We start from the raw sequence: 113,589 nt of genomic DNA, 5'->3' as shown, positions 1-113,589 counted from the left end.
TCCTTTACTTGCTTTACCAGGTTGGGCGGTCAAACGATTCCCAGCTTCTGGGATCGATATTGAGGTCTTTGAGGGACGCTTTGAGGAGGGAGTCCTGAGCGCTTGCCATGGATCAGCAGTCGACTGTCAGACATCCTGACAACATGGCCAGCCCATCTGGCTTGAGCTTTCTGTAGGAGGGTGTAAACACTGTTCCAGGATCTCCGTGTCCGGGACTTTGTCCTGCTATCGTATGTGGAGAAGTCTGCGGTGCCAGCAAAGTGGAAATGATCGAGCTGTTTAGCGTGTCTGCTGTAGGCAGTCCAGGTCTCGCTGGCATAGAGAAGGGTGGTATCACTGCTCGGTAGACATTCAGCTTGGTAGTAAGGTTGAGTCCTCTCCTCTCCCATACGGCATTCTTACGGAGTTTCCCTAAGGCGACACTGGCTTTGGCAATTCTGTTGCTGATCTCTGCATCGCTGTTCCCCGCTCGTGAAAGTGTGCTGCCCAGATAGCCTGTAGCTTCTGTCCCTTTTCTGTGATGTGTGTGTGTGGTTCCTGGTAGGGCTTTACAGATGCGAGCTTCAACATAACCGGTTTTTTGTTGTTGTTGGTTTTTTTGGTACTAATTGTAAGACCAAAGTTCGTGTGAAGATGTCCATTTCTCGCTGCACCTTCTGCTTCGTGCTGGCGTTTAGGGCGCTATCATCAGCGACTAGGAAGTTTCTGATGCCGGTCTCTTTTACCTTTGTAACGGCCTGCGGGCGCCGAGGATTGAACAGTCCACCGTCAGTCCTCAGTGTATCTGACGTGTATACCCGGCCCATCCTGGCAGTGGCGGAAGGAATCATTCAACAAAGCAGAGAAAAACATGCGGAAGAGTGAAAAAGCAAGACACCCGTGTTCGTCACAGGACAGGCTTCAGACTCGTCACCATCATCCAAAACTTTGACCGTCCTTCCATCGTGCAAACAATCGTGATGAACTTGCTAGGGTAACCAACCTTCTTCATGATCTACTACAAGCCATTTTTGCTGGTCGTTGTGAATGTCTTGTTTCCACAAACCACCGAACGCTGACATGAGTTTCAGGGTCTTTAACGCGCAAATGTGTCTTCTGCATGCATATACACACGAAGGAGGTTCAGGCATTAGCAGATCTGCACATTATGTTGACCTGGGAGATGGAAAAATCTCCACACTTAACCCCACCCGGTGCCCCCTCGCTGAGGATCGAACTCAGGAACTTAGTTACCATTGAGTGTGCAATGTAAGTCATTATACATTAGTAAAATTATATGGTAAAGTGAATTGGTTGAAAAGGGTGTGGCATACGGGCATGACCATAAAAAATCTGTATCCACTTGCATATCATCATGTTTGACAAAATGAATCATGTCAAGCAAGAACCAATTATTACGGATACCGATGGGTATATCTACTTCAGTTTCCGGTAGTCCTACATGTTAATAACGCTACTGTCGTAATCACTACGTCCAACAGCACTACGTGTCAACAGCACAACTGTTTTAAGTAAGTGTTATCGTCTCAGTTACTAGTGCTATGTGTCAGTTACGCTTCGTGTCAGTAGCGATACTCGTCAATCAGTGGTGCTACGTGTCGATACCACTTCATTTTTGACTCACTTGTGTAAGCAAAGTGAGTCTATGTTTTAACCCGGTGTTCGGTTGTGTGTGTGTGTGTATGTGTGTGTGTGTGTGTGTGTGTGTGTGTGTGTGTCCGTGGTAAACTTTAACATTGCCATTTTCTCTGCAAATACTTTGTCAGTTGACACCAAATTAGGCATAAAAATATGAAAAATTCAGTTCTTTCCAGTCATCTTGTTTAAAACAATATTGTACCTCTGGTATGGGCACAAAAAAAATAAAAAATGAAGCCTAATTATATGCAAACTGCATTTACTGTTATATTTATATTTTTTGTATTCTCTAAACTTGGCACTTTGATCTGACATTCTGACCCAACAACAAGAGCAGTCATTATTATCATTTTATGTTCAAACAGAAACTTCTTTTGCTAAGCATGGAATTTTTGTTTATTTTGCAAACGTTTTGGTGCAGATAGTAAAAAAGGGAAATTACTCTGTAATTAATGCTAGGGGACTTAATTTGCTTTAAACTGATCTTTCTCATCTTAAACATTACATTATGAAATTATACTTAATACATAAAAAACTTGGATTTAAAAAAAAAAATGTATCACAAGTGAGTCTTGAAGGCCTTGCCTCTCTTGTCTTTCTTTTTTTTGCGGGCCAACCTAACGTTCTTTAACTGCTACGTGTCAATATCGCAAAGTGTCCGGATAACACTACTTTTCACCAGCCTCCCAGACACTCCTGTATTACTACGTTTCATTGGCGTTGTACTACGGATGCAGCCTACAGCTGTGGAACAACCATGTGCTTGACGCAGTACAACTGGCGCCCACTGTTTCTCTTCCTTTGTTCTTCTTTCAGATGGGGGGAGGAGTGTCGGAGTCAGGCACGCACTACGAAAATCACCGTTAAGCATCACCAGACAGGCCGTGACATAGAACCCCCAAAGAGAAAGAGACTGACCGACGAACACTTGGCGAAGATACCTCCAGGCAGACACCAAGAAGATGGCCTTACCTGGAACCAGACAGAGGCAAAGACACATGACAGGGTATTATTGGGGTCTCTTGTTAACGGCTTATACCCTAGGGGAGGTGAAAGGTCTAAGCGCCTCAGTAAATCGTTTTTGCCGGTTTCTGAAAGGTTTGCTTTGTATGGTGACTCAGATGTCAAGATGGCCGCTGAGTGACTACTTGGTTTGCAGGATACCCGCTGGCCTTTTGAATGTCTGGGAGAAGAGATATGAATTTCATTAATACTGGTCGTCATCTGCTGACTGGACCATGATGAAGCCCTAGATGACACATGTAGTTACGGGAATGGACAGCCACTTGTTGATTGCTGTGAAGCGGGTCAGTGTGTCTGAAGTGGGAGCATCTGCACGTGAACCTTCCCCTCACACACACACACACACACACACACACACGCTCACGCACGCACGCACACACGCACACACACACATGATACATTCATACACTGATGAATACACAAGCACAGAGATACTGCTTTGAATGCATCATGCAAAACACTTGAATAAGTCAGATAAAAGCATAAAAGAGTTATATTCCAAGTCCATGTGACGGGATGAAAGGCCCATTGGTGCAACTGCGTCTTGCCCTAATACCTTTTAGGTGTTTGCCCCAGTTTGAAACTGTTATGATGATACAATTTTCAATGAAAATCAAAGGATACAAATCGCTTTCTTTTTTGCTCTGTCTCGTCTTATGCTTTTTTTCTTTTTTTTCTATTAAGCGTATTCATTTGGCCTGATTTTGCTGCATGCGACTTGTGTTTATTGCATGCTTATCTGTGTACTCAGTTCGACTCGGCCCCCTCGAATCGTTCGTTTTTCTCTACCTCTAACTCGATCCTGTCTTTCCTTTCTCTGTTGGGGATCGGATTTTCGCTGGGTGCCTAAGCGCGGGTACCATGCCTCGTATGCCATCCCACGACGGCAGGAATCATGATGCTGGGATCGAGACTCGGCAAGAGACTCTCCCAGGCCTGGAGCTCATGATTCCTCCCGATAGGGACGGCGGCGATGCGTCTTTAGACGCTGATCGCGGAGGCGACACTCATACCAGTAAAACGGTCATGAAGGGGACCGGGGGGGAAGGGGTACGAACGTCGCCTCCCGAGGGTGTCCCAGCGCGAGGCAGAGTGGGACAGATTGGCCCAAGGGGAGGCCGCGCCCGGCCGTTACCCGGGTCCCCACTCGGAGACGGCCCTCAGGGGCCCCATTGCTGTTCCCCCTCCTCCCTCCTCTGCCGACCCCCGTCCCCCAACTCCTTCTGGGGGGGGGGGGGGAGAAAATTTTGGTTCCGGGGTGGGGGACCTTTACTTTGCCCACCCCGAGCCAAGCCACCCTAGTCTCCCCACAGGAGGGAATACGGGGCGCGTGGTCTTCCCGCTATCCGGCCGGTCTCCCCAGCTGGGGGAGGCCCGCGCGTGTCAGGCGGTTCCGGGCAGTCAACCCGCTCGTCTTCTGGCGGGACTGACACCCAAGTCGGACCTGACCTCCCTCCGACCTGGCCAGGTTTTTCCCTTCACAGAGGTCAAGGCGCCAGTGACCCTTGGGGTTGGGATCACAGGATGGCTGGTGCCCACGGGTGGTTTCTCCCATTCTACCCGTACTGGGGCGCACATATGGTGCACGCTGGGTTGCCAGGCGGACGGGGGGCCAACCCCTTGTCGCTCCCCACCGAACCTGACCCAGCACATCTCACAGGGTGACACACAGCCCTGACAAGTGGGATCGACTTCTTGTCGGTCAGGTCGAGCTCCTCGACCAATATTGCCACTCAGTCCACAAACTGGGCCTCTGTCAACCCACAGGTGACCTCTACGGTCACAACGGCCTCCTTGTCAGGACCGACGGCTGCCGAGGGGACCCGCTCGGCCCGGGGGAGCCTGCAGTTCCCACCTACCCAGCCCTCGGTCCTACAGGGAGATGAGTGGGTGTTTGTCCCCTCACAGCACTCATGGGTCCCTCTTGCATCCAGGGATGCCCTCACTGAGAAGGTGTGGCACCCACCATCCCAAGCATGGTTGGACCTACGGTCCACATGCTCCCCACCCGCTTCAAGCGTCAAGGAAATAACAGCTGCGGCCATGGTCCCTGCTCGGGATCGTCCCAGCTCATCCTGATGGGCTGATCACAGCTCACAGGACACCCCAGCGGGTACATCCACTTGGGATAGCACCCAGCAGGGGATGGACTGGGAGCAAGAGTGGGAGCCCGTGTCTTCGGAGGAGGACGAACAAGCGGATGAGCACTCTTCGCCCCCATCCCAGGGGGAAAGATTGAGCCCATGCCTCCCTAGGGACCAGCCTGAACCAAACTCGGACTTGGCCGAGCTCGAACTGACCCTCCCCAATCGGGTCACACATGCCGAATCAGTCCCTCAGGCTACATTGTTACCCTTGACCTTCCTTAGGCCATGTGACTCTAACTCCAGAACCACCAGACGACTCAGAGTGCCAGAAATGGCGCAGGAATGGCTTTATTAGCCAGCCCGCACTGTCAGGGGTGCTGCTTCCATCCCTCCTCCAGGCAGGGAGTCCCTCTCTGCCCCGGGCGCTTTTCCCCCGGGCAAGTTCCTTAAAGATTCCTCCAAGGGCGGAGTGTGGTCCTGGTACACACAGGACCACCCTGCCTACAGGGAAGCAGAGCCCTCCGCGCAGGACAGGATGTTGGTCTCACAGCGCACTACCTTCCCCACTTCAGCTAATCTATCTTTTAAAACGTTAGCAGAGTGGGACAGATTGGCCCGCCGCTGCCTCCTCGAGGTTTCCACGGCTTATACCTTCTTCAAAGCGTTCCTCCACAGGGCCAATGAGCTGTGGGAACAGCGTCCGGTTAATCAGGACACGGGGTCTCCTTCCTCTGTCCCGCTGGGCCTCTTCAGAGGTTAAACACTTTTGGCAATAGGATAGCATCTGGTCTCATGGCAGCTGCAGACACAGCTACCAGCCTTCACTTCATTACTGTGCTAGCTCGGCGTGATGCCGTTCTCCACCTCTCTAACATTCCAGTAGAGGGCAGAGACAAACAGGGAGGTGGCTTCATATTTAGCCCACACCTCCCAGGGGCGCCAGGGTTCTATGCCATTGAAGAGACCTGCCACCAGGGCCCCTCCATATGCCACGCCACCTAAGTCGAAGCGGCGTGCGCAGAATCAGCGGCAGAGGAATAAACCACCTCATGTCCGTCCAAACCTACTGGCCATGCCCAAGGCCAGAAAGCAGCACCCCCAATGACTGGGCCCCAATTCAGCACCGCCAGTTGTCCAGCCCCTCCAAGTAGGAAACTTGTCCCGGCATGCACATCAGTGGCGTGCTCTGGGACTCAACGACTGGATTGTGTCGGTGCTAGAGTGGGGGTACATGCTGCCTTGGGCGGAGGACCGCCCCCCTCTAAGATCCACTTCTCCTCCTTATGTGCCCAGCTTGGTGGAGCAGGAGAGCATCTTAGAGACAAAGATATCGCACCTACTCCTCATAGGGGCGGTATCTCAACTCTCGGACCCGGGCCCCAGTTTTTACGGCCGGTTGTTCGTGATTCCAAAGGTCTCAGGAGGGTGGAGACCAGTCTTGGACTTGTCCCCCCTTAACAAATTCCTTACCAAAATCAAATTCAAGATGGACACACAGGCACAGATTCGGGAGACCATTCAACAGGGCGATTGGGCTACCTCTATCGATCTGTAAGATGCTTATTTTCATATCCTCATCCATCCGGCGTCCCGTCGGTACCTGAGGTTCGTGTGGAGGGACAAGGGGTTCCAGTTCTCGGCCCTCCCATTTGGTCTGTCCCTTGCCCCTTTCCTGTTTACCAAGATGGTGCGGGAATTGGTGTCCATCGTCCGGTCGGAATCCATTCGTCTCTGTGTGTACCTGGACGACTGGCTTATCCTGGCCCAGTCGCAGGCCCTGTGCCAGAGTCATACGGCCAGACTTGTAGACCTTTGCTCCCAACTGGGCTTCCTCATGAACCAGGAGAAATGCGATCAGTCCCCAAGTCAGTCCTTCGACTTCTTAGGGATGAGATTCGACACGCGGTCCATGATAGTCGCTGGGACTGTCTGGCAGGCCTCCTCAGCCACTTGCGCCGTTCCTCCCAAGCAACAGCGCGACACTTTCTTCTCTCATGGGCATGATGGAGTCCATGGCACCTCTCATTCCCCTGGGCAGGGTTCTCAAGCACCCTCTTCAGAGGGCACTGAGGCTATGGTGGTCCCAGAGCACTCAACCATGGGATACCCAGATATGTCTGGGCGAGTGGTTCCTCGAGGTGACATCAGAGTGGCTAACCACCCCTCTTCGGACACAGGGGGTGCCCATAGGCCCACCTACTCTTCAGGTGGCACTCTTCACAGACGCCTCCTCCCTGGGCTGGGGAGCCCACATGGACTCACTCCATGCAGCAGGGACTTGGTCCCCGGAGGAGCGCCTATGCCACATCAATGTTCTGGAACTAGAGGCAGTTTGCAGGGCTCTCCTGCACTTCATGGGGGAGGCCACTGGCAAGACCATCCGCTTGTTCACGGACAATACGACGGTCGCATGTTACGTGAACAAAGGGGGGGGGGGGGTACGCACTCGACAGACCTCTCTCTGTGGACCGAGGCTCTCCTCCGTTGGTGCCACAGCAAGGGCATTGCACTTTCAGCGAGACACATAGTAGGAAAAGCCAACATCTTGGCAGATGCTCTCAGCAGGTCCAAGAGTGTCATCCACACAGAGTGGACCCTGGACAAGGACACCCTTCAGGGGGTGTGGGAACGGTGGTTTCGGCCGATGGTGGACCTCTTTGCCACAAAGTTCAACAAGAGACTTCCCACTTATGTCTCTCCGGTTGCCGACCCAGAAGCGTGGCCAGTGGATGGAGCAGTCTGATTGCCTACGCGTTTCCTCCCTTTCCAATTCTGTCCAAGGTGATACGGAAAGCCAGACTGGAACGCCCACAGCTGATTCTCATTGCGCCGAAATGGCCAGCCCAGCCCTGGTATCCGGACCTTCAGTCCCTGACACATGTTTCACCCCTGGAACTGGAAACAAAACCTCATCTGATGAGGCAGCCTCGTTCGGGGATTCCTCATTCCAATCCTCAACTGCTCCACCTGCACGCGTGGCTGCTGTGCGGTTGGAACTTTCAGCAGTTTCAGTTTCAGTTTCAGTAGCTCAAGTAGACGTCACTGCGTTCGGACAAATCCCTATACGCTACACCACATCTGCCAAGCAGATGCCTGACCAGCAGCGTAACCCAACACGCTTAGTCAGGCATTGAGAAAAAAAGTAAATAAATAATAGATAAATACATAAAAAGAACTACTACTACTAATAATAATATGTATAAGGCACAAAAACTTGATGAAGTCAACTATAAGCGTACAAATAAATAAATAAATAATAATAACAATTAAAAAAACCCCAAAAAACCCAATGATGTTAAATAAGCAAATAAATGTAAAACATGCAGACATACATTCACACATACACACACATATGCATAACAGACATGCACCAAACATGCAGTTTCACATATATGAAAGCACAGTCAAATACACATAAACGTACATGAGCCCCAACACACACACACACACACACACAATTACCCTGCACCCCCTCTACCCCCTCCTCCACACACTCATTTCTAGGCTACATATCGCAGCTTCCACGGCACACACACACACACACACACACACACACACACACACAGGCACACTTACTTGTACAAGCACACACACATACGCCCATATCCCCCAACCCCACACACATATATACAAATATATATATATGCACACCCGCACGTTCCAATATTCCGTTGCTCCCACAGTGTAGGCATTCATACACACACATACCTCATCCTCTACCCTCCCCCCCCCCTCACCCCCCGCACACACATACTCATGTTCACAGAACTCTCCTGACACTTTTGTACACTTACACCCTCGCGCACACACACACGCACACAAACACACAGACCCACACAAACACACACATACACACACGCACAGAGGCTGCCACTGATTGGCTGCAAGAGGGATGGGAAAAGATCTCTGATGCCAAAAACGTGGCGTCTAGTGTGTTGCTCAGTCTATTGTATTTGGAAAGGCCCACAGAGGACTGTTCCGTTTTGAAGAAATTTGCGCAATGTTGGTTTGGAGATGATGCCGATATTTGTTTGATTTGCAAAGCATCGTGCTCTACCTTTCATGCTAGACTTACGGCCGCTCCCTCTCTCTGCCTTTATTTCTTTGAGGCGATCGATGGTGTGATGGCCTTGAACCTGTTCTTTTTTTATATTCCTTGACTTTTCTGAGGATTTCCGATTTTCCTAGATGTAGGTCGTTCGTTTTTGTTGCGTTACCAGCAAGTCTGTCAGCTCGCTCATTTCCCTTAACACCTGCATGCCCCGGGCAGTGTGACCATGTGAGTTTTTTCATCTGAAAGTTGCGCATTGCCTTATGCCACTCTGGGCTTCCCATTCCATTTTCAGTTTTCTGTATGAGGTTCATTGAGTAGGTTAGAATCATGGCATGTTGGTTTCCGGGCATATGGATAGACGATAGCCACTGGAGGGCATGTGTCACAGCTTCAACTTCCATCGTTAGGCCGGAGGTTGTGACTTTGTAGGCAGCATTCTCTTCCCAAATTGTTTTTCCATTTTGTTTCGCAGTGAATCCCCAACCGGATTGGTCTTTGGTGACTGAGCCATGTGTGTATATGATAATGTCCTCTTCTTTACTGTTTTCTTCTATGAGTAGCTTCACTTCCACATCAGTTTTGCCCTCTGGCCATTCCTGACAATGTCTTCCTAGAGTGGGTGAAATGGCTCTGTTGAATAGATGGTTGAGGTTTTCGAGGTTTTTCTCCCATTCTTTTGTTTCTTTCAGCTCTTGTAGCATACTAGCTGGATTGTGTCTTCTGCTTGCCCCATCCATGATCTTCCTCGTCCTAGACGGCTGCCTTTTGGTTCTTTGACTGCGTCATGCAGTGGGTTTTTAGGGTGTTTTTTTTAAATAGGTCTTAACCTGTTCTAACTTGTTTCTGGCCTGCACTGAAGGAAGGCCAAGCAGGTATCGCATGGTTTCCGTGGGCGTTTCTTTTGTTGTTCCAAGGATCAGCCTCATAGCTTCATTTTGAACTCTAATTTTAGGAGGTTGCTTTGAGATGGTGTTTTTAGCCCAAGTCCGTAGTCGATCACACTGAGGACGATTGGTATAGCAGGAAGAGGTGGCGTTGTTCAATACCTTTGGTTGCCATTGCTTTTAAGACTGAAAGGCCCTTTTTGCATTTGAGAACAGTATTTTCCGTATGTTTTCTGAAGGTCAGCATCCTGTCGAACTGTTTTCCTAGGTAGCGTAGGCATTCAGTTTTCTCGATCTGAATCCCGTCGAATGACACAGGTGATGGTGATTTGCTCGCGGTTCTGTTGCTGAGGGAGCACAGCAACGTTTGGGCTTTCACTGGATTGATGGAAGATCCTGTGTCTTTGCACCATTGAGCAATATTGTTTAGTTGTTTCTAGACGGCTTTACTTCTTTCCTGAGCATCTTTCGAAGTTTTGAAGATCAGGCCATCATCCGCAAGAGTAAGCACCCGAGCTATTCCATTGTTGTTCAAGTGTGCAAGGCCCTTCGTGTAGAGCGGAGACCCTTGTGGCAGTCCCATGGATAGTTTAGAAGGTGCAGACATCCAATCTCCAAGGCGTAGGACGACGGTTCTTTCCTGAAGCGCTGCTGCTATCCCTCTTGTCAGTGTCAAATTTACTCCATACCTTAGTAGCAGCTCCATGAGGTGCGCAAACTGAACTTTATTGTAGGTATCTTCAAGGTCGATGGCTACTGCTAGTGTTTCTTCTTTTCTTTGAAATCCTTCATATACCTCATAAGCAAAAGCAGCTGCATTTTCCCATGTGGACTTGCCTGTTCTGTAACCACACTGATTTGAAGGGAGAATGTGCCTGTGTTCAAGATCCCTTGCAAGTTTCCTGGCCATCATGCGTTCCATGAGCTTTCCAGTAATGTTTTTGCATGGTTAGGATCCGGTAGCCGCTTACCTGACGATGGTCCTTTCCTGGTTTTGGTATGGGTTTTAAGAAGCTGTGTGTCCAGTCCTCCGGCACATGTCCATTGTGGAAACTGTTTTGATACAGATTGAAAAGTTTGCTTCTGTCTTCTTCCGATAGCTCCTTGATGTCCGAGTAGCGAACTTTGTCTGGGCCAGGAGCCGATTCTCTCCTGCATTTAGCTATTGCTTCGTTTAGATCATCTATTGTCAAGTCATCATCGGGTCCAGTCTGCATAAGGGTTTGGTTTAACTCCTCAACATATTTCTTTTTTTCATCTAAGTTTCTTTGATCGCTCTGTTGTATGAAACGTTTGAGCAGGGTGGATCCTTTTTCTTTGTTTGTCTTAAGCTTGGTTCCGTTAGTATCTAACATGTCTGGGGTTGTTGCAGTGCACGTTTTCCCTTCCATGCGACGATAAAATTGCCAGAACTCTGTCAATGTTGTGTCATAACTGAGTGCCTCGCAAAACTGTTTCCACTTGTCATTTTTGACCTCTTGAGCAATGACTTCAAACTGTTTATTTTTTCTTTCATTTTTGTTTCAATATCTTTGTCCGGAGAAGGTTTTGTTCTTTCTTTTTGCCAAAGTTTGACAGCTGCATGTTTTTCTATCCAGGCTCTCTCTGTGTCGGTATTCCACCATGGGGGCTGAATAGTTTGCACCCAGTTCGGTGACGTTCTTTTGTTTCTTCTGCGCCTTAATTTTTCGATGATGGTTGTCTGTTTGGTTTCATACTGAAATGGATCACGCGGTTTCATACAGGGTTTATCTGATAGTTCCTGAAGACTGAAAACTACCGGGAGGTGGTCACTGCCTTGGTGTGGAAGCGTCTCTGCATTCATTCCTGCTCTGAATTTTGGAGATGTTACAGCGATGTCGATCACACTGTCACTGTCCCCTTGTCTTGTTCCAAGGCGAGTTGGGGATGTGGTTGTTAATGGGCTAAGAAGAATTTCCCCTATCATTCCTTCAAGTGCGAGTTCTTGTGGGTTGGTGTTCCGCTGGTCCCATAACTTCGATCTTGCATTAAGGTCTCCAGAGATAATGACTGAGTCTCCAAATCCGTTCTCTATTTCCTCTAAAAAAGGCCCAATCCTCTTTTGTTGTGCAGGTTCCTGGGTGAACATGGGCATTGATGAGCACGATGCTTTTGTGAATTCCGTCAGGTTTTTCAAGACGCACACCCACTAGTTCACATGAGTTGCTACACCATTTCTCTAGATTTATGGTGGAAACTTTGTTTTTTTAAGGTTTTTGTTCAGTATGATTGCTACTCCTTTTCCTTCATTCCTTTGAAAGACTGTGAAATTCTCAAAATGTATTGGTCTGTCTGCACTTGTCCTGGTCTCTTGGTCAGCGGCGCTTATCCACGGGGGGTGCCTTCTCTGACCTCCTCTCCATGGTCAACAAAGCAAGGAGGGAGGGAACTGAGACTTTGTATGACTTTCGCTGGAAGAAATGGTTGCAGTGGTGTACGGCTCAGGACGTTCCCCCTACTATCCCAACGAGCATGCAGCTGGCCAACTTTCTGGCTCACTGCTCCTCGGTTCTCAACCTGTCTGCTAGTCCTGTGCGAGGGTACAGGTCTGCCATCTGTACCACAACCAAACAGCTAGGTGGTCCCGCCTTTGAAGCGGATTTTCTGCTCAGAGAGGTGGCTTGGGCCGCCGTAGAAGCGAGATTCATGGTCTCAGTGGAATGCCACAAGATCTGGCCTTCCACAGAGATGGTTCCATCACTCTTCGTTTCCTTCCACAGTTCCTGGCTAAGAACCAAGACCCCGGGGTCTCTTCCCCCTCTCTGAGGCTCAGACCTTTGTCTGATATTCTTGCCCAAGATGATGAGGATAGACATCTCTGCCCTGTTTGGTGTCTCAAATACTATTGGGATAGGTCTCGCCATAGGCGTTCTTCTCAGAGGCGTCTTCTCATCTCCCTCAATGAGAATTACAAGAAAGACATTGCTGCAGGCACCATTTCCCGCTGGGTTTCCCAAGTCATTCTTAGAGCCTACTCTCATTCTCACAGGGATATTCATCCCAGAGCACACGAAGCGCGGGCCATAACTACTTCAACTGCTTTCCAGCACTCAGTGCCACTGCAGCATGTCTTGGAGGCAGCCTTCTGGAGGTCTGAGAATCCCTTCATCAACTTCTACCTCAGGGATTTCCGTATGACCAGGGCTGACGGTTCCAAGGGGATTTCCTTTGTCGCGGCTAACACTGCCGTCTCGGTTACAAGGGCTCCCCATACGAACCAGTAGGCATTGCCCTCCTCCATTTGCTATAAATTCTGCATCAGTTTGACATGGTACAGTATATGACACCAAAAGGAGGAGTTTGTATTATACTCCATGTTTGGTGATACATATGCTTACCATGTCAAACTCGAATGCCCGCCCGTCCGTCCCCGCGTCTCTGCCGTGGTTCTCATGGGGCATTTTTCTCGATGGCCACGGAATGATTCAGCGCTTATAGCTTTTAGAGGCGTTTGATTGGCTAAGAGCGAACCGGGCAAGGCGGGTCGTCTTTTCACTGTTAGCCGCGCGAAATTTGGCCAAGCAGAGCAAACTGATAGGCCTAGTTTGCATCAGTTTGACATGGTAAGTATATGTATCACCAAACATGGAGTATATTACAAACTCCTCTTTTCAACGCCACGATTCAACAGCTGACATATTCCTTTCACAGAAAAAAAAAATTTGCGATTTTGTTTTGAATGAAGATCAAACAATGACATCGAAATTACATCAGCAAGAGTTTTACTGAAATCAAGATGACAACAATCAAGTGAATTAGAAAATCAAAAAACATAGTTGCATACAGGCTGTAGTGTGTGTGCGTGCGTGTGCGTGTGCGTGTGAGTGGACAGCCACTCGAGATATGCCCGTTGCTTGCGAGTTCAGGCGATAGGGTGCCGTGCGGGGAGGGGAAGGGATTCCTCCACCCAACTCCTCCTCTTGCAGCGTATGTCGGATTTCTGATACTCTCCGAAAGAATACAACTGTTGCTGTGAACAAGTCCGCGTGCAAATGCCCCTTTGAGAACTGCAAGTCAAAGCAGTGGACATTTAAAGTGAACAAGGTAGCCTAGTTGTATGTTGTTCGTCCTACACAATACAAACAAGAATTTTGGAAGAACTTGAAAAGCACGTGTCAGCTCAGTGGTGAATATGTCAGGCCAACCCAACAAGGATGTGGAGTGATGGCCTAGAGGTAATGCGTCCGCTTTGGAAGCGAGAGAACCTCAGTGAACGCGCTGGTTGGAATCACGGCTCCGCCGCCGATATTTTCTCCCCCTCCTTTAGACCTTGAGTGATGGTCTGGACATTCGGATGAGACGATAAACCGAGGTCCTGTGTGCAGCATGCGCAGCGCACGTAAAAGAACCCATGGCAACAAAAGGGTTGTTCCTGGCAAAATTCTGCAGAAAAATGGAGAGCAGCCCGAATTTCACACAGAGAAATCTGTCAGTTGTGATAAAAAGAAATACGAATACAAAATACAAATACAGGTAAATAGCCCAACTCTCTCTCTCTCTCTCTCTCTCTCTCTCTCTCTGTGTGTGTGTGTGTGTGTGTGTGTGTGTGTGTGTGTGTGCGTGTGTGTGTGTAGTGTAGCGACGCGCTCACCCTGGGGAGAGCAACCCGAATTTCACACAGAGAAATCTGTCAGTTGCGATAAAAAGAAATACGAATACAAATTACAAATACAGGTAAATAGCCCAACTCTCTCTCTCTCTCTCTCTCTCTCTCTCTCTCTCTCTCTCTCTCTCTCTCTCTAACCGCAAAAGATACGATGAATTACGAAAAAACTGCACCATCAATACAGCTCCAGCGCAGAGAAAATATTTGTTCGGTATACTAATGACAGAAAATGAAGATATGATACTTTCACTGAGGCAATAAATATACGGAAAACGCCCATCATCGGTCCAAATGCTCATTAGTCAATTAAAAATTAGTATGGGTTCTATGAGAAAAAAGCATAGATAAAAAAGGAAAGACTACATTTGGATGGTCAATCTCGACATTGTAATTATTTGATGTGTTCGTATTGATATGATGTGTATCGATGTTACATGCGTAATTTTTTTTTTATATATATTATCTCTACTTTGTTTTCTGTGCACTGTCCAAACCTTGAGACGAACGACTGAAAAAAAAGGCAAATTACCCCCTGGCACATGTACTTTTATGCTAATGACAATGTGCCAAAGTGTCGCAAATCTGTTATTAGTTTATGTTGTTTCAATTCTGGTTTTGTTTTTTGTTTTTTTCTGTTCCGTTTCATCTATTTGCACCATTTTGTTCTGATTTGTACCTATTATGTCACCAGAGCTTTTCAGCTAATGACATGAAACATTTCAGTGTGCAATGTTCAGTGTTCTCTCTCTCTCTCTCTCTTGACAAAGGGATCTATCCCGAAAGTTGGTTAGAATCTATTGTCCTTCCATTGTATAAGAAAGGTGACGCAAACAACCCAGATAACTACAGAGGCATCTCATTGTGTATGTATGTAGTAAGTTATACAGTGCTGTGATTAACAGGAGACTGCAAGAATGGGTGAGTGATAATAACATTACTACAGGTGAATTCCAAGCAGGGTTCAAGAAAAACTACTATCGACCACATGTTCACATTAATGTCATTTGTACAAAAACAGTTTTGTTTTAATCGGAAACTATATGTAGCATTTATTGATTTCGAGAAAGCGTTTGATTCTGTCAACAGAACGCTGTTGTGGCCTATTTTGCTTAAAAATGGTATCTATGGAAAACTTTATAAGTGTGTCGTGAGTACGTATGAGTGTGTTAAGGCAAGGGTGAGATTTGGCGGTGCTCTGACAGAATATATTAACTGCAAGATGCTGTTTGTAGTCCCGTTTTGTTCTCTTTTTCTTGGACCCTGACTGCAGACATCGAGAGAAGAATCCAAGCTGTCGAGATGAGATGCTTTCGTAGACTACTTGGCATCTCCTACAGAGACCACATCACTAACACGGAAGTGAAGAACAGAATCAAGCAAAGTATTGGACCCTACGAAGACCTTCTGTCCATAGTGAAGAAACGCAAACTTAGGTGGTATGGACACATCTCCCGATCATCTGGTCTTGCCAAAACGTTCCTGCAAGGTACCGTACAAGGAGGCAGAAGGAGAGGACGGCAGAAGAAGAGATGGGAAGACAACATCCGGGGGTGGACAGGCTTGACGCTCGGTGACGCCCTGAGGAAATCAGAAAACCGTGAAGAGTGGAGAGGGGTGGTGGTCAGGTCAGCAGCGGTGCCCCAACGGTCTGAACCCAGACTACGGGAGAGGTGAAGGTTGTTCTCTTTATTTATTAATGAGCTGGCACTTGAAGTTATACGTTGTGGAAGGCATGGTGCAAGGTTTACAGATAATTTTCTTGAAATCTTTATTCTTTTGTTGGCTGATGATATTGTTCTGTCGGAAACGGTAATTGGATTACAGACTCAACTAAATAGTTTACAAAGAGCTGCTTTTTCTCTACAATTAAAGGTTAATATGACAAAAACAATATAATTGTATTTAGAAAGGGAGGCTATTTTGCATCAAGAGAAAGATGGACTTACAATGGAGATTTAATGCCTGTTGTCAATGTATATAAATACTTAGGTTTATATTTCTCGACACGTTTGAGTTTTGCCTTTGCTTGCAAAGATCTCGTTAGCAGAGCTAAAAATGCATTATTGTGTATAATGAAGAAATTATCATTGTTACTCAACGATTCTGCAACTTCGTTTTTAAAGCTGTTTGATTCACAGATTCAACCTACGGTACAATATGGAGCTGAAATATGGGGTCTCGATTCTGCTGCTGTATGGTGTGAAAAAGCCACCTGTATACTTTAAGGAAATTGCTCGGACTGTCATTGCAAACACCTAATTATTTAGTGTATGGTGAAACAGCCAGACATCCTATATTTTTCAATTCCACTGTTAAATGTATTCAATATTGGCTGAAAATAACTCAGATGGAAGATCACAGATTACCCCATAAGGCCTACAGAATGCTATTAGATTTAGATAACAGAGGCAAGAGAAATTAGGTGTCTAACGTGAGAATGAAACTTTGTGAGTATGGTTTTGTTTTTGCATGGTTGAACCAAGGTGTCGGAGATAGCAGTGATTCCAGTTAAATACTGTTAATCCCCTTGCCTGTTTAGACTTATCATGTTAATGTCATCAACAAATGAAAAGACTGTCAAGGATTTAGCTCTATATCTGTGTAACTAGCACTCAAAAGGAGAAGTGTATAGGTTACATCCTGAAGACTTGAATGTATGACTTAGCATTTTACTGTATATCCCCCTTTGTAATCCAGTACAACCTGTTCAGGGTCGGGTTGCCGGCGACTAAACCGGCACTCCCACTGCTCCCTTCCGGGACTGGTGAGGCGGGTGGCTAGACACCCTTATGGAGATCCATAAAAGGGCGTTGGCTCAGGAGAGCCACCGACGGCCATCTAGCTCCACCGTGCTGTGTACATGCCACACGCAGTTGGCCCCCGGGGTGTGTCTACCCATGCATGCGAAGTCTGGATCCGGCAGAATCTGCGGAAGAAACCTATCGGTTCAACGGAGAGGAAGGCGGTTACAGCAACGCACTGTGGAGTGCAGAGAGCAAGATGAGACACCGAAAGGATATCTTGGTCATCCACTGCATCCGTGCTCATCCTCCAGTCGTCTCGACTTAGTCTTGCCACTGGAAATTGGTGGACCCGGACGAGAGAGTGAGGTCGACGTTGCGCAACTCCTCTTCACTTTAAACAAACTCATCGCGCAAGTCATCAGTCATCCAAAATGACCTTTCATCCTTCATCATTTCAATCACCCCCAAGTCCTGTGGCGACAGGCGAGCGACGAAACGACAGGTGTGGGTACACTGGCAGTCGCAGCCGCAGACCTGCACGCAGGCGGCTCAGGCCATAGGGTCGTTCTTCGTCGACAGGAGCAGCGATGGAGCTCGGCAGCCGTCTGAGCATCTGAGCAGCCCTCTTTAGGAATGCATTGCTCACCTCCCTGGCATAAGGAAGGGGCTAGAAAAGGTGCCCTAAAAATTGCCTGCTCCATATCACCCTGGCCACCATACCGCGGCTGGCGGGGACCCTACATCAGCGGTCGAAACAACAAGAAAGAAAAGAAAAAAACAAGGATCGTTCCTCTCACCATTGGTGCTTGGAACATAAGGACTCTCCTGGATAGAGATAACGCGGACAGACCCCAAAGGAGAACGGCACTAGTTGCATCCGAACTCGCCAGATACAACATTGACATCGCAGCCTTGAGTGAGACTCGGCTTGCAGGTGAAGGCGAGCTCTGTGAACGGGGATCTGGTTACAACTTCTGGAGTGGACGAGGAAGCGAAGAGCGACGTGAGGCCAGCGTTGGTTTTGCAGTAAAAACAGCACTTGTCAGCAAGCTAGCTGGAATCCCAAAGGGAGTCAACGATAGGCTTATGACCATGAAACTCCCACTGGCATCTGGCCAGAAGCACCTCACCATTGTTGGTGCCTACGCCCCAACCATGACCAACCCAGATGAAGTGAAGGCGAAGTTCTACGAGGACCTTCACTCTGTCATTGCTGCTATCCCTAAAGCAGACAAGCTCATCATTCTTGGGGTCTTCAATGCTAGAGTTGGCTCTGACTACATCTACTGGGATGGAGTGATTGGAAAGCACAGCATGAGCCACTGCAACCCAAATGGATTGCTTTTGCTTCAGACCTGTGCAGAGCACGAACTGCTGATAACCAACACAGTTTTCTGCCTCCCTACCCGTAACAGGACGTCATGGATGCACCCTCGCTCAAAGCATTGGCATCTCATCGATTATGTCATCGTCAGGAAAAGGGATAGGCAAGATGTACGTGTAACAAAGACCATGTGCGGCGCCGAGTGTTGGACAGACCATCGCCTTGTAGTCTCGAAGCTGAATATTCGAATCCAGCCCAAGAGACGCCCCCAAGGCCAGAAGGCTCCAAAACGGCTCAACATCGCTAAGCTGAAAAACATCTCCATCAAACAGTCCTTTGTGGAGCTGCTGGAAGATCGTCTGGAATCCGCCTCTCTGGACAACCAGAATGTGGAGTCTGACTGGAGGACCCTGCGTGAACTGATCTATAGTACAGCTTCAGAGACCCTGGGACCCATGTCCAGAAAGCACAAAGACTGGTTTGATGAAAACTGTGATGAAATCAAGCAGCTTCTGGATGAGAAACGCCGTCTGCATCAAGCCTACCTGAGCAACCCAAAGTCCACATCAAAAAAGGATGTGTACGATGCCATCCGCAGGACTGTTCAGCAAAAGTTACGCCAGATGCAGGATAAGTGGCTGAGTGACAAAGCTGATGAGATCCAGGGATATGCTGACAGGCACGATATGAAGAGGTTCTATGATGCCTTAAAAGAAGTCTACGGCCCCATATCCTCAGGATCATCCCCCCTCCTCAGTGCAGATGGGAATACCTTGATCACCGAGAAGGAGAAAATTCTCGAACGCTGGGCTGAGCACTTCAACAGTGTCTTAAATCGCCCTTCCTCCATAAATGATGAAGCCATAGACCGTCTCCCACAAGTCCCCATCAACGAAGCACTGGACGATCCGCCAACACCTCTTGAGACCCAGAAAGCAATCCGTCTGCTATCCAGTGGCAAAGCACCTGGCTCAGACTCCATACCACCAGAGGTCTACAAGGATGGAGGCACTGTGCTGACTGAGAAGCTCCATCAGCTGTACTCACTCATGTGGAAAGAAGAGACGATCCCCCAAGATTTCAAAGATGCATCTATCATTCACTTGTACAAGCGAAAGGGGAACCGGCAAGCCTGTGATAACCATCGGGGCATTTCCTTGCTCTCCATCGCAGGCAAGTTACTTGCCAGGATCCTACTAAACCGCCTCACAGCACACCTTGACCAAGGTCATTTGCCTGAGAGCCAATGTGGATTCCGGAAAGAGCGCGGAACCACCGACATGGTGTTTGCTGCAAGGCAGCTGCAAGAGAAATGTCAGGAGCAAAATGCTGATCTGTTCTCCACCTATGTCGACCTCACTAAGGCCTTCGACACCGTGAGTAGAGAGGGACTGTGGAAGATCATGGCCAAGTACGGATGCCCTCGGAAATTTATTTCCTTGGTCAGCCAATTCCATGAAGGCATGCAGGTTCGAGTCCAGGACAAAGGCGAAACATCTGCTCCTTTTGCTGTCACAAATGGTGTCAAGCAAGGATGCGTCCTGGCTCCAACGCTGTTCAGCCTCATGTTCTCTGCAATGCTTACTGATGCCTTCAGAGATGGCGATGTTGGAATCGGCCTAAAGTACCGAACAGATGGCAAGTTGTTTAACCTCAGAAGGCTTCAAGCAAAAACGAAGGTCATGACAGACATCATCAGAGACTTTTTGTTTGCTGATGATTGTGCCCTCAACGCTGGATCTGAAGCTGACATGCAACTCAGCGTCGACAAGTTTGCCACTGCCAGCAGGAACTTCGGCCTTACCATCAGCACGAGGAAAACTGAAGTTCTCCATCAGCCAGCCCCATGGAAACCCTACGTTGAGCCCAACATCACAGTTAACGGTCAGAGACTCAGTGCGGTGGAGCGGTTCACATACCTTGGCAGCACACTGTCACGAAATGTGACCATCGACGATGAAGTGAACGTCAGGATTGCAAGAGCAAGCGCAACTTTTGGTAGACTCAATGCAAATGTCTGGAACAGAAGAGGCATTAGTCTTGAGACCAAGCTAAAGGTCTACAGAGCAGTAGTTCTCCCCACACTACTGTACGCCTGCGAAACTTGGACAGTGTACCAACGACATGCCAAAAAGCTGAACCACTTCCACACAACATGCCTCAGGAAGCTACTGAACATCAAGTGGCAAGACAAGACCCCAGACACAGAGGTGCTCGCAAAAGCCACCCTTCCCAGCATCTTCACCATCCTGATGCAGTCCCAGCTTCGCCCAAAAGGCTCTTCTATGGCCAGCTGCAACAAGGGAAGAGATCACACGGAAGTCAGAAGAAGCGCTTCAGAGATACTCTGAAAGTCTCTCTGAAAGCGTTTGATATCAACCCTGACTCCTGGGAGGAATCTGCAGTGGACCGTGACAAATGGCGCGCTGCTGTGCACTAAGGCGCCAAGTTGTGCGAGGCCAACAGGACTGCTGCAGCTGTTCAGAAGAGGCAGGCCAGAAAGTCACGGGCAAACAAGCTCCCTGACAATGGTATGCCTGTCTTTGTATGCCCCAACTGTCAGCGAACATTTCGTGCGCAGATTGGACTATTCAGCCATCTGCGCATTCACAGATAGATTCATGAGCATCCTCCCCCCCACCCCACCACCACCCTCCCCCGATCCCCCAGCTGGATGACAACGATGGTCATCATCGATCTCGATGGACACACACCATATCCCCCTTCAAAGGGGCTGTGGCCTATATGAATAAACCATCCCATTCTCAGTCTCTCTCTCTCTCTCTCTCTCTCTCTCTCTCTCTCTCAGAATCTTCATAAACGGGGGCTCAAGCTGGTACTCCATAAAAAGACTTCCCTTTTAGACTCAGACTATAAACAAGCGAATATTCTCCCACTAATCCGTAGATTAGAGTACAATAAAGGAATCGTGATGCACCACCAACATTGATAGACAAATTTTCTGTAAATTCATCAAGGATTCCCCCCAAGTCCATATCCCAATTCCAAGAATTGACTTGTTCAATTAAACAACACCGTTGCCCAACCACCTTAAAAAGAACATTGCCTGTCCCACCTTATGCCATAATGTGTAATGTAAATTGTTCATTTTAATGATACTGTTTGTCAAATGTGTATGGTTGACTGAGAACCTTCCTCACTCTCCATCCCCCACTCTGTAGTGCGGTGTGTGTTGTTTCTTTCATTTTGTTCAATTTTTCCCATACATTTTACTAACACCATGTTTGTACCTCTGTGTGTGTGTGTGTGTGTGTGTGTGTGTGTGTGTTGTTGTTGTTGTTGTTGTTGTTGTTGTTGTTGTTGTTGTTGTTGTTGTTGTTTGTTTGTTTGTTTGTTTTTTGGTTTTCTGGGGGTTTTGTTTTTGGGGGGCGGGGGCAGGAGAGGGGGGCGGGGATTGTTTGTTTTTTGTTTTGTTTTGTTTTATTTTTATTTTATTTTATCTCTTTTTTTCATTTTTATTTTTATTCCTTTTTTTTTCTTTGTTTTTTTTTCTTCCCTGTTATGTATCTCTGATAACACCATGCTTTCATGCTTTCATTTTATTTAGTATTGTGTAGTGTAGACCATTCAGGGTGGGGACTGGAATTAAAAAAAGCATACCAGTGCTTATCTATTATCCTCGAAATAAAGAATTTGTCTTGTCCTGTCTTGTCTTGTCTTGTCTCTCTTGTCAATTAAATTTGAATCATTTTTATCATTCCGCCCGGGCCATTCCCGGCGACGGAGCGGCCTTCGGCCAATGATAAAGACGGTTGTGAACAACATTTATAGTTGCTGTTTTTTTCAGGGAATGAGATATAGCCTTATTCTCTACAGACAAGAAATTAACGATTCTTAGTATCAGGATACATACTGTTTTCTGCAGTCACGCGGAGTTACTGACGTGTGTCCTGCTGTTAATTTTCTGATTCATAACCGCCGATTGCACACATTTCTTCTTCTTCTCCTTTGAAAGAGAGGGATAGTGAATGGATTAATGATTGAATAAATCTTTATTTTTCAATAGTAGAGGTATCAGCATTCTGTTAGCCGACTTGCATAACTGCCGTTGTTTTCACACACACACACACACACACACACACACACACACACACACACACACTGACACATAGGCTATCTGTGTAGGTGCATTGTATAGCAAATTAGTTGGTGAGCAGGGGTTTGTACAAACACAAACCAAGACTTCGAGACTTTTTACTGGCTTCAAATAGCAGAATTTGGTTATGTGCAAGAGGCATTAAAATTACATTCAATCATCAGCTGCTCTACATCTAAAAATTCACAGGAAAAAATGGCGGCTCACGCATACTCTTCTACCCCCCTTCTCTTCCCAACCACACACACACACACACACACACACACACACACACACAAATATACACGCACATATAGGCAACTTTCCACGTAAATTTACTACTACACAATTGCAAGATCAACAGAGAGCTAATGTACTCATCAGTGTGTGTTTATCTTACACTTGAGGAGAGAAAGGCAATAACAAAATGTCGATAATAAGAATAACAATACTTAAAACTATAGGCACCACCACAACGTGACACTAACTACAGCAATTACATTATTACAGTAAAACAAATAGATTGATACAATGAAACAAATAAGACTTCTCGTAAATTATTTCACATAAAATAGTTGCTTACAGTTCATCATCAATAAACATGATTATTTTCAGGTGTTAGTCATGAGAGCATTTACTATTAATGGCATGAATCCTCCTTAACACACACACACACACACACACACACACACATTCCTCACAAAACAATATAACCAAAACCACAGTAAGGCCAGTGCTCTCATTTCTGACGCCTCTATCTACCCTAATGATAGTAATAATGATGATGATGATGATGAAAATAATAATAATGATGCTGATGCTGCTGATAATGATGATGATTTTCATCATCATTATCTAACCAATTTTTTAAAAAAAGAAAAAAAGTCAGTGTCACATGACATATAATAATTGAAAAAGCTCGCAGGCACAAGTCTTGCATGTTCGTAAAACTTGATACAGTAATTGGTCCAGAAAGCACTCCCTTTCCCAATATAGTCAAGGTCTAAGTTCAAGGTTACAACGGGGAAAATGTAGAGGTATTTTTCACTCCGATTTTAATCTAGTTTGGTACAAGTGATTAGTGATGGCGAAAGTACCAGTGCTTTCAAATGTTATGTTCAGAGGTAAAAGATTCAAAGATTAAAATAAAATAAAATAAAATAAATAAATAAAGAGATTAAACACAATTTTTAAAAAAAGGAAAAAGGCAATTTATGACCTGCATACAACTGAGGTGGGGGAGAAATAGAACAATGATAAAACTGGGTTTCTTCTTATTCACATAAACAGATCCTTTCCCGTCTGCCTCAAGTGATCCTATCAGCATAGGAGACAGACATTTCATTTTTCCCTTTGGCACGCAATCTTGGATTCGACATCTCTGATGACATAACATTGATAGTCACATTACTCGCATCTGTAGATCTGCCTTTTCAGCTCTCTCAGTGTCAGATAAGATATACCTGCCACTTCCTTACGACTGCAGACGGTAAAAAAAAGATAAAGATCAGTAGTGCATTTTGCTGTTGTTTTTCTTTCTTCTCTCCCGACTGGACAGTGTGTGCGTGCGTGTGGTGTGTTGTGTTGTGGTCGTGTGTTTGTGTGCCCTGTCTGGACTAAGTTGAAAATACAGTGATTCCCACGGATTATTAAAAGAATAAACAAATAAATAAATGAATGAATGAAATTCAGCGTCCAGTTCCTACAGGTTTAAAGGACTTCCCCCTTAAAATTATGTTTAATTTGACATGCTTGCTGTGGCACACTAGTACAAAGTACGACAGTGGTTCTGTACAAAATAGCCCACAAGTCCATATCAACGAAAGTGGCTTCCCATCGTATATTACCTCCTTCTGCTGCAACGAGAATTACTTTCAAGGTCATTTACAAAGAAAGAAAAGATTAACTTGCACATGATACTCTGTCTCTCTCTCTCTCTCTCTCTCTCTCTCTCTCTCTCTTTCTCAGAAGAGAAAGAAGTAGAAAAAGAAGAAGAAGAAGGATCCAAATACAAAGACAGAGACTACGTCATCTAGAAATGAAAATGTGTGTGTGTGTGTGTGTGTGTGTGTGTGTGTGTGTGTGTGTGTGTGTCTGTCTGTCTGTCTGTCAGTGTGTCGTGTGTGCGCGCGCGCTCGTGCCATGTGTGTGTGTGTGTGTGTGAGAGAGAGAGAGAGAGAGAGCCTAGTGAGTGAGTGAGTGTGTGTGTGTGTGTGTGTGTGTGTGTGTGTGTGTGAGGGAGAGAGAGAGAGAGAGAGAGAGAGAGAGAGAGAGAGAGAACTGGGGAGAAATATCAACGATACTCAAAAGTACGACTGCTTGCTGATGACTGCATGTATTATTTACATGGAAATCAACAACAAAGAAAGTGGGAAAACGGAGTTTCATTCATAAAAATGTCATCTGTTGTCCTGCAGCAGATCAAGGAAGCCACCTCTTCGATTTTCAGTTGAAAGGACCGTTCAACCAGAGCGAAGTACCTTACAAGGTCTGCCTCCGTGTGTTGAGCTTCCTCAGTGGGCTGTCAAGCGGGAGCGCGTGTGCCAATGGTCCGCTTTGTTGCACATGATAATCTCCGATGTAGTTAGGCCACGAACCTATAAATAGATCCACCTTTTTACATCTGCGGCTGGACCAACGCCTCGACCACACCACCCCTCACGGAAAAGACCATGGCTACGAACAACTTGACCTGAAGGGCCGCACGAAATGCTAGTACGTTAAACTCACCCACACGTCTGTGGCCAGGACTCCAACCGACAAGAGCCAGGACGGACGCAGCGCATACCATCCTCCGGACCGCAAACACGGACATCTCCAGCACGGCCAGCGGCCAGGACACAGCGAGGACCCCCCCCTCGGACCGCTAGCCAGGACTACACCCCCACAGGACAGCAGGACCAGCGCCTCGACCACTGACACCGCCCGTCACGGAACAGACCACAACCACGAACAACTTGACCTCGAGGGCGAAATGCCACTATGTCGTTAAACTCACCTTTACTGTGTCTGTGGCTTTTAGCCCCGATCTTACATTAAAAGACGATAGGGGTTCACTGAAATTTGTATATATACCTGTCTATACAACCTCTCTCTCTGGGGGTGAGTTCAGGTTCACAGACCTGGTAAGACGCGGATTCGGAGCTCTCCCAAAAAATTGTTATTATTTTTGTTAATTGCGTCTTTTAAAACAAGATCCATCGATAAGAATGGAATCAAGTTCTTCTGATGTCACCAACGAAGAAAATATTCAAAAATTACTTCAATCGCAAAGGCAGGATTTTGAAAATTTACTTCACAAAGTTTTGGACTGTCGTCTTCCAGCAGTGACACAGCAAATTTCAGCCAACCTAGAAAAGGCAGTGTGTGAGCTAAAAAGCAAAATGCACGAGCTGCGTGCCAAAACATCATCACTTGAAGAAACGGTGACGACTGCTGTTCATGAAACATACCTCGCAAAGCAAGCTGTGATCCGGTTGGAAGGCAGTTTGTCACAAGCCACAGCAAAACTGTCGGACAAGATAGAAAAACTTGAAATGTTTTCGAGACGTGAAAACCTGAAGTTTTTCAATGTTCCTCGAACATCCAGCCCCGAGTCGTACCACGAATGCGTGACGGCCGTTCTCAGTGTGTTGGAAGGGACAGTGCCAGGTAAAGTGTGGTGCCGTGATGACATCGTACGTGCACACAGACTCGGACACTACAACGCCAACAATAGCCGCCCTCCGCCGATGATTGTCAAGTTCACACGATGGTCCGACAAAATGGCACTCTTGACACAGGGTAAAGCTGCTCTGCGGAGAAAAGACGTAAGCGTGGCTGCAGATCTGACAGACAGGCAGAGAGAAACCATCAAAGATTACCGTCACCAAGGTATGCACGCATACTACAGGGGGAACAGGCTGGTGGTGGAGGAACAGAAGCGGCCATACATTTCTCAGTGGCAGCGGGGACACGGGGACCACGGGGTGCGCGCCCAGCACGACACCAGGGCCTACTACAACACCGGCAGCAGCACCGGCAGCAGCACCGGCACCAGTGACCGAGGAAACCTCAGAGAGCAGGGTGACTGGCCGACATCTGAGTCACACCACGGATACTGGTACCCTGACCACCTGTACGACGACGGACCATCAGCCGACTTCTACAGGAGGTACGGGGGTGAGAGCTGGAATCATGACGGGAGTGAGATGCAGGACTGGAACTACCATGTCCAGCCATACCCCCACTATGCTTCTATGCATCACTTACCACCATTGCCATCTACACGAAACGCCAGCGTCATCGGTGTTCGGTCTGATAACATTAACGTGACTCAAACAGGTAGTATGAATGATACTATGACACAGGGACACAGTACAACACAAACATCTACCGAGACAGACAAAGAGATTGCCAAAGGAACTGACAAAGAGACTGAAAAAGAGATTGACGAAAACAAAGACAATACCCTCACTAAAAACACAGAGAAAACATCTGCTGCGGACAACGAAGTTTACGTATGCGGACAACAGATATCTGACAGTGACACGCCCTCCGTGACAGTTACTGTTACTGACGTTACCGTCACTGACAATCAGCCACAATATACCGCACAGAACGACACGGAAACAAACAACGAGCAAAACACAAAACCACAACAAACTTGTGAGGCAACGAGACAAACTGACTATAGCAACACAAACACAGCAGAACAGGTAGATGACGTGACAGACCCTGACTCGGTGACGGAACCACACACACAGCCAGCAACAGAACGGAACAGCCACGACAAGGCCACAGCAGTGCACGAGACACGGAGCTCCAGAGACAGAAGTGCACGTGACGCGCCGGCAGCTCGGTTGAGAAGTGCCTCGTGTACAGCAACCACAACTAAACGACAAACTACTATTCAGGAAGCAACAGGTAGAACCACAAAACAAAATAACCAATAGGGATTCGGCCAGGCTCATGTCACGAAGAATATTAACTTTGTCACATATAATATTGAAGGGCTTTCCCATGTGTATAACTATGAATTACGATCTTATATCAATAATTTTGATTTTTGTCTTCTTGTAGAAACGTTTACAACTCGGTTTCCAGAACATTTGTTCTCAGATTATGATGCTTTTGTTGTGCCGGGTGTTTGACTCTCGGATGGTATAACTGCAAGACTGTCCGGAGGTTTGGCACTCCTTGTGAAGAAAGATTTTTCCAAGTATGTTGAAAAAATAGATGTGGAGTATGACAACATCATAGCAGTAAGACTGTCCAAAGATATGTTTGGCACAGACTTGCCAGTAATGCTACTTGGTGTGTATTTACCACCGAATACTTCTGACTATTATTGCAATACAGAGATATCAAATGGTGTTGCTATTGTAGAACAATGTATTATGGATTTGATAGTGTTATGGAAATATGTCTTTTCTGTTACTTGGGGACTTTAATGCACGCACTGGGGGTGAAAATGCAATCTAGAATGATGATATAGAGGTAGATGTGTTACTAGACGATGATAGAGAATACAAGGTATATCGCTCATCAAAAGATAACATTCAGAATGACTTTGGTAAATATCTATTGAATCTTTGCAGTTCTTTTGATCTTTCCATTGTGAATGGTACTGTCAAAGAAGACATTGATTTTGGTAACTACACTTACATTTCTTCTACAGCATGCAGTATTGTTGATTATGTCATAGTATCACGTTGTTTGTTAAATTCTTGTGTTTCCCTGAATGTTAGACCAAGGATTGAATCAAAACACATGCCTGTAGAATTTGTCATGCACTGTCAAGCAGATATAGCTGAATTATGTCATACTCAGAATACTTATCAAGTTGAAAAACTAGTTTGGGACCAAGAAAAAACCGAGGAATTTCAAGAAAAACTGGGGTCTGGTGAATTTAAAATCCATTTGGAACGAGCTTCTTACCTGGTGAATCATAATGTTGATGAAGCCTTACAAATTTTCAATGATGCGTTGCTTTCTGCTAGTGATTGTATGAGAAAAAAAACCTGACCATAGGAAATGTACGAACCGACCCGTGGTTCGACCAGGAATGTAACCAACACAGAAGAGATCTCCGTCACGATTTGAGACAGTACTACAAACTTAAGGATGACAATTTAACTATTAGAACTGCGTATAACCAGAAACGCAGGGAATACAAAGAGCTCTTACGGCTGAAAAAGAAAACCCATCGCAAAAAAGTGTTGAACGCACTGCATGAGAATGTTAATAATCCTACCGGATTTTGGAACAAACTCAAATCATTTTCAGGCAGAAAATCTGGTGAAAATAACGTAAGTAAAGATGAGTGGTATAAATACTTCTCTCAGGTTTTTCAATCTCAGGCGAACAATGACCTGTCAGACAATGTAGACAGCCAGTCTGAAGAACCTATCAGTAACGAGCAAAGCCAACTCAACACTGATTCACTTGACTGTGACATTACTGAAAGTGAAGTCTATGCTGCAGTTCGTTCCTTGAAAAACGGCAAGGCAGCGGGCCCTGACGGGATCATTGGAGAAATCTTTAAAAATTCTATCACTGTGATTGCTCCATTTTTGGTCCTCTTGTTCAATCAACTCTTCTCTTCTGGAAGTTATCCCCTACAGTGGTCGGAGGCTATCATCCATCCCATATTAAAAAAAAAGGTGACAAAAATTTACCAGATAATTATAGAGGGGTATCCCTATTGAATATATGCAGTAAGCTGTACAGCCATGTATTAAACGAACGATTAAATAAATGGATTGAAAGTAACAATGTCATTAACGACTGTCAAGCCGGTTTTAGAAAGAAATATAGCACAGTTGATCATGTTTTTACATTATTCGCCATGGTTCAAAAGCAATTGTTGCTGCACAAAAAATTATATGTTGCTTTTATCGACTTTAGAAAAGCCTTCGATTCTGTTGTCCGTATAAACTTATGGAAAATTCTAAAGAAAAGGAATTAATGGGAAAATGTACCAAGCCATTACAAGCATATATAACATTGTGAAGGCAAGAGTTAGAGCTGACGGTGAACTTAGTGATTCATTTATGTGTCCTTCAGGGTTAAAGCAAGGAGAGGTATGTAGTCCAGTTCTGTTTTCCCTCTTTATAAACGAATTAGCAGAAGTCATTCAGAAAGGTAAACATGGTATTCAGCTTATTCCTGATTTATTAGAAATCCTAATTCTTATGTTTGCTGATGATATTATTTTGATTTCTGACTCGATTGTAGGCCTCCAGAATCAGTTAAATGTTCTGTTCGACACAGCAAAGAAACTTGGGCTGATAGTTAACTTAGAGAAATCAAATGTTATATTTAGAAATGGTGGCTATATCTCCGAAAAGGAAACGTGGTTTTATGGCCAGAACAAGCTTACAGTCGTTAACATGTATAAGTACTTAGGAATTATCATGTCCACCAGACTTTCCTTCACGCATAGTTTGAATGACATGGCAAGTCGAGCGAAGAAAGGAGTCATTACTACGAGTATATTTAGATTGCTGTGGTCATTAGGAGAAAAATCACCTACTATATTCTTCAAACTTTTTGATGCTCAGATCCAGCCAATACTTAGTTATGGGGCTGAGGTTTGGGGAATCATTGCAAATGTTGACACTGTGGAAAAGGTACACCTTTTTGCTTTGAAAAGATTCTTGAATATTAGTTTAAGAACACCTAAAATAATGGTATACGGAGAACTTGGACGGTTCCCACTGTATGTAAATCTATACCTAAAGAGCATTAAGTATTGGTTGAAAATTTTGAAAATGTCGCCCCATCGCTTACCACACAAAGCGTATAAAATGCTATTATACTACCATTACAGTAATAAGAACACTTGGGCATCATCAGTCTGCTTTTTCTTAAATTTGGCTTTGGGGAAGTCTGGGAAAACCAAGGGGTCGGTAACGAAAAAGAATTTTTAAAAGTCTTGAGAAATAAGCAAACTGATGAATACAAAACACAGTGGTCTTATGATATGCTGCACAGTGAACGTTTTCAATTCTATAGAACATTTAAAAGTGATCTTATTTTATCTCCATACTTACAATTAGTAAATCATTTGCGAGCCAGAGTCAGTCTGATCAGAATGCGACTGGGTGTGTCTGAATTGTATGTCCATAAGTTGCGTTTCAGAAGGAACTTGTCAGTAAATCAGCTGCTTTGCCCATTCTGTGAATTTCAAATAGAAACTGAAACTCATTTTGTCCTACAATGTCCAAAGTACCTGGGTTTAAGAGAACAGTATGTCCCTGCCAAATATTATAATTATCCATCACAGTTTAAGCTGACAATGCTATTTGCATCAGAATGTAAAACGTTGGTCATCCGCCTTGCTCTGTTCCTTGAGAAAGCTCTGAAAGTCCGTCGTATGTATGTGTTGGATTGATAGTTTAAGTATGTCATCAATACTTACATGAGTGTGTGTGTGCGTGCGTGTATGTGCGCGAGTGCATAGGTGTGTGTGTATTTAAATGTGCATGTATGTATGTGCATAGCTGTGTATATATGTACATGTACACGAGTTTGGATAACTATGTGCATATGTTCAAATTATGTAATATGGTTTTTGATCATAACTTGCGTGACCTTGCAGGGAATCATTCATCTGATGTGACTATGAATTTGTTACCACCCTCAATGACATGGGCCAGTGGCCTATTCATTAAACCGTTCAGTGTTCAGTGTTCTCTCTCTCTCTCTCTCTCTCTCTCTATATATATATATAATCATGTGTGTATGTGTGTGTGTTTTCACGCGTGGGTCGGTGTCGGTATGCACGAGTGTGCCACGATGGGGTTCAGTTCAGCGAGCATGCCATTTTCGTTCATGTTTTTATTTCAATCCTTTGCATTCTACTTATCTTTCCCTGTTCTATGTTTTACTATACTTATACCTACATTTTCTTTATTTATCTATTTATCTATCTTGTTTTGTTGTTTTTTCCTCAAGCCCTGACATAGTGCGCTGGGTTACGCGCGCTGCTGGTCCGACCAAGCATCTACTTTAGTGATGTATAAAGCGGCGCAAACTGAAGCTAAGGACGGTATACATGGAGGCACAACCAAGTGCTAAAAGAAATTGCACACGTGGTGAGCACTACCCAATGAGCACCCACACAACCAGAAGTCACAAGTTCCAGTAAAGTTCCTCTCTGCAGAAGGCAAAAAAGTCTAAATGCTGGATGGTGCCAAAGATTGGGAACGCATAGTTGACCAACCAGGGGAGAAGAAACACCCAGAAATCATCAGCAAGAGCGGCGTGAGACCGGGCATAGTACTCCACTCCAAAGCAACGAAACACAAGCGATTCTGACTGAGCACACTGTGCCATACGAAACCAGAATGGAGGAAGCCCACATCTACAAGACCGAGAAGAATGCTAATCTATCCTGCAGCCTGAGAGAATCTGGCTTCCATCCCAAAGTCCTCGCCATAGAGATTGGTGCACGAGGGTTTGTAAGCGCATCTGCCTGCTATACAGCCACATGGAACAGCTGGCGATTTCTGGCAGAGAAAGAACAAGGGCCGGATCTCAAGGCAATGGCAGAAGCAGCAGAAAAGAGTTCCAGCTGGATCTGGTCAGTGGAGAGAAATTTCCCTACTCAAACTAGGCGTTGAGCCAGTGGTTAAAACGTAAGCCACTGAGAAAGGTGACTCAGTCCTGAAGTGGCGACCACGCTGAAGGCGCGGCGGGTTCGAACCTGCTGAAGACCAGGTTGGAAAAAAAAAAAAGGGAAAAAATTAGCCGGCGGAGTCATGACATGGGTGCGGCCCGTAAGTGAGTTACTGAAGGGCCGAAACACATGGCTGAGGGGGGCTTCTTCTCTAAGATTTTGTATTGTCCAGCTCTCCCTAGAGTTTCTTTTTCTTTTTCTTTTTTTTTCTGTTTTGCTGCCCCGTCATCTGCACACGGTTTCAGTGGCATTACTCACACGCAGCTCATTCCGAGTCCCCAGGCTAGTAAACACAGCCACACCCAGTTTCGTCTGTCACACTCCCAGCGCCGTCGGCAGTCCGTCCGCAGGGAACTAACGATGTTAGGTCGCCAGGAGGCCACACACCAGAGGAGACCCTGCACTGCTGCTGAGTCGCTTCGGCGGCCACGTGTTCAGTGGTGCCTGTTCTGATTTAACGTACTGCACCTACTAAGCCCCCTACCAACGACAATAATGGCTTAGTCGCAGAGCCAGACTGAGTGGAGACCGCCACCACGTCCCTTCAACAACAGCCCCCCATGAATCTGCCCAGGCGCTACACTGAACTTGAGACATCGTTGACACGACTCACCCCAAGCACGGATGTGGAGGGGTATCAGTCGAAACGGCTGAGGTCACCATGAGAGCAAGGCATGAGAGACTTTGGGACTGTTTTGTTTATATTGATGATGATGAAGGAAGAGGATGAGAAGGATGACGATGATGATGTTGCTATGGAGGTCCATTTTGGTTTTGGACTACACGACAAGGCTGTACTCTACGCTTCCTGTCAAAAGGCATTTGCAGTGTTGGTCAGGTAATTAGAGCAACATACCAAAGATGCATTCGTGATGTGGATGATACTTGACTGTGTGGTCCCAGTCTCCCCATTTAAGCCCATAGCACACTCAACTCTGCGGGTAGGAGCCGGCCGCGGGCCGACTCGGAAAACGGCCCACCTCCGCTGGGGTCCGAACCCGCGTCAGTCCTCCCAGCTGTCAGTTCCGATGCTAACCACTTCGTCACGGCGGCTGGTCCTCTGGAGTTTCTTATCACATATTATATTTTGGATTTGTCCGAACGCAGTGACGCTTCCTTGCGAAACTGAACTGCAAGAACTGAAATGAAACATGCTGTGTAAAATCAGTTGAAGGAAAAGTAAAATCTTGTGAACCAAAAAACAACAACATAGAGCCAAAGAACACAAGTCGCAATGAATCAGTATTATCATTTGGTTACGTGGTTACGAAATCATACGACAAATATACTTTGGCTTCTGTGAATTCAAGATTACAGAGTTGAACAAAAGTACGTAGTCTGGATTGTTTCGTTGAAAACCAAATCCAGCTTTTTGTATTTGTGTGCTGGCAGGGAGATCTTTGAATTGAACACGCCATGTTGTTAATGACTTCGTGACCTGTGGAGAGCTGCTTGGATTGATCATGGGAAGGAAAGTTATTATTGCTGCCTGTTCGCTTAATCAATGGGCGTTAGATTTCACTGAAAACGCAAGAAGAATAATTGACAGTAAGTAGTTGAATCTTTCAATACAATTTGTTCACGTGGCTGGTCAGACAAGGTATCGTCATAATGGTTTGTTTTGTTTGATGTGGGTCCCGTTGTATTCATCCGGCATGATCGTCTGAACTCATAGTTTTAGGTTTCATGGGTAGGAGGTTGGCGTTAAGATATAATTCTGCACAACCCTCGATTGTATTTTAGAACGGAAATGGTGAATTTATAGCACTTTATGATGGATGTTTTATAATGTGGTTTGAACAGTGTTAAATACGGGAATTCCCGTTGGTTCCACAAAACGCAAACTGGAAAGACAAAAGAAACAAGTTCCAGATGTTTGGCCACACGTGAAAAGCTTTTTGCTTCGTATGAGATTATGGTTTATAAATTTATGAAAGAAGGTGTGAATATGAATTTTTTGAATGAAATTAAAGTGTACAAGTATACAAAAATGACATAAAATCATGGGGATTACTGAATGGCGGGGTAAAAACGGTTATACACGAAAAAGCCCACTTGTGTATAATTATATATAATTATATACAAGTGAAAGTGGGAGTTGCAGCCACAAACGAAGAAGAAGAAGAACGGATGCAAATCTGAATTCTTCAATAGTTGAGATATGCAACATGGAGAGATTGTACATCCAGTTTTATTTTCAATTTCATGGTTAAAAATTGACTTCAAACAGTATTTAGTTGATAAACAATCATGTCATGTTCTGAGGTTAAATCCAGTTGTCAGGACATAAAACAACTGAGAGTTTTTTTCACAAATTTCACCATATTATTTTCCAAGAAACATTCCACAGTAAATCGATAGGAGGTCAGTTGGAAACAAAATCAAGATGAAGATCATTTACCTGTTTTGTTTCCATTTTCATCAGTTTTCTTTCTTTTCAAATCAGTCCACTAGGCTTGTCTTGAGTGGTAAATGGAGCATGTGCTGCCCCTTAATTCCTCATACATCACTATAAATCTGGCAATTTCTTTCAGTTCCATGGCCATCTTGGATCTTGCGCATTTGCATCGCGAAATTGCGAACAATATACCAAAGGTGTTCGGCATAGACAAAAGCAGCAAACATGCTGTCCTGTTCTTCAGTTGATAGCCTGCATTGCTACAACCAGACACTGTACAATGAAGTGCCATCATAAACACAATACAAAAACCAAATTATCAAGCAAAAAGTAAAAAAAAAAGATGCCTGTTGGTTCTCACGATCGCCTTAAGTTTGTTGTTTACAATTTGGGAGAGCTAATCAACTTCAAGAGCACTGATCATGTGACATGCCTCTATAAGCCATGTAAGTACAGAGTTCTCCAGCATTCTATTCGCACAACCGTCTGCCAGTAACTTGAGTAAGGTGGACAGTCCTCTTCAGAGAACTTGCATGAGCAGCAGCACTAAAACCAGTTAAAGAAGCAAAAGCAAGAAGCAGAAGCCTTTCACACCTTCTTGGGACCTGTTTTTCATACCTGCTCATTTGACCCAGTATTAAAAAAGGGTTTCCATTTGAAAAGCGTATGGATGGGCGCAACAGCCAAGTGGATCATTGAACTTTCAATCTGAGACTGAGAGTCTTGGGTTCAAATCCCAGTCACAAAGCCTGGTGGGTAAAGGGTGGAGATTTTTCTGATCTCCCAGGTCAACAGATGTGCAGACCTGCTAGTGCCTGAATCCCCTTCGTCAGTTCCTGTGTATACTATGCATGCAGAAAATCAAATACGCACATTAAAGATCCTGCGATCCATGTCAGCGTTTGCTGTTTTATGGAAACAGAACATACTAGCATGCAACCACCCCCCGCGCCCCTCCCCCCACACACACACTTCCACCCCACCCCCCTGAAAACTGAGTATGACTGTCTACATGGTGGGGGTAGAAATGGTCATACACATGAAAAAGTTTTTAAAGGCCCATTCATGTATATATATAAGTTAACATGCGAGTCACAGCCCACAAACAAAAAAGATCTAAAGCTGATATGTTATTATACTGACATGTTATACTCTGAATTGAAATTTGAATGGTATATTGGTTTTTGTTGTTTTTGTTTTTACCTTGCGTAGGCATTACTGCTGCAAAACAGAAAGGTGCAACACTACGCTGTGGGCCAGAGTTGGAAGTCAGGTAAGGACAAACCTCGCTTTAGTGCCAATACCAAAGTAGACTAATTGAAATAGAGCATGAGCAACCTGCATGCATCCTTCTTTCCAGCAAATACAAATTTGGGGAAAATGTATATATGGAGGAGGGAGGAGGAGGTCCAGGAGAGAGGAGGGGAGGAGGTTGCAGGTGGAGGGGTCAGGGGGACAGGATATGTCATGTGTTTTTACATGTGTATATTTACATGGATGCATAATTTTTAGTATTATGTCCATTCATTTGTGAACAGTGTGAATTTATGTTTTGTGGACCCCATTGCGTACCATTTGAATAAGTGAATATGTCTTCTGATTGTTGAAAAATAACTATTTTTCACTTTTACCATCGTTCAACTTCAAGGTCACAATCACAAGAAAATGGCTTTAGTTTTTGTACTATATTCTTTCACTTTTACCATCGTTCAACTTCAAGGTTACTATCTCAAGAAAATGGCTTTAGTTTTTGTACTATATTCTTTCACTTTTACCATCGTTCAACTTCAAGGTTACTATCTCAAGAAAATGGCTTTAGTTTTTGTACTATATTCTTTCACTTTTACCATCGTTCAACTTCAAGGTTACTATTTCAAGAAAATGGCTTTAGTTTTTGTACAATATTCTTTGGGGAGAACAGTTTGACTGCCTTCAAAATTAATGAAAGTTGTCATATGATAAAACTCCACTGCTAAAGTAAAGTCTGTAAGACTGAGAGTTTCAGGTTCCAGGTAATGGATCAGTTTTATCTTTAATGAATATTTTTCCCTTCAGGTCAACATAATTCATTCTCTAAACTTGTAAGTTGTGGTGGGAAAAGGTGGATACAGGAATTGTTATACTCATAGCTGACCCAGTGATACTTAGTGAACGTGATGAAATTAATTATCATTGAAAATATAAATAGCTTGAATAGCTATGGGAGATGAGAGAAAAAGATTCAGGATGAAGGGATAGATAGATAGACAGATAGATAGATAGAAAGAAATATTGTTGATATTTAAGTATGATTATTTGTTACTTTTGTATTTCATTTTAACAGTATATTTTGTTGTCCATTGTTCCCCTTAATGTAAATATTCCTCTTGGGCAGCTGTATGAAGTCTTTGGATTGTGAATATTTTTCCTGTTGAGAGTCAGAACACCAAAGAATTATACAAGGTGTATAATTCTGTAGCATGGGGGATGGTTCACTGCCACTGATGAGATATCTGAGCAGTGTGCACAGGTCAAAACTACAGTCATATCAAGCATACACATGTTTCTCTCTGGGAGATTTTTGTTGTTGTTGTCATTGGAATATATAGTGTATATATTGTTATTGTTGTGCTTGATGCATCTAACTTATTATGCAATTTTATTGTAACTTTTTTGGGGGTGGGGGGAGGATGGATCGAGACAGGGGGAGGGAGCGGGGGGATAGGGAACAGGCCTACTTTTTTTTTCCAGATTTCATATTGTAACACAGACAGCTTGCGCTCAAATTAATATGCACACACTATATAATATATGTACACTCCTAAACATCAAACAATTCAAATTACCCCATTTGCAACCTTCCAAGACTTTAAATCTTTCTTCCAATCCCAACTCCATCTACCACCACCCCCCACCCACGCCACAACCCCCTCCCTCCCACCCGCCCATCCCACCCCTTTTTTTTCCTTAAAAAAAAAACAAGGTTTTTTATTTGAACTTTAATTAACCATATTTGTGAAGTAATTTTTAGGATGGAAAAGTTGTTTGTTTACCATCACTCATTTTCCTCCATATCATGTTGTATCATAAAATTAGTTAACCAGCGGTTGGTTGCTAGCATCTCTTTCTAGATCCAGGTAAAGGCAACTGTACAAGCACTATCCATTAGGTTCTGGTTTGCCTGACAGTGCCTCGGTTATGGCACAGCTGAGACGACTACTGATAAACTGCATTTTAACCTTCCTTTTATTCCTCTCGAAGCATAAGGTAAAAGCGTTTATTCTATCATTTATTAATCAATGATAAGTTACTGTTGGATTTATATTTTGCCGTCTTATTTCCTGTTCTTGGTATCATTTTCGTGGGCAGCTTTGTGAAGTCAGCAGACTGACTTCTTTCGGACTGAGATTGAGAAACACAATAATAGCAAATGGTATCTCTAGTCTAGATCACTTATTTAACATGGAGTTGCCATTGCTGATATATCAGATGAGTACATAGGGGATGAAACAGCAGTCATTTCAGGCACAAAAATGGTTATCTTAAGGGGAGAATTCATATGGTTCCCATTCGCTGTCTTTGAAAGGTTCAGAACGTTAAAGTATGTTTGTGTACACCTTGTCTGTTCACTTCCTTTGACAATATTGATCAGTTTGATGTATGCTTAAGAAAAGGTAAGTTGATGATATGACTCATCTGTGTCTAATGCCCTCCGTAAAAAGGATAAAGCAGACAATAAAACTTAACTGTTCCTTTCATCCTCTTATCTCTCAAGAAATGATAAGCTGTTTACTGATTAGTTTCTTGAAGAACTACATTTTTGTCTGGCAACACTGTTCAGTTCAGAATGTTCTTCTCGGTGATACAAATTTTCATGATGATATGCTAAATGAACCAGACACCAGACCTTTTGTGAAACTGCACAGATCTTTGGGTTTTGCCAGTTAGTCAGTGGGGCAACTCATAGGCCACGCCATGGTACTACTACTAGTAGATATTGTGCTGTCCAGATCCAAAATACTGGTAACATCCATTGATGTCAGTGATTTAAGTATGTCTAACCACTTTTTGCTCACCGCACACACTAATCTGTCAAGGCCTCGCACTTAAAAAATTATAAAAGTCTGAAAAATAAAAAATATATTGACTAATTGAGAGATACAAATTCAGTCATGTTGGTGACAGACCCTCCCACTGGTTCAGAAGATCTTGTATGTGTGTTACATGTGTGCACTCGATAAGTTTATACACGCACACAGAGATACACATGCATGCATGTGTGTGTGTGTGTGCGCGCTCGCACACACACACACACACACACAACTCTATCAGTAAAAGAAAAGTTTATGAATATCCTCATACAAACTGTCATGTGATGATTAATGGCTTTCTCTATCAGTGGCTATGGATGTGCTGATCATTTCTTGGAGAGTGACACATACCTGCACTCATGGGAGATGCTGACTCAGATCATGAAAAACCCAACATGCCAAGACATCATTGTGGATGTGGGAATGTAAGTTTCCTTCTCATTCAGTGAGGCCTGCCTAATATACATCTGTCCTTTCATTATTTTTTATGTATGGTCATAGAAATGAGTTTGAGTGTAAAATACTGTACGCAGAAAGGCATTAGGCATGCCTATTATAATTACCTGCTTAGCAGACACAAACACACAGTCTGTCTCTCAGTCTTTCTCTGTCATTCTATCTCTGTGTGCTTCTTCTCTCTCTCTCTCTCTCTGTCTGTCTGTCTCTGTCTCTCTCTCCCTCCCCCTTCTCTGACCCCTCTCTCTCTCTCACACATACACATACAGTATGTTCTTGTAGTATGGGCAGGTCTCAGATGGACATGAAGACTGAAATAATTTTTTTCAGACCCTTAACACACTGACACAGTAAGAACATTTTTTTGCTCCAGATTTGAAAAAAAAAATTTAAAACTCATTTACTGTTATTAAAACCTATGACAAGCAGAGACTCTCACATTCTTCTATTTCACAGTTACCTATAAGTAACCGAAAGCCATTTTATTCAGAAGAAATATCAACTTGTAGATCTATGTATGCGTCTGTTACTAATGAATAGATAAGGAGTTCCTGTAGCTCCATTGTTTGTTGATTCAACAGGTTTCTTCTTACTGTTATTTATTGAACAGGCCAGTGATGCACAAGAATGTGGCATACAACTGCAGAGTCATATTTTTGAACAAGTAAGTCAAACAAGTCCTGAGAGATATGTGTTTGTATGTGTTTGTCTGCAGTGCACTTTTGCTGTGTATATAATTTTGCATGCATGTTATGGTATCACTGTGTGTATGGTTCTATAAATTATGTATGAGATATGGATACAGACTGAGTATCAGTATATAATGATATCAGCTTGGATATATATATATGTTAATACATTTTGAAAGGACAGAAGGTGACCAGTCAATTCATCTTAAGAATTTACAGAATTTCATATTTAAAACATGTATACACACACACACACACACACACACACACACACACACACACACACACACACACACACACACACATGCACACAGTGACACATGCGCACACACGCGCGCACACACACACACACTCACTCTCTCTCTCTCTCTCTCTCTCTCTCTTTTCAGCATATTTAACATAGCATGCTTTAGTTCCCATTTCAGACTGCATTTCTCAAAATGCATGATTTTAAGGATTAGGAGGACATACTTGATGAGTACTAACATGTACTGTATTTGTTCATTGGTACACTTAATCTGAGATTTTAACCCTCCATTCCCAGGAAAATCATACTGATTCGTCCAAAGATGATTTTGTGTGATGATGGAAACCATCGTGAGACTCGCTGGTTCACAGCTTGGAAGCGAGAAAGAGAAACAGAAGACTTTTATCTTCCACGAATGGTTCAAGAAGTTACTAACCAGGTGAGATAAAGGACAAAAGTGTTTTTATTGATTCAGTGTTGTTATAATGAAATGTATTCATGTATTTAAAAAAAACCCAACTAACGTTTCTGACAAGATGATTCAAAATGATTATAGACTGATAGTTGCAGTGGCGAAATGGTTAGAGCACTGTATTGTTGCCTGAGTTTTTTAGTTCGACCCCAGGTTTCAGCACACCTGGTGGGTTAAACTTAAAGATGGAGATTTTTCAGATCACCCAGGTCAACACATGTGCAAACCTGCTAATGCCTGAACCCTCTTCATGTTTATGTGCATGCAGAAAATTAACTGTGCACATTAAAGATCCTGTAATTAAATTTTAATCAGAGAATGATCATACCTTTTCAAAACCAAACATCTAAATCAACAATTTGGTGTCATATACTGTACCATGTCAAACTGATGCAAACTAGGCCTATCGGTTTGCTCTGCTTGGCCAAATTTCCCGCCGCTAACAGTGAAAAGACAACCTGTCTTGCCTGGTTCGCTCTTAGCCAATCAAATGCCTCTGAAAGTTACAAACGCTGAGCCAATCAAACGCCTCTAAAAGCCTCAAATGCTGAACCATTCCTTTGGCCAAGGCTCTCGATGCCATCTTGTCAGGTTTATGCTCTGTCTCGTCTAACGCTTTTTTTGGCTATTAAGCGTGTTCATTTGACCTTATTTCATTGCATGTGGCTTGATTTTACTGTATTCTTACCTTTTGTGTACTCGATTCGACTCTGCCCCCTAGAATCGTATTTTTTCTCTGCCTCTCAGTCGATCTTGTCTTTCCTTTCTCTGTTGGGGATCGGATTTTTCGCTGGGTGCCTAAGCGCGGTTACCATGCCTCGTACGTCATCCCATGACAGCAGAAACCATGATGCTGGGATCAAGACTCGGCAAGAGACTCCCAGGCCCGGAGCTCATGGTTTCTCCTGATAGGGACCGCGGCGATGCGTCTTTGGACGCTGATTGTGGAGGCGATGCTCATCCCATTAAAACGGTCATGAAGGTGACGGGGGGGAAGGGGTACGTGCGTCGCCTCCCGAGTTGTCCCAGCGGGAGGCAGGAATATGGGGAAGTGGCAAGTCCTCTATTGGCGGTGGGGACTCAGGGTTAGACACAAACTCTCAAGTGGAGGCCGTGCCTGGCTGTTACCCCGGTCCCCACACTGAGATGGCCCTCAGGAGCTCCATTGCTATTTCCCCTCCTCCCTCCACTGCCGAGCCCCCTCCCCCACCTCAGTCTGTGGGGGAGAAAGTCCTGGTTCCGGGGGGGGACCTCTATTTTGCCCACCCCGGGCCAAGCCACCCCAATCTCCCCACAGGAGAGGATTCGGGGCACGTAGCCACCTGCTTTGCAGGTCTTCCCACTATCTGGCCGGTCTCCCATGCTGGGGGAGGCCCGTGTGTGTCAGGCGGGTCCAGGCAGTCAGCCTGCCGGACTTCTGGTGGGACTGACAACCAAATCAGACCTGACCTCCCTCCGACTTGGCCAGGTTTTTCCCTTCATGGAGGTCAAGGCGCCAGTGACCCTTGTGGGTGGGGTCACAGGATGACTGGCACCCACGGGTGGTTTCCCCCATTCTACCCGTACTGGGGCGCACCTATGGTGCACGCTGGCTTGGCAGGAGTACCAGGGGCCAACCCCTCGTCCTCTCCCCCCCGGGTCCAACCCAGCACATCTCACAGGGTGACACACACAGCCTCGACAAGTGGGATTGACTTCTTGTCAGTCAGGTCGTAGCTCCTCGGCCAGTATTGCCAATCAGTCCACAAATTGGGCCTCTGTCACCCCACAGGTGACCTCCACGCTTACAACGGCCTCCTTGTCAGAACCGACGGCTGCCAAGTCACCCCGTTCAGCCTGGGGGAGCCTGCAGTTTCCACCCACCCAGCCCTCGGTCCTACAGGGACATGAGTGGGTGTTTGCCCCCTCACAGCACTCATGGGTCCCTCTTGCATCCAGGGATGCCTTCTCTGAGAAGGTGTCGCACCAAGCGGATGAGCACTGTTCGCCCCCATCCAAGGGTGACAGATTGAGCCTGCGCCTCCCTAGGGACCAGCCTGAACCAAACTTGGACTTTGCTGAGCTCGAACTGACCCTCCCCAATCAGGTCACGCATGCTGAGTCGGTCCCTCAAGCTACATTGTCACCCTTGGCCCTCCTTAGGTAATGTGACTCTTAACTCCAGAACCACCAGACAACTCAGAGTGCCAGAAATGGCACAGGAATGGCTTAATAAGCCAGCCTGCACTGTCTGGGGTGCTGCTTCCATCCCTCCTCCAGGCAGGGAGTCTCTCTCTGCCCTGCGTGCCTTCCCCCCGAGCAAGTTCCTTAAAGACTTCTCCAAAGGTGGGGTGTGGTCCTTATACACACAGGACCACCCTGCCTACAGGGAAGCAGAGCCCTCCGCGCAGGAAAGGATGTTGGTCTCACAGCGCAGCACCTTCCCCACTTCAGCAAATCTATCCTTTAAAATGTTAACAAAGTGGGACAGATTGGCCCGCCGCTGCCTCCTCGAGGTTTTCATACCTTTTTCGACACTTTCCTCCACAGGGCCAATGAGCTGTGGGAACAGCATCTGGTTAATCAGGACACGGGGTCACCTTCCTCTGTCTCTCCGGGCCTCTTCACCAACCAGAGGTTAAACACTTTTGGCAATAGGGTAGCCTCTGGTCTCACAGCGGCCGCAGACACAGTTACCAGCCTTCACTTCAATACTGTGCTGGCTCGGCGTAATGCCATTCTCCACCTCTCCAACATTCCATTAGAGGAGAGGGCTGCCTTGTGGTCCATCCTGGCACAGCAGCCCTACCTCTTCGGCCAGTATGCGCCCCATTTCGTCAGCCACAGGCCAGAAACAAACAGGGAGGTGGTTTCATATTTAGCCCACACCTTCCAGGGGCGTCAGGGTTCGCTGCCATTGAAGAGACGGCCACCAGGGCCCCTCCATATGCCACGCCACATAAGTCAAAGTGGCGTGCACAGAATAAACGGCAGAGGAATAAACCACCTCATGTCCGTCCAAGCCGACTGGCCATGCCCAAAGCTAGAAGGCAGCACCCCTAATGACTGGGCCCCGATTCAGCACCGCCAGTCGTCCAGCCCCTCCAAGTAGGAATCTTGTCCCGGCACGCACATCACTGGCGAGCTCTGGGACTCAATGACTGGATTGTGTCGGTGCTAGAGTCGGGGTACATGTTGCCCCCCTCTCAGACCCACTCCTCATGTGCCCGGCTCAGTGGAGCAGGAGAGCATCTTAGAGACAAAGATATCGCACCTACTCCTCATAGGGGTGGTATCTCAACTCTCAGACCCGGCCCCGGTTTTTACGGCCAGTTGTTCGTGATTCCAAAGGTCTCGGGAGGGTGGAGACCAGTCTTGGACTTGTCCACCCTCAGCAAATTTCTCCCCCAAATCAAATTCAGGAGGGGGACACAGGCTGCAGATTCGAGAGACCATTCGACAGGGCGATTGGGCTACCTCTATCGATCAGAAAGATGCTTATTTTCATATCCTTATTCATCCGGCGTCCCATTGGTACCTGAGGTTTGTGTGGAGGGACAAGGTGTTCCAGTTCTCTGCCCTCCCATTTGGTCTGTCCTTTGCCCCTTTCCTGTTTACCAAGGTGGTGCGGGAATTGGTGTCCATCATCCGGTCGGAATCCATTCGTCTCTGTGTGTACCTGAACGACTGGCTCATTCTGGCCCAGTAGCAGGCCCTGTGCCAGAGTCATACGTCTAAACTTCTAGACTTTTGCTCCCAACTGGGCATCCTCACGAACCAGGAGAAATGCGATCTGTCCCCAAGTCAGTCCTTCGACTTCTTAGGGATGAGATTCGACACACGGTCCATGATAGTTTCTCCGACTCTGATCACTGGGACCGACTGGCAGACCTCCTCTGCCACTTGCACCGTTCCTGCTGGGCAACAGCACGGACATGTTCATCTCTCCTGGGCATGATGGAGTCCATGGCACCCCTCATCCCCCTGGGCAGGGTTCTCAAGCATCCTCTTCAGAGGGCACTGAGGCTACAGTGGTCCCAGAAAACCCAACCATGGGATACCCAGATATGTCTGGGCAAGTGGTTCCTCAAGGTGACATCAGAGTGGATAACCACCCCTCTTCGGACACAGGGGGTGCCCATAGCCCCATCTACACTTCAAGTGGCACTCTTCACAGACGCCTTCTCCCTGGGCTGGGGAGCCCATAGGGGGTGCCCATAGCCCCATCAACACTTCAAGTGGCACTCTTCACAGATGCCTCCTCCCTGGGCTGGGGAGTCCATATGGACTCAGTCCATGCAGCAGGGACTTGGTGCCCGGAGGAGCGCCTATGCCACATTAATGTTCTGGAACTGGAGGCAGTTTGCAGGGCTCTCCTGCACTTTGTGGGGGAGGCCACTGGCAAGATCATCCACTTGTTAATGGACAACACTACGGTCGCATGTTATGTGAACAAAGGGGGGGATGGTGGGGGGGCGCATTCAGCAGACCTCTCCCTGCAGACCAAGGCTCTCCTCAGTTGGTGCCACAGCAAGGGCATTGCACTTTCAGCGAGACACATAGCAGGAAAAGCCAACATCTTGGAAGATGCACTCAGCAGGTCCAAGAGTGTCATCTACACATAGTGGACCCTGGACAAGGACACCCTTCAGGGGGTGTGGGAGCGGTGGTTTCGGCTAATGGTGGACCTCTTTGCCACACAGTTCAACAAGAGACTCCCCACTTATGTCTCTCCGGTCGCCAACCTGGAAGTGTGGGCAGTGGATGCTCTGTCTCTAGACTGGAGTAGTCTGATTGCCTGTGCATTTCCTCCTTTTCCAGTTCTGTCCAAGGTGATTTGGAAAGCCAGATTGGAACGCCTGCAGCTGATTCTCATTGCACCGAAATGGCCAGCTCAGCCCTGGTATCCGGACCTCCAGTCCCTGACACATGTTTCACCTCTGGAACTCTAAACCAAACCTCATCTGCTGAGGCAGTCTCGTTCAGGGATCCCTCATTCCAATCCTCAGCTGCTCCACCTGCACTCGTGGCTGCTGTGCAGTTGGAACTGTCAGCACTACCATTGAAGTCTTCGACTCCTCGGTCAGTGTCTGTGTTGGAGGCGCTTACTAAGGAGGATGCCTCCTCTGACCTCCTCTCCATAGTCTCCAAAGTAAGGAGGGTGGGGACTGAGACTCTGTATGACTTTCTCTGGAAGAAATGGTTGCGGTGGTATACGGCTCAGGACGTTCCCCCTACTAACCCTACGAGCATGCAGCTGGCCAGCTTTCTGGCTCACTGCTCCTCGGTTCTCAACCTGTCTGCTAGTTCTGTGCGAGGATACAGGTCTGTCATCTGTACCACCATCAGACAGCTAGGTGGTCCATCCTTTGAAGCGGATTTCCTGCTCAGAGAGATGAGTAGGGGCGCCTCTCTGAAGGAAGCTAGAAACCCCAGAAGAGTGCCCCTGTGGGACTTGTTCCTGGTGCTGGATTTTATTTTGAAAGCAACCCATCGAGCCTTGGGGTACTATTCCCTTCAACTTACTCACCCTCAAAACCACTTTCCTTCTGTTGCTGGCCACGGGCCGTCGTAGAAGCGAGATACATGGTCTTAGGGGAACACCACAAGATCTGGCCTTCCACAGAGATGGTTCCATCACCCTCCGTTTCCTTCCAGAGTTCCTGGCTAAGAACCAAGTCTCGGAGGTCCCTTCCCCCTCTCTGAAAGTCAGACCTTTGTCTGATATTCTTGCCCAAGATAATGAGGATAGGCTTCTCTGCCCTGTTCGGTGCCTCAGATACTATTGGGATAGGTCTCACCACAGGCGTTCTTCTCAGAGACGTCTTCTCTTCTCCCTCAGTGAAAATTACAAGAAAGACATTGCTGCAGGCACCATTTCCTACTGGGTTTCCCAGGTCATTCTTAGAGCCTACTCTCATTCTCACAGGGATATCAGTTGTCTTAATCCCAGAGCACATGAAGTGCGGGCCATAGCCACTTCGGCTGCTTTCCAGCACTCAGTGCCACTGCAGCATGTCTTGGAGCCAGCCTTCTGGCGGTCTGAAAATCCCTTCATCAACTTCTACCTCAGGGATTTCCGTATGACCAGGGCTGATGGTTCCAAGGGGATTTCCTTTGTCGCGGCTAACATTGCCATCTCAGTTACAAGGGCTCCCCATGCGAACCAGTAGGCATTGCCCTCCTCAGTTTGCTTTAACTTTAAAACAACGTACCATGCATATATGCGCGGAGGCCGAAACTGCGCTGAGCATGTACCACACATATCTGCATGGTAGCGCCATTTGTAGTTGAACACGTGGCGCACACATCTGCGTGCCAATTTTTGTTTCAAAACAAAGACTGCCTGTCAACGGTCTTAGGGGAAAAAAACGCATGGAATTCCACATACCAATCATCCGTCTGTTTTTAGACCAGTTTCTGCTGACCTAGTCAGCGTTATCCGGTCGAATCCCCAACTTGAAACAAAGGACTCGAGAGTCATTTTGCTATCAAGGATGGCGTCGCAACAGATGAGGCGGACAGTCGTGTCACTTGAAGAAGTGCTTCAAGAAGTTGTTCAGAATGGCTCTGGTGATGAAAGTACTATTCAGAAAATGAAGATGAAGACAGAGAAAATGAAGGCAATATACTTGAAGATGTTGTCGTTTAGTCGTGTCACTTGAAGAAGTGCTTCAAGAAGTTGTTCAGAATGGCTCTGGTGATGAAAGTACTATTCAGAAAATGAAGATGAAGACAGAGAAAATGAAGGCAATATACTTGAAGATGTTGTCGTTCTGGATGACAGTGAAAATGAAGAAGAAATTGACGATACTTAGGAGACACATGTAGGTGATGGCGATCCTGATTTTCAACTCAAAAACGGAGATTGCGACAGTGACATTGATGATTCCATGGTTGTTGATGATTGAAGAAATGATGAACCAGTCAACAACAACAACAACAAAAATATGCAACCTGCTGTTGGTAGAAATCAGAGGCAGCAAACGTGGGTGCGCGGCATCAAGAACTTTCCGTGTTCCTGCTTTCACTGGTCAGTTTACATTTTCATCTGTCTGTACTTTTTGAGGTGCTGAATTTAGATCATGCACCGTTCAAACCATACCGTGTGTGTGTATGTGTGTGTGTGTGTGTGTGTGTGTTCAATCAGTCTCTGTGTTTCAGTCTCAGTTTATGTGCTGTGAACAATCATTGAATCAGTCTATAACACTATGTCTTTGTGATGTGGTTAGCCAGTAAACACACACACACACACACACACACACACACACACACACACACACACACACACACACACACACACACATTCAGTTTATAATTCTGACCTTGTGGGCTATCTTTGGACGGACAGAAACTGAACAGAACAGCAAAACAAACTTCGTGAATCCTCAGTGAGGAGACAATTCTGCACCGAAAGTGACAGTGTGTGCTTCCCATAATCTTTTGTTTTGTGCTTTTGTGTGAAGCTGAATTTTACATTATTTTTCAAGATTACCTCTCTGGATGCTTGAGGTGAGTGAAGGATTTTATTATTACGTTATTATCTGATGTTTTGACACATTCTTCGGTATGTTTTGTATAGATTATAAGTTTTGCTTTTTGCCACTTTGGGTGTCGTTGTTTCCTTGCATGGCTGAAACAAAAGAGGAAGAAAACAGTAACAAAAACACAACAGTGTGATAGATGAAAGATTCTTTTTTCCAATGATATCAAACTCTTACGCTGAATCTGTAATGAAAGGTAACAAATTTCCTCTTGAAAAGTACTAAAAGTAGCTCATTTCCAGGCTACACACAGCCACTGAACATCTCGCGTGAGACGAAAATCCACCCAGCTGAGGTACGCAGTGATAAAGTTAAATTCTGCATCAGTTTGACATGGTACAGCATATGACACCAAAAGGAGGAGTTTGTATTATACTCCATGTTTGGTGATACATATACTTACCATGTCAAACACGAATGCCCGCTTGTCCGTCCCCGCGTCTGTGCCGTGGTTCTCATGGGACATTTTCTTGATGGCCACGGAATGATTCAGAGCTTGTAGCTTTTAGAGGTGTTTGATTGGCTAAGAGCAGACTGGGCAAGACCGGGCGATGTCTTTTCACCGTTAGCCACGCAAAATTTGGCCAAGCAGAGCAAACCAGTAGGCCTAGTTTGCATCAGTTTGACATGGTAAGTGTATGTATCACCAAACATGGAGTTTAGTACAAACTCCTCCTATCTACTCGCCTTTTGCTATTTGTTTTGTCAATTTGCGACACGCTGAACTTTCACTACATATGTGCTTTTGATGAATTTTTCGTTTTCTGAATAGATCAGGTAAACTTCAGCAATCACTTTGAGAGGAATATTAATTGTTTTTGAAGATGAGCATGTATTTTCATGGGTTCTGACAATAAGTAGTATCTTTTTTGTTTGTTTGTTTGTTTCAAAGATGAGCATGCATTTTCATGGATTCCAACAATGTTTTGGCATTCATGCCAAAGATATAGTGCAAAGAGTTAGATCAAGCATGAGCCATGAAAGCTTTGTCTCTTGTTTATTTGACCTGGCTAAAAGCATTAAACCAAAAACTGAAAAAGGAGAGGTTTGTATTGTCTTGGGTTTGCAATAGTTTGGGTTTTTTTTATTATGATTTTAGAATGAAGTGCATATATAAACACACTTGTATGTGTGTGCACATACACACACACAGTGACACATGCACACGCACGCGCGCGCGCGCACACACACACACACACACACACATGTAATTTATATACAATATAATTATAGGTATTTATATTTACATGTACAAGCAAAATACATTTTCTGTTGAAAATTGTTTGTATAGTGCTTGGTTTACTGCTTTATTTGTTTTCTACAGAAATGTGTTCCCTTTGGAGATGGTGTGATTGCTACACTTGACACATGTTTTGCCCCAGAAATCTGTGAAGAACTTTGGAACCCAAGGAGGTGAGTAGATGGAAGGTCAGAGTTGTGAGAAACGAATGCACCACAGCCATTTGAGCCTTTTGACTAACATCACTTTCTTCACAAATAGATTTAAGTGGTAAAGGTCAGCCAAACATATTGATTGAAGCAAAATTATGAGCATTTGGGTGCGTGTGGCAATGTCTGAAGTTTGAATTCAGACAGTTTTTAAGGGTTCAGACAGGGTTCAGTTGTGACGGAAATCAAATCTGATAGTCTTGTGCTACTTAGAAATACATTTTGACAGGATGCTGATCTTTAGAAAACATATTGACAGCACTGTTCTGAAATGTAAAAAGGGTCTTTCAGTCTAAAAGGCAGAGGCGGCCAAAGGCATTGAGTATCGCCATCTCTTCTGGCTATATCAGTCACTCTTCTCTGTGTGATTGACAGTAGACTAGGTTTAACTACACTTCCTCAAAGCAAGCTCTTTAAGTTAGAAAGAATCAAAATGAAATGATGAGACTGACACTGGAAACAAGGGAAGACACTCCTGAGACCATGACATATTTGCTTGACCTTCCTTCAGTGCAGGCCAAACACCAGTCAGAAATGAAACAAGTTCAGGCTTATTTCAGAGCACTTGAATACCCTCAAAATGCTCTGCATGGTGTTACAGTGAAGAAACTAAAAGGCAGCCATCTAGGATGTGGAAAATCATGGATGGAACAAGCAGAAAATACCATTCTGCTTTAATGCCAGCTATAACATCTGAAAGAAACAAAAGAATGGGAAGAATACCCAGAACACCTCAAGCACTTCTTCAACACTTCTTCAGGGAAGACACTTTACTAAATGGCTTGAGGGCAAAGCTACTTATAGAAGAAAATAGCGAGAAAGAGGATAGCAGCATGCATACAGATAGTTCATTTACAAAATATCAATCTGGTTGAGGATACACTGTAAAGCTAAATGGGTAAACAGTCATGGAAGAGAATACATAAAGTCACAACCTCCAGCCTGGAAGTTGGAACAGTGACACTTGCTGTCCAGTGGCTGGCATCTGTATGTGTGCCTGTAGAACAATATGGCACAATTCGGACTGACTCTATGGACCTGCAAAAAAGTGGAAATTTGAATAGGGATTTCAGAGTGGCATGAGGCAGTGCTCAACATCCATTGTTTTATGCAAAAGCATGCATGGATGTACTGCCATGACATGCAGAAATATGTGTGTGTTCAGGGTGGGGCCTGGGTACATATGTTTGTCAGTCTAGGTTTTGGCCTACAGATAACAGTCTGTCAGACTGGAAATTTTTGCAATTGCATTGTGTACCTGTGTATGTGTGTGTTTCTCTGTCATGTATGTATCTTTCATTTTACTGTATTTTTATGTCATCACTTATTGTTTTTTTGGTGTTTTTTTAAATTATTTCATTTCATGTTTTACACAAACGTACAGTGTCGGTAGGCTCTCAAGGCCTGGCCAGCATATCAGGCATCTGTCTTTCTTTTTCTTTTTTTTCAACAACATATGTGGTGTACGTATATGGTGTCATAGATGTGTTTTGTGGCTGATTATAAAAAGACTATTATAATGGGAAAAAACAACAATGTGTCAGGAAGGTGCGTGTTTTGGTATTCACTCATCCACACAAACACATGCACAGACAATAATAACAAAAACACAAGAGTATGAGAGTCTCAATTACTTATTGAAGCAAGAAAAACTCATTCAGCTATTATTATTCTTATTATTCTTATTTTTGTTCTTCTTATTATTATTAACAGTATTCATATAATAGGTGCAGGTCTCATAAAATATGTTCCCAACATATAAAAAAACAAACAAACAAAAATCAGCAGACAGGGAGCTTGTTGTGAAAAAACAAGAGTGGTTGATACAGGCCTGAATTGTACAGTATTAGTCACACAGGAGGTCACTGATAAGAGACACCGATACTAGGAAGATCACATCTCACTGTGGTATGGGTTGTTTGGCGGCGTATAATTTTCATGGCGTTCTCCGTCTAGGCGGTAGATCAGTTTGAGACTGCACCCGATCCAAAGAACCGTCTGGTGCATAAATGAATGTCATTTAGTCATAGTATCACAGGCGCACTCTCACTCCCTGTTTCCACAACATACAGAACTCCCACAACTGTCTACTGATTCATTGTTAATTAGCTTCAATAACAAAAAAAATTCTGGACCTTACTGCACCTTCACATTCAAATCACAATGAGGACAGAAAAAAAAAATGTTACAACAGTAGGTAACTTAATAACATATGTTTTAACAGGTCTGATGTCAAATCATGGAGGGCAAATATTGACTCAAGTGAAAAAAAAGAAAGATAAGATTAACATTAAGTTAGAAATTATGCACATAAAAATTGAACCAACAGCAAACCCTTTAGGAACTGAGATTCCTTGCAGGGTCCTGTGAAATGTTATGCCATAAATCAGTTAACATAATAGTATCCAATTTTACAGAAGCAACAGCAGGAGCTTCGTTCAGTTAATTTATCATGGGAAATTCCATCGCTCAACTGCACATAATGACAGTAATGTTGATTAAAATTTTATATTTACCTGCTCACAGCAGCATAACAGTCTCCAGTTGTTTCATTATTCTTAATGCTCAGTAAATATTATTTAATGCTTTATGGTAATGTCTTTGTGTCTCAGAATGACCGTTTCAGGGGAGGTAAGTCTAAGTATGTGTTGAGACCTTAAACTGAAAGTTAAACTGCCTGTAAAAAAAAAAAAAAAAAAGGACACAGTCAGAAGAAATTGCTCTATTTGGCTGGATGACAAAAGTAATGACAGCTAAATCGCACTCAAGAGTGAACCAAGCAAGTGATGTATATTAAAAAAATATATTCTTTTTGACTGTGAAACATATATGCTTCTGGTCATAGACCCTCAGAACATTAGAAGCATAGCCACACAGGGTCTGTCACTCTATGACCATTCTGAAGTGCATGTTTCATTGTCAACAAAAAGTCAAGCTTGCCCTGAACAAAATTCAGGCAGAATTCAGAACAAAATACATGCCCACATAAACCATGTAAACATTTCTGAGCGCACTGCAGTATAAAGTCAAGTACATATTATGTGTTTATATGAAACTGCCACATATGCAGAAGACATACATTCTCATTCACAGATGTTGACAAAAGTGGACAGAAAGTCCATCCATCTGTGGAAGCTCACTCTCATGTCTTTTTTTTTTTCAACTGTATTTTGGGCCTTGATTTTACAAATAGTATATGGGCACTTTTATTCACTCCATTCTTTACATATTGTATTTGCTTTCTGGAATTGTAGCAGGCCTGTTGCTGGCTTTGTTGTTTTGTATTTTGCTGACATCTCTTGGTTTGCAGTCGCCACATTGATCTTTCCCTGGATGGAGTTGAAATCATCACCAATGGTAGCTCCAGCCATCACCAGCTGAGGAAGATGCACACAAGAGTAGACCTTGTCAAGTCAGCGACATACAAGGTCTGTCATAGTTGTTGCTTAACTAGTTGAGTGCCTTTATAACGTCAGCTGACGTCCTACAAAAAGTGTTGCCATAGTGCCAATAAGATGTCCACTGATGTCCTGCATATGTTCCGATTTTTCCTTCTTTGGAGTTTGGTTCAGTTCACATAAACAGACTCTGAATGGTTATTTGATGTGTCTGGATTTAAAAAATACTAATTGAATGAACATGCATCAGGTAGAAGACCCCTTTCTTCTCGATAATGATTTGCTAAATGGACCACTGGAAAGGGGGTTGCATCATATCCAAAAAAAGGCGTTGAAAACTTTGTCCAGTAAAGGAAAAGGTCCCAGTCAGCGGATTTACACAAGGTTGAAGCTGTGCTTATGATTATAGATAGCCATAGTGATGGAGAAGGATCTCTTCTCTGATGATTGGTTTTGAACACGAAGGTGAATGACAGCAACAGTTTTGAAACTAACAGCCCATTTGATGGTAATTCAGTCCATCTATCCAAGCAGACAGCGTTTTTGAGCAAGTGGCTATGACTGACAGAATACGTGTAGCTAGCGTTGGAAGAGGTGGAGGAGAGGGAGAGGAGTGATGTAAGACGATTGGTGAAATGCCAGCCATAGGGTGTGAAGTGGGCGTGAAGTGGGCGTGGCAGTTGGAGGCCAGTGTATTCACATTTCAGTGCATACTGCAGGAAACAGACAACCACCAATGCTCCACGATTTTCACAAAACGCAGGGTTGAGTGTGTACTGGACGTGAAACACGTGCTTTTTGTTTTTAACACTTTTGTCACTGAATCAGATGGTTCACTGTTTGAAGAAGTGGCAAGCCAGGTGCACAGCAGACGCTTTAATTGGCCCACACGCAACTTGAAGGGAGTAAATGTCATCAAAGAATTTCACCCTCTAACTTGCGAAAACTTTTTGCTGTCAAAAAGCTTGCCAGCTCAGTTTGTGAGAATGTGACTGACTTTTTATATTGACTAAACCCACGTTTGTCAGTGTAGGGACAATGGTTCACTTACATGTCTACTACGAGTAGTGATTTGTTTTTATGAATTAATAGCCTGATTAATTTCTTCTACAGGTATAATCTGACAATAGACATGTTATTTCTAGCTGTATTTTGCTCTTTTCTTTTTGGATGCCTTTACATGGAAGTGGAAATAGACTTTTTTGTTGCATAAAAAATATTATTTCGATTATAAATGCCTGAACAGTTATCTACAATTAAACTAATTGGAAAAAAGCCCAGAAGCAGAATCTACATTCATTTTCCTTCACAAAAACGTTTACTTTCTTTCTGTATCTCCCATAGTTTTTGTGCCAGAATATTTTTTTGATTTATTACTCCCGAATCCTCAAAATTTCCTGGCAAGGGGAGAGCACTTTTTTTTCAAAATTCTCTGGCTCTCAGCTGGTTAACAGTTGGTTTGTTTTTAAACATAATTTCTAACAATGCATTATCCACGGACACACAGAACAATCCAAATGATTGCACAGGCATGAGATTTTTCCGACTATAGTCGGATTTCTGACCGAAAACTGGCTGCAGAGGCCATTTTTGAGATTCACGTAAATCCATAGAGAAAATTGGGGTTGTGGGGGGTGGGGGTGAGTTTTTTTCCGACCGACGAAGGTTGCATGAACGTTGCCCGACTGATCGACAAGACAGACCCACAGCGTTTGCTAAAATGCCCCATGTTTGGATAAGCGAACCAATAGAGAATAAGTGTTCCATTGCTTCTCTGTCATCATTCAGCTTATCCGTATTTGGTCGGAATTACAAAACTTTCGCTCGCAGACTTCACGACTTGCAAAGGTCACGGCAGTTCTGTCTGAGACATTTAGTTCAGAATCTGGCACATCATGGTGTTGGAGGGTGAGAAATCAAAACGAGCGCAATCTCACTGTCTGACCATTACTCTAAACTGTGCCCGCTGTGTCTGCAAGCGTCTGTCTGGAAGCATGCTTAGCGAGAGAATAGCGCAGCTGCCACCTCCCACGAAACACAGTGTTATTTACAGAGCACCAGAGTCAACCCACCCTCTGCCTCTCCCCCTCCCCTTCCCTTTCTCTGCGTCCCCCACACACACCACGCATCACCACAGGTGGCTACACATGGCGAGAAGATGGTATCGCTCCTGACTCATCAACACATGCACTCACAGAAGTGCTGACCAAGTACCTAAGCAACTGTTAACTCTTCACACAACAGTAAATGGCTGCAAAATGTGTTATGTAGTGTAGTGTAAATATATATACATACATATATATATATATAGAGAGAGAGAGGTGTGTGTGTGTGTGTGTGTTTTGAGAGACAGATGTTTGTGTGTGTGTGTGTGTGTGATGCTTTTAGGTAAGTTACCCTTGTCCTAGTTGTTATAGTTATGATCAACAACAAAAAAGTTCCTGATAAAGTAAACGAAAGCACACACACACACACACACACACGTGCGCACATACACAGAGAGAGAAAGAGAGAGAGAATGCACAACCTAAATTAATATAATATACATGTATGTGTGTGTGTGTGTATGTATATATATATATAGAGAGAGAGAGAGAGAGAGAATATTTTCATGTCTTTAGATCCCAGTGGAAAGTTAATAATGGACTGCATACTACCTGCTTTGTGTATGTGAAGTTTGGAACCACATCATTAGACACGCATGTCAGAAAGTACGAACAGCCATGACAAAAGGAGAGAGACACAGAGAGAGGGGGATAGGATGGAGGCAGACGATGGAGACAGATTTATAAATCATATGCACATCGCACATATTGCCACATGTCATGCCATAGACCCTGACAGCAATGATACATAGATACGTACATCATCACGCATACAAGCTGTTTTGCATATGTGTTTTCTTCTTTATGATGACTGACAAAGACGGAAACAATGACATCAACATTTAGACGCATAAGAGAGGGAGAGAGAGATAGAGACTGACAGGTAAATAGACTGAAAAGAGATAAGACAGACACAGAGAGAGAGGGACACACACACACACACACACACACACACACACACACACACATGGGTGCCAAATACATTTTGCCTATGTCATGCCACAGACCCGGACAGCAGTGATACATGGATACATCATCATGTATACATGTTGTTTTGCATGTGAGTTTTCTTTACATGAAGACAAAGACGGCAACAATAATACACACACACAGACCCATGCAAGAGAGAAAGAGAAGCAGAGAGTGAAAGTCAGACAGAAAGAGAGTGAGTAAAATTGTATTCCAAAATATGTCCTATGGGCGCACATGGAAAAAAACAATAGGGTCCAAGGTAATCAAGAAAGCATGAGCGCTTGCAAGAGAGACAGAAAGAGAGAGAGAGAGAGAGAAACTGCTGTACACATTTTGAACAAACCATGCCAGAGACGCAGACAAATTGATACACACATCTGCATGCATAAAAGGTTGTTTACAAAGACAACGCCAACACTAAATGCATCACGTAACAAGAACAGGACAACAACTACAACAACCATAGCGTGCTCGTGCAACAGTCACCATCATCCTTGTTTTCTCCAGCTGTACACTGTGCCATCACTTGGTACAATCAAACTTGCCAGTACTTCCAATTGTCTCATGGAGAATGTGAGGTCACACACACTTACCTCAGTAACAATACTTTTCCAGCAAAATTCACACTGTTGACTTGCTGACCCACGCTGTCTTTTCACTTCATAACATTTTAGCGACAGATTTGCCAACTGTACCTATGCATACAAATGACTAGTAAACTTTTAGCCTGACTTCAGATAAAAGATAGGCTAGAATTGGCTGTGATTAGCCTGACTAACCCATTTCTTCATCTTAGACTCAAAGTCCTTAAAGTCCTTCTCTCACTGACTTAGTCACTGTTCGATTGCTTGAGATATTTTTTCTTAATCTTTTCATAAGCTTAAAGTTAAAACCCAAGCCATGCATGGTTCTAGATATCTAATCAAATATTTACAATAATAACTACTTACATAGATGTCAACTTACACATAGATACATACAAAGTTTAGACATCCATATATTGCTTTCATGTGATTATGCACATGATAAGATCTATCATCTACACACACACAAACTCTGTTTATTGTCTCTGGTGAATGAAATACTTTTTATTTGCGTCCACACACACACACACACACACACACACACACACATATATATATATATATAGAGAGAGAGAGAGAGAGAGAGAGAGAGATATTGCAAGTAACTAAATTAGGGATTCAAAAGCTCAAGATCAAAATTAATTCAGATTGCACTCTCTGTGTCTCTCTGTATCCATTCTCTCCCTGTTCCCCTCTCTCTTACTCATATGCATCAATAACTGATCTGCATGTAAGTGTGTGTGTGTGTGTGCGTGTTTGTGTGAGAGAGAGAGAGAGAGAGTGCATGCTTGCGTGCATGTGTGCGTGTGTGTGTGTGTGTGTCTGTTTCTGTGTGAGTGTGTGTCTGTGTGTACCCGAGCGTGCATGTGTGTTCGCATGGGATCATAACTCTTTGTTCTGTGGCTGAGAAAACACATTCTCTGATTCTGTAACGAGGGTGCCACAATTGTCAGCTGTTCTGTCAAGAGAGTCTTGAGCTGCTGTTGTTTGCTCCTCAGTCCCCACACTTTCCTCAACAAATTGTTGACAGTGGCATGTGTCTCCTCGCCTCCCTGTTCCCCTAACAGTGCCATTCCTGTTCCCCATCTTCTGATCCAGGGAGTGCAGTGCTGTTCCAACAGATGTTGTTTTGGAATCACTGCAACGTTGGGGAAGACTTGTCTGTAAAATGCCATGTAGCTGTGGATTGATTTTTCTATGTCTTCAACCTCGTCTTCACAGATGGCTCATTGGTGTGATATGCGCTGATGCACATCTGAAAAAAAAGAGTTCAGATGAGTAAATTTACCGCAGATAACTCTGGCCCTTTCCTGAATGTCCTTGTTTTTGGTGACCTCAACAGTCTTGTCAATGACACTCTGACAGATATTTCTGTACACGTCTTTCTTCAAATATTTGTTGCAGTGGTTTCCGACCAGTGCCCTTGCATGGTAAGCTTGGGGACAGATCCTGTTTTCCTGCAGAGTCTTGTCCAGATTTGCAGCAATTGGCCCAGTTCGAATTGGCAATGAAGTCATGTTTGTTTTTGTTTCTTTGATAACTTCTTTTTGTTTCTCAATCTTTTTCTGAAGCTGTTTGCTGTTCTTGCGTTTTGCTTGGCAGTTGAGATTTTTCAGATAACTCTGCTGCCTCGTGAGCTTTTGATGTCCATGACATGTTTCTGAAATGGTGCAGAGAAGCTGTCAAATTGGGTACCGTCTCTATCACTGGCAACTGATTTTGCTAGCTGTTCATCCAATTTATGACATTGTTCTTCCAACAGGTCGTGATGTTTCTTGACAACGCCCAGCAAGATATGAAGGTAGGGTGGTGTCACCTGCTTCAGGTCTATGTCTAATACTGGTTTTCTGACCACATTGTTGTACAACTGTGCATTTTTCTTGTTTTTTCCTGCACGGCGATACTACTTGTAATCGCTCTTGATTTGAGCAACTGACCTTAGTTTGATGTTTCCTTCATTGCATTCGGGGGGGTGTTGGATCACTGATTTGTTGCTGTACAGTACAGACATGGGTGGATTCCCTGTGCACCTGACAAGCCATACAGTTTGGTCAAGAATTCATAATCCCCAAAGACAAAAACACGCGTTTGTTTGCCTCTCCACTGCATGGTCTCAAGTTCAGTGATTTGGTCTTTGTATGGACCTAGTAGCCTTCTCAGGTTCTCTGGAGTGTCTTTGCATTCAGCAATATTAAAGACGCTAGTACTGAACTTTGAATTGGCATTGACTGGGTTTGCTACTTGGAGCATCAGTTTGAATGACCCACCACCATGATCACCGCCAATCTTAATCCACATTTCGTCCTCTGGAATGCTGCCATCATGCCATGACAGTCAACCTTGACTGTCATAATCATCCAGCAATTTGATGACATAATCTGGGACATTATTGATTCCTGCACAAGGTGTTGGAACCAGCTCCATCTCCTTTGCGTCCTTATTCCAGATTTCTAGAGTTCTCATCTGGCCTTCTACTCCTGCATGCTGTGCTTTCAGTTGTGCTGCTTTTTCTTTCTTTTCACTGGCATAATGTACCCCAAGCCTTCTGTAGAGACATTTCAGCATTCTGTATTTTGTCAAACTGATGCCTAGTATTGAACTGCACCTTCTGCTGTTACAGACACTGAGCCACATTGGGCCTCACTAAGGACCACTTGTTTCTGTGCCTAACATGCTGTCTTCAGTTCTGTGCCCTGTTGCTTGGCTGCATCTTGTTCCATGTCTCCAGATACATTCAGCCGGATTTTGTTCATAACTTTTGCTCTCTTCTTTCTCAGTGGTGTTGGGGCCTGTGCTGATCTTTTCCGGGGTTTCGTTATTTTTTGGAAGATGAGTGGTTGTCCACCAGTTTGGCACTTGATGGTCATTCTATCTTTGGACTCTGACAGCTTAATGTAGGCACATTTTGTGAAATACCTTTCCTCTGGTTTTATCAGTGGTACCTTCAGACGACTCAAAGGCCCCAGAATGTGATTTTTGAATGGAGACAGTGCTTTATCTACACCAGAGCGAACTCTCCTAAGTTTAGGTGCAACTTTAAAATGTTTAACTGGCATTGAAGTGGAATCCAAGGTGTCAGAAAAGGAAACGTCTTGAACAGGCTGGTGGTCTGGTTGGGGGCTTGGTCTTAAACTGAAACTTTTTTTTGGTTTTTTCTCTGGTCGTCTGCCTTTGCTTTGCTTTTGAAAATGTGAACAACCTGCACACTGGCTGGCTGGGACACTGGGGTCAAAGTGACACCACAAATATGACATTGTTTCAGTATCTGCTGATGTGCGGGCTATTGTTGTGGATGCGTTTTCACATTTTGGTAGAAATTGTAGCTTTGTGAAACAAGAAGCACAAATCGAGTTTGAGTGCACTCCCTCCATATCTTCCAACACATTCAAGTTGAAAAACGTGTTGATATCTGAAGCAACACTGACACAAGTTTTCTGTTGTTTGCTCCTATCTTTTTCTGATCTCTTGGACCTTCTCCCACACAGTCTGCATATGGAATTTAAACGCTGTAAATGTTCAGATAGTGAATGATCACTTTGATCCATCTTGATGGAATCGACCCCCCAAAATAAAACCGACACAAACAAAACAGATAATATCGACAAACAAGTTTTGTTGTTGAAACAATTACTACTTTTCACAAATAAGAATGACAGACAACTATTGTTGCTACGACTAATTGATTCTACGACTTATCTCCATTTATACATAAGTAACACTGATATACAAACAGTTATTTGCTACAACAGTAACGTATTTATTCTAATTCTTCATCCTTATTCCACATGACATACAACCATCTGTTACTTCAACAACTTACACCACTTTATTATTATTATTTGTATTGTTATTATCATTAAATAATATACGGTCTCAGATTAAAGCCAAAGAGATATTATGTCCCCGGCCCCGGCCACCACTCCCTCTCCCAAGCGTGTCAGCATCAACACCCACCAGTGCACCGCGGGTGAGAAAACTCGCGCACAGGATCTTCACTGGCTGGCTCAGTGAACCCCAGCACACATCAGTTACACACACTTGAAATAACAAGTAAAATCTTTACTCACAGACCTATACTTTGTCCCAAATTCTTCCATCTTACACAAGACACATTAAGCAACAAAATTCAGAAATATCTAGCCTCTGAAAACTTGATGTAAAAAATTACATCAGTTTTAACACCACTAAACACAGCATGCCCGCTCGATACACACACAACAGCACAGTGCGAAAGCATGGGAAAGAAGCGGCGGGAAGGGAGAAAGAGGCCGTGAGTGGTACAAAGGTCTGGCACAAGCCAGCTTTAGTAGTGTCAAAGAACAGTTGAATTTAAATCGTCAGATTTGGAAGAGGGTAAACTGCCGTGAGGTACCTGATTTCGTTGATCGTCTTCAATCATTGACAAAATGAGAAAACTCATAAAGAATTAGAGGATTTTTGCAGCGGAAATCAATAAAGGAGTGAAAAATCAGTGGAACTAGGCCTGGCAAGATGAGATCGTGAAACAGAAGTGAAGAACAAAAAAATAACTTCACGGGTAGGTGACACCATTCACAAAATCGACGCAGCGGGCGAGGCCAAGTGCCATTGGTGTCAGATTGTATGGGTGCACCTCTTCAGTCTAGGCACGGAAATCTGTTTTCAGATTTACATTAAAAACAGAGCGTCTGTTTTCTGGAAGGAAAGAAAAAGAAAAGCCGATGGGCCATCAGTTCTATATCGTTTACCGACCGGTCAAAAATGAAAACGAAATGCTCTTTTGAAAGCATCGTTTGTTGACCCCTTGAGAGGCGATCCAGTGACTTGTCAGAGCACCAGAATCGAAGTCAGAAAGTTTCACCGTTAAGGTTGATTGAAGTTGTCAAAATGCTGATAACGATCCCTACATGGCACGCATTGATATCACTGTGAAAAGCACGTACTCACGCGTGCACATGCACACATAGGCAATCCATCACACACACACACACACACACACACACACACACAGACATGCGAGCGAGCGCACATGTACGCACACACACACACACACACGCACAAACTTGTGCGCACACACAGATACACGTAAACGCGGGTGCTGGTGCGCTCGATCTCCATCCCTGTCAAGCCACAAGGTCCGTGGGTACATCTGCTTGACCCTCTGTTCATTCAGCAAAAACTGCAAACATTTGCCACTTTATGCACAAGTAACATTGCATGGAAACAGAAACTTTGTAGCAATTGACGTCAGTGCTTTTTCTGACACAGCCGAGGCTGCGGTACAGACAGTTCATGGCAAGAGTCCATTTATTTAGATTTGGGACCTACAGCCAGATTACCAAAGTTACACATGCACGCACAGACACAGAGCTGAATTGAATGCGCACGCGCGCACACACACACTCTCTCTCTCTCTCTCTCTCTCTCTCTCTCTCTCTCTCTCTCTTTCTCTCTCTTTGAAAAAAAATCACATGAATGCACTCACATATACACATACTGTTTTTTATTTTATCTCTCTCTCCTTCACACGTGCACATGTGCACACATATGAGCGCTCACACAGAGCTTAATAATATGCACATGCGTGCGCACACTCACACACACTCTCTTTCTCGCACACATACACAAACACACAAACACACACACACACACACACACACACACACACACACACAGAGAATTGTATTCAAAGCAATGCACATATATGCACTCATACAAACTTGCACTTTTTCCTCCCACCTTCCCCCCAATCTGTCTCTTTGTCTTCCCCTCTCTCCCTCTTTCTGTCTCTCCCTATCTCTCTCTCTTTCTTGCATATACACACAGAGTTGTATTGAACACACACACACACACACACACACACACACGCACATGCACATGCACATGCACAGAGAAAGAGATCTATTGAATTTGAAAGCATTGCATACACATGCACAAATACAACTTGCATTCTTTCCTCCCACCATCTCCGCTCTCTTTCTCTCTGTGTGCCTCTCTCTCTCTCTCTCTCTCTCTCTCTCGTTTACACACAGTTGAATTGAAACCACACATACACACACGCATGTGCACATTCACGCTCGCTTGCTGTCTCTCTCTCTCTCTTTCTCCCTCACACACGGAGTTTAGTTGAACACACACACAAACACAGTCCATTCTGGGGAACTCTCAGCGATCAGCTATTTTCAGCAGAAGAGCAGTTGATTTCAGAGGGGAAAAAAAGTCACTCCCCAACCCCCGCCACCTCCTGCAGACTTCACTTTCATGATTTGCTGAGGTACCCCTACCCTCTCTCTTGAGTCTCCTACCAGTGGTGAGGGAAGGTGGGGGTGGGGGGAGGAGGAGGGAAGGGTATGAAACCACTGTCAATGACTGTGGCAACTTTGGCATTGAGCCAAGACACTGACCACAATTCTAGCTGAGAATCCTTGACTGCTGAAAGTGATATAACCAGTCACAGACCCACTCCCTCCTCCCTCCAGTCATTCCACTTCCCCCTTTCTTTGCTCAACCAACACACATGCCTGTCAGTGGAACAGAGACTACAGCTGAAGAGACCAGATGGTCAGTTATATTGGTACAGTGCAAACTTGTGTGCTAAGAACATTTTCCTTGAAAACACCACACACACACACACACACACACACACACACACACACACAAAGAGAGAGAGGCCCCCTAAATCTCTTAAAAATCACCAATTTCATTTTCAGCCATGGGCTTTGCCAACCTGGACCCTGGCCAGTTTTCAGAGGAAACTCTCCTGGACAATTCCCCAGCCTCTCTCTCTCTCACACCCACACACACTCTGTCTCTCTCTCTCTCTCTAACTCACTCACTCACTCACACAAAGAGTTTAACACGCACAGAGTTGCATTTAAAGCAGTTCACATAAATGCACACACACAAACTTTTAACTCTTTCCGCCCATGTCCCTCCCGACCCCCATTCTCAATCTCTTAGTCCATCTATCTGTCTGTCTCTCTTTCTCACATACACACAGAGAGTTGCATTGAACACACACACACACACACACACACACACACACACACACACACACACACGTGAGACAAGATTTTTAAATCATGTTCCTAAGGCTGACTTTTACAGGTCTGAAAGCAAAAACACTTCAGTTTAGGAAGAATTGGACTGATTTTTTTGTCTTCTCTGGGTTGGAATACCTAGCAGCAATGGTGGCCCACAAGTGCAGATTTTATGGTTTGAGAAAAACCTGCAGCTTCAGGGGGCTTCGCCCCGACACCCCCACCAGGGGCGTTGCCTCATGGACCCCCACTGGGGTCCTTCTGCGGCCCCCAGGACCCCACCTTTCAGACTCAATCACATTTTCCCAATCTCATGCCTGTTGCATGATTATTAACTATTTATTATCCACAGAGGAAGGTGGCAAAGTGGTTAAGATGCTTATCTGGAAATACAGTGTCCGTGAGGGTCTGATTTGGAATCCTGGTTTTGTCCTTTCTTCCAACTTTCACAGGAAAATCAAATTGAGCATATATTCATTCGAATGAGACAAAAACTGAGGTCCTGTATGTAGCATGCATGTGGCGCACAGAAAAAGAACCCATGGCAACAAAAGGATTGTCTCTGGCAAAATTAAATGGTAGAAATCCGCTCTGATAATTACAGAAATATATATGTATGCACTCAAGGCCTGACCTGCACATTGGGTTATGCTGTTGGTCAGACATCTAAGCAGATGTGGTGTAGCATATGTATATATGGATTTGTCTGAAAGCAGGGACGCCATGTTGAGAAACTGAAACTGAAACATTCCTCAGTCAGACACAAAAAGATTTCAAGTGATAACTTCATTGCTGACAGTACGTCATTCTTGGAGCAGTAATAACACTTTACACGTTTAACCTGTAAGCTGCCTTGCTAACAAGATAACTCATCAGCACAGTCATGTACACTTTGCCATGGAATAAGTCTTGACTCTTCACTGAAATACCTGGACTTTTCCTCGGCATATATTCACTCAGTATATTCATAAAACCACTGGTAGGTGTTTGTTTTTTTAATGTGCATGTCTCTGCTTCTGTACAAAAGCAATCTCATCTTCAGACAATACAAATGTCTGAAGCAAGCCTGCTTTGGCATAAAGATGGAAGTTTTTGATATGCTAACACAGTGCATGTGTACATGGCACCCAGGACTACTTATGTACTGATATCTGTGTATTGTATTGTATTGTATTGTAATACTCTTTTTGTCACAACAGATTTCTCCGTGTGAAATTCAGCTGGGGTCGCTACACTGACAGCGCCACCTTTTATTTTTTTATTATTTTTTTTTCTGCCCGCAGTTTTATTTGTTTTCCTATCGTGTGGTGTGTTTGACAAGCATGGGGAGTTTTGGTTATGAAATTGCGATGCACAAAAGCACTGATAAAGTATATAAAATATATATATATATATATATATAAAATTTTAAGTGAAACCATCACCAGATTTGGTCCTAACATCGTCTGCACATTAGAATGGGGAAATGTTAATGTATAAATCTGGTTTCATGCATATAATTATAAACTTAAAGCAAGCTGCTGGTTGCCACCCAGTATACTTGCTTTTTGTGCATGGGGTCCTCCCCCCATCACCACCCTTTTTTGTTGTTGGTGTTTTCAGTTAGAACCATGGTTACCTATTTACCTATGATGGCTTTACCTCTCTTGTTACTGTCTCTGATTATTCAGTTTTCTGGAAGTGTTTGTTATTTCTGTGGTTTACTCATTGATTCATTCATTTCTGTGTTGGAACTATTGATTCATTTCAGTGTGGAGGAGCGTACGTATACAGCAACCTGATAGGTTGTGATGGGGAACGAGTTTTCTATGATGGTGGTACGATGATCTCAGTGAATGGCCAGATAGTTTCTGAAGGTCCTCAGTTCACACTGGATGAAGTGGTAAGTGCAGTCTGATTGTATAGAAATGACTTCAGAGCAAACTAGTATCTCTCAGCTGTCCATGTCTTGCAACTCTGTTCAAAGCTTAACCATGTTGTTCAATATTTACTACACTTACAGGCAACGATTCACACCACACACTTTGTAAGATAAATACATCCACACTCAAGACTTGCATATGTGTACACACACACACACACACACACATACACACACATTCTGTCTCTCTCTCCCTCTCTCTCTCTCTTACATATCTGTGCACACATACATTTGTTGTTAATCATGACAATTAAAACATAGAGTTATCACACCAGATGAGATAGGACTGGTTAAAAGATCTGTCCACTGTGTTAAAGAAGTAGCAATAATTTCTATCAGTCCCTACAGTCAAGAAACTAATTTTATATCCAGACTTTGAGCTCCTCTCAGAACAGAAGGAAAATGAACACACATGCTAACACATACTCACTCACACACTTACAGTTGCTCAATACAGTACATGAACAGCTCTTTCTTTTTTCTTCTGTTTATTTTGTTGGCTAAGAAAAGTCTGTAGAAACTGGCTCTTGGGTTGGGAGGAACCAACAGGTTAGGAGAGAGGGCTTGCAGGGAAATCAAAGGGAAAGAACAAAATCACCTCACATAGAGGCAAATTTCTTTTCTGTTCGTCCGTCACAGTTCCAGCATCAGCAGTCCACAGAGAACCATTGATGTTAGGTCACCAGGAGGCCACTCACCAGAGGAGACCCTGCACTGCTGCTGAATCACCTCGGTGGTGTTCAGTGGTGCCTGTTCTGATTCAACGTACTTAGGACACCACTTACCAAGCCCCCTACTAACGACAATAATGGCTTAGTCGCGGAGCCAGACTGAGTGAGCGTCTCTCCCAGTGTGGAGACCACCACCACATCCCTCAAACAACAGTCCACTATGAATCTGCCGACACTGAAGACACTGACAGGACTCACCCCAAGCACAGAAGCGGAGGGGTATCGAAACTGAGGTCACCATGAGAGCAGGGCATGAAAGGCCACAGACTTTGAGACTGTTTTGTTTATATTGATGATGATGGAGGAGGAGGATGACGATGACAATGATGATGTTACTATGGAGGTCCATTTTGGTTTGGGACTGCATGACAAGGCTGTACTCTATGCTTCCTGTCATAATGATATCCCGGCGTTAACCAGGCCCGAGAGATACAGACACTTGCAGTGTTGGTCAGGTAATTAGAGCAACACACCCAAATACGCATCCTTGAAGTGGATGACACTCGACTGTGTGATCCCAGTCTCCCCATTTAAGCCCACAGCACACTCAACTCTGGGTAGGAGCCGGCCACGGGCCAAAAAACCCACCTCCGCTGGGATTCGAACCCGCGTCCTCCCAGCCATCAGTCCGCGACGCTAACCACTTCGCCACGGCGGCTGGTAATGTTCACATATCTTTAACTAAAACTGGATCCATTCATAAAAAAGGAAAAGCTATACCTGTCTCTATCAATATTCAGATCTTAGTATTATTTCCAGATAATTGTCACTGGGCCTGATGCTTTGTTCCTGTATGTATGTGTGTAAATTGTGTAGGGTTGACTGACATTTCTTTATTAGGGGTATTTGAAAGAATGAGAGAATATTCACCTGTTCCATATCCTGCATGGTATGGTTTTTGTTATACATGACACAATTTGATAGTTTTACTGGATGTGTTTACAGTTGAGGTTTGACACTCCAATATGGTTTGCTTGCAGTGTACAGTGATAGCAGTCATTGATCTTGAGGACATCAGAAGTTACAAGCATGGTTTCCGCAGCAGATCAGAATTGGTTAGTGTTTGAAATTTCTTTTTTGTCTCTGACTAGACTGTTTAAAAATGACAAATGACTAAACTTTGGCATTTTGTAATGTGCATTCATATTTCTTTTACTATCATATTTCATACCAAAGACCCTATATACAAAGACACATCACTGCCATCATTTCCTTCTTTGTCAGTGCAAGCCAAACTTTGGGTTACATCCTGTGTTCTGGGCTGAAAAAAGAGCAGCTGTGATGAAAAGCTGTACTGAGTGACAAGGATGGTTTTTTTGGTCAGACACACTGCACTCCGTGAAAATATGTGAGGCAAGTAGAGAGAGAGAGAGACGTACACAGAGGGAAAGAATGAATTTTATTTTCTCTAAGGGTTATAGAATCAGCAGAGCAATGCTTTTATTTCATACAGCCTTCAAATTAAATGGGAGGAGTGGGGAGAGTGAGAGAGAGAGAGAGAATCAAAGGGAGAGAAAGAGAAGTACCAAAAGAATAAACAAACATTTTCTAGCAATGAGTGGATGAGCACAGATAGCTATCCAAAAATGCATGAATAGAAGGTAAAAAGAAAAGAAGACAGAAATGGAAAAATGAAAGAATAGGATGAGAGCCAAAGAGAGAGAGAGAGAGAAAAGTATTACAAAACTGATAATACAGTCATGTAATTTTAAAAATGGACAGGCCATACACAGTCAATTGTACATTGTTAATATGATAAACAACATCATTTGAATGACCCCCCCCCCCCCCACAACACCCCCCCTCCCCTCCCAACCCCCCTCCCTTACCTCGCTGACATTTATAGACAGGAATGAAGAGAAGGTGTAAAACAAATTTCCCTTGCAATCTCGTTTGCACTGTGTTATGGAACAATTAAATTCTAGCAGCACAAGCATGGCCTCCATCCTTTGGCTTTTTGCCATCCGTCATCCTGATTTTAGCCCTTCAGAAAGGTACATAACTCTGCAAAAATCAAAAACCATTGCAGTGATCTGTCTCAGGATATAGGGTCTCTGTTCATATGCGTGTGTGTGTGTGTGTGTGTGTGTGTGCATGTGCTTGCATACAATCCTGTTGTTTGTTTTTGATTGAGGATTTCAATTGTATTGCAGTTCCGTCATCCTGATTTTACTATTTTTAGCCCTTCAGAAAGGTACATAACTCTGCAAAAATCAAAAACCATTGCAGTGATCTGTCTCAGGATATAGGGTCTCTGTTCATATGCGTGTGTGTGTGTGTGTGTGTGTGTGTGTGTGTGTGTGCATGTGCTTGCATACAATCCTGTTGTTTGTTTTTGATTGAGGATTTCAATTGTATTGCAGTCTACCAGATCCAAGCCTTTCCCAAGGATTCCAGTGGATTTTGCTTTGTCTAATAGAGATGATGATAACTTGCTGCGAGCTTCCAGCCCCATGCAGTTCACTTTGCTGAGCGCTGCTGATGAGATTCGGTGATTATGGAACTTCTAGTCACTTGTATTATTTGCAAATATAAATAGTAGTAAAACACAAATGTCATAAGTCTCCATTTTATTCCTGTGTGGTTACCAGTATTGCCAATTTGTCATGTTGCAGCTAGTCAAACTACTGTAAAGTTCGGTCTATAAGCCGCAACTTTTTACCCCAGCTTCAACCTCTGTGGCTTATACAATGATGCAGCTTATTTGCGGATTTTTAACTATTCTTAGCTGCCCTTCAACTCACCAAAATCATGATTTCTGTCCATGAATTTTTGGATGAGCTTCAGGATAGTGTGCTAACTGTTCACATTTTATAAATCAAATCTGCACACATTAAAGCCTTCAGATCAGCATTCAGTTCTACTCTGCTCAAGCGTACACCCTCATCATGCCGAAAACGCGACGTTATGCCTATGATGCAGCCTTCAAATTGAAGGCGATCGACCTAGTAGACGACAGTGCAAGCGACGAACCAGCAGTGACCTCCACCTTCATGTTCATGAAGTGAAAGCAAGGCTGAAGTCAGTGACAAGATGGCAGCGAAGTTGTGCTGGTTCTCTTCAACTCAGACACTGAAGACGAAGATTTTAGTGGATTCAGTGAGCAGGATGACGTTGAATAAATGTGACTATCCCTAAATTATGGATCTTATTTTCGTTGTGTTTATTTATTATTTTTTTGTGGCACTAGCAGTATTTTCGCTTGCTTTTCTTTGTGTTGTTCCCGCTTGTGTTTATTTCATAACCTACAGTATCGACAGCTTTTCAGTTGTATCAGTATGTGTTCCGGTACCGGAAATAAGTGCGGCTTATAAACCGGTGCGGGTTATGTATGTATAAAGTTCAATTTTTTTCCAAAATTTAGTGGGTGCGACTTATATTCCAGTGCGCTGAATAGACCGAACTTTATGGTATTCCTTCTTGTGTAAAAAAAATACCTGTGTTCATGGACACCTGTTGCCCTTTGTGACTTTCCCATTATGATATAACTTGATATGTCTGTTATGCAGCAGTAAAAATGATTGAATAAAGGCAAGAATTTAGAGCTGGGGAGAGCTTGTAATGCTAGCCCACATTTTTGCTTGATTGTCACATGGAAACACATTGGCTCAGTTTATTGTACTAGAAAAAACAAGAGATCAGTTATGTTTCAGATTATTTGTGCAACAGTTTAGATTGGCAAGTTGGTACATGGTTAGTCTTTGTCAGTTGAAAAGCTGAGGTGCAATCAAGTCAATGTTTTAAAGAATATCTATACTTTAGCAGCCTACCAATTGAAGCTGTCTATAACAAAAATAGCAAAAATGACACTGTTCACTTGTAGTCCATTTCTTCTTGTCCTGTTGTGAGCAACATGATGTGAGGGAGCTTATCCATGGGATCTGATATGTAGGATTGTAAGAAATCTTAGTTTTTCATTTACTGCATTCTTACATGATTTGTTAGTTAGGCTAAGCCTCCCGAAACCTGGAGGGGATCAGGCTGGTGTTCTCTTGACCCTCTCCCGGGAGGGTCACTACCTTGTCGTGGTCGGGAGGCTTAGTGGCCAGTGATCGAGCGAGCTATGTCGGCGGGGGCATCAGTGCTTCTTGGGGTTTTCTGCTCTGGTCCCAGGTCTTAATTGACAGCCTACATAGCCATCGTAGCTGTTAGGGCTGAATAAGTGGTGGTTTTTGTACTGATGCCCCTGATAGGGCTTCCCATGCCGAACAGGTCGTGAGTGAGGCCCAAACTAAATGTGACCCACTGTCCCTTTCGCTATTTTCTATTCTTCTTTTTACTGCCTCTTTTCTGTCCTCAGCTCCCCATCAAGCCTTCTTTTCCACATTCTTTTTTTCTCTGCGGCCTTCTTTAGGCCCGCCGTGTTTGCCGTGCGGCGCGACCTGTGATGGAGGGGAATGAGATCCTGGGGATTGAGAGAGCACGCTGCTCTCAACACATCCCTTTGGCTCGGACCTCTCCTAAGACAGGCGGCACACATTGGCCCGTGTGTGTCAATCGGCTACCCCTTCGTGGGGCTGGGTCAAGACTGGCAGTTTAGAGGCTAACGAAGGTAACCCCCGTAGTGCTCGGTTCTCTGTCCCCGGGAGCTGGGCATGATCGGGGGGGAACACGTTGGAGCTAGGCTGTTGGTCGTATATCCCTCCCGAAACCTGGAAGGGGTCAAGCTGGTGTTCCCTTGACCCTGGCCCCTAAGTTGGACCCCATGGTGGGTGGGTAAGGGAGGGATGAATTTACATTTTTTTCAATATGAATTCCAAACAATTACACCCCCCTAACTTTGGAAAAAGACGACGACAAGGAACAGACGACTCAGACTCAGATTCGGAGGTCGTTGAGACCTCTGGATTTTGGCCATCGTGGCTTGTGATGGAGGGCACTGATGACGACAAGCCCTTGTCGGCTCTCAGCCCCTTCGCTATCCAGAAGGGCTTTCAGTGTCTGGCAGGATCGCTGAAATCCATCAAGAGGCTGAGGAGCGGAGCATTTTTAGTGCAGAGTCAAAAAGGCAGACACAGCTCCTTCTCAAGGCGACCACATTTGTGGATAGGGCGGTGAAGGTTTCCCCTCACAAAGGTCTCAACTGCTCAAAGGGGGTCATCAGATGCCCGGAGTTGAAAGGTGTGTCTGAGGCTGAAATCAAGAGCGAGCTGTCCTCTCAGGGAGTGACCGACGTGTACAGGGTGACGGTGAGGAAGGGGTCAGACAGAGTCCCAACCAACACTTTCTTCCTCACCTTCTGCTGCCCGGATGTCCCCAAGGACATTCGGGTCGGATACCTGATAGTGAGTGTAAGCCTGTACATGCCGTCCCCTCTAAGATGTTTCAAATGCCAGAAATTTGGACACGTGAGAGACCGATGCAAGGAGGAAGAGGCGTGTGGCACCTGTTCGAAGGCGGCGCACCAGGGCGATTGCGTCAGTCCAGCCCGTTGTGCGAACTGCGGAGGTGGCCACCCGTCCTCATCGAAAGACTGCCCTGCCAGGAAAAAAGGAAAACAAATCCAGAAGGTCAAGACAGAAAAGAAGATATCGTTTTTTGAGGCAAGGAAACAGGTGGAGGCCGCGTCGCCTAAGGCGTCGTACGCCTCTGTCGTCAGACCCAGGACGGTGGACGTTGCGGTCCAGACGACGTCCACAGGGACGCAGACGGACGACTTACCCGCCTCGTTGGAACCGTTGGCCTTGGGTGGAGGCGCCGTGTCCACCCCTTCCCATCCTGTGCGGCAGTCCTCAGGGGCTGCTGGGCGGGAGAGAAAAGCCTCGGGCGGAGGCACGTTGTCCGCCTCCCGCTCCACCCCAGCCCCCGGCCCCCCTCGCCCCGCCTCTCGTCTGCCTGGCCCTCGGGCTGGCGGAGGTGGCCGGAAACCCCCCGTACCTCCAAAACTCAAGGAGGGGAGGGTTGCGGCCTCGGCGGGATCGGGAGGGGCCGAGGTTGTGGATATTCCGACTCGGTCGAAATCAGAAAAATTAATTTCTAAAAATAAGTACTCCATCCTGGCTGACCTTGAGCCACCGCAAGCAGAGGAGCAGGGTGTAGCGATGGAATAGGCTGCTGCTTTATTTTTTTTAACCTTCTTAATGGCAGTGATCCACTGGAACATCTGGGGGTTCTACGCCAATTTCCAGGAACTCCAGCTGCTTTGTCGTGCTTTGAAACCTTCAGTGCTGGCGCTGCAGGAGACTCTGCAAAGAGATGGCAAGGTTTTATCTCTCTCTGGTTTTAACTCCGTTTTTAAACCCGCTGAACTGAAGCAAGAGGGATTGACGGGAGGTGTCGCTCTTTTTATTCGCAAGTCCCTTTTATACAGTACAGTTCTTTTAAGCACCCCTTTACAGGCGGTGGCAGTCAGAGTCACACTTGAGAAAACCATCACTGTCTGCTCTCTGTACCTTCCTCCTGCTGTCTTTGTTCTGAGGCAGGACCTCATGAACCTGGTCGACCAGCTCCCACGTCCGTTTTTACTGTTGGGCGACTTCAGTGGACACTCCCTGCTCTGGGGAAGTGAGATGACATCAGCCCGAGGTCTTCTCTTGGAAAACCTTCTTTCCGACATGGACTTGTGCTGTCTTAACGACAAGTCTCCCACTTACCTTCATCTGTCCTCTGGAAAGCTCTCGTGTTTAGATCTGTCGGTCTCCGATCCATCGTTGGTCCTGGACTACGAGTGGAAAGTGCACGACGATCTGCACGGGAGTGACCACTTTCCTGTCGTCCTCCGCCCCACAGATGGAGAAGGTGACTCTCTGCCTGACCGCCTGAACTATGAGAAAGCAGACTGGAGTTTTTTTTACCACGAAGATAAGAGCGGAGCTGCAGGAAGAAACAGTATTGAAAAGCAAGGACCCTGCTGACACTCTGACTCGGATCGTTTTAGATTGCGCCAAAGCAGCAGTCCCATCGTCTACCTCCAAGCCTCAGGTGCCTAGAACGCCCTGGTTCAACGCGGAATGTCGGAAGGCCCGTAAGTCTCAGAAGAGAGCGCAGCGATGCGTCTTTCGGAGACCGGAGACCGATAGCATTCGAACCCATCAACAGCTGAGGGTGAAAGCCAGGTATGTTTTTAAAAAGAGCCAGAGGAAGTCATGGAGAGATTTTTGCTCTTCCTTAACCTCCAACACACCCAAGAAGAAAGTGTGGAGGGTTTTAAAAAGAATTAAGGGCAAAAACGTATGCCCAACCTTTCATCATCTTAAACTTTCAGACGCTGTGGTCACAGAGAAGAAAGCAGTTGCCAATTTGCTTGCCTTCACAATTGAACAGAACTCGAGATCTGCTAACAAATCTGCTCGGTTTCTTAAAACCAAAAACCTGTCAGAAAAAACACCCTGTAACTTCTCTTCCGACAACACAGAGAATTACAACCTTCCTTTCACAATGAATGAACTTAAATCTGCCCTTCAGACCTGTACGGATTCCTGTCCAGGAATGGACGAGGTCCATTATAAACTCTTAAAGCACCTTCCCCAAACCTGTCTGGACACCCTGCTTAAAGTTTATAACCACATCTGGGTCACAGGCTTTTTTCCACCCTCCTGGCGGAAAGCCCTCATAATCCCGCTGCCGAAACCGGGAAAAGACCCCTCGAACCCCTCCAACTACCGCCCAATAGCACTGACCAGCTGCGCCTGCAAACTGATGGAGAAGATGGTCAACGGTAGACTGATGTGGAAACTAGAGACCGACGGCCTTCTGGTGAAAGAACAGTGCGGTTTCCGCAAGCATCGCTCTACCGTTGACCATCTGGTTCGTCTGGAAACCACTGTAAGAAATGCCTTTGTAAACAAACAACATGTGGTGGCTATATTTTTTGACTTGGAGAAAGCTTACGATACCACGTGGAAATTTGGTATTCTCTCGGACTTGCACAAGCTCGGCCGAGGACACCTGCCTCAGTTCATCCACAATTTTTTACAAGACATACAATTCCAGGTGAGAGTCGGCACCACCCTGTCTGACATTCACGAGCAGGAGCTGGGTGTCCCGCAAGGGAGCATCCTGTCGCCGGCTCTTTTCAGCATCAAAATTAATGACATCGTTCAATCCGTTCAGAAGGGATCGGACAGCTCGCTGTTCGTGGACGATTTTGCCTTATATGCAACTGGCAGCACGTATGCCAGCATCCAGCGACGGCTTCAGCTCTGCGTCAACAAAATCCAGTGTTGGGCAGAGGAGAATGGCTTCACATTTTCGTCCTCCAAAACTGAATGCATCCATTTTCATAATTTTCGCCAGTTCTATCCGGACCCTGAAATCCGTCTGGGAAAATCCACCATCCTGGCGGTCAAGGAAGCCAAATTTTTAGAGCCCTGGTCCGGTCCAAACTGGATTATGGAAGTGTAGTATACGGCTCGGCCAGACCATCCTACCTGAAACTGTTGGACCCTGTACACCACCAGGGGCTCCGTCTCAGCTTAGGTGCTTTCCGCACCACCCCTGTGCACAGCCTGTACGCAGAGGTGGGGGAACCGCCTCTTTCCAACCACAGATTGAAGCTGACCCTGAATTATTATTTGAAATTGTTTTCTGAACCTACAAACCCTGCTTATGACACTGTATTCAACAACCCTTTCGATAAGAAATTTACAGACAACCCAAACTGCATACCTCCTCTCGGACTCCGCATTCAGCCGCACTTAGAAAATGCCGATCTGGATGTCGGTGGCATCTCAGATTTCTCTAAGTTCCCTGACAGCCCTCCGTGGACCTTTACAACACCTGAGGTCCGATTCGATCTGGCCTCATACCGTAAAGACACCACCAGTTCTCTGGCCTACAGAACTTACTTTTCGGAACTCTGCCACAAATTCCCCACTTTTCAAAGTATCTTCACTGACGGTTCCAAGTCAGAGGACGGAGTCGCTGCATCTGCGTTCTGTCCCGCCTTTCCTGACCGGCCCTCAACGGAACACATCCTGTCTGACAGCTCGGTGTACACTGCGGAACTGACCGCACTGGTTCTGGCGGTAAAAATGGTTCTCTCTTCGAAACAAAAGAGATTCATGATCTTTTCCGACTCCTTGTCAGCCCTGGAGGCGATCGCCTGCAGGAATATCACTCATCCCAAACTGCTGGAATTTTATGAAGATTTTACTCTCGCAACGAAGAAAGGATACGAGGTTGTGTTGGCCTGGGTTCCCGGACATGTTGGCATTCGTGGTAACGAAAGGGCGGACCTGCTGGCCAGGAACGCTGTAAAGAAAGAATTATCCAGATCCTTTGTACCATACACAGACATGAAGCGGAAGGTGAACACTTACGTTAAGGATCTTTGGCAAGAGGAGTGGAACACCCAGACGGACAACAAGCTCTTCCAGATCCGTCCGGACCTAAAAGAGACCCTCCCTTCGGGGGTGAAGAACAGAAAGGAGGAGTCTGTGCTGTGCAGACTGCGTACGGGGCACACTTTTTTTTACTCATTCTTATTTGTTGAAGGGGGAAGAGGCCCCTCGATGCATTCCCTGTGATGAGCCTCTCACTGTGAAACACGTGCTCCTTGACTGTTGGGATCTGCATGACGTCAGACGCAGACATTACACGGCGGTTTCTTTGAAGACTTTGTTTCGTGATGTCCCTCCGTGGGCGCTGATGGACTTCTTAAAAGAAGTGAACATTTTAAACCAGATTTGAAGGTTTTAAACTATGGAAGTTTTTTTTTAACTTTGGAGTGGAAAGTTTGAAGTGGTGACTCGTTTTAATTGGTTGTTTTTTTTATCCTTGTAGTAGTTATTAACGCGGCGATAGCCTTGAGATGGCCTTAGTGGTCGGCGAGGCTCTAAGCACCATAATTTCATTTCATTTCAGTTAGGCTAAGGTGATCTGATTCCGACCGATTTTTCATGGATCTAAACCTGACCGCTTTACACAGTCACCTTCTTCCCATCATAAGTAATGCCGATCAATTCACAGCAGCAGCCTGGGAAATCCTTGTTCCATTCTTCAACAAAATAAACCAGTCGTTTTGACCAATGAGAACATCACGGGAACCCGATGGTGATGTATAGTGGCACGAAAAACGCCCCATATGTGTGTGACTTACTTGACGACAGTTTTGGCGCCAAATCGTTGTGACGTCAACGCACTGGTTTGGCAAGTTTCGCTTTACCATATAAATAACAGTTGATTCGCTAGCTTTGTCTCACATACCTATGAATAGATCATGAGTCTAGGAAGTGATTACGTTATATTTCAGCTGGTTTCAAATCTATTTTTGTCCAGGCAATCGGTCGAGGTCAGAGCCATTGGGTCAATTGGTGGATCTATTCCTGACCAGTTCAGATGTGACGTGGACTTTATTTGCGCGCGAGTGTGTGTGTGCGCGCGTGCGCACGCGTGTGTGTGTTTTGTTTCCAGTGAATATATCCCCTTTTTTGGCCATATATATATATATATACATATATATATATATATATATATATGTGTGTGTGTGTGTGTGTATATATATGTATATATATATATATGTATATATTGGTTTTGGGATGATACACATACACACACACACACACACACATATATATATATATATATATATATATATATATATATATGTATCTATGCATATAGTGTGTGTGTGTGTGTGATTCCTATGACCAGTTCTTACACACTGCACAACACACAAACACACGTGCAGGTGCAGGCAGATGCACACACATGCACATTTACAACAGGGGAGTGAACAACCTGCCTGACAGTGATATTGCGGTAACTGGCTTCAGGCAAATGGTTCAGAGCCAACACCACTTGATTCACGCCTGTGCAGAACCCCCACTAACCCCTTCCCCGTTGCAGTTAAAGTCAATTTCAGCTCCAGTAATGTACATATCCAGATGCAGATTCACATATCCAGAACTCTGGTCGGCATTAGATCAACATGGTTGGGTTTAGATCAGGCTGGTCGGATTTAGATCAGGCACACCAATGTTCTTAACAGCTTCTGAAGAACTAAAAACAGGACACAGAAAAATGACAGACTTTCTACAATCACAGACAGTCTGCGAACTAAATTGGTTTTGCTGTCAGTTGACAGTAATGCCTTGAGAACCAAAATAAGTGACTAAATCGGTTGGGTTTAGATCCACACCAAGCACACCAACATTTTTTAACAGCTTCTGCAGAACTAAAAATAGCACATAGAAACATGACAGGCGTTGTATTTGATCACAGACAGTCTGACAAAAGTTACTGACTGTGCGAATCAAATAGGTATGCTGTTAGTCTGCAGTAATGCATTGAGAACCAAAGCAGGTGATTGAACCAGCCGGAATTAAATCACTTTACCCTATCCTCAGTTGAGCAGTAATCTCTCACAACTGGTACTTAATACAGCAGAACTGCTTTTTACAATGTAAGACTATTAGTCAAGTATGTGTGTGTGTGTATATATATATATATATATATATATATATTGATACAATTTTTTTTAAATGCTTTTTTTTCCCAGGCTAGGTCCTGCGTGCTGGATGTGGGATTACTTGAGGCGCAGTGCACAAGGTGGCTTCTTCTTGCCATTGTCTGGCGGTATTGACAGCTCCTCCACTGCCTGCCTAGTGGCCTCCATGTGTCACCTGGTGGTTGAAGCTGTTAGTAATGGCCGTGAGTGTTCCATGTTCTGGAGGATCCATACTTTGTGTCATGTTGATGTTTATTTTCTCCTCATTGTGTCAGTCCAAAGATAGTAGTTGAAGGAAGAGAATTGAGAACTGTACATATGCCAGCCCAAAACCATCAAACTAGCTGGTCATAGCACATGCTTAAGAAAAGCATCCATATCTCTGGAGATCACCAGTAATGCTGTTCGACTTCAAGCTTTTGGTGGTTCAGTTTTAAATTTATGTATTTGGTTCGATTTTGTCTGCAGTCAACAGAATTTAGAACTTTCTTTAAACACAAACCCAGCTTTGAAGTCACAAGACCAAGAGAAAAGATTTTGATTTTGGACAGTACCCAAACCGTATCAGCTTTTCAACAAATGCTTAGAAAGTGATTCTGATTGTGAGAAATCATGGTATTGGCACAGTCATTAGTAAAAGGCATTCTTTTACATTGTATAAAAATGTGTGACCAGTTCTGTTTCAGACAAATTAGATGAACCAATGTTTGTGTATAGTAAGGTCAGTATTTCCAAAAACTTAGAGGCATCTAAACGATTCATCACAAAGTGGTTCTCCAACAGGAAAAAATCTACTATCTGGTTATGTACAGAGTAAAGATTGGAATTATGTCCAGAATGAATATTTCTATGATCATTTCTGATGTTTATTTTTCTTTCTTTTTTTTTTATTAAGAAAAAAAGGTGATGTCATAGAATAGTCATTGACTGTACAATAGTTGATTTATTTCAGTTTTCTTTTGGTACAAAGGAATTGGTCAACTGAAGAATCACAATTTAAAAAGAAAATATTTTTCTGAAAAGTGTTCACAGGAATGTTTGTAAGAATCTTGCACAGATTTAGGGTGCATGCTGGTGTTGGTTGATGATACCATGGCATATTTGTTTGGTTGCAGGAAAGTCAGTGTTGACAGATGTCCAGCGCGTAGTCGGGCAGTCAGACTATGTGCCCAAAGACCCTCGAGAGCTAGCTGGTCTTATCTTCACCACATGTTACATGGGCTCAGAAAATTCCTCCAACGAGACACGAAACAGAGCAGCTCAGCTTGCTCATCAGATTGGCAGGTTAGTAGACTTTCACAGCAGTGCAGTCCAGTTGGTGTACCATGATTTTTGGCCTACAAGGCATGCAGCGCATTAGGCGCATCCCTTGAATTTACAGGCATGAGATTTTTCCGACTGTAGTCGGATTTCCGACTGAAAATTGGCTCCAGAGGCCATTTTTGAGATTCGCATAAATCCGTTGAGAAAATCGGAGGGGTGGAGGGGGGGTGAGTTTTTTTCCGACCCACGAAGGTTGCACGAACGTTGTCCGACCGATCGACAAGACAGACCCACAGTGTTTGCTAAAATGCCCATGTTTGGATAAGTGAACCAATTCAGAATAAGTGTTCCGTTGCTCCTCTGTCATCATTCAGCTTATCCTTATTCGGTCGGGATTACAAAACTCACTTGCGGGCTTCACGACTTGCAAAGATACCTGATTTCGTTGATCGTCTTCAGTCATTGACAAAATGAGAAAACTCACAAAGGATTAGAGGATTTTTGCAGCAGAGATCAATAAAGGAGTGAATAATAAATGGAACTGGGTCTGGCAAGATGAGATCGTGAAAACAGAAGTGAAGAATAAAAAAAAAAAAAAACTTTACGGGTAGGCGACGTCATTCACAAAATGGACACTGCGGGCAAGGCCAAGTGCAGTTGGTGTCAGATTGTATATGAGTGCAACTCTTCAGTCTAGGCACAGAAATCTGTTTTCACATTTGCATTAAAAATGGAGCGTCCGTTTTCTAGAAGAAAAAAGAAAGAATGAAAAAGCTGATGGGCTGTTCTATATCGTTTACCGATGATCTGTCAAAAATGAAAACGGAATGCTCATTCAAAAGCGTTGTTGGTTGACCCCTTGAAGTCCGAAAGTTTCCTAACGCACTGTGAAAAGCACGCACGCGCGCACATGCGCGGCACAGACATTTGAGCGCGCGCACACACACACAAACTTGCGCACACGCACAGATACATCAGTGCGCGCGGCGGTGGGTACATCTGCTTGACGCTCTGTTCATTCAGCAGAAGCTGCCAACCTTTGCCACTGTATGCACAAGTAACATTCAGTGTTGAAACAGAAACTTTGTAGCAACTTATTGACGTCAGTGTCTTTTCTGACACAGCCGACCTTCTGTAGTACAGACAGTTCATGGCAAGAGTCAGTGTATTTAGATTTGAGACCTATTGCCGGCCAGATTACCAAAGTCACACACGCATGCACAAACACAGCAGAATTGAATGTGCGTGCGCGCGCGCACACACACACACACACTTTGAAAAAAAAACCACATGACTGCATTCACATATACACATACTCTTTCTTATTTTATCTCTCTCTCCTTCACACTTGCACATGTGCACGCATAATATTATGAGCACTCACACAATCACACAGAGCTTAATAATATGCACATACATGTGCACACTCACACACACTTCTCTTTCAAGCACACACACACGGAGATTGAACACACACACACACACACACACACACACACACACACACACACACACACAGAATTGTATTTAAAGCAATGCACACATACAAACTTGCACTTTTTCCTCCCACCTTCTCCCCTCTCTCTCTGTCTCTTTGTCCCTCTTGCCCTCTTTCTGTTTCTCTCTCTCTTTCTTGCATATACACACAGAGTTGTGTTGAACACACACACACACACACACACACACACACACACACACACACAGAGGGATCTATTGAATTTGAAAGCAGTGCATACACATGCACAAATATAACTTGCATTCTTTCCTCCTACCATCTCCCCTCTCTTTCTGTCTGCCTCCCTCTCTGTCTCTCTCTTGTTTATACACACAGTTGAATTGAAACCACACATACACACGCATGTGCACATTCATGCTCGCTTGCTGTCTCTCTCTCTCTTTCTTTCTCCCCTGAACACACACACACACACACACACACACACACACTCACACACAGTCCATGCTGGGGAACTCTCAGCGGATCATCCGCTATTTTCAGCAGAAGAGCAGTTGATTTCAGAGAGAAAAAAGTCACTCCGAAACCCCTCGCCCCCCCCCCCCCCCTTGCGCAGACTTCGCTTTCATGATTTGCTGAGGTACCCCTCCCCTCTCTCTTTGAGTCTCCTACCAGTACTGAGGGAATGGGGGTGGGGGGAGGAGGAGGGAAGGGTATGAAACCACTGTCAATGACTGTGGCAATTTTGGCATTGAGCCAAGACGCTGACAACTAGCTCCAGCTGAGAATCCATGACTGCTGAAAGTGATATATCCAGTCACAGACCCACCCCCTCCTCCCTCCAGTCATTCCACTTCCCCCTTTCTTTCCTCAACCAACACACATGCATGTCAGTGGAACAGAGACTACAGCTGAAGAGACCAGATGGTCAGTTATATTGGTACAGTGCAAACTTGTGTGCTAAGAACATTTTCCTTGAAAACACGCACACACACACACACACACACACACACTGTCACTCACTCACTCACTGACACAAAGAGTTTAACACACAGAGAGTTGTATTTAAAGCAGTGTACATACATGAACTTTAACTCTTTCCTCCCATGTCCAGCCTGACCCCTATTCTCAATCTCTTTGTCTGTCTGTCTGTCTCTCTTTCTCACATAGAGTTGCATTGAAACCACACACACACACACACACACACACAGACACGATTTTGAAAATCATGCCCCCAAGGCTGACTTTACAGGTTTGGAAGCAAAAACACTTCAGTTTAGGAAGAATTGGACTGATTTTTTTTTGTCTTCTGTGGGTTGGAATACCTCAGCAGCATTAGTGGTCCGCAAGTGCAGATTTTATGGTTTGAAATTGAGAGAAACCTTCAGTTTCAGGCCCCCACCTTTCAGACTCAATCACAGTTTCCAAATCTCATGCCTGATTTAACAATAAAAATTTAATTTTGAACTCGTATAAGGCGCATACATCAGATAAGCCGCAAAGTGAAAGTCCTCTATTTTGTCTCTGCTAACAGCAGATGTTGTTTTCCAAGTAGTTATATCATCTTCGGAAAACTGGATCGGAATCCAACTCGTTATCATATGCTTGTTGACTGGGCTCTGTTGCTGCATTTATCTGCTCTGTTATCTGCTGCTTTCTTTTCTATTTTTCACACATTTTTTTTTATATACATTTTTACAGCCTTCAGTCGAATGTACACTGTTGTAAAGCCCCAGTTCATTAACTTGTTCAGTCAGAATCCAGTCTTTTCAGTCCCGTCCTCCATTTTGCTTTGCGTTCTGCTATCGATTTCTCTACTTTTGCACCCATGAATTTATTCCCAAATCAGACACTGCTCTTTTTTCATGTTTAAGGGTGAACTGTGATCAAGTTCAGTTGAAATATTGTGTGATATGTGATTTGGTTTCAATTTGATTTGATGGTGAACATGAACCATGTCGAATCGAACAGTGGCAAGACCGAAGTATTGCTGTTCATTGTGATCATGAACGTTTATTGTGATTAGCGATGTTGTCATTATTGAGTTTGTTGTGTCAAGTGGCCCTGCTTGGTGGTCAGAGTTTAGTTTTCAGGCACAGATAGGGCGCATACAGCTGATGGGACACAGGGTTCAGATTTGAGTTTTAAAATAGTGCCTTACAGGCTGAAAATTACGGAAAATACATTTATGAGTGATGGCTATGGTCCTTATAATTATGGTCAGATTATTCTGATATTCTCTATGTGTAGGCATATGGCTAGCTTATGAAAATGCCAGCCATTTATCAGATGTAAGTTGGGACTGGTAATTTCCTTCCTCAAGTGAAGTTCATTTATCCCCTCAGCAACATGTCAAACATCAGAGTGATTCACCACAATCAGATGTATGCCATTGAAATGAATCTGGTTCAGAAAGGGGGTTACAAGATCAAGAGAAATCAGACAGAAATATAAGCTGAGTGGCTAGGTCATTGACTTGAATCCCTTGTATTTGTGAGGCCTGTGGTTTGAGTCCAGGGATGCATATTCTTACAGTCCCAGGTCAACATACATTCTGACCTGTTAAGATTTTGGAGGAAAATCGGCATATATGTAAGACGTGTATACATGTGGAAAGAAAAAAAGGGGAGAATAGGAAGGTGGTGTTGGATTGTAGTGACTTACACCCAGGAGGTCTTTGCGCGAATTTCACTCAGAGAAAACTGTTGTGACTGAAGAGCAACACAAGACAATACAGTACAATACAACACAGTGCAATGCGATGCAACACAATACAACATTGTGATGCAGTAAAAATTACAATGCAAGAGAAAATTGGTTGAATATGAAAAGTGTGCAAAGCAAAATAGTTGTGTTCAAAAAAGGCCTAAGAGAGCAAGATTTCATGAAGGCCTGCTGCAAGAAATGAAAAAGGGTGTTCCTCAGTTTCATTAAATGGGTTACCTATGGTGGGTCACATCATGCTTCAGTTCATTGCAACTAAGAGGGGTCTCATGCAACAAAGTTTGTGTTGCATGCAGCAATATCAACTGTTCCAGTTTCCATGATATTATTATTACTATTATTATGAGCATTTACGCCTAATCTTGAAAGTAAGCCCTAGGTGTTTACAAATAGAACATATACATAAATATCAAAATGAAAAAAATTGAACACAAGATAGCAAACATTATTAAAAAATTATTCACCCCCTCCACACACCCACACCCACACCCACAACACACACTAGCACACATGCACACACACACACAAGTCATAGCACAGGATCATAAATAGTACACAATCCAAAATACAACCAATGAATTTTTAAACTATCAAAACTCACTCACTCACTAATAGTCACTGTAGTTCATACTGGAGAGGGATGAGCTGTTGAGAATTATTCATGAGGGGAAAAGGTGGGTCTTCAGACTGGATTTAAAAGATTGCAGTGAAGATGAGCGATGGAGAGGCTGAGGATGTCGATTCCAAAGAATGGGAGCTTGGTATGAAAAACTGCATTGGCCATACCTTTTGGTTCGAGCAGAGGGGATCAGAAGCATGCGGGTGTCAGAAGAAGAGCCGAGTTGGCTTGAGGGTATATAAGGATGAATGTGATCAGAAAGATACTGTGGACCAGATGCTGCAGTAGACTTGAAACAAAGAGAGATGACTTTGTAAATAATTCTTTCTTACACTGGGAGCCAGTGTAAAGCATGAAGGAGTGGAGAGACGTGATCAAATTTAAAGAAATGAAAGACAAGACGAGCAGCATGGTTCTGGATTTTCTGAAGCCTAGCAGTGAGATAGCTTGGTGAACCAACAAGCAGGAAATTACAATAATCCAGGCAGGACAGCACAGAGACACAGAAGAGAGTTTGGGTTGCATCTTCAGTCAGGAGATGATGAATGGATGCAATTCTGCAAATTTCAAAGTAACACAGTTTGCATAGATTTGCAGTATGCTGCTGATAGGAAAGAGACTGGTTGAGTATGACACCAAGATTACGGACGGAAGAGGAAAGAGGAATGTCGGTGCCACTGAGAGAGACTGAGGAAGGAAGAGAGACTGAGTGGCAAAGTATTGGTGGAGTGATTATCATGATTTCAGTTTTATCCTCATTTGATTTTAGCTTATTTTCATTCATCCATGTCTTCAGATCAGATATGCAGGCCTGAGTAGAGTCAATGAGAGAGGTAAGGAGAGACAGAGGTCCTGACAGAAGCTACGGTGGGACAACGAATGATGACTGACAATGGTGGAAATCGGTTGTATAACAAACACAATGGGCCCAAGCACAGAGCCTTGTGGCACACCAAACTGTATGTCAGAAGGGGAGGACGAATGACTGCAAACAGAAACAACATTGGACCGATCAGACAGATAAAAGTGGAACCATGAGAAGCAAGATCGCAGATTCCAAAAGTGCGTTTCAGACGGTTGAGGAGAATCTGATGATCAACAGTATCAAAGGCAGCTGAAAGATCAAGGAGGGAGAGAATACTATCTAATGAAAAGCTCCAGCTGGACCACATGACAACATGATGACAGGCAGTGATGGAAATCAAACTGAACTTTGTGGAAACCAAACTGATAGACTTGTGTCATGATGACCAAAATTTGCAGGGTATTTCTTCAATGATTTTGTGTAACAGAATACATAGGGCAGGTCCTTTATCTTCTATAACTACAGGTGCATGGCAAGCCAGAATTTGCCAGTAGAGTTTCAAATCAAGGAGCTGTTCAGCTATCTGTGTCAAATGAATTTACAGTGATTAGGGATATGCTGCATACAAAAATGATAACAAGCAAGGGCTTTATGTTTCTACATGTGAGCGTTTCATGACAGGAATGTGTTGCGATCTGTTGGTCCTGTCTTGTGTGAAAGGTCAAGGTAATGACAGAAAGATCCCCAAGATGTAATACAGCACATGAAAGATAATGTTTCAAGTATAAAGGCTGTCTGGTCAACACAGACCAAAGAGCAAAGGTAGTGGGAAAAGAATATCTTTTCAGGAAAGGTACTTGATAAAAATATGTCTTGAAATACATCCACAGGTAGCTTTTTTTTTCTGGATATTGTCTTTTCTTACATCCAGAAAGAACTTTAGAAATATAACATTTTCACACACACTCGCACTCTCTCCCTCTCTCTCTCTCTCTCTCTCTCTCTTACATACATACATACAAACATGCACAGCAGAAGCATTCCCAAGTCTTGATTTTAGTCTAATGGGTAGAAAATTGTTGACTTGTTTATAAGAGATACTTCAGCTAATGGCACATGACCTTTTTCATAAATTCCATTGTGTGTTGTTTTTTTTTTGTTTTTTTTTCTTTTCTTTTTCTGTTCCATGTATGCAGTCACCATCTGAGTATAAATATCGACATGGCAGTGTCAGCTTTGTTGAAGATTTTCTCCACTGCAGTGAGTATGGTGCCACGGTTCAGAGTCCATGGCGGCAGCTTACGAGAAAACTTGGCTCTCCAAAATGTTCAGGTGAGATTAATGTTTTGTAATACAGATTTTTGTTTTGCTAACCATTCTGACTGACTTTTTTCCTGAAGCAAAACATACAAAACATTCTTTGGTGTAAAATTCACTCTTAATGTCATATAATTATTCTCTACAGAAAGTGAAGATACAGGCAATGGTGTGGGGACACTATAGATGGCTGGTAGACACATAAGCTGTACAGAGTTCCTGGGGAATGATTTTGGTCAGTTTTGATTAGAACAAAATTATGTGATAAGCTTGAAGTGATTGTTGTGCAGGCGCGAGTGAGAATGGTCCTGGCTTACCTGTTTGCTCAGCTGTCGTTGTGGGCCCGGGGTCGCTCTGGGGGTCTGCTGGTGTTGGGCTCGGCCAATGTTGATGAAAGGTGAACTGGGTGTCTTTCTCTTTTTCTGCCCCTCCTCTTCATCCTGTCTGTCTCTCAGGATGCACTGTTTCCTTGGACAGTCTGTGTGCCGTCTCTTTGGCTGGAAGAGTCTTTTTTTTTTCCTTTTTTTTAACTTTTTTTAAAAATTTTCCAAAAACATGTATACAATACAGAGAATAGTATGAAACAAATAATATACAACGAACAGTAGCATCTTCCACTACAGAGAGAGAGATAAGACAAAATAAAATAAAACAGACTATAGCAAGGCAAAACAAATCTGTAACAACAACATCAACAGCAATAACAACAACAACAAACAAACAAACAAAAAAAACAAAAAAAGGAAGATTTGTCCAATCATTCAATCAATCAATGCTTACACCTTAATGATTGTAGTAATCATGGTGATTTAAGATGACATTAATAGTAAATAGCCTGGACCAGTTGTGACATAGCAACAGCATCAAATGTATCAACTATTACAGTAATGGTATCTAGGGTAAGGCGAAAGCGAGTGGTGGCATTATAATATCATAATAATAATGAGCATGAGTATACCACTTCTGCATTATTGGAAAAGAAAGCTTGTAGCTGATCACATTGTAAAGACAACAGCAACCATAAAAGTTTAAAAAATAAACAAATAATACATATGAGAAATAAATAAAGACATGTTAGTACAAAGTAAGGACTGTTATACAGAATGGTAACTATGGAACATGTGAAATTATGATTAAGTAACAGTTTCCATAATTGGAAGGTAACTGTTCCACTTTGTACGGAAAGCATGATGGTTCATTAGTATATAAGATGCATGTTCTTCGATTTTGTATCTGCATCTGAGCTGTGTTTTAAATGCATTGAGTTGTGGTGGTTGTTTATTGAATTTGCATTTGTACAGAAAGTTTTTGGCAAGTAAAATAATAAAATCTAAAATGTCATCTGTAGCAAATGCGTGTGAGTTTCCAAATAAAACTAATTCTTCACATAATTGGGCATTATATACATTATTGGATTTGTTATTAATATCAGTTTGGAAAGCAGTCCAAAATCTCTGCACAATCTCACATCTCCAAAAAAGGTGTTCAGTGGTTTCTGGATGTGATCCACAGAAGCTACATTTATCATTATGAGAGATATTCATCTGTTTCAGTGATTTGTTTGTTGCAATAATCCTATGAACTAATCTTATTTGAAACCATTTTTAAGTTAACGTCACTTATTTTGTGTATTTTGTGAAATGTCTGTTTCCAATTAATGTTCAGTTGCAACAAATCGTTCAATTTCTTACAGCATTTAGGGGTCGTATTGTTTTTAACTAGAGTATCGTAATAAACTTTTGTTCCTTTTTTCACTGAATATATCATTTGTAATGATTTTCTCATCTGCAAAGCAGTGTTATTATCAATTTTAATGTTTAGGTTTTTTATATAATTTCTAACTGACCTTATGCAACCATTTAAAGTAAGGAAATTTGTTATATTTCCATGCTTTTGACTAAAATCTTCATAGGAAAGGAAACTGCTGTCCCCGTGTACTAGATGAGAAATATTCCAGACCCCCTTTTCCATCCAGTTTCTGTATGATAAAATCTTACTTCCAATTTTAATATTTTGGTTCAGAAAGATTGGTTCTGCTAAAACTTCTTTACTACTTAATAGTGGGACCTTCTGACAAAATTCTTTGTAGGCTTGGAAAACATGAATCCAGAACTTATTCTTATCATTAGGTGTTGGTAGACAGGGTCCATATCTATCAATATCTTTGATAACTGGATTGCTTTCTTTTATTATTATTGTCCATTTATGGTTTGAAAACTTTAATTTACTTATCCAGCTCAGTTTAAGACCTTTAATAAATTGTTTGATGTCAAACATTCCTAATCCTCCTAATATTGTACTTTTAATTACTGTTCTACTTATTCGATCCTGTTTTTTGTTCCAAATAAACTTGAAACATGCCTTCTGCAGTTCATCAATATATTCATCAGGTGGATTTGGTAGAAACATCCATAACTGGGTTATTTTTGATAAAATCAGTGACTTGAGAACAGCTATCCTTCCTAAAGGGGTAATCGGTCTTTTTATCCATATTCTAAATAACATTCTAATTTCAGACATTTTGTCTTTATAGTTTAATTCCTCACATTCTTCTAAATCAACAGTAAACCACACTCCTAAGATTTTAAATTTTGGTGGGTTCCACACCATTTTTAAATGAGGTAGATATCTAATTTGACATTGTTTTCTGCTACCCAGCCATATTGCTTGAGTTTTACCTGTATTCATAAATAATCCTGAAAAACTACTAAATGAGTCGGTTGTCCTTATGATCTCCTCAAACGATATTCTATCTCCTTTGGTCATCAGTTGGGTGTCATCTGCAAACTGTGCAATTTTATGATCTGTATTGTTAATATTAATACCTTTAATCAGTTTATTTTCTCTTATCATTATGCCAAGGATTTCAACACATAAAAGAAATAAGTAGGGTGAAATGGGATCACCTTGACGACATCCTCTCTCTACTGGAAACCAAGAAGACGCCGTTCCGTTTACTACTACTGCTGATTTAATATTTTGATAAAAAGTACTTATCCATCTACAGAAGACTGGACCAAATCCAAATGCTTTTAACACTTTCATCATGAAAGTGAAGTCAACAGTATCAAACGCTTTTTCAAAATCTATACAAATCAATAAACCAGGCAACTGCTTTGAATTTAAATAATGAATCATATCATATATTAATCTAATATTGTCACCAATAAATCTGTTAGACATAAATCCTGTTTGGTCATCACTAATTAAAGAGGACAGCACAGACTTAACTCTATTTGCTAAGCTAGAAGATCCAATTTTATAAACAATATTTAATAAAGATATCGGTCTCCAGTTCTTAATAAATTCTCTTGGTTTGTCACCCTTTGGTATACAAATTATTATGCCTTCTTTCTGTGTTTGTGACAGTTCACCTTTCTTCAAACCTTCATTTAGTGACCTGACAATTAAGTATCCAAGATCCTTCCAAAAGAATTTTAAAAATTCGGCAGAAAAGCCGTCAGTACCTGGACTCTTATTGTTCTGCATGCGTTTAAGTGCCTGGGTAGCTTCTTCATAAGTAATTTCACCCTCAAGGTTTTCTATTTCTGTATTACTAAGTTTAGGCATTTCCTTAACAATATCTGCTATTTCACATGTTTGAATAAGTCTCTTTTTATATAAATGTTTATAGAAATCATGAACCTCCTTTAATATTACATTATGTTCATGGAGTTCTTCTCCTTTGTCTGTAACTAATTTCTTCATACTCTTATTTACAAAGTGCCTTTTTTCAAGATTACAAAAGTATTTTGATACTTTTTCTCCTTCTGCTATCCATCTGGCCCTTGAACGCATGAGTACTCCTTCCATCTTCTTTTTTCTAATATCTACAAGTTTTAACTTATTCTCTTCTATTCTATCATTTTCTTGACATGTTCTGACATTCCTGCTTTCTAAGTTCTGTATTTCTATTTCTAACTGTTGTTCTTCCTCCTCTGTTTTACGTTTTTTCATTGTGGCATACAAGATTGTTTTTGATCTAATCTTCATTAATAGAACATCTAACAATAATTGGTCTGATATTACAAACTGTATTTCGGACATTGGAATGTTTCTTAATTCTTCATAATTGTATACTGGAACTGCATATTCTCTAATAACTTGTTTGATTTCTTCTTTGATTTCATTTACATAATCTATATCTTTCAGTAAAGAATTGTTGAATTTCCAAAAAGATTTTCGTTTAATATTTTCACCAAATGAAAGTTTAAGAACTATCATTGAATGGAAGAGTCATTTAATGCATACACATTAGTATTCACATGTATAATTCTGTAGATTTGTTTATAATAGTGTGATATTTATCTGTTTAATAACTTTAGCTTTACTGAAAATGTATGCTTTAATTTCATTCTTTGAATTATGTTTTGACCAGTTGTTTATTGAAAGGCTTTATTTCATATTCAGTAACAGGTTGATACAAAAATCATTTAAGAATATCTTGTTTTTGTTTAATGTAAGTGTGAACTTTCGAAAGTGCACCTGTGCTGTGTGCTGTGCTGTGGCTTCTTCATACATGGAAGATTTCCTTCTTTTTCAGTCTGCGTGGTTACATGACCAAGTATGACTGCTCCAGTGCTGACATCAATCCCATTGGTGGTGTCAGCAAAACTGACCTGCGCATGTTCATTAGCCACTGTAAGGAACGCTTTGGGTTCACTTCCCTGGAAAGGTAGGATGAAGAATTTGGCTCTAATAGGCCCATTCCCATACTGTAGTTCTGTACCAATTTAGTTAAGATAGGGTGCTGACAAATTGTGCTGCTGAACTTTTTTTTACCCTTAATAAAAGCTTCTTTTCTCTGAATGATCCACATTTACCATTTCAGAGTGCAGTTGTTGTTACCAGTGATCAAAGAGCCAAATCCATACTTGTTCAGAGGTACATTTTTTTTGCAGTGCGGTCATTGTCACATTCAAAGTGTAAACAATTTAGGAGGAAAACAGACAGGAAAAAATCAAATAGAACAAGAAAGAGAGAAGAAAAATTAATTTGAAAAATGGACATTTAGAGAGATGTACCATTGACTTTATGATACACATCATTTTTACATAACATTAACATTACATTAAAACCCTTAGAGAAAAAATGTTGCAGTCTTGTGATCAGTGCCTGCTTGGTATTCCAGCATTTACAGTGCTCCACCCACTGCAGAACTGGAACCACTGTCAGATGGTGAACTTGCTCAGACTGATGAGGTATGTAGTAGTTTGTGGTTAAGATTTTGTTCGTCTTCTTGTTTTGTCTGTTGTAACAGTACTTACATTTCAGGGGGTTAGGGGGTGCACGGGAGGGGTAGTACCTCTAGAGGGGGGGTTTGTCACGCTCTTCCGGGAGTGGTTTGTCCTCTGTTGGTCCCCACCGGCACCCAGCTCTCACCTATGGGTCCTAGAAGCTGCTAGCATGCGGCAGCGCCCATCCCCCGGGCAACGGCTTTGACAGGTTGGCTAAACTAGGTGAGGGCAGCCGATGGGTCTCAAACCCTCGGTGAGTTAGGGCTTGTCTATCCAAGCATGTGAAGACTGGATCCGGCAGACTCTGCGAAAGAACCTTCAAGGTTCAACGGAGAGGAAGGCGGTTGCAGCAGAGCACTGTGGAGTGCTGAGGGCAGGATGAGGCACATAGGACATCCTGCTCATCCACTGCATCCGTTTCCATCTCCAGTCGTCTTGACCTCGTCTTGCCACTGGATACAGACGGTCTTGGACAAGAGAGTGAGGTCGACAGTGCACAACTCCTCCTCACTATAAACAAAGTCATCGTGCAAGTCATCAGTCATCCTTCATCCCATACCATCATTTTCTCCAAGCCCTGCGGCGACAGGTGAGCGACGAAGCGACAGGTGGGGGTACACAGGCAGTCCGTAGCTGCCGACCTGCACACAGGCGGCTCAGGCCATAGGGTCATTTTTTCAACGACTGGAGCAGCGGTGGAAATCGGCAGCCCCCTGAGTGACTGAGCAGCCCTCTTCAGGACAGCACTGCTCACCTCCATGAGGAAGGGTCTAGAAAAGGTGCCCTAAACATTGCCTGCTCCACACCACCCTAGTCAGCATACCGCGGCTGACGGAGACCCTACTCAAGCGGTCGACACACAAAGGAAAGAAAGAAGAAAACAAGGAGCACTCCATTGACCATTGCCCACATGGAACGTGCGTACGCTTCTGGACAGAGGCGACTCGGACAGACCACAGAGATGGCACAGCACTCATTGCAATGAACTAGCCAGGTACAACATTGGCATCACTGCCTTAAGTGAAACCAGACTGCAGAAGAAGGCGAACTCTGTGAGTGAGGCACAGGCTACACCTTCTTTGGAGTGGTCGTGGACCTGAAGAGAGGCGTGAGGCTGGAGTTGGCTTTGCAGTGAAGACAACCCCTCGTTGGCAAAGCTGGCTGGCCTCCCTATAGGAGTGAATGATCGCCTGATGACGATGAACTCCCTTTATGCAACGGGAAGAAGTTTACCACCATTGTTAGCGCCTACGTGCCCACCATGACCAACCCGGATGAGATCAAGGACAAGTTCTACGAGACCTGAACGCTGTCATCACCACTGTTCCCAACGCAGACAAGCTCATCCTTCTTGGTGACTTTAAACGCGAGAGTTGGCTGTGACAGCACCTCCTGGGAAGGCGTGATCGGGAAGCATGGGGTTGGTAACTGTAACAGCATTGGCCAACTACTTCTCCAGACATGTGCCGAGCACGACCTTCTTATCACAAACACCATCTTCTGCCTCCCTACCCGTAACAGGACGTCATGGATGCATCCTCGCTCTGGGCATTGGCATCTCTTCGACTTTGTCATCTTCAGGAAGAGGGACAGGTAGGATGTACGAGTCACAAGGGGCCATGTGCGCGCCGAGTGCTGGACAGACCACCGCCTTATCATCTCCAAACTCAACCTCCGCATCCAGCCCAAGAGACGGCCTCAGGGCATGAAAGCACTCAAACACCTGAATGTCAACAAGCTGGAGCTAAGCAACATCAAGCAGAGCTTTGCTGACACCCTGGAGGAACGCCTTGAGTCCACCGTGCTGGAACAACCAGAATGTGGAGGCAGCATGGGGCGCACTGCAAGAGACGGTGTACAACACTGCCATGGAGTGCCTGGGGCCTTCTGTTAGGAAGCTTAAAGACTGGTTTGACGAGAACTGCACTGAGATCAAGCAGCTGCTAGAAGACAAACGCCAAGCCTACAGAGACTACATTGAAGATCCCAAGTCACAGTCAAAGAAAAGACATACTGAAGAGCGCACGCAGCACCATCCAGCTGAAGCTGCAGCAGATGCAGGATTCCTGGTTGAGCAACAAAGCTGATGAGATCCAGGGCTTTGTAGACAGGAACGACATGAAGAACTTCTATAACGGCCTGAAAGAAGTCTACGGTCCCATCACCTCCGGATCTGCTCCACTCCTCAGTGCTGATGGTTCTACCCTGATCACTGACAAGGACGAGATCCTTGAGAGATGGGTTGAACACTTTGACAGCGTACTAAACCGCCCTCCACCGATCAATGACGAAGCTATCGACCGACTCCCCCAGGTGCCAGTCAGTGAGTCGTTGGATGCCATTGCCAACTTTGGAGGAGACCCAGAAAGCTATCCGTCTGCTATCCAATGGCAAAGCCCTGGCTCAGACTCCATTCCAGCTGAGGTCTACAAAGAAGGTCGGTATGGCACTGACTGAGAAGCTTCATCAGCTGTTCCAGCTCATCTGGCAGCATGAGGCAGTTCCACAGGACTTCAGAGACGCTTCCATCATACACCTGTACAAGCACAAAGGAAATCCGTCAGCCTGTGACAACCATCGTAGGATATCCCTGCTGTCCGTCACAGGCAAGACTCTGGCCAGAGTGCTACTCATACGCGCACCTGTGAGCAAGGGTCTCCTACCAGAGAGCCAGTGTGGCTTCTGGAACAGAACTGCGGGCGGGACTATCGACATGGTGTGTTTGCTGCCAGGCAGCTCCAGGAGAAGTGTCAGGAACAGAAGCCGACCTTTTACTTCCCACGTATGTCGATCTGACCAAGGCCTTCAATACTGTTAGCAGCGATGGCCTTTGGAGAATCATGCGACAAAGTAACGGTGGTCCCATAAAGTCCATCACCATCATACGGCAACTACACGATTGGATGCTGGCCGAGTCCAAGACAATGGAGAGACTTCAGAAAACCACCCTGTCCACCAACGGACGTAAGCAAGGGTGTGTTCCTATGCCCCCCTACCCTGTTCAGATCCTCATAGTTATCAGCCATGCTGACAATGCCTTCACGATACGCTGACGTAGCATTGGCCATCAGGTACCGCACACAAGGCTCACTCTTTAAACCTCAAGGAGGCCTTCAACGCAGAAACCCAAGGTGCGACACACTCACAATACCGCGCATCACGACTCCTGTTTGCTGCCTGACTTGCGCGCTCGCAACGCAGTCACTAACTACTACTACCGCTGGAAATGCACATACAGTGTCGGCCCAAGTTCTCTGCTGCCTGTGAGAACTTTGGCCTCAACAATCAGCACACAAGAGCGACACTGCGGTTGAATGCGCCTATACCACTCCATCATACAAGACCCTTACGTCTGACAAACCAAACATCTTCCATCAACGGGCAACGACTGAGACGCGGTGACAAGATCACATACTAGTTCAGTACACTCTCTCGCACAGTTTTCATCTAGCGACGACACAAGGTGCTTGGCCAGACTCTACCAACAAGCCAGCGCTTGCCTTCGCAGACCTCCATAAGAAACGTTTGGAACAAGATAGCATCACCCTGGAATACGAAAGCTCAAAGTATACAAGGCCATACAGTTCCTTCACCACACTGCTCTATGGCAGCTCGAAATCATGGATGGTCTACAAACGCCACGCAAAAAGCTGAACCTCTTTCACACCCCCAGCCTCAGAAACTTCTCACTCGCATATAAGTGGCCAAGAGAATGATCCCTGACACAGATGTGTCTCTCAACTCGGGCAAACTTTTTTTTTTTTTTTTTTTTTTTTTGCTGCCTCATCATCTGCAGTTTCAGTGGCATTATTCCCATGCGCTCATTTAGATTTCCCCCATACACGGCCACACCCAGGTTCATCCATCGCAGTTCCAGCGTCGGCAGTCCACAGGGGAACCATCGATGGTTAGGTGCCAGGAGGCCACACACCAGAGGAGACCCTGCACTGCTGCTGAGTCAGTTCGGTGGTGTTCAGTGGTGCCTGTTCTGTTTTAACGTACTTAGGACACCACCTACTAAGCCCCCCCTACTAATGACAGTAAGGCTTAGTCGCGGAGCCAGACTAGAGTGAGCGTCCCTCCCAGAGTGGAGACCGCCACCCACATCCCTCAAACAACAGCCCCCCATGAATCTGCCGAAACTGACGACATTGACAGGACTCACCCCAAGCACGGAAGTGGAGGGTATCGAAACTGAGGTCACCATGAGAGCAGGGCATGAAAGGCCACAGACTTTGAGACTATTTTGTTTATATTGATGACGATGAAGGAGGAGGAGGATGACGATGATGATGACGATGTTGCTATGGAGGGTCCATTTTGGTTTGGGACTGCGTGACAAGGCTGTACTCTACGTTTCCTGTCATAATGATATCCCGGCGTTAACCAGGCCTGAGAGGTAGAGACACTTGCAGTGTTGGTCAGGTAAATTAGAGCAACACAACAAAGACGCATCCTTGAAGTGGATGACACTCGACTGTTGTGGTCCCAGTCTCCCATTTAAGCCCACAGCACACTCAACTCTGGTAGGAGCCGGCCACAGGCCGAAGAAAAACCCACCTCCGCAGGGATTTGAACCCGCATCCTCCCAGCTGTCAGTCCGTGACGCTAAACACTTCGCCACGGCGGTCTGGTCACTCGTGCAAACTTGCCCAGCATCTACAACCATCATCTTGATGCAGGCCCTGCTGCGTTGGGCAGGACCATGTAGTTCGCATGCCAGAGGACGACACCATACTACCTGAAGAACATCCCATGTACATGCGATAACTCCTCCATGGATCAAGCGCTCCCACCATGGAGGCTGCTCAAACAGAAGACGCCTTCAAAGACAGTCTGAAAGCTTCTCTGAAGGCCAGTCAACTTCAACCCTCAACACAATGGTGATGACTGCAATGGACATACCAAAAGTGGCATTCAGCTTAGTCCACAAAGTGCGTCAAATCCTGTGAGGCCAACAGAAGCGCTGGCAGTCACAGCACCGCAGACAACCCAGGAAAAGAAAGTGCCAGCAAGCTCTCCGACACCGCCACCCATCCCCTGTCCACAACTGCGTTCTGACTTCCGGGCGCGATTGGCCAACCAGTCCATCTCGCACATCCACACAAGCCCAACCCACCTAACCCACCAGGATGACTAGATCGACCCTCGTCGATCCCGAATGACGAACCCCACTTTACATTTCAACACTGGTGTGGGCATATTCTCCACTACACAACTAGTTATGTGATTCACACACACACACACACGGCCTGCTAAAAACATAAAATTCTGCAGATTCTTAACCATCTGATGGCAACGGTATCCAGCATCAACCAGCTGTGCGCTATCCAGATTACCCATAATGTGGGCTTTGAATCGTCTTTTGTTTGGTGATTTTTCTTGATGAAGTGTGTATGGCTGTGTATCAATTTAGTCTTATGCATTATGCGTCGGTGGACCTCATTACTGTCGCCATTTTGTCTAATTCTAATACTTTTCTTTTCTTGGCCTTTTGTGATATTTTTCTTCACCCCTTTTCAGATTTTTGTCCTGCCTCCTATCTTTTTCCAACTTCCCCCTCTTCGTATTATGCCATTTTTACCGTTCTTTTCTTTGTCCCAATCCGCTCTTACTGTCTCTTGTGATTTCTCTGTAAAATTGCTGAATAACGTTGCTGTGCATCTGTTTCTGTCAGCCATGATTGGAAATAAAGAAACACAGACATTCAATCAATCAGAAATACTATCATCTGTGTGTGAGTGCATGACATCGAGCTTTTTTCTGTGCTAAAACATGGCGCAGTCCCTATCTTCTGACCCTGTGTCCAAGCAGCAAAGACAAATGGGGATGCAACTATGAGATTTCTGTCGCGTCAAGGCATAACCGCGCGCAAACCAGCAGACCTGGGGCCGTACCAGCATGTTCTGTAAGCTGCGCACCTGTCCGTGCCATAAACACATCACCAGAGGGAAGGTACGGCACCAACTTTTGCGATAGCAAACATTTTATCTCCAGCATCGCTGTACTTTGTGTTGTGTTTCATAAGTACAGTTGCTAACATTTGGCGCGAATTCGAAATACTTCTCATACCGTGCACTAGCACACTCTTTGGCCTTACAAAGCTCTGCACTTTCAGTATTACTCAGCGTTTGATCACACTGGAGTAGATCGCCAAGGACTTATAGATGGACGATTTTCCAAGCCTCCCCATCAACATACATCAAGACCTGCTAGTGCCTTATTCCCCTTCATTCTTTCAAAACATTAAACATGCATATTAAAGATCCTATAATGTATGTTAGTGTTAAAGTGGGGTCGTGGACATATGGATATATCCAGCATGCTGCTGCATGCACCTTCCAAAAAATGGTGTATGACTGCCCTGTGATGGCAAGTAAAAATGGCCCATCTATAGAAAAGAGTAAATGTGGGGAGGTGGAGCCCATGATGCAGAAAGAAAGAAAGGAAACTCCTTCTTCCTAAAATAACGAAAACTTCAAATTTGTCAAAAAAGTATGTTGGGGATAAATGAGCACATTTCTTGCAGTTGTTTACAACCTTGGATGATTATCGTAAACTGCTTGCATACCAGACATACTTCCTAGATTCAGTACAAGAGAAGGGTTGTACATAGGCTTCATGCCTAGTCCCTTCCTTTGTAGTACAACAGCTACTTCAGTTTAAAATGAATTGCGATATGGTGGTTCATTGAGAATTATGCGGCAATTTGGCAAATTCACAAACCAAAAGTGCACATGGTACAGAAAGCATTGATCGCAACCTGTGAACACTATCCTCACTTTTATTAAGTCACACACTTTTATTTTTCACTAATGTTATGTCCACAGAACCTGTATCAACAGTAGTTTTATAGCAAAAATATTGTATTTGAAACCAACACTTTGACAAGGCTAAACAATAAATTTCAACTACTCTCCCCCTTATAAGCTTGTCAATTTCACAGGCCTTTTTCTTCACAATCAGTTCAGACAGTGTGTCTCACATAACTTTATGCGAAAAGATGAAAAAATGACATACATAAGATATCGTCCGCTACTTAGAGTCACTGCATTCAACAACCACACATTTTCAGACCATCCGGCTGCTATTTAACTGTAAGGCAGAATCATAGCCAGGTGACTGCCGCTTTTAAACAGCCAACCTTGAACAGTGTCAGATGTATTATCGTGCAATGCATTCTGTATGACTTTTTAAAAGTCTTGTCTCCAGAAGAATGCCTTTAAGAGTTGTGTAAGGTTTTGGGAGACAGTCCTTTCCATGGCCAAAGTTTTCAGGTGGAATAAAGAATTTCAGCATGGAAAACTGGCACTGGAAAATGTACTGCCATACTGGCCCATCCTTCAAGTAGTTACCAAGGACAACATATACCATTGCAAGGTCTTTGATCAAGGACAATGCCAGAAGTTTTACACAGCGAGAAGATACAACAGGAACTGGACATTTCATTAGATCAGCTGAGTACAGTTCCTGCATGACTCAGCTTCTTCACCTCACTTTCACCTGTCCTATTTCCAGTTCTCTCCATTGGTTCCTGTCTCTCACATTTGAGCTCCCTCCTCATGAGGATGTTAGGAGGTCATGGGGTCGCAGTGGCTTGGGTGATCTGTCAGACCTCAGTGTTTCGTGATGTGCTCAGATGTAGGAGATGCCTAGTAGCTTTCAGAAGCATCTCATTTCCATGGCTCGGATCTTCCTTCTGAAGGTCGGCCATGAGAGTCCACTTTTCGCAGGCATAGAGAAGCATTGATTGAACCAGTGAGCGGCATAAGTTTCACTTTCGATCTCAATGTGATGTTTTCGTCTCTCCAAATGGGCTTCAAGTCGAGTCAGCTGCTGTATAGCTCTGCGCTATTCTAGACATGACTTATGGTTTGGAGCCTTCATCTGTACAATGCACTTCCACAAGGTACTTAACCTACGATACAGAACTTCTGAAGACTGCCTGATCGGCTTTGATTATCAATGCCAACTGCTCACAAGGGTGTTATTGGTCATGGTCCTTTGTCTTTTCTGAGCACTCGCGCGATTTCCATTCCGTACGCCTGGAGGTGATCGTCATTCTTTTTCCTACCAAGTTGATTGTTCGATCTCATTTCCTGGCAAGAAAGCCATTAATGTCTTGCAAATCTGAAGATATTGTAACAGTTCTGCCGTCCCATGGGTGAATGATCTCCACTCCGATGGAGTCTTCCTATGTCAGACTCGACATAAATGCATCTCCAGGCAATAGTTAACTAGTGCAGGGGATAGTAGACCAACCCTGTCTGACTTCCAACGTTGTCACTAAACCATTTCAACCCGGAACTGTATTGTGGAGGACTGCACTGGTTGCCCTTGTCGATATTGTTGGAATAACGTCATTGATGATAACTATGGCGCTGATTTTGTCTTAATTTTTACTGCAAGTACCCACACAAGCCTCATGCCCGACTGTTAAAACACACTCATCCTCGAACTCTCAAGACATGGTTTTGCATTGCTCGCTGATCTGGAAGCTATTTCTTGCGTATTCTGTTCTCAGATTGAAACAATCTGTTCATCTCTAGCATCAGCAAAAGACTGCGGTTCCTCACAACTTAACACTGAGCAGTACGATCAAGAGGGTTCAGAGTCAAGACTGGTATACCTATATGCTCTGAGGCACACTTACTTGAGGACATTTAGGGACACATCTTCTGACTGTTGATGAAATATGGATCTTGAATAACAGATCCTTGAATCAGCATCAGTCCATATCCGTCTGTGGCCTTCCTGGTTAGGAACCCCCCCACCTTTGGGGGGTTTTTCAAGTTGAAGGAGAATCAAGTGCGTGCTGGCAGAAAATGAAGGCCAGTTTCCTACTCCAAATTCTGATATGTAGCCCTTGGTTGTCTGTGGGAAGACAGTGAGCCCCCCCAACGCACTGGTATGTCATGCTGTTTACCCTCCCTAAGAGGTCTTTGAGGAAATGGAGCAAGCGCCGACCATGTCACAGGGTTTAACACAATCCCCAAGCGCAACACTGCTCCCACCATGACAACACCAGCGCTCACACGGTGGCAGCAACTCTTGACTTTCCGGCCAAACAACAGAAGTCGGTCACTTCTTCCGCCGCCTATATTGCACGACCCAGGCCTCCCATGACTGATTTCGTTCCATTTATCAAGAAGCATTTGCGCAGTGAATACAGTTCAGACCTCTGAAAATGACTGAGCTGATTATCGAGGCGCGTTACTCCACCATGTCCCAATCTTGTGATGATGACTTTGACAAGTGGGTTTGAGAGGATGACCCCGTAGCATTGGGGCTAAGAGGAGGGTAAACTCTGATAAACGAGTTGTCCCGCTTCTTTCTGCGTGAAGCGTCATTCTCACGAAAGATCACACTAACAGAATTTCTATGGCACAGCCTCTATTCGCACCACCCAAGAAATATAAATAATTTTAAAAGCCAGTAACGTCACTGAATACTGGCGTTCAGACACTTGGAACAAAAAAGATATTACAGATTTTTTAGAGAAAGCATCTAATGCTGTACGACAACTTCTGCAAAACATCTGGTATTTCATATATTCATTGTTTATTGCTAGATGATGTATTTCATACATACATTGCAGATGGATTCAACGGTAAATCTCTGTCATTTATTTTCATTCCCTGTTCTTTCTTTCTCCTAAATACATTTTTCTATGTTTCGCCTTTCATTGAGGCATGCTCTGATTACATACCATTTCATGCTTGATACTAAATTTTCAGTTTGTCCTGTGTCAGGTGTGCACAGAGATTTTTTCTCGACTATAAGTCGGATTTGCCGACGAAAATTGCGCGGCTCCTGCACGGCCATTTTTTGAGATTCGCGATAAGTCCGCGAGAAAATCAGAGGGTGTAGGGGAGAGAGGTTTTTGATTCCAGTACACAGAAGCTTGCACGCTACGTTGTCCGGCGAGTCCAAATCCGAGATCAACAAGACAGACCCACCCAGTAGCTTTAGCGTCACTAAAATACCCGCATGTTTCATGCGATAGTGAACCAATTGACGCAACTAGGTTTCCGTTGCTCCTCTGTCATCATTCAGCTTACACGTGTTTCGGTCTCGGTAATACAAACTTTCTGCGCTCGCGCTTGGCTTCAAGCTTCACACCGACTTGCAAAACTATCCTGATTTCGTCCAATACGTACATCAGGCACTGACAAAAATGAGAAAACTCACAAAGGATTAGAGGGATTTATATGTAGCAGACGGATCGATCCAAAGGCAGTGAGATAATAAGTGGAAACGCGTGTGTCTGGTAAGATGAGATCGTGGAAAACAGAAGTGAGAGATAAAAAAAATAACTTTACGGGGTAGGCGAACCCATTCGACAAAATGCAAACTAGCGCGGGCAAGGCCTAAGTGGCGAATTGTGTGGTCAGATTGTATGGGCGTAGCTCTTCAGTCTAGGCCATAGAAAATCGGTTTTCACATTTGTCATTAAAAACGGGAGTGTCCTGTTTTCGTAGAAGAAAAAAGAAAGAAAAGAATAAGTCCTATGAGCCCATTCGAGAGTCTCGTTTACCGCGAACAGACTCTGTCCAAAAATGCGAAAAACAGAATGCTCCTTGTCGACCAAGCAGTCGGTGTTGTTGACCCCGTGGCTGAGTGGCGATCCTGTGACTTGTTCAGACCACACAGACAATTCGCAAGACTCCGAGAAGTTTCTTCTGCCATGCACTGCGTTGACAAAGCTGCCACTCCACGCGTTCGTGACATGCACACCACAGGCGGTTCGCGATCAACACACAACACTCCCCCACACCACACACACGACACACACACACACACACACACACACACACACTGACACACGCAGCAACGCGCGCCGACATGAACACACACACAAACTGTGCCGCACGCACAGACTCGACCTGTTGCGCGGGAATCTCCAATCGATGTCATGCCCACACAAGGCCATGGCGTACATCTGCTTGACCCTCTGTTCTATTCAGCAAAAGCGCCAACGTTTGCCACTCTACTATGCACAAGTACCAATTGTTGTGATTGAAACAAACTTTGTGCACTGACGTCCAGTGCCTTTTTCTGCACACTCTGAGCGAGGCTTCGAACAAACAGCTCATGGACAAGAGTCCGTGCAATTTAGATTTGACACCTATAGCCGGCAGATTACCGAAAGTTGTATTCGAAACACACACAAGCGCGGTAGATGAGAGATCTATTGAGTTTGAAACAGTGCATAGACCACATGCACAACATCAACTTGCACTCGTTCGTTCCTCCTACCATACTCCCGTCTCGTTTCTGTCTGCCGTGCCCTCTCTCGTCGTATGTCACTACATGGGCAGTTGACATTGTAAACCACATGTGCTCACTTCAACGCGTTTGGCTTTCTGTGCTCTCTCTTCTCTTTTCCTTCCGACCCTGAACACACACACACACAGACACCACACACACACACAGCGCACCCTGTCAAGAGTCCTGCTGGACACTCTCAGTGTGTATCCGCTATTTTCACAGAAGACTGTTGATTTCAGAGACAGAAACAAAGTCACTCGCCCTGCCCCACTTCCTGCAAGGACTTCACTTACTTCATGATTTGCTGATGTATCCCTCCCCTCCTCTAAGATGGACAACCTAGTGCTGAGGGAAGCGGAGAGTAGTGGGTTGGAGCAGATGAAACCACAGACAATGACCATGGCAATTTTGGCACTCGACCAAGACACTGACGCACTACTCCAAAGCCTGGAGAAATTCCACTTTGACCTGCTTGAAAGTGCTACACCAGTCTTCAGGACCCACCCCCCCTCCCCTGCACGTCATAGTCCACTTCCCCTTTGCTATCTCCTCAAACCAACACACTGCATGTTCAGTGCGAACCAGACGGGATACAGCATCGAAGGAGACCACAGGGCTCAGCTCATATTAAGTACAGTGCAACTTGCACTGTGCTAAGTAACATTTTCACCTTGAAAACACACATACACATCACTCACTCACCTCACACACAAGAGTTTAACTCAGAGAGAGCTGTATTTAAAGCCAGTCACATACAAGAACTTTTACTCTCTGGTCCACCCGACCCCGAATCTCAATCTCTTTGTTGTCTGTCTGGCTGTCTCTCTACACATACACCACAGAGTGCATTGAAAACACACACACAAACCACACACACCGACCAAAGTACCACACACCACACACACACACACACAACACACACCCGACACACGATTTTGGAAATCATGGCCCCAAACTGACTTTACAGGTTTGGAAAAGCAGATACACTTTCATTTTGGAAAAAATGACTGATTTTTACTTGTCATTCTGTGGTTGGAATACACCTCAGCAACATTGATGGGCCCGACAATGCAATTTCATGGTTTCGAGAATCGAGAAAAACCTTCAGCTTCAGGGCGGCTTCGCCCCAGAACCCCCACCAGGGCGTGCCCCATGGCCCCAGAACCACATGCGGGCCTTCTGCGGCCCCAGGCCCCACCTTCATCTCCTTTCATCAGACCTCAATCACAATTCCCACAACTCTCCATGCCTGGGTGTATTCTGATTTACTTGCCTTAACTGCAGATCGGGCAGAGAAGGGCACTGTTCTTTCAGCCCACATTCCTATCCTAATCAGGCACTAGAATGACAGATTCTGACTCATTCGTAACCATGCTGAGAGCTACAGTCCGGACATCACAACCGCTTTGACCAGCGCCAGTTCCTGTACAATGTCAAGCTGGCCCTGGGCAGATTTCACACACCGTACTTCGATCAGGAGGCTTCCTGCTATTCTGGCGGTCTCCTTGGTACTGAAAAAAGCCGTAACTTCGACAACTTCTCTCCTTTCTCCCCTTCCCATACCCCCACACAACGGCCATCTTCAACTGAGTGTAAGAGTACTGACCCACTTCATCGGATCAACATCTGTGCTATTCCCTAAGGATTTTTTCCATTTGTTAACCTCAAGTGCTGGATATCAATTAAAACATACATACAGCATGCCTCAAGCTCTACAAACAAAGGGATAGGTGCGCTTCCATCTACCTGTGCTCTGATTTGGGGGCACTTTCTGAGGCTTATCAAGGTAGAATATATAGGTAAACCTCTGTACATCGCTTCTTGGAAAGTAACTGTCAACACAACAAAACCCCATGAAGACTCAGATAAAAAGTAAGCGGACATAAGGCTGTAGTCCTTGTATGTTAGCTTTGGAGATATTCCACAGGATAGTTAATCAACAAATGGGTGCACACTTAAGGTCCGAAAACATCAGTCCACAATGTTTGTAGGTATTTTCACATCTTTTACCGGAGTCAAAATCTCAAAATAGCATTAAACTGTACAAAATAATGTCTGGCACAGAATCATGATATGACATGTAACTGAAACCATTGAAATTATACAAGTATTGTGGTTCTTTGTTTGCCAGACACCCCCCACCAACGCCATGCCTCCACACATCTACAATACTTTTATGCAACACAGGACACACAAACAGAAATAAACGTTTTCACTTTAGCTCTTTTTGCTTCAAAATCCGCGAAGCACTGCGCTTTAGTCTCAAAATATTCCCCAGTTATTCTAGCTCTGATTTATTCAAGAGTTCGACACATAGAACCCATGCCTATCCCACTCACCACCCCTCACCACCCACACACCCCCACTCTCACGCACCACTCCCACTCGAGACGCCCCCCCCATTCGTTGCGTACAGCGTGGGAGACACAAAACCGATGACATGGCAACCAGCAAGCCAGCCTCTGCCCAAGATGGTGTCAAAATAACAAACGCTGGTTTTCCAGCCGCACGCAGAATCCATGTCAGAAATGAATCATCACTGGGACACAGTCACTGCGCGAGTTCCTAACTCTTTGTTCAACCCTTCCAGTGTACCTCATTGCTTTAACAAAAAAAACTATGGAGAGTCTGGCACTTGTAAATCTCAGTCAAAGTTGGTTCAAACCAGCAGAGACCGCAAGGGCAGTAAACACCAAGATATGAGCAGTTTTAAGAAGGCTACCCGAGAGTAATAGCAGAACCAATTTTGCTCTAATAATGTAAACAGAGCCAGCGGATAGCACCTTCTGACAAGAATTTATCTTGCGCACACATGTGTAAACATGTCGATTCCTGTGTATCACCCTGCTTTCAGTTGTTTTGAGCTATGTGTAGCAATCGTCTGTGAAGATTGTAACTCACTCCTGACGATGGGAAAGCAACAGCATTCCGACGTAAGTTACGTTCCAGACAACAGCACGCTATTGTGTTTCTCACATTAAATTTTTTCCACATTTTCCCTCAATCCGGCTAGCCATCACAAATGCAGCTACACACACACTGGCATTGCACACATGTCAAGGGTCGCATGAAACTTTCTTCAGGAATCTCTGAGTAGCAACCACCTCCACAGCGTGCCAGCGGTTCAGGAACCCGCCACACGACAACAAGTCTTCTACTACACATGTATCGAAAATGCTGCTCGCAGGCGATACAAGCGGAAATTTTTGCGGAGCCAACCAAGACCAACGACAGTAGCTTTTCTGGCAGTGATTGAAATGCCTTCAGACTGAAGGTTATCGACATCACAACGAGTATATTGAAGATGTTTGAATCAAAGTACCTGCAGTGCGAAGAAAGCCCACCAGCAAAAAGGTTCTGAACAGTGACTCAGCCTTTCTGAGAGCAGTGAAGAGGAGGGGGGGCGTGGGGGTGGGGGGGGTGGGGGGGCGGGGCGTTCACACATGAACTGATGAGCAAGGGGTCAGTGGGTCAAGTACAGTGAGTTTCATTTTCAGTACGTTATGCTTTGTATTTCTTGAATTTTTCCTAACCCTACCACATCAAAATGGGTCGCCTGTATGGAAGCTCAGCACGGGAGAAAACTATTCTACCGAGTGTGATAGTAATCAATTCATTTTCTCTGGAAATTCTTTGTCTGGTCCCAAGAAGGACATATGGATTAAACACACCATGGACAAAAAAATTCTTCTCCACACAATTTTAGGATATAACTAACATGAGTTCGAGTTAGAACCAGTTCCAGATCATGAACCGCTGTAGTTTCTCGTTTATCTCCTCCAGATACCGAGGCCATATCGTTCGGGTAGTCTCGTGCCCAAGATAAAATGTTGTGTTGCCAAAACACATCAGTGTTGGTGGTATTGCCCATTCTAAGATAGCATAGAACAGACTCTTTTTGTTTGTATGGCAATGTGTTACACAGATGTATGAGCTTCAAGGTTTCACGTGCAAGTAAATAGGAAGAATAAAAAGAAATTCTGGACAGAATACATAGAATTACACTAACTACCACCATCAGAGCATTTATTGCCTCTCGCGGTCTGTATAACTCTTGATGGCAGGCATGTAGTTAAATAGTGCATGTAGTTTTTACGGTGATGGGCAAATAGGGCATATCTTGAAAAAAATTCAACACACTTTCACACAGCAAAGAGCTACACTCTAAACACTACAGAAAGCTTTACCACCATCTTGCTTTTAACATTTTACACAAACCATTCTTCTTCTCATCAAATGGCTGTTAAATTTTTTGTTTTTAATTGTCACATAAAATACTGAAAAACAATAAAAAATGAAAAATAGTATACTGTACCACAGGCATGTGCCATACTCCATCAGCTAATCCACAAGGCCAGCATATGATGATTTTCCTCACACATTCAAGGTTGCCCTGATCTCATGAATCAAGTTTGAAGTCAAAGGTTGCACAACAAACTGTTAAAAAAAACGAAACGAAGATCACAACACTGGAACGAGAGAAAAAGCAAAACCAACAAATCCATCCTCTTGAAAAAGAATAAAAAAACAAACCCATTGACACATTTCTGCTGCCGCTCGACTATATTGCTGTAGTCCCTTGACTGTTCCGTGGAACACCTCCCAAAGCATGGCATCAGCCGCCGCAGAGGGGCACTTTACACGTTTGCACAGATTGTGTGCTTTTTCTTTGTGTGCGTGCGTTTTTCACCCTTGACGAGACACTCTTGTGCTTTGTGTTTGGCGAAACAACCTTGCACCCTCTCTGTGCTATTCCTGGACTCCGCCATTGGTGGTGGAATGGTTCAGCAGAGCCAGTGAATGCCGGCCTCAGCTCTCCCCATGTCTCTCCTGTGTCCTTGGCAGATCTCCTCCTCATGTGTGTAAAAGTGTTTTTGAATTTCTGTAACAGCACAAGGCTGTCATAAGAAAAAAAGAAGAAACAAGCTTTTGCCATAATTGCAAAAAAATAAGGGGGCAAAAAAGAGAAACGACAAAAAACAACAAATGCAAACGAAACATCAGTACTATTACACAGCATGACACATGCCATAATAATTCAGGAGTGACAGTATAAATAACACCACGCTAAGACACGCCCATGCATAAACCAGGCCTGAGATTTTCCGACGATATCTCCGGATTTTTCCCGACCAAAATTGGCCCAACGGCCATTATCTGAGATTCACGTATATACGCTTGACGAAAAATCGGACTAAAGGGTGCTCTACGCGGGTGAGTTATTTTTTTTCCGACCCACGCAGGTTGCTCTCGTACGTCGTATCCCGAGCGCCCGGCCCTCGCTGTGCCTCGAAGCAAGATAGCACCCACGAGTGTTTGCGCTTAAATCATGCCCCATGTTTTGGATAGCGAACAATTGGTAAAATAATGGAGCCCCGTTTGCACCCTCTGTCATCATTCAGCTTATCCTTTTCGGTCGGATACAAAACTCGCCTTGCGCAGGCTGTCACGACTGGCAAAGAACCGGATTTCACCGATGCGTCTTCAGTCCATTGACAAAAATGAAAAACTCACAAAGATAACAGAGGAGTCTTTTGCAGCACAGACAATCAAGGAGTGAATAATAAATGGAACGGGATCTGCAAGATGAGATCGTCGAAAACAGAAGTTGACAGAATAAAAAACTAAACTTCCGGCGTAGGCCGACGCCAGTTCCCCAATCAATCACCGCGGCAAGACCACCGTGCGATTCTGCGGTGCTCAGCTTGTATGGGGTGCAACTCACTTCAGGTCTAGGCCACAGAAATCTTCGTTTCACATTTCGCATCTAAAAACCGCAGTATGCCGTTTCTTAGAAAGAAAACAAAAAAGAAAGAAAGCCTATGGGCCCGTTACTAAATCGTTTCACCGATGGATCTGTCAAAATGAAAAACGGAATGCCTCTTTTCGAAAGCGTCGTTTGTTGATCCCCCGGTGAGAGCCATCCAGTGACTTGTCAGAGCAACTCAACAACCGAGCCCGAAACGGTTCTATCACACTGTGACAAGCACGCACACATGCACACTGCACACCACATGCGGTCGAATCAACGACACACACACACATCCACACACACACACATGCACACTCAGACACTGTGAGCGCGCGCACACTATAACACACACACACACACAACACAAACTGTGCGCTACGCACAGATACACATGTGCGCGAATCTCCTCTCTGTCCAAGCCACAAGGGCCCACTGCGTCAACTCATGCACACGTAACCATTGTTTCCAATTGAACAAAACTTTGTACCAACTATTGATGTCAGTGCCCTTTTCTCTGACATCCAGCCGAGGACTCTGATACAAACAGTTCATGGCAAGCAGTCATGTATTTCGATTTGACAACTATAGACGCGCCAGATTACACAAAGTTACACTACACACACACCTACAGACATATAGCTGAATTGAAAATGCACGCCTTGCGCGCATGCACACACTCAACACAATCACATCACAGACACCACACAACACTCGTTTGAAAAAAAACACATGAATTTGCATTCACGGCGCATACAATACCCTCATAGTCACTTTTATCCTCTCTCTACCCCTCACACTGACACATGTGCACCACATATGTTTGACACTCACGCAGTCACCACAGAGCGAGTAACAATGCGCACATGCGCGCGCACCGCACACACACACTCACACTATATTCTTGACCCCACCCCCCAAAGCACACATACACCCACGGTGATTGAAAACACACACACACACACACAACACACACCCTTCACCCTCACACACACAATTCTGAACTCAACAGCAATGCACATATATGCAACATACAAACTGCAAAACTTTTTACTCCCACCCTCCACCCTCTCTCTCCTGTCTCTTTCGTCCCCGCTCGCTCTCTCGCTCTTTCTTGCATCATACACACAGAGTTGTAATTGAAAACGCGCGCGCCGCGCAGCGGAGACACAGAGACTCTATTGAATTTGAATGCAGTGCATACAATGCACAAATACCAACTGCATCAGTTCTTTCCTCCTCAATCTCCCTCTCCTCCTACCGATCTCCCCTGTCCGTTCTGTCTGCCTCCGCTCTCCTCTCTTGTTTACACACAGTTGATTAACACCAACACATACACACGCCGTGCGCATCATCAGCTCGCAGATGTCTCTCTCTCTCTCTCTCTCTCTTTCTCCCCCCTGAACACACACACACACACACACTCACACACACACACACACACATCACATACATACACACAGATCCGTGCTGGAACTCTCAGTGAATCGACTTTCTTCAACGAAGAGCAGTTGACTTCAGAGAGAAATCACCAAACTCACCCACTCCCCTCCCTGCCGACTTCACTGCTCACTGATTGCTGATGTACCCCTCCCCTCCACTTGCAGTGGCTACCTGTGCTGAGGAAGCGGGGAGAGGAGGGGTGGGGTATGAATCCACTGACATTGACTGTGGCACATTTGGCAACTGAGCCAAGACACACCACTCAGCTCCACTGAGAATCCTTGACTGCTTGAGAAGACGCGTACCACCTCCCATCACAGACCAACCCCCCTGCCCTCCATCATCCCACTTCCCCTTTCTTTCCTCAACCAACACACATGCAAGTCAGGCGATACAGAGGCTAACAGCTGAAGAGAACCAATGGACAGTTATATATATCGTTACAAGGCACATTTTACAAAAGTGTGCTAGCAACCCATCTTCCTTCGAACACCACACACCTCACACACAAACACACACACAGACACCTCACACACACACACACACACTCACTACACTCACTACTCACATCACCATCACTTCACACAGACGTTTTAACACACCACAGCTGATATTAAAGGCATGCACATACATGAACTTACTTCCCATGCTCCCTCAGCAAACCTGACCCCTATTTCTTCAACTCTCACTTTGGATCTGGCGCTGTCATGACTCTCTTTAGTCACACTACATCACAGAGATTTGCGCATTAGAAACACCACACACCCACAAACCACACACACACACACCCACTCGACACACACACCACTCCTCACAGCCACAACACACAATAACACACCCCACACTCTACACAACCACATGTATGAATCCCAATACACTGTGGAAAAATTTGAAACAGCTAAAAACAGTGGAAAACGCATCAAAACACGACATCCCTGTCAGTTACTAAGATGGATTACGCACTTAACGATGACACTCTAGTCAACAAATTATTATGCGCGGTGGGGGGGGGGGGGCGGGCACCACAAGTCCTGCTGCGGCCAATCCGACAAACCAACCCCACCCAACACCCAATCTTACCGGCCCCCAGCCAAACCCGCAGCCACACCCCAGCCCACCGCCCACACCGCCGACCACCCTCTACCTACACTCTACCACCACCCCGCCCCTACATCCTGCCACCCTCTGCCCCCCGTCAAAAGCCGCCAAGCCCACCCACCCCCCCCTGTCCGCCCACCTCTCCTCTCACTCACACCCCCGCTTCTCCGTCGCCGACCTGTCCTTCGGCCCCCAGGCGCGGCCCACAGCCCCACACAGCGCATCCTGGCGTCCCACCCGGCCTGTGGAGGCCCCGCACCCTATCCGCTCCCCCCCTGCAGCCCTGCCCCACCCTGCCCTACCTGTAGAAACCCCCGAGCCCCCCCACACGCAAAGCACGCGGTTGGCTGCCCCCACACCACCTCGCACACCCCACCTACCCCCTCCAACCCACCCACCACAGCCCTTCCACCCCCCCACCCTACCGAAAAACCCCCCCACCCTCCTACGGTCACTCCCACCCCCCACCTACCATTGACTGCCCTGGGCCACCCTTTTCTGGTCCCGCCCCACAAACCCAAAAAACAAAGCCCCCACGAGAGGAGATAGTATTCGAACATAAGTGGACGACCACAACACCGAAAGGGCAGAGACAGACTAATAGTTCCTAGCCGCTAATGGCCCCCCCACAAAGACACGAAATACTTGTAGGCGAGGGAGGACAAACGCCACACACCACTCGCCTTATGCTAAACGGTCCCCCCCGCAGGGATGCGTGCACAAAAACTGGAGGAAGGGGGGCCTTTGGTACAGGAGGCGTAATGCAAAAGAATATTCCTAGGCAGTTATGCAAGCGTAAATAAAATGATTTTATGTACAATATAAGTTATTAATATTGCGCCTCCCGCCGTATTTTCCGGCGTCTATTCTTATTTTCTATTTTTTTTTGTCTTATTTTCTTTATTTTTTTTTTTTTACAAGAACACACACCTGTGTAGAACTGGTTTTCGCTGTTTTGTTTAGTCTGTTTTTTGTTTTTTTATTTTTTTCGGTTTTTTCTTTTATTTTTATTTTTTTTTTTGTATTTCTTTGTTTTTATTTTGTTTTTATTTGCATTTTTTGTTTAGAGTTTTTTCTTCCCACCCCCTTTTTTCTTTTTCTTGTTGGTTGTGCGCTGGTCGTTGTCTAATTACTATCCAAGTACGTTAATATGTCTCCATATTTGTTTCTTGTCCCACGACACAAACTGAACGTAAAAAGGCTACAATACTTCGTGTAAAAGACCAAACGAAGAAAACAACAACACGACAGATAACACAAGCAAACCCAGTGGTGACCGACACCACCCACTGTCAATACCGCACAGGAGAAAAACCACGCCAACAACATAGCAAGACTCCCCGATTCTGTGGACATGTACAAGAACCACATCTAACCCATGGGAACTTACAGCCGACGATGACCGGAGCACCGACGCTCACAGCCCAACACGCGTTCCTACACATACCAGGCACACAATAAATAAAGTCCCCAACCACTAACAACACTACACACACACAGTAAAACATTAAACATACCGGCAACAGCACACACCATCCTTCGATGGACTCCCCACAATCACAAAACACACACTAACTAGTAAGCTCTAACACATACTTTAACAAAAGGACACACGAATGGGCTTCCATTCACACAATCACCCCCCATAAACCATAACGGTATCTCAATCGCCGACGATCGGCCTTTGCAAACCAGGGACACATCAATTATACTCAACTCCTAGACTTATACATCACTTGTGACAGGGAGACAAACGGGATCTTAATCCTTCCCAAGGTGGACTCAGTCGATGATTTCCGGTTCTGTCCTTCTCCCTTTTCCCCGTATAATCATCAATTGCTTTTACACTTGTGATGTGTTTCTACCTCGTCATAGATGTGTTTATTGTATATCCATTGTATTGGTTCTTACGTCCTATTTGCTTGTTGTCTTTCCTCCCCTTTGATCGCTATCCCTTGTTGCTGATCTGTGATCTATGGTTGCCGTTTCTTCCCTACTTAGAATTCTTTCGTTTTCTCCTCATTTGTCTTTCAAAGAACAGAGGGGGGAAATATGTTCCCAGGCTATTAGTTTTGTTGTATTTGTTGTGACGCTGATTCGACTGTCGGTTATTTTAATGGGCTTAATGTTAGCAAATTAATTGTCTTTTTTAGTGTCGAGTGCAACGTAGATTTAACTTTGTCCGTTATTACACCAATGCCTTCGGTGTGTCAGATTATAAGTGTGGGAAGACCCAGGGACTTAATATGCCCCGCTCTTAAGCTTATGCGGGATTAAATTTTCCTATCAAGATGTAATATAGTTTTATGTCTCCTCTTCGATACTTGTATTCATTTTTTATCCACTGTATCTTTCCGTAATTGTGGCTAGCTTCCGTATTCCTCATAGTTACAGTGTCGCGTTGGGTTTGGGACTTCTTTTTCTTGGTACTTCGTTATCCACTGCCCATCTTCCTTCTCCTTTTCATTCATTATGTCTTCTTTGTAATTCTTTTCTCGATTTCCATATAGGAGGGTGAATATGGCTTGTTCCTATTCCTTAATGAGGTACAGTAGTGTTTCCCTCTTCCTCTTATACCTCTAGCTTGTCTGTGTTTTTATTTGTTGGACTTTCGCACCCGTTTACATTTCCCTATGGACTCTGTGATTTGTATAAGTGGTTGTGGTGACATAACATGGTCTAATATGATATATTATGTAGATGGTCAAGTGGCTGACTCCTCCCAATCATTTTTACTTTCCTTGATCGTCGCATGTTCTTCTGATGTCTGTGTGAATAAAAATAACTCCTTTAGAGAGCTGGCCGGACTTTATAACACTGTGCCCCTTAGATATTTCTGGTAGCGCTTTGGTCAGGAGTTCTTTTAGGCTTTTCCCATGAGGACGTATTTTTGCTGTTCTTTATGTCCTTTCATCCCTTCTTCCACTTTCCTCTGTCTCCCTAGTAGGTTCCCTACGTCCTGATCCTGGATCCGTTCCCCTCTTTATGCGTCGATGTTTTCAGTTCCGCTCCCCACCTCGGGTTAATCTCAATTCTCTTACTTTTG

The 113,589-nt window shown here is 44.5% G+C and overlaps 1 protein-coding gene across 1 annotated transcript; it reads left to right on the top strand.

Moving 5' to 3' along the window:
* The first annotated feature begins 33,532 nt into the window (after positions 1-33,532).
* LOC143283550 (glutamine-dependent NAD(+) synthetase-like) lies at positions 33,533-94,035 on the top strand. The gene is made up of 17 exons (XM_076589795.1): positions 33,533-33,689; positions 35,752-35,812; positions 38,918-39,034; positions 39,676-39,729; positions 40,299-40,440; positions 49,321-49,409; positions 52,756-52,873; positions 65,274-65,405; positions 67,156-67,230; positions 68,539-68,666; positions 77,616-77,767; positions 78,680-78,848; positions 85,625-85,760; positions 86,036-86,142; positions 90,289-90,420; positions 90,877-90,946; positions 93,853-94,035. Exons 1-17 carry the CDS (start codon positions 33,605-33,607, stop codon positions 94,033-94,035), a joined length of 1,950 nt encoding a protein of 649 aa, XP_076445910.1. The 5' UTR covers positions 33,533-33,604.
* The last annotated feature ends 19,554 nt before the right edge of the window (positions 94,036-113,589 follow it).

Source organism: Babylonia areolata, chromosome 6, assembly GCF_041734735.1.
Source record: "Babylonia areolata isolate BAREFJ2019XMU chromosome 6, ASM4173473v1, whole genome shotgun sequence".
NCBI classification, from domain to species: domain Eukaryota; kingdom Metazoa; phylum Mollusca; class Gastropoda; order Neogastropoda; family Buccinidae; genus Babylonia; species Babylonia areolata.
This window is presented reverse-complemented; position numbering and strand designations above follow the sequence as displayed.

Coding starts and splice junctions, on each gene's coding strand:
- LOC143283550 (XM_076589795.1), top strand. CDS start 33,605: ATGGGAAGGAAAGTTATTATTGCTGCCTGTTCGCTTAATCAATGGGCG. Junction 77,768..78,679: donor TGAAGCTGTTAGTAATGGCC/GTGAGTGTTCCA, acceptor GTTTGGTTGCAG/GAAAGTCAGTGTTGACAGAT. Junction 86,143..90,288: donor TCGGCCAATGTTGATGAAAG/GTGAACTGGGTG, acceptor CTTCTTTTTCAG/TCTGCGTGGTTACATGACCA.